Source organism: Python bivittatus, unplaced genomic scaffold (genome assembly GCF_059951505.1).
Source record: "Python bivittatus isolate LINGU-HERP-01145 unplaced genomic scaffold, Pbiv_v1 ctg000310_np1212, whole genome shotgun sequence".
Taxonomy (NCBI): Eukaryota; Metazoa; Chordata; class Lepidosauria; order Squamata; family Pythonidae; genus Python; species Python bivittatus.
In genome coordinates, this window is record NW_028277054.1 from 678,693 (window position 1) to 815,187 (window position 136,495).

At 54.0% G+C, this 136,495-nt stretch overlaps 6 protein-coding genes and 1 non-coding gene across 12 annotated transcripts; 4 read left to right on the plus strand and 3 right to left on the minus strand.

Annotated features, from left to right (window-relative positions):
* Positions 1–344: 344 nt before the first annotated feature.
* Positions 345–5,069, minus strand: LOC103049655 (kelch-like protein 41). The gene is made up of 4 exons (XM_088139718.1): positions 3,499–5,069; positions 2,905–2,983; positions 2,563–2,790; positions 345–2,448 (listed from the first exon to the last, which is right to left on the minus strand). The coding sequence occupies exons 1-4, from the start codon at positions 3,581–3,583 to the stop codon at positions 906–908; spliced, it is 1,935 nt and encodes a 644-aa protein (XP_087995844.1). The 5' UTR covers positions 3,584–5,069; the 3' UTR covers positions 345–905.
* Positions 5,070–7,719: 2,650 nt separating this feature from the next.
* ACP7 (acid phosphatase 7, tartrate resistant (putative)) lies at positions 7,720–15,964 on the plus strand. 4 transcript variants are annotated; one of them, XM_088139691.1, is made up of 13 exons: positions 7,722–8,877; positions 9,214–9,414; positions 10,061–10,243; positions 10,345–10,370; positions 10,549–10,646; positions 10,914–10,976; positions 11,741–11,855; positions 11,940–12,053; positions 12,347–12,404; positions 12,750–12,817; positions 13,192–13,263; positions 14,705–14,842; positions 15,095–15,964. In XM_088139691.1, the coding sequence occupies exons 1-13, from the start codon at positions 8,682–8,684 to the stop codon at positions 15,281–15,283; spliced, it is 1,521 nt and encodes a 506-aa protein (XP_087995817.1). In that variant the 5' UTR covers positions 7,722–8,681; the 3' UTR covers positions 15,284–15,964. The 4 variants fall into 4 exon arrangements, 3 of the variants coding, with proteins under 3 accessions (XP_087995817.1, XP_087995819.1, XP_087995818.1); XM_088139692.1 differs by having other exon boundaries at positions 7,725–8,790; positions 15,095–15,963; XR_015795946.1 differs by lacking the exon at positions 12,750–12,817 and having other exon boundaries at positions 7,720–8,877; positions 15,095–15,232.
* Positions 15,965–16,255: 291 nt separating this feature from the next.
* On the plus strand, positions 16,256–58,641 carry PAK4 (p21 (RAC1) activated kinase 4). Of its 3 annotated transcripts, none has more exons than XM_088139667.1 (9): positions 16,256–16,668; positions 44,113–44,336; positions 48,143–48,838; positions 50,377–50,838; positions 51,613–51,746; positions 52,677–52,803; positions 53,681–53,806; positions 54,436–54,570; positions 55,138–58,641. In XM_088139667.1, the coding sequence occupies exons 1-9, from the start codon at positions 16,401–16,403 to the stop codon at positions 55,291–55,293; spliced, it is 2,328 nt and encodes a 775-aa protein (XP_087995793.1). In that variant the 5' UTR covers positions 16,256–16,400; the 3' UTR covers positions 55,294–58,641. The 3 variants fall into 3 exon arrangements, with proteins under 3 accessions (XP_087995793.1, XP_087995795.1, XP_087995794.1); XM_088139668.1 differs by lacking the exon at positions 16,256–16,668 and adding an exon at positions 30,593–30,777; XM_088139669.1 differs by lacking the exon at positions 48,143–48,838.
* A 7,267-nt stretch (positions 58,642–65,908) lies between these two features.
* SYCN (syncollin) lies at positions 65,909–66,924 on the minus strand. The gene has a single exon (XM_007438132.4). It carries the CDS (start codon positions 66,890–66,892, stop codon positions 66,491–66,493), a length of 402 nt encoding a protein of 133 aa, XP_007438194.2. The 5' UTR covers positions 66,893–66,924; the 3' UTR covers positions 65,909–66,490.
* Positions 66,925–68,171: 1,247 nt separating this feature from the next.
* Positions 68,172–68,312, plus strand: LOC112541867 (U4 spliceosomal RNA). Its single transcript, XR_003085815.2, has one exon. It is a non-coding gene; the product is annotated as a U4 spliceosomal RNA (small nuclear RNA).
* A 5,821-nt stretch (positions 68,313–74,133) lies between these two features.
* Positions 74,134–80,945, minus strand: LOC148216091 (interferon lambda-2-like). Its single transcript, XM_088140198.1, has 6 exons — positions 80,897–80,945; positions 78,614–78,756; positions 77,866–77,958; positions 76,781–76,924; positions 76,583–76,672; positions 74,134–75,887 (listed from the first exon to the last, which is right to left on the minus strand). The coding sequence occupies exons 1-6, from the start codon at positions 80,943–80,945 to the stop codon at positions 75,765–75,767; spliced, it is 642 nt and encodes a 213-aa protein (XP_087996324.1). The 3' UTR covers positions 74,134–75,764.
* Positions 80,946–110,108: 29,163 nt separating this feature from the next.
* LOC107326364 (leucine-rich repeat and fibronectin type III domain-containing protein 1-like protein) lies at positions 110,109–121,191 on the plus strand. The gene is made up of 4 exons (XM_088139688.1): positions 110,109–113,873; positions 117,829–118,445; positions 119,598–119,715; positions 120,967–121,191. Exons 1-3 carry the CDS (start codon positions 112,486–112,488, stop codon positions 119,663–119,665), a joined length of 2,073 nt encoding a protein of 690 aa, XP_087995814.1. The 5' UTR covers positions 110,109–112,485; the 3' UTR covers positions 119,666–119,715; positions 120,967–121,191.
* The last annotated feature ends 15,304 nt before the right edge of the window (positions 121,192–136,495 follow it).

Genomic DNA, 136,495 nt, shown 5'->3' on the forward strand with positions numbered 1-136,495 from the left:
AAATCACTCCTTGGTGCTCTTAATTGGTATTTTGGAACACACTGCCACAAAGGATGAAAATAACCGAATTCCAGAATGATAGAGAGGAATAACAATGGTGTAATCATAATAAATGCAGATTTGTGAGCCGAATATCCACAGGGGACATATAGGAATGATATAATGGGGAATGGTAGGACAGAATAACCAATCAATCTTGCAGGTTAGCTTTTTTTTTAAGTGAGAGATGTACGTCTATTTTTATTTCTCTGTCATTTTGCAACAGTTAGTAGTTGTTTGCATGACAGTGCTTAAACTGCTTCACTTGCATTTCTCTCTGGGTATGCATGGACACATAACAGATATGAAGGGGATAAATATTTAATGGCCATGAATGATTGAGGAGTCCTCACTTCCATTCCAGTGCCTCTGCTCTCCACTTGAGCAATCAAGATTTAGTTGACACCTCCCCCATATAGCAACCCAGATTCTTCCTTCTTCCAAAGCATGCAACAAACTATAGCCAAGCTGGGATTGACCTCTGAGCTCTGTCCCTGGAGCTGCTGCTGGTTCTTCTGCTCCACGCACCAGGTGTTGCTTTTATCATAAAGGTTTGTGTGGTTTTCAGAGAGTGTCTTTGTGATCACATCTGCACTTGGAATATAAAGACATTCTAGGTTCCCAGTGTGGTCCCTCCTCCTGAGCAGAGCCAGTTTCTGCAAAGGCTGTCCTCACCCTCACAGGAAAAGGTGTGTGGGAAGCCCCAAACTTATGCAGAAAGCTCTCCTGTTGGCCTTGGACATTCCTTCTTATGGCAGGAAACTGAAGGAAGGGGGTTGGAGAGGCCACATGGACTTTTAATGAGTTAAATACGAGAGGAATTCATCTGAGAGTATCTCTTCCCTGGGAAGGGCGGTCTTCAGCTTCTACAACTTCCCACCACTCAAGGATCCCAACGGTGCCAGGTCAGGAGAATGAGGATGATGGTCCTTCTTGTTCTTCTCCAAGGAGAGCTTGGGGTCTGCGAGCCCAACAGCCACCGGGCTTGCTGAGGTGTCTTGCATGAGGGTGCTCAGCTTTGGTTCTGCCACCTTCAGGGTCACGCATTTGAGCACTCTGCGCACAATTGTTCCTTGACCTGTGAGGTTCTCTGGGTACTGAGTCCAGGCAGCTTCTCCAGGTCCCCAGTGGTAGATGGCATCATGCGTTCTGGAGGTACATACGCCTCCAATCACGTAAATCTTCCCTCGCAAGGAAGTGGCACCAGCAAAGGCAAGAGGCAACGGCAGGGGAGGGACGGTGACCTCTGTGCTGATGATGCCAGCTTCCCGCATGAAGAAACATTTCGAGGTGCATGGAAGAAGTTGGCTGAACCTCCGGTTTGCGTACAGTTGGGTGACCTTCCTTGAAAAGAACCCTCCGATGACACAGATCCCAGCCTCCATGGGGACAGCAGCTGCCCCGTGGAGACTAAATTCAAGCGGCACCTGGGTCCAGGTATCCAGGTGGGTGTCGTAGATAAGGATGCCCTTGTAAACCACCTCGTCGGAGTCAGCATCTCCACCTATTAAATAGAGCTTGTTTTTGTATGGCGCAGAGGCAGAAAAGCGCAGGATGATGGGCAGGCTGGCAATGGGGGACCACACCTTCTGAGCCACATCGAAGCTCTCAGCAGATGCAAGGGGCCCCGCATCGTTCCAGCCACTCAGGGCAAAAAGCTTCTGCTTGCAAGTTAAGAACATGTGGACAGACCGGGGAGTTGACATGGCAGGGAGCTGGATCCAGCGGTCAGCTAGAGAGTTGTACTCGTGTAGCGCACGGGAGTACGAGCCATCGGGGTGCTTCCCTCCTGAGATGTAGAGCCTGTGCTCCAGCACTGAGCAGCCAGGGAGGGCCACCAGTTCTAAGGGCGGCAGCTTTGTCCTTGATCCGGTGGCAGGATTCAGGCACTCCATGTAGCAGTCCATGTCTTCGCTGACAGAGAGGATGTCTCTCAGACGGGGCACTTTGATGCAGATGATCTTTTCCTGGTACATGCCCTGGCGGAGTCCCCCGCTCACCTGAAGCCTCCCTGCTCCATCCAGGTTCTGCCACTGCAACTCCAGCTGCTGATCCAGCATCTCTGCCTCTGCCTGTAGCTGGGCAACTTCCACCTGTGTCAGGAGTGGGAAGCGTATGCACCTTAGCAGCATCTTGAGCACTGGGAGGCGCGCAGTGGGCTCAGCCCGCACCCAGCGTTGCGCAGCCTGGAACACCTCCATTTCTGAGGTCACTGCCAGATGGTCTGAGGAGAGGATGCAGATCAGAGCCCCGAGGTCAAGGTGCAGGAAGTCCTTGTGTTCAAAGAGGAGGTCAAAGTGAAGGCCCAGATAGCGTAGCGCACCATGCAGCAAGATGGGGTGGTTGTGATCATGGCCCAGCGTGTAAAGGCGAACGCAGTTCTCTGGGGAAATCCTCTCCATGAGGTATCTGCCAGGGGATGGAAAGAAAGGTCACTGGGGAAGATGGTGGGTGAATATCCACAGTGAAGCCACTGAAGACAGAAGCTGGGAGAACGTCAGAGACCCAGACGGTCTGCGCTACCTGCTGATGAGGGGCAGTGCCGGGGTGAGCTGGAGCCGGCTGGCCACGATGAACAGGTCTTCGGCGCTTCCGGAACCGAAAGCCAGCTCCCCCGAGTAGAGGTAGGTTAACAGATTCTGGAGGACGGAGGGGTCCATGTCTTTCAGGAGAACTTCCCCATCCCGGGACTCCTTGAAGCCACTTGTGAACACTGCCTGGAAGTAGGGGCTGACGGAGGCCAAGAGCGCTCTGCGAGGAGGAGAACGGAGGCCGTCTGATTAGCTGCGGGCATCCCACAGGCCTGCCCCTCTCTTAGCCTCACTTCCCTGGGTCCCTGCCCAACCTGGGGACATGGAGACGCACCTGTTGCAAGGGAACCGCTTCCCTCCAGCGATCAAGGTGGCATCGCAGAGTTCTTGCATGTGATGCAGATGCTTCAGACCTGGGGGGGAAGCGGAGGGAAGTCAGAACCTCCTAGGCCGTTCTGGCAGATCAGAGCTTCGAGTGGGAGGGAGAAAAATGGCAAGAAGTTCTTTTAGCTGAGTGCCAGTTTCCTCAAACTGGCTTTTTCTCCCAAGGGCCCATGGGTGGGGAGAGGGCCCTGTGAAAAAAACGGTGCTCTGAACCTGTTGCTCTCATTCTTCCCCATTTATAAGAAATTCAGCAGGATTCCCCACTGTTAGGGCTCCTTCCTATAGGCCTGGAGGGTACTGGGGAGCTGAAGGAAAAGCCTGAAAGGCGGGGATAAAAGGAAGTGCTTCCAGTCGTTCTACCCTGTCCAGAGGTTTCTGTTCTGTTCAGCCCGATTCCCTTCTGCCCCTGCTGTTGGGAAGCTTGAGGTTGGCCTCAGGGAGAACGGTATTGTAACGGCACGGAGGCGAGTCCACGGGATCCTCCTGGCGGTTTCAGCTGGTCGCTTCTTGCCACCAGAGCTAAGATCAGCAACCGCAGACCCACCTTGGCTAAAACAAGCTTTGAGAGACACCGCCGTCTCTGGCTCTCCATCTTTTTCCCCGTCTTCTGCAAAGCCTGGTGGATCCATGATGGCCCTGAGCCTGAAGCGCCGCGTCCCAGGAGGCTCCCCCTCTCTCTAGGCCCCTGCTGGTTTCCAGTTGCCCCAGAGGGCCCTCCGACCCACCTCCCCCTGCCCCCTCAAGATCTCCTGAGAGCCCCCTGCAGAAAAGGTCCTGGGGTCTCCAGGGCAGCCTCCACCTCACAATGGGGGCCGCAACATCTTGAATCCCCTCCACCCCCTGGACACACTGGATCTTGGCCCCTTGGTGTTCAGAGCAGGTCAGAATCCTCACAGCAGCCCTGGGCATTGTGGCTCCCTTTGGCTTCCTCTTACACTCCCTTGGGAAGTCGGACGCTCCTCTCCAGCGATAGAAGTATTGGAATTCCCTTGGAAAATTGCTTGGTCTTCAACGTCTCCACTTTGCCTTCTGTAAAATGGCTGTTTTGTGGAAGTACTTAAGATGCTCCCCACTGGCCCCAAAAGGCTGAAGGTTCTCCCCTTCCCCATCATGGAACATTAACTGCAGTCCTGCTAGTAGCTTACAGTGAAAAAGCAGAGATTTGGTAACTTAGGAGTCACCCATCTGGAAGCAGCCTGTTTCAGACACAATTTCTTGCAACTACGTTGGGAAATTTGTGTGTGGGGGGAATTCAGTGCAACAATCATACCGGGTAGCTTTCAATGTCTTTTGAGAAGGAGGTACTCCCATTTTTTCAAAATAATTTTTAAAAAATGCATATAGCGTATATACATACAGATAAATCCAACAGTGCCTAAACCGACACTCAAATTTTAAACCAAAATAGAGCAAAAAATGTGCCACCTGCAGATAAACTGGCCCTTGAAATTTTCATGTTTTAATTTTCACAGTTGGCTTATCTGTGGGTAATCCATGGATTATCAATTTTTCATGGTACGGTACTTTGGTTAAAAATCTGAGGATCAGGTTATCTGTGGATTGGCTCATCCACAAGCACATATGGGATGTACAGGTACTTTAGAAAAATTTTACCGTATCTACTTGTGGATAACCCAAACCCAATTTTGGGGGTGTATCTGGGCACCTAAAATTTTCCACTTATTTGCAAATATATATGGTACCATTTTTTAAAATAAAGTTTTCTCAAGGGGGCTTGCAAGCCATCTAAACTAAAACTAAAAACAGCAGTTTCTGTACTGCGCATGCAACAGTGATTTCTGGGCAGCAAAACTCAATTATCATCTGCTCCACTAGTGCTAGCAGGCTGGCCTAACCGGTGGGGATGTCACAAAATTACGGCGTTTACTAATTTAATATCCATACATTTAATGCTGGACAGGGTGAAGGGAGGAAGAGGCACATGATCTTTTTCCCCTTCCCGAACCTAAAAGACGCTGGCCAGCTTGGACGTACGTAGCCCTTTGATAAGCATGGACAATCGCCACTGAGGAGATAGAACGACGCTGCGTGATTTCCTAAGGAGCGACATTGCCAAACCCTTCTTTCACAAGGCAGAGGGAAAAGCCCCCTACCCAGAGCCAGCAGGTGTGAAGAGGCAGGAAGAGGGGCTCTGATCCTGCAGCCACCCTGGAAGTCGTCTTCACATGTGGCTTTCAAAGCAGAAAGTTCTCTCACCCAGGAGCCCCTAACCTATATTTCATCACTGAAAGAATGATTAGTTGGCAGTCTCCCAAGAAATAGAGTGATTGTTTATTTTAATATTATATACAAAAATGTTTTTGGGATTCCTTACACCTCCTGAAGAGTTTCCCTCTCATCATCCACCAGTTCAGAAATACAATTTCAGAGGCAAAACTGAGCTGGAGTGCTTGGAAGAATGGGCAGAAGAGAGGCTGGCTGCCAAGCGAGGGATCATGGAGACTCCAGGGCAAACTGGACGACGACGGAGGAGTTTGTCACCCGGGCACCGTAGTGTCCTTTCCAGTACTGTGTGTCGATCCCTTTGTGTCTAAAGCATATGTAGCGAACTCCAGGGCCGTATCGTCTAAATGTGTGGGTTACCTGGGGAGATGGAGAAACAAAGCAAGATAGGCTAAGCCGCCTTTTGGACTCAGGAAAATGGTTTTAAGGAGCAGAAGCTGCTTCATTGTGACTTGTTGCCATCGTTTAGAAGTGTAAGGTTCCTCAACCTCAGCAACTTTAAGATGGGTGGACTTCAACTCCCAGAATTCCCCAGATGGCCCAGATCACCCATCTTAAAGTTGCTGAGGTTGAGGAACCCTGTTTTACGTGATCTCACCCAACTACTTGTACTTTGGGTGCTGCCTTTTTGAAAACGAGGGTGCTGTGTGAACTTGTTACAAAATCTCCTGAAAGCACCATTTCTCCCCATCCGAGAACAGTGTGTTTCTGATGCTGCTTTAAGATAGCGCAACGCCGTGTTGCTCAACCTTGGCAACGTTAAGATGTGCGGACTTCGACTCCCGGAATTTCCCAGCCAGCATTACTATTTTTTAAAAAAAACCTATTTGTGCAAACCTAAGATACAAAATCTATATTCTGCTTTCTTGGCTCTTTTAAGGCAATTTAATTCCCTGCTGATGTCACCTCCCTAACTGAAGGAAGGAAGGTATGAATCATCCCAAGCGTTGTGAAACTTGGCAGCCAAGGTGGGCAGCCAAGGTGGTGAGCCTTGAAGTGGGCATGGCCAACAGCACCTGTTGGTATGAGGCGTCATTCCACTGAGGGATGGGATCTGGCTGGGCTTTGAAAAGCGCAATTTCAGTTCTCTTATCAGCTGCCAGGAGGGCCACAGAGAGTTCGTAGCGACAGCCGCAGTCCTCACGACCACCCCACCTGCAAGAATCAAGGAAACGTTGCCGTAAAGCGTAAGTGACAAGATGGCTGCTGAAAAAGTCTCTTTCCTGGAAGAACCGGAAGAAGCTTTGAAAGTCGCCTGTCGGTGTTGAATGTCCGCCAAAGTGACTAGCCCCGAGGCCTTGCACGGTCCATCTGACTACACAGATTGATTTTCTTACCGTGCTCTGAAACGGACAAGACGAACCGGGTGGGAGTCACCAAAGGAACAAGGAGAACGCTGCTTTCTAATCTCTGCTTTTTATGCAAAAAGGAGCCAAGAGAGAATAAAACTCACCAGTCAGAGACAAAAACATCAGGTTGGTAAACGTCCAGGAGATCCTGCCAGAAACCCTCCTTCAGCAAATCGATCGTCTGGTACTTCTGGCACCACCTTTGGAGGAAAAGCGGGGTGGGGTGGGGTGGGGTGGGGAGCAGGCAGCCGCCACAGGCGCGTTTCGTGTCTGGCCCGGGGCAAGAGTTCGCCTCACGCCCGGGGAAGGACCGAGCCGCTCGAAGGGGAGCCCCACGGCGAGGGGACCAGGGCTCCGGGACTCACCCGAAGGAGGAGGCGAAGCACAGCTGGGCCTCGGCGCCGTCCACGCGGGTCCGGTTCGCTTCCACCTTCCACCCGTCCCCGCTGTGCAGGACGGTCCAGTGCCGGAACTGCTCTGCGGCGGACAGCGGGCGCGGCCGTCAGCGCCCCCGCTGCCTCGGCCGGCCCGCGCTCGCAGCCCGAGCCCGCCGCCTACCTCTCCCGCAGGGGTTCCGCAGCAGGTTCCGGCCCAGCGGCCGCAGCAGGCCCACGCGGCGCCACTCCAGCCGGGGGCAGCGGCGGGCGGCCTCGAGGGCGGCGCGCATCGCGGGCTCCCTCCGCCACCGCAGCCGCCACGCGGCGGGGCCGTCGACCAGGTCCCTCCAGCGGCGGCACACCAGCCGGCAGCGCGTCGCCAGGGCCTCGGGCGGCACCCAGCTCAGCACCTGCGCCAGCACCTCGCTGGGCAAGCCGGCCCAGTCCGGCGGGGCGCGGGGGGCCGCGGGCCGCCGCCCCTTCCGGCGACGCGGCGCGGCGGGGCTCCGGCTGCCCCGGGGCGCCTCCCCGGCCGCCGCCGCCCGCGGCGCCCCGAGCGCGGCGCCCATCGCGGCCAGCCTCCCGGTCGCGCTTCCGGGTCGGACCCCGAGCGCGGCTCCCTGCCCGAGGCGCGCCGGCGGCTCTGCCACACCCACGCGCACGCGCGCACACGCCCCTCTGGCTCCGCCTGCGGCGTCCTCATTGGCGGGTGGGCGCGCCGGCGATTGGACGAGGCCTGGCCGATGTACCCAGGCCTTGATGACGTCTCGGCGGGCGGCGCTGCTTTTAGGATCCCGCCGGGTCTCCGCGCCCGGCCGCCACGCGGCTCCGCCGGGGCAGCAAGGGGGCGCGACGCCTGGGTGGCCACGACCCGTCTGCTGTTCTTGCAGCTGTTGCCCCGGTTTGCTCGCAATACCGGCCTGCTCTGCGGGGCCATCGTTGTCCTCCGCACCCCCGGGACCGGATAGCGCTGCGACGACCCTAGAGGGGCCCAAGGCCCGCTCTTTCCGCCGCAGCAGAAGCCCCCCGCGCCCGGAAACAAGCGGCGCCCAGCGGCGCGGCTCCCGCACTAGGGAGGGCCCCGGGAACCCCGGCTGGCGGCGGGGATTTCCTCGTCGGCCCGCGCCGCGCCGCGCCCCGGCGTCCTGCCGCCCTCCGGCCCCCGCCGCCGCTGCTCTCGCGGTCGCGCCCGGAACGGCCCGGTTGGCCGAACGGGCAGCCTTCTGCACGTGCTCAGAGGTTCTCTCGCTTGCTTCCTCGGGAAAGAGGGGCTGCCCCCTGCGCCGCGGCTGCTTCCGAGGCCGAGCGAGTGGGCGAGGGGGGTCTGCGCCGCCCTGCCTTCTCCCGGCGGCGGCGATGGCTCGCCGGGGCTGCCCGGCCGGCTTTCGGGGCGTCTGAGGAGGAGGGCGCCCGGCGGGGTCGAACAGCAGCCCGGGCGGCGTGCGGGGGCTCGTTACGCGGCCGGGCGGCCGGCTGGCCCCGCGGTGCCGCGGCGCTGCTGCCGGGTCCAGGAGGCCACCCGGGGGGCGGCAGGCGCTGGCCGCCTCCGGGCTTCGCCAAGTTCCAGCTCCTGAGCGGGGGCAGCCTGCGCCGCGTCTGCGGGCCGTGCGGGACGGCCCTCCCCGGAGCCGAGCGCGCCCGGCGGATTGCGACATCGCGTCTTGTGACTTGCAGGCGACCGCGGCCTGGGTGACCGGGGCCGCTGCTCTCCTGCGCTGCGGGTCAGTCAGCGGCCGGAGAGGAGCCCCGGCAGGAGCATGGACGGGGGGGCGCGGCTGCTCGCCTTCCTCTGCCTGTGGCTCCCTCAGCTGCAGGGCGAGGGGCCCACGGTCGTCCAGCCTGAGCAGGTGCATCTGTCTTACCCAGGTGAGGTGCTTGCAAGCGGGCCTGCTGCTCTGCCATTCTTCCTTCTCCAGACGTGTGGAAGGGCACATCAGAGAGCTGCCAGCCAGGGTGGGCACAGCGGGATTGGAGGCGACGTGGTTGCAGCCCGCCTTGTGGGGTTCGCTGCTGACCGGTTGCGACCTTCCTGTTTAGGAAGGGAATGCCTTTGCTCTGTATGTTTGACGACCGTATTTGCTAGGCCGGTCTTTTTTCATGGCAACAGTTCGGCTTTGGAGGTTGTTGTTGTTGTTCAGTCGTTCAGTCGTGTCCGACTCTTCGTGACCCCGTGAACCCTATCGCGCCAGGCCTTCCTGTCCTTTAGTGTTGGCTTTGGAGGACTTTCTGTAAACATGGGCTGTTTTCGTCTCCACGAGTGAATGTTGCTGTTGGTGCTTTCTGCTGCAGGAGACCCCACCTCCATGGTGGTCACCTGGACTACCTTTGACCAAGCTGAATCTGTCGTAGTCTTTGGCCAGGCTCCAGGGAAGGCCTTTCCTCACAGGGCCAGCGGAAACGCTACCCGGTTTGTGGATGGTGGCAGCCTGGGCCGCACCCTGTTCATCCATCGAGTCACCCTCCGTGGCCTCATTCCGGGACAGCGCTACAGTAAGGGCTTTGGTCCTTTGAGGGCATTGCAAAAGGCACGCCGTGTTCTGCCTGTGGCCACATATGCAGCCACGAGGACAAGCCACGGGGATCTGACGCTGGAGTGAGACGTTCTGGAAGCCACAACGCTCTCTCTTGAGGGCGGAGAAGGGGCAGGCTGCCACCAAACCCTGAAGTCCCTGTTCGGCATTAAGTTGCCTGGCTGCTCTAGTTTTCAACCTGCCCCACTTCATAAAATGGTTGCGAAGTTCTTGGGAGGCGGGGGAATAAGCTCCCGAACGTCCCCCTCAAAGCTTGCTGGAGAAACATGTTAAGGCCATCCTTGAGATGAGCAACTCTGGCTGGCACTTCAGGAGGTAGAGTCCCAAAGCCTCTAAGTGGGAAGGAGCTGGGCTAGGTGGCCTGCAGACCCCCTTCCAGAGGTCCCTTGCAGAGAACTGCCCAGGGTTTCTGCGGGTCCTGAAATGCCAGAGGGCCCATCGTGCTGGCTGGGAGCCCAAGAGCTGGAGGCACCTGTTGGGAGAAAGGGTCTGAGGAGGGCAGTCTGCTTTGGACCACATAAACACCAGCAAGTGGAAAGGGTGGGCGGCCCACTCTGGCCCTCGCCTCGAAGGCCTCACTCTGCCTTCCTTTTCTCTCCTTGCAGCCTATCGCTGTGGGAGCAAGTGGGGCTGGAGCAGGCCCTATGGCTTCCGGGCGTTGCTGAACGGTAGCGACTGGAGCCCCCGCTTTGCCCTTTTTGGAGACTTGGGCCTGGAGAATCCCCAGTCCTTGCCCCGGTTGCGCTGGGAGACCCAGAGGGGCTGGTACGACGCTGTGCTTCACATAGGTACGCTGATAGGGCCCCTGCCCCTGGCTGAGTTGCCCAGCTCTTCCCCGGAGCCCTTCCTTTGACCCACTCTTTAATGGTGATCCTGCTCCTCCCAACAGGAGATTTTGCCTACGACCTGGACTCGGTAAGACTCCCGGGAGCTCCCCAATGAAGCGGCATGGCTGGGACACTCGGTCGTAAGGCCTGAATCCAGCGAGGCTGTTTCAAGGGTCGCTTGGGCGTGCCAGGCCCAGGCAAGTGCGGGAGAACTTTGCATCAGGGCATTGGCCTGATACAACCGGGTGCCTGTTCTGCCCCTGCAGGATAATGCCCTCGTTGGAGACAGCTTCATGCGGAAAATCGAGGCGGTGGCTGCCTTCGTACCGTATATGACTTGCCCGGGAAACCACGAGGAGAAGTAGTGAGTGGGGCTGAGCCGGGCTTGAGAGCCTGTCCAGCTCTTCCAGTCTGCCCACGGGCTGCTCCTGGGCATGCTGCCAGTGCTGGTCCTGCTAGCCTTGCTGCACCTCCCAGGGTGGCACTCCCTCTCCAAGGGGGGCGGATTATAGCCTTGACAGCAAGGGTTTGCTTGATGGCTTAGTGAGTTCTGCAAAATGAAAGGAAAGGGCAGAGGAACTGCTTCTGCACCTGCCCGCCCCTCAGCCTTCTCCCTCCTTCCCTCTTTCAGCAATTTCTCCAACTACCGGTCCCGCTTCAGCATGCCTGGAGACACTGAGAGCCTCTGGTACAGGTGCGCCTCTGGGCTGCAAACGCCATGATGGCGAGAAAGCCAAGACCGCTCTTCCTTTCTGGCCTCTCCAGTTGCTTTTCTGGGGGAAAACGAGGGGGGGGTTGGAGGTGCTCCTGCCTGGGATTGTGCTGCTAAGAGAAGGGGAAGAGCCGTGTGCTGGATTGGGCCCGAGGCCCAGCCGTCTGGGTGCCAGCGGGGAGCTCGGGATCAGGAGCACCACTGGCGGTGGCTGGGCGTCCTGCCTCTGGCATGGGAAGCTGTAGTGGGGGTATTTTAGAGAGAGACTTCCTGCGAACGGCCCTTTGTGGGGCTCATCACACACAGCACCCCAGGATGTTGCGGGCTTTCAGACAACACTGCCCTAGGAGGTGATGGTGTGCATTTTGATTTTATTTATTTATGTATTGGTTGGGCTTTTACCCTACCGCTCTTGGCTTCGAGGCTATGTACATACAGCTCCCACCTCCCATTTTCTCCCACAACTACCCTGCGAGGGAGGCTGGGCTGAGACAGAATGCCTGGCCCAAAGCCCCCCAGGGAACTCCTCTAGCTGAAAGTTCTGGCTCTCCCTGTTCCCAGCCCATCGCCTTCTCTGCTCCACCAGATTTGCTCTCTGGTCCTGATGGCGCCTGGGGTAAATCTGAGCTGACGGATCAGAGACGTCACTGCCACAGAGATGTCTCCCCATCTTCTGGGGGGGGGGGGGCTCTTTTTTCCTGCTTGTCCACCTGCTCTTAGCGGGTGCCCGTCTTGCTTCCTTTCAGCTGGGATGTAGGCCCTGCTCACCTCATTGCCTTCTCCACGGAGGTGTATTTCTACCTGGAGTATGGGAAGCAGCTGGTTGCCAAGCAGTTCCAGTGGCTGGAGAGGGACCTCCAGGTAAGGTGGACCCGGCTTTGGGTGGGCGGAGTCAGTTGGTGCCAGGAAAACATGGGCCTCTGTCTTTTTTCCTCTGGGCGGCAGGAGGCGAACCAGCCTGCGCGGCGTGGGGAGCGCCCCTGGATTGTCACCATGGGGCATCGTCCCATGTACTGCTCCAACAACGACAAGGACGACTGCACGCAGTATGAGAGCACTGTGAGTAGGAGAAGCCGGTTTGAGCCCCGGGCATTGCTAAGTCTCTTGTGCAGAAAATAGAGGGTAGCAAAAACGTTGGCCAGCGCCTCTCTGTCTCGCGTGGCCAAGACTGGCCCGGCCTTTGCACCCTGCACTTCAGGCAGACCTTGGCAGCCGTAGGAAGCGAAGCTTGGAGGGAAGCTGAGTCCCATGCCCAGCGCCATGAGGAGCGTGCAGAATTAGGCAGCCTTGAACAGGAATGGCAGGAGGGGGACTCTCAGAGACCCAGTGTGGTTTGTTGGCTGCCTTCGCAGGTTCGCAAAGGACTGAAGCCAAACCGTTACGGGCTGGAGGACCTCTTCTACAAATATGGTAAGTCTTCCTACCAGCACCTGTGTCCTGCTGCTGAGCACCTAAGGGGATGCATATAACGTATATGTAACAAACGCATATCATGCATGTAAAAAAAAAGAATGAGGCTTTGATCGTGCAGTTGCAACTGCCATCTTGACCTTTTTGACCCTTCTTCCGCAATTCACTAAGAATTGTTAGAGGAAATCTGGCTTTGCTCCCCAACATTGAGAGGAAGCCAACAGGAAGGAGGGCTGCACCCCCCCAGGAGCAACTGCTGGCCTTCCCCTCCCCAACCTGCCCCTGCCCATTTGGGCTCCCCTCCCTCCCCTGCTGCCTTCCTTCTCTGGCTTCCTCTTTCTCCAGGGGTGGATCTGACCTTGTGGGCTCACGAGCACTCCTACGAGCGCCTCTGGCCGGTCTACGACTACAAGGTGTTTTCAGCCGTGGGGGTGGGCTGGAAGAGGCTGCTGTCCTCCTCCCGAGGCCAGGGGCATTCTTTGTGAAGGGCCTTCAGAGTTGGCCGGCCGCCACTCAGCTGTGACTCCCTGGGAGGGGTGAGGGGGCTCTCCTGATTTGGAACCCACGGCGTCCATCTCTCTGTCTGCCCCTTTTGTGGGGAAGGAGTCGAGGGCTGCAAAGCGGCAAGAGCAAGAAAGCGCTCTCAGTCCGGAGGTTGCCCTGACTCAGAGAAGTTGCCCCACCCTCCCTGGGCAGGCCAGAGGGCAGGCTGGCCCCCAGCGTCAATCCAGGCTTACACTCTTCCTCCCTTAGAGAACTGTTTTTCCCTTCTCTGCCCCTCTTTCAGGTTTACAACGGGAGCACCGCAGCCCCTTATACCAATCCCAGCGTCCCTGTCCACATTATCACTGGATCAGCTGTAAGTCTTGTCAGGGGAAAAACCGCGTTAAGCACGGGAGACAGACACACCAGAACATAAGTCACTTCAAAGTTCTAAAAGCTTTATTAAAAGTTAGTTCAATAAGCAAGTAACATTTAATCAAGAACATACAAAGTACCGTATTTTTCCGACTATAAGACGATACTTTTTTCTAAAATCCTTACGCTAAAAATTGAAGGGCGTCTTATTCAAGGAAGTCAGCCGAGGAGAGAACCGCAGGGTTGCAAAACTGCCCATACTTTGTCTCTGCAAACGGACTTCCTCCAGTCACGAGCCTGATGTAACTGACGTCAGCTGATGCTGAACAAACCAATTGGAGGAAGGCTGCTTGCAGAGACAAGCTATCGGCAGTTTCACTCGTGATTGAATGTAATCAGTTATGCAAAAGAGCATTTAAATGGAGCTGCAGAGAGACGGTTTGGACCTCCTCCCACCGAGTGTATCAGGTCAATGTTACCTAACTACTAAATAAAAACATGTTCTGCACTATCTTTAAAATATTGATTTCTTAATTTTGGGGTGGAAGAGTGGGGGTCGTCTTGTACATGGGGGTGTCTTATTGATGGAAAAATACGGTACTTAGATGCACATTGCAATGCGGACCGACAAGAGCAAGCTGTCAGACGTGACAGCTTGACCAAGTGGTCCCGACCCTTTAGGTGCAATCCTTTTTATCCTTAAAAACCGCAAACCACAATCATGACTCTCAGGATTTGCAACTGAATCACTACGTCCCCAGAGCTACTTTTACCACACTTCCCTGTTCCCTTTGTCCTTGTCACGTCCTTTCCCATCAACAAGTTTGCTTATTTAACAGTTTGCTTAGTTTTGCAAGTTTTACTTATTTCCTATCATTGCCCCAAAGGTCATTTCTAAGCTAGCCTTTGCTTTTATTAAATGTGATTACAAAATATCTATCTTAAAATAAGTTTCAGGCCACGAGCATTTTTCCTCTCACAGTCTGCACATAGGCAGCGCTAATTCGGGCTGAATGTGAACTAATAATGGCGTATCTCTGAGCATATACAGATTTCTTTTCATCGGAACCATGGAAGTTGCCTTCTTCCTGTGGGGTGTTGTGGTGAAGGGGTTGAGTAGGACCGCAGAGACAGAGCTTCGAGCCCACCCTCGGCTATGAAGTCCCTGGCTGTTGGGGCTGTTGCTTGTGCTCCTCCGGGCTACCTCAAAGGGCTGTGGTGGTGCTAGAATGGAGAGAGCAAGTGCTACATATACTGCTTTATATACTTTATTTTATACATTATTTGCTCCTCATTTCTCTGGTCTGGACCGTATCTGGAAGCACAGGGCGGAGCGAGCCAAGGGAGGGGAGGGGGAAGGCAGGCCTTGTGCCAATGGGCCTTCAGAGGCTGAGCCACAGGCACTTAGATCTCCCCCTCCCCTCCCCTCCCCTCCCCTCCAGGGTTGCTGGGAACGACTGGACCCCTTTATCCCAGACCCGCGAGAATGGAGCGCTGTGCGGATTGAAGACTATGGATATGCCCGCATGCAGATTGTCAACAAGACTCACCTCTGGCTGGAGCAGGTCTCGGACGATCAGGTAGGAGCTGCTTCTGCAAACAGCAGTCCTGGATCCCCGACTTTGCTCTGTCTGGCTTCAGCTTCCACCCACGTTGGTAATAGCTTGTCACCGGGTGCTGGAGACCCCACTGCAGAATCCGGGTGAGAAGCAGCCTTGTACATCTGAGCTCGTGTGTGACCTTCTCCCCTTCCTGTGTGGTCAGAGGTGGCCAACCTTGGCCTGCTGTCGCATCACATCTCCCAAGGGCCAACCTTTGCTTTTGCTTTTCAGAATGGGAAGGTCGTGGATAAGATTTGGCTGATCAAAGACCGGCACGGTCCAAGGGGCTGGCGCTATCCCTCTCTGCTGGAAGCCCCGAGAAGACATCGTAGGCCCAGCGGCTTTGCTTGCAAGCTGGCACCGCGTTCTCTGGCTCAAATACGGAGCTCCTTTTCCCGTCTGCGGAGGGGCGACACGTAGAAAAAAGGGGGGGAGCTTCAGTGATGTGCCTGCAGCTGCCCTCCTGCCTGTCTTGATGCCCCCTCCAGACCCGTCCGTCTGTCCATCCTGAGTGTAGGGTCAGCTTGCGAGAGAAATGATGCATCCTCACGTCCCTGGTGCAAGTTGGGTGCTGAGGCGGAGCGTCTTAGCACCGACGGGAATCTGCTTTCTGCCTGCCATGCTCGCATCTTCTACTGCAAAGCAGATGAATCTCTCCTTCTTACTTCGCCCCTTTCCGCCTCTTCCTCTCAGGCAGCTCTTTAACGGATCCGGTTCAGCTCTCCAACGCGAGTGCGACCCTCGGAGAGCCAAAAGGAGACCGAAGGTGAAATGCGCAGAGCCGGGCGGCCTGCGGGAGCCTTCCCGATGGCTCCGAGGCAGCTTTCCCTGCTCCGGAGGCTTTGGGCACGACTCCCGCGATCATCAGACCGTAACGGTAGACGCCCAAAGGGTTGTGGCCCAAAGCCCCGGAGGACGGCGGCCGGACCGGCCGAGGGTGTCGCGGGGCAGTGGGAGCTCCGGGCCGCAGAGCCGCGGGATGCTAAGCTGTATGGAGCGGCACGGCTTGATTTTCGGCAAATGATTGATTGACTGACTGACTGACTGATTGATTGATTGATTGAATAAAAGAAGCAAGAGAAGGCAGGAAAAAGCGCGTTTATTTGGAGTCGAACTTCCCAGACGGTTATTTTTATAGACGTCCCTCAGGCCGGCGGAGGATGAAACCGGCTGTGCGGGAAACCGTCGGCCGCGCCTCGTGGGCAGCGGGTGGCTCCCCGAAGGGGCGGGCCGGGCTCGGCTGGCCGCGGGGAGAAGGGCGAAGCCGCGGCCGCTGCTCGGGAGGGGAGAAAGGCCCGGAAGGAGCAGGCCGCGCCCCCCGCTGCAGCTCCCGGAGCCGCCCGGCGCGCGGGGAGCAGCGGCTCACGGGCGGAGCGGCCGAGCCTCCGCTCCCGCGGCAGTCTACCTGGTCGCCCTTGCTCTCGCCGGTGGCCCCAGGCCGGCCGCGGCGAAGCGCCGAGAGCCCCGCGGCCGCCTCCGCGGAACGCCCCCGCCCGCCCATTCGCCCCCTCTGCCCCGCCTCCCGCCCACTCGGCCAATGGGGCGGCTCCTGGGGCGCCCCGGGCCGCCTCGCCCACCAGGAGCGCGCCTCCCCCTCCCAGTTGCCTTCGGGGGCGGGGGGCTCCGTCGCCAGGCGACGGGGCGGCGCTGGTGCCCGGATGTTGCCGGCCGCGGCTTGGCCGGCTCCCAAGATGGCGTCGTCGTCCTGCTCGTGAGCCGGACCGGGACCGGGACCGGGACCGGCCTGCGCGGCGGCTGCGGAACGCCAAGCAGCGGCGCCGCCGGGGAGGCGGGCCAGCGGGCAGGTGGGCGAGCGCACCGGCGGGCGGGGTGCGGCGGGGGTCCCTCTGCGGGGCGCCCGCTCGCCTCTTGGGCCTCCCGAAGTTTCCGCCGAAGCGGGCGCCCCTTCCGCGCGGGACGCCGAGGCGGGCCGGGTCGGCCTCCCTCGCCCTCGGGCGCGGACGGGTCAGAGGGCAGAGCGGGGGGGGGAGGGGAGGGGAGGGGGCCACCCGGAGATCCCCGAGCAGCAGCTGCCCTGGGGAGGGGCGCCTGGGCGCGCTCGGGGGGCCGGCCGGCGCGGCGCGGCGAGGAAGCGCGCGGCCGAATCCCCGCCTGCGCTGGGCGTGCGGGGGGAGCGGCCGCGGGCCGGGCCGGGCCGCCCAGGGCTCCGGCGGCGAGGCGCCCGGGCTTCCGCCCAGGAGGGCCGGCAAGCGCCGCGCTCCGTAGAAGGGCCCCAGGCGGAGCGGCTCGCGGAGAGCCGTTGGCTGAGCGGGAGCCCTCCGTCCAGCCGCCTCTCTTCCGTTCCCGAATGTCTGCCGCGGTCTCCCGTGGGGTTTGCTCCCGTGGGGGCTGCGGGGCTGCGCGCGGGGTTCACAGCGGGCCGCCTTGCGCCGGGCTTTGTCTTAACCCCCGCCTGGGCCTCTGGCAAGGGCGGCTGCGGCCCCGGTTCTCCTGCCCCGTCTGCTTCTGTCATCGCTGCCGTCTTCGCTCTTTCTTGCCGTCCCCGTGTTGTGGAGCCCTTTAGCAACGTGCAGGGCGCGCGGAGTCACCGGGGCAGGACGGCGTGCAGCAGGGGTTTAAATTACGGTCGCTGTCGTTGTGATCAGGGATGGAAACCGGGGGGGGGTCAGTCCCGTGTCCGCGGGGGGCCTTCGACGCGTGGGAGCGGGGCTGCCCCCGAGCGAGCTAGAAGGGCTGAGCCCGTCTGCTTCGGAGGTCCCCTCTGCCCCAAGCAGGCCGGCGGGATCGTCCGTCTAGAAGCCTTTCTCTTTTGGTTCGCGGGTTTGAAGCGAATCCCCCTCCATCACACTTATAACTCAGTTTCTGATCGTAACCAAAATAGCACTATGGATGCCTAGAAGATAAGGCACGCCGATCAGTCGGTCAGAGAAATTTGAGGACTCCTACACTTGAGAAGCCTGCTGCCCAAAAGGAGCCCTGCTAAAGTGGTTATGGGGTGCAGCTCGCTGATATTCGTCTTGCATAAAATATTGTATCCCGGAAGAAGACCTGTCTGAACGTTTGGCGCTCTGCTTTGCACCACTTTGTTGAAGGCTGTGCTTGATGTTTTAAAGTAAATGTTTCTAGATCTTGTGGTTCTACGAATGTAATCTGAGAATGCTCAGGCAGATAAACGTCTTGGAAGAAAGGAATTAAAACATGAATGATGGAGGGGGTCTGTTTCAGGGAGACGTTTGCCCAGAGCAAGATTTTGGCATCTGTAAGCAGGCCATGCCCTGCTCCATCCCATGGCGTGGGCTCACTTGCCTAGTTGAGGGTCGTCTGTCTGCTTGAGGCTGTGAGCTGCGACCTCGGTCTGTCCTGATAAGGAATTTCTGAATGTCTTGGTCATGGACCAATGCTCATTTATGAAATGGTTCTGAATTCTATCCTCCAAAGAGACCGATACCATTTTTTTTCTTGTTATATGTAAGGTGAGTCAAACATTTTGTTTATAAAGATCGGTGTAAAGACAAGTTGTGTCTTGCCAGGAGGTGATTGTTTCTCAGCTCTTTCAGCCCCTGATTTATTCCTTGAACATGAATTCAGAGGTTTGTATCCCAGGATAACTGGTCATACTGATAGGTTCAGAAGCACCCAGAATGTTTCAGAAAATGACACATCTAGTTAAAAACTGATCTCTAGCTGTTGGCCTTATTTTGATGCGATGATTCTTGTGTGTCTCATTACAAACTTGGAATCACTTCAAAAGAAAAGAGGATCCCAAAGCAGAAGATTAAACAGTTACTAAATTTGGAAAGATTCACAAAAGGGAGATATCAGGTACTGTTGCCAATTTGTACTTACTGCATTTATATAGGGAAGAACATTCATTTAGCATTTATTTGTTTCTCTCAGAAATTAGAGTTCTTTCCTTTCAAACTTTAGAGACATACAGTACTGCTTCATTTTTTTTTTTTAAGTTAGAATTCTTGGCCTGGCAGTCAAGCTCATTTCAAAGGAGACTTGACGTTTTCCAAAAATCTCCAGGTTCAGATTTGGGGAGCCTGCTGGAGAAAAAGAGATTACAAATATCCTTGGTAGTCTGTAAAATGCTTCCAGGATGAAGAAGTCAGTAGGTTCTGAAAGCCAGCAAGGATGTACTTTTCTTTTGCCAATGAAAGCATTAGTTAATCCAAGCAGTGCCCTAAATAAAATGCTCAATTTCTGATAACAGAACAAACTTGCTGGTTGTCTAAAGATGTCGTTCTTTGTATCTTGAATCTGTGGATGAGGATTTGAAAAACATTCTGAGTGAGTTGGAGTATTTGCAGTTCAGTGGTGAGACAGACCTGCCTACATGGGGACTTCTCAATTATTACCTGAAGTTTTGTCTTGTTTTTAAAAAACACATTTTTCCCCTCCAAAATATTTTCTAAATACCTTTGTTTTGCATTTATCTATAAATATGAGAAACTGTTTTCAACATCTTTAATTGTTTTTAGTAGAGGATTCGTGGTCCTTGATCATAACAAAGTCCTTTCTCCATCGAGGGCCAGCCAGAAGATGGCAAGCAGGAGTTTTCTTGCTGCCTTATTCCAAACCTTGGGAAGATTCTGATTATGTAAGGCAGTCAAAGCAATTCTCTCTGAATGGTGGAGTGCGATATTTAGGCTTTTTCACCTAATGAAAAGAACAAGTAAGGGGGCAAGCCTGCTAAGGTGCATACAATTATTTGTGTCCCAAATAAAGTTGAATATTAATGCAAAAAAAATCTATTCCTGTAATTATTAGTTCTCTATTCTGTTTAAATAAATCCACCGCCTTTGATTATTTTATAATGGAAAGTAAAATTATATACATAAGTCAAAAACTTAGACTCTGACTCTTTCTGATTATAGGCTTTAAAAATAGTATACAGTTGTGCATAAAGGCAGGGGCAAATAGCAGAAATGGTAGATTGCTGCCAACTTATTTTTTGTTAAATTAGAGGGGACAGGGCAATTTTCCTATCCATGTGTGTTTTGAGATATACTGTATGTTATTTCCACATGTGTAACAGTAATAAGTTGGCTGCGATCGCTGGCATTCTGGATTGAACACGTTTGGCTGCAGGGCTCTTTAAAAAGGGACAATACAAGCTGATCCAAGGAGGAGTATTTCATGGAACAGAAATCCAGATAGATTTAACTTCAGCTCCTATGATCCCCAGACTGCTGACTAAAAGATTACAGGAATGGAAATCCAATCCATCTGGAAGTGTTCCGTTTTCCGTCCCCTGCCCTCTAATTCTTCAGTTGTGAAACTACATCCAGTGCACCTCTTGTTCCCGCAGATTCTAAATTAACGATAGAAATGGAGTAAGAGAAGAGAGCTTAGTTTGCTGAGGACAAATCACAATGCTGCTGTTTCAGAAGACAAGCTGAGGAAGAAATGAGGTGCTTTTTGTATGTACCGCTTCTTTCAAACCTTTCTGAAGCGCCTTGATTTTTCTCTTTCAAATGAAAAATATGATGGCCTGAGTGGGAGAAAGAGAAACAGGAGGTATTTTAAGCCTGAATGGACGGCCTTTTTTTCTTCAGGGCCTTCTGTTCTAATTTTGGGTATTTGTAGAACATATGGAAGACCATCTCTTTGAACATCTATACAGAAAAGAAGCAAATGCTCCATCTGTCCCACAGACAGTTGCCATGTTTATGTATATATAAACTGCTTGAATTCAACAGAGGACTATCACCTGAAAGCCGTGTCTAGCAAGTTGGAATAAATTCTTAGCCCTGATTAATGGGTGGGGATGGGGGAGTGTCTTTGAGATTTAATGCCATTTCTTTTGCAACCTCTGGGAACTTATCCCTGGGTAGGCCAGGGTAGTGTTCCAGCCACATGGCTTCTCATACATTTGTAGCTGCTATTTTCTCTTTTGCTCATAAATGTATGGGATTGCCCAGGCTGCAACTGACGCGTTCACTGGAAAAGCCTCCATGGCCGGCAACTGGATGGTGGTGGCTTCGTGTTCTGTATGCAGCCCAGGCAGTTCTTGCCCTTGAAGCCTGACCTTCCCTGCAAGTCTCGTGAATTGGGGTCCCCGTTGCCAAGCCACAATTGCCACTCTCCTCTCTACTTTATTCTTCTCTCTCTTCCTCTGGCAGAAGTAATGGGCACGCCCGCAGTGTCAGTGGCCAGCCCCTTCCTGCTGGGAATAATTTTTTGTTGCTGCTCTCCAAGAAGCATCCTGGATGCCTCTTGTGCCCGAAGCTTTACTTAAGGGGTGATTCCTGGAAGGCCTCTGGAGACAGAGGAAGCTTTAAAAAAAAAACACCAGATACTCCAGGGTAACCAATCAATATTTTTTTAGATGGTATAAGGTTTCCCTGAGGATTTGTGGGTTGCTTTTTCTAAGTTATAAAAAAGGGTTAAGGTGGAAGCAGTGCTGTATTACTAGCACCCCCCCTTTCCAGATTTAATGGGAAAACATTCATTCAAGTGAATGTTTTGGTTGGCTTGACTAATCCCAGTTCCCTAATTTTCTTGTACAGACCCAGTGAGGCGGTTTGCTCTGTGAGCTCTAGACATAGCCCAGAAGCCCTGAGATTCACCCATATTGGAGGGAAGAAAAATCTTTGTCTTCCTTTGCTTTCCTTGAAGGAATAAAATTGCCTGCTGGATCTGCTGCTTTGATATAATTTTAATGATATATTTTGGAGTTATGCCTCCAGCGTAAGAAAAACGGTATTTTGTTCTTGGGGCTGCAGGCTTGTGATAATGCTGCTGAGAGTTTTTCTTGCATGTAAAACACTGGGCTTGCTCCTTGAAACACCAGTACAAAAGCATTTCCTGTGAAAGAAGAGGCTGCAGTAAGGATTCCTAGCTCCCAATTAAATTCAAATGTAAGCTGATCTGCGACAGAAGTCTCAATTGCCTCTGCCTCTTGGTTACACAGTTCAAAGATTTGGTGGCATTTTAGATTTTTTTGCCTAGCAGATGTCTGTCAGAGTGGCCGTTTGAGCTTTTGGGTTACTGCTTTGCCTGGAAGGAGTGGAGGACGAAATGTTTGGGAACCTTGCTCTTTGGGGTGCTTTGCTACAACCTGCTGAAGGATGAACATGCAGAGGTATAAACTCTGTCAGCCTGCTAAGGGATCATTTGAGTTAAGAGCAACAGAGGAAAAACGCCCATTCGCTGGGTGAGTGTGGATCCCGACCAGCTGCCTTTTATTTATTTTATTAATCAGAATAAATATGTGCCGCCCATCTTACTCTATGAGTGACTCTAGGCGTACAAGTAAAAAGCGATAAAAAACTATAGAAGTCTTTACAAAAATATACAAAGTTAAAAGATGGAGAGAGCGTCCTCAAGCCACCAACCCCACCCCCAGTGCTGCAAGCCCCCATTGGATCCCCAGGCTAGCGGGCAGAGCCAGGTCTTAGTGCTCTTCTGGATGGCCAGAGGAGTGGGGCCAATCTCATCTCAGGGAGCAAGATGTTCCACAGGGAGGGGGCGATGGCAGAAAAGGCTCCCCTCCTAGACCCCACCAGTTGAAATTCTTTAGCCACCGGGGTCCGCAGCATGCCCTTCCTGCCAGACTGGGTGGGACAGGTCGATGTAACCGGGACAAGATGGTTCCTCAGGTAGCCTGGCCCCATGCCATGCAGGGCTTTAAAGGTCATATCCAACATCTTGAATTGGACCCGGAAGGAAACTGGCACCCAATGCAGCTCACACAGCAGGGGGGGTTACATGCGCAGCCCTAGAGGCACCCATAACTGCCCGCGCCACCACATTCTGCACCAGCTGCAGCTTCTGGATACTTTTCAGGGGTAGCCCCATGTAGAGCATGTTCCAGTAGTCCATGCGGGAGATGACCAGGGCATGAGTGACAGAGAAGGGCTTCCCGATCCAGGAACGGGTGCAACTGGCACACCACGGGGGGTTGAGCAAAGGCCCTCCTAGCCACAGCTGCCACCTGCAAGCAAGTACTTTTCAGTGACTTTTGCAGGCAGCGTGTATTGGTTTTCATAACTAAGGAATGCAAGACTTGATAGTCCTGCACTCTTCCATGCTGACCTGGCCATGTTTCTTCCTGTGGGGTGTTTTATTGTTTTCATATCTTTACTAGCATTACATTTTTTATTTAGCCACATTGGCTTTTTCTGTGGTGCTCCATTCCTCACCCTCCCATCAGAATTGTTTGTCATTCAGCTCTTAGGAACTCTTACACATTTCAAACTCCTCATTTCCTATTAAATTCTTCTTCCATAAAATGCTATTTATCATTGCCCTGAGTTTATTAAAATCTGTTTTTGCGATCCAAAATAGCACTTGGCTACAATCGGCTTTAATTTCCCTTAAAATGAAGAACTGCAGAGTTACTAATGATTTTCCTCTAACATTCCTGCTTCTCCCACTTCAGCTAAGTCTTCTTTATTGGTAGTGTCAATTCACATTGTGGCCTTGAAAAACAATTTGGAAGGCAGCACCTGAGGCATAAAGAAACCCCCCACTTATAAGGATGACAGATGGTAGCATCAAGTGTCAGAACAGCAAGGCTGCAGGCAGAAAATATTTTAATAGGCAAGAATTAACTTTAAACACTTCATGTCCCAAATGTTTAGTATTGTAACTTGTACAGCTAAAGCAAGTGAGATGGAAGGATATGGCATGGAAAGGAAGAGAGAGAAATCATAGTTAAACTGCCACTCAAGAGATGGATATGGATATATGGTGAGTCAGTATAGGTTTATATTACTGTGCCTAATTTGTGCTTCTGTGAATTGGTTAAGAATGGAAGGTTTGTCCTTGGGAGAGGTAAAGATGGGAAGACAACTCAACCGTAGGTCCTTTCCTGCTTTACCAAGGGAACGACTGGTGAACTGACACTTCCCAAGCGCAGGTGCCCGTTAGAGTTGGCCTGGTGCCATGGCAGCTGAAAGAAAAGTTCATTTATAACAGCAGGCGCTTCTCCGGGAAAAAAGTAAAGCCTGCTTAAATAATTTTAAGTAATGGCTTTGCTCCCTACTAATGAAAATTAGTAACAATGCTGTGAATTCTGTCCCAGTTTGCTTCTCTCCCACCCACCCCACCATCCCACATGTGTGTTTAGGAGAGAAAATACACTGTAATTCTAGTAATGATGTAAAGAAGTAATTAAGGGCCTTGCTCAGTTAGCTTGCAGTCTAATTACCACCAGAGTAATTATTTGGCAAAGCAGTGCTGCTGCCACCAGCCCTTTTGACATGATTACTCTGTACTGGAGAGGTTTGTTAAAAACTGGGGAAGGACACTGGTCAAAGGCCCATCCTGGGTGCAGCTGCTGAGAGGCCTTGATGGCTTCCCAACATTTCCAGGAAGAGCGGGTTGAGACACCTTAATGCTGTTGGGCTATATTTAATGGTCCTTGTTTTCATTTGGGTTTAAGGTGGCACCTGCCAATTGCTGAGGAGCTCCCTAGTCAGACCCTGGCTGAAACAGCTTTGGAGGAGCCGCATCCTATCTGGGCACTTCTCTGGATCTGCAGAGATCCCTCCTGGAGCTGCAGCTCAGGGACAGAGGATGCGGGTTGTCAGGATCAACCCTTGGCCCCTGCTGAAAGCCTGGCTGCTCCTGGTTGGTTTCAGCTGAACTGGACTAAATAGGCCATTGGTCTCAGTCTACTCCTCCTCCACCTCGTTTTTCTATTGCTGGGCTGTGTGTTGAATGCCGATCACAGCTTGGGGTGCGGCTCATCCACCAGAGGCAATCCAGTGATCCTCTGAGCACAAAGGAAGTGAATTTTAAGTCCCCTTGAGTGGTTTAGTTATTCTCTTCTATTAGAATTTTAAGTCCCCTTGAGATCCATAGAGTGAGGAAGATGAACTGCGAGCTAAGAGGTACAAGCTCTGCAAGATGAATGGGCGAATTGCATTGGAAGTATTAAAAAGTGTTCCTTCAGCTGGTGCGTCTGTGCCTTTCATGCTCCCAGCTGGGGAAAATTGGAGATGTGTGGCTTGGATCCCTGCATTCCTTGCGTTCCTGCCTTATCCACTCTCTCTCCGGGGCCCTTCTTCTCCAGGCACGGACTGCAGCCAAATTAACCAGGCCTGTTTGCATATCCCAGAGCTGCTGGTTTCCTGGAGCTTTGCTGGGTGGGCGTTGATGGCCCACTCCTCTCCCATCCTGTGCCCGTTTGGCCTCCTAGGGATGCTAGGAGAGTGTGTAGAGAGAATTGAAGCCAGGAGGGTGCCTGGCTCTGGAAGTGAGAAGCACGTGAAAGTGTGTGCTGTGTCTCCGGTCTGTGCTATTTGCACCTCCTTGAAGTGGTGTCATTATTCTTTGTGCAGCTGCTTATTCTTTCTAAGTGGCGTGAGCTTCTTCAGCCTTCAGGGCCCACAGCAGCTTTAGCGGGGCTGGCTTTCTGGATCAGGTGAGGAGGAAGATGAAGACAGATCGGCACACAGATGGAGCGGGTGGCTTTGAGGGAAGCTGGCGAATGGATTTTGCCGCTGTTCGTTTCCACAAGAAGGACGTAGAAATGGTAGCTGTCCCCAGGACTGAATTCTAGTCTGTTTTTTCTCCCCCTGCCCCAGAATGTGGAACAGCGGTGTGCCAGCAGCTGTGTGAGTGAGGGAAGCTCAGATAACCCCTTTAGCCTGTCTTCATTACGAAGGGGAACCTGCCCGGAAGTGGCTGTGACGGCTGGGATTCCTCATGCGAGCAGCACTCCTGGCTCCTTGGCTGTCAAGTGCATCTCTGTGCGATGGAGTGGGAAGTTGGTTAAGGAGGATCTGCAGAGTTTCACTCTCTGCTCATTAATGTCACAGGGGAGTCTTTATCTCTTATTTTCCCCGTGCATGTGGCTGGTTTCCCATCACGGATATTTCAGTGGGGCTAGTTAAAAACAGCGATGCATGTAAGGAAGCTGCATAAGATGAAGGACACATGGAGAAAATTGAGAAAGTGTATTGAAATAATTCTCTAGGATAAGTATAAAAGGGATTTCAGTCAAGGGTCTTAAGGAAGACAGAATATTTAGAAAGCTGTGAAGCAAACAGGCTTTTAGGAGCTGAGCTGGAACCTGCTGATACCCACAAAGAGCCTTCCCCAACCTGGTGCCCTTCAGCTGTGTTGGACCACAATTCCCATCGCTTTTTGGTTGTACCAGCTGGGCGATGTCTTAAATGCAATCAGCTCTTCCACTTCAGGCGAACAGGAGTTGTGTAGAAACCAGCTGATATCTACACAGTGGGGACGCTGTTTGAATTGTGCTTTTTTAATTAATTAATCAACCCAATTTATATGGCTGCCCATATAAATATCCAAGAAACTCTGGGCAGCAAACAAAATAAAAACAAAAGATTCCATTGAACCAAGAAGCCACTTAAAACTATACCAAGGCTCAGTAAAACCACAAAACCACTAATGATATATTCCCATAGCAGAACCCCCATACTAACATCCCAACACCTGGGGGGATTGTGCTGTTGTGTGTATCATTCTCTATTTCCGCCCATCACAATCTATTTCTGGGTTTGCTTGCAGTGGTCACCTCTGTAATAAGCAGCCCAAATCAGAGGTGATGGAAGTGGCCCTTCAACTCCTGTCACTCCAGACACCCACCCACATCCCCCAGCCTTTGGAGTATTATGTCCAAGTCTTGATAAGACTGAGATGTAAGCAGAAAATCAGCTGGTCACAGCTGTTTTTCTTGTATTTTAAATTAATTATTTGGAAGTAGGTTTTTCAGAAGGGATTCTGAGATCTAGAGAATGGGGTGCAAATGGGTTTTTAAGTTTCAGAATGGTTAGAGTCACATTCTTGTTTGAAATATATGCTGTTTTCCCTTGTTTTATCTGAATGAGTATCAGGTATATTCCTCCTGAAACAGCAGGGAAAAGGTGACTCATGGTGGTTGATGGATATGTAAATAACAATGTCTGCGTATCTTCAACACAACTTATGAAAACCCACAGCTTGGGTTCAGAGGTATTTCCTTGACTCCACAGTATTTTTATGTCTAGAATCAAGCTTGCTCTGTAGATGTTCCTCTTGACAACCACTGTGTTTGACTGGCTTTAATAGGGTTTTCCCACTAAAAGCAGTGATTGTACAGCAAAGCAGGCAGGGAAAGAGCTGGAAAGTAGATTAATCTTAGGAGGTCTGTGAATAACATGTGGGAAAAAGGAATATTTTCTGAACTTCATTCCCTCCCCCATCTGTTTCTGGGTCTTGCCTTTACTTCACTGTCTGATAAAATGTCTTTGCTTCTATGATTAATTAAATACCATTATGAAGTCATATAGCTGGAGAATGTAACTGAAAATGTCTCAGTTACCATTTCACAATCACATTAAAAGAAGGTAAGCTCTGAAAGCTGTAGCAATCTGGTTTGTCTCTTTTTGAGGGCAGAATCTTCTCTTGGAAGATGGGCAGAAGAAATACCCTTTATCCTGTGCTTTCCTGTGTGTTGTCCAATACAGTGTACGGATAGACTTTTTAAAAGACAATTAGCGCTAGCAGTACGCTCTGCTGCCAGATTGCATTACTGTCGTCATTACTAGAAATTCCTTTTGGAGGCCACTGGATTATAGGCAAGTGAAAAGAAATTTTCAGCTTCTTTGTGACTGCTTTAATACTCAGATCTCAGTGCCGTTGGAGCTTTTTGCAAGGGGAGATAGAGGTGAATTTTTGTGTGTGTCACACTGGCTGACCTTGGATTGTTCTTGAACGAGGCTGAATGAAAAGTCATCCCCATAATAGTATAATGACTTGTATAATGCTTGAGTTTTTTCGAACCGATGGCAAAGGCTGGTTCTTTTGTGATGTGCAGAGCCAAATTTGGCTCAAGTCCATTGTGCGGCCTGGACATCTATTACCTCCAGTGCCATTTAACCATTTTGAATGCATTTGTGGCTTGATCAAAGATGTTTTAATGCAAAGTGAGCGTTTTACATGTATCTTCACTGTTTTGGATTGGAATTAAGATTGCAAGCCAAGTCCTGTCAAGAAGGGGTGGAAGTACAAAAGGGAAAGTCCATATAAAATATTGCACCCTTCTCTTCATTGGTGGTGTTTGGATAGCAGAACTGTCAGTGGCTTTACGGTGCCCTCAGTTGACCCCCTTCTTGCACGAGCATCAGAATTAACCAGAGGATGAAGCATGCTCTGTCATACTGGTCCAACAATCCAGGATTTGCAAGCCAAGAACATGCTCCACTTTTCTTTTGGTGAGAGGTTGCTATAGGCAATGGCTATGATTCTTAATGCTGCTTATTTTCTCTGATACATTGCATTCCTGATTTAGGATTTATGTGCTCACTTCCTCAGGAATTATATTACAGATGTGAAGGTGCTTTTTCAATTGGATCACTCAGACCATGATGGTAATAAACGAAGTCCAAATTTTGTGGGAATCTCGTTTTCTGCCTGCTCTTTTCCCTGAAGTTAAACAGCTGTGCCTTGCCAGCTGCAGCCGAGGTCCCCAGTCAGTCAGGCTTCTTCTCTGTGGCACCTTCGGGGTGGAGCAGGCTGGACCGGGTGATGCAGGAAGCCAGCCTTCTGCGACCTTGTATCCTCTGGAAGGCTGAGTTAGTATTTTAAACAGGGCGTGAGAGACCTCTCCTGCGGAGATGGGTGATGTGCAGGAGTTTTTCTGACATCGTTCCTTTCTGTGGGGCAATTATGAATCGGGATGGACCTCCTTGCCCACGCAACAAAAGCCAGGGAATCCAGCAGCTGTTAAATGGCCATTTCCCAGGACGACTTCTCTTTGCAAATACTTTTCAGATGGTTGGCTTGCTCTGCTGTTTCCCAGTGCAGGAGGCAGCCAGGACCTTGGATCTTTTGGCCTGGACTTTTGTCTTTGCAGCTGGAGAACTAATTTACGCCATTTCAGACTGTAATGAATAGGATTCCTAAGAAACCGTAGTAGAGTGTATTTAACCTCGCCCGATAGTTAAAGAACCTAGATTTGTCCAAGAATCCTTGTCCTGCATGTCCAGTGATCCCTGGTGATTTCGTCCTGGTGTTCTACGGTCAGGCCATGAAGAAGTGAGTCTTAACCTGCAGAAAACCATTCTTGCCTGGAGGCTGAGCAAAAACGGTTCTCCTGGGAGGGCTGGCTTTTTTTAAAGGTAGGGCAGAGTGGGAGGATAAGCTAGTGCTGGTCTTTAAGCCACTTGTACCCTTGCCCTCTGGGCTGCCCGTTTGAGATGAGTCCAGCCCAGCGATTAATCTGTTGGATTCCTGCCTTCTGGGATGTCCGCGTGGTCCTTGGTCATTTGGAATTAGGCCCTCTTGAGGACCCAGATCACTGCCTGCTGTCCATCTTCAGGATCTTGCCACAGTTTGTCCTCCTCCTTTGACTGTCGCCATCAGAGCGCCCCATTGGCTGTTTCTGTTTCAAATACTGCGGCCTCACTGGCTGCCGGCTGAAATCCGCACGGGCTGTCCAGGTTCTCCTGTGCTTTCTTAACCCTTTGCTCTTGCAGGATCCCAGGCACGACACACCAAAGACCGGAAGCAAAAGCTCTCCAGGGAAACAACGGCAAAGAAGTCAAATGAACTGCGCGCTGTGAATGGGGGGAGGAAGGGAGAACTTTTAAAACCCTTATGGGGTTGGCTGTTCTCTGGCACAAGAGAATATTCAACAAACTTCAAGTGGAGGAAGTTGGGGGACCGCCCACCCGCCCGGGGCATTTGGCACAGGCTTCCTTATCCTTTTAAGTCTGGAATCCACTATATGGTGTCTGTTCTGAATAGGCTGCTGAAATAATGCTAAAAACGTATTTGTTTTGCTAAAGACATTTCCACATAGAATAATCCACTGTCTTCTATCTTTAGCATGACCTAGATATGATTAAAGAGAGTAAGAAAGTTTAATTAAAAAAAAATACTGATTTTTTTAAAAGTTAAACTTTCTTACTCTCTTTAGTCATATTTCAGGAATCTCCCGTCATCTTGCTCTGAAATAGAAACTGAGACCGTTCTAAAGTTCTGGTTGCTGTGTTGGATTATATTCTGGGTGACTAAAGTCAGAAAGATACACATTCTTGAAGTCTGTGTCAAGCTGAAATTAGAATGTTTCCTTGAAGGACGAGGCTTCCCCTTTCTGAAATACGCCTCGGGAATTTTTTCTCTTGCTATCATTGAATCTGGGAACCTCACACCACTCCCTTCCTTGCCTCTGATTTATTTAAATGCTCTTTGTGCTGCCGGAGTGGAAGCACAGCCAAGTGAAACTGAGGCTGGTGGAAGGGTCCAGAGTCCCGGTATCATCAGATACTACATCCCATGCAAGGAGGGGAGGGGAGGGGAGGGGAGAAAAAATCTTTAAAGCCACCCGTCTGTGTGTGTGTGTGTGTGTGTGTGTGTGTTCTCTTGGAGATGGGATGGGGGGAGCACATCTTATGGGGGGAGAATTCGTTTGCAGGAGGAGATGCTAGCTTTTCCATTGCAAATAATAGCTGGTGGGAAAACAAAATGACTGCACTGGAACTAGAGGTGGCCTCTGTCACACCTACAGTAATAGGAACTTTTGAGTGTGTGTGGAGAACCCCCCCGCCCCATGACCATTCCAGAAGGGTGCAGGTGCTCCAGATGTTCTCTTTCTGCGCATAGTCAGTCTGAAGTGCTTGGCCATGGAATATGTCTCCCTTGGTTCACGCAGGTGTTGAGACCGTTCACAACCTGTAGCCAGCCTTCCTCCTCTTTGCGTGTGCCTGCGTCCCACAGCCACTGGGGGCACTCTTTCCCCTTCCACTCCCCACGCAGGCCGTTGGTGGGCTGGGCTTTGGGGCTTGCAACGCAGAGGGAAGGCGTGTCCCTGCCTGAGTTGAGGATCTGCTGCTCAGCCAAGCCAGCTGACTCTGAGCAGAGAAACAGGTTTCTCTTCCAGAGGGGGGAGACCCCCCCACCTCACCCTTCTGTGTTCGTCACTGAGTGCTATATGCTGCCCCAGCCCCCAGTGAGTTGACTTTGCAGGAAGTGCAGCGATGCAAGAGGTGAGTGAATTGGTGGCCACCGGTTGCTCCCCTTCCCCCACGGAGCCTAGTTGGGGGAGGTGCTTCCCGAAGTGGGGGTTCTTTCCCCTTGCCCTGGGTTTGTTCTCTCCCCCCCCCACTTCCGCCTCCCAGCCTCATGCTTAAGAATAGGAGGGCCTTTGGCTGGGATTGGCCGGGCTGCTGCCCTTGAAAGGCGCAGCATGGCTTTTCTTAGGCACCGGGGGCACAGGGAGAGGGCACTCCCTTCTTTCGGTGTTCACGTCAGTCAGCTGAATTTACTTTCTGTAGAAATCTTCCATCTAAATATTCTGGGGGAAAAGACTCTTTTAAAACTGCTTCTCTGGTAAAAATCTATCTGGGGTTTATCTTTTTGTCCCTCTTAAGAGGCTTATAAAAGTGAAGTTCTAAAAATGGGAGGGAACACAACAGCAGGAACAAACAGTTAAAATGTAATTACGGCTTCCGTGGCCAGATTGCCTTGGGGGATCCCTGCACAGTCCAGTCGACTGCTGCCTTTTGGGGCTGGAGCCGGGAGTGGGCAAAGGGTAGTCCTGGCATTTTAGTGAGAACTTCTGCCCTCACTGAAATGCCAGGAGAATGAAAGGCCGGTGGGCAGCCCAACTTCCAGGTATCCCTGTCTGTGTCTGCGGTTACTGAGGCTTGAATAAATATATCAGAGTTGCAAGATGGTGATGAGAAAATTTCACGGAGGGGCTATAGAGGTAAGGAACACAGAAGTGAGCAAGATAAAGTTTCAGTAGGGAGAGCCGCTGGAGGAGGAAGGACAAGCTCCTGTTTCTTCCCCCCTCCCCAGTTCCGCAAACAGCCCTGATCAATGCAGGGGGCACTCTTTCCTAGGCCACTATCTTGCTATTAGCTTCCTTGAGGGCTAGAGATAAAGAGAGGGCTGAATACAGTTGACTACAGTCTGTGGTCTGGCCTGCACATTGCACTAAGCCGCCATGTGGTTTGTTTTGTTTCTGACTTTGTGTGATATGAAAATCGATTTGTTATGCTTAGGGTTATGTGCCATCTGGGCCATTAGGGCTTTTATGCCACTGTCTTGAAATCTCTGGCTTATCGTTAAGGTTTAGAATGAGTTTTACTGACTGAATGGGTGACGGGTTTTTGCAGTTCGGAATTTCCTTTTAAAAAGTAACACCTGATCTTTTACAGTGAAGCAGCTTATAAAGCAATTACAGATAAACCCTCAACAACTGAAAGATCCTATCATAATAATCCAATTTGTTTCTGAAGTTCAGCCTTTTGGGGGGGGGGTAATCTCTCTGGAAGCTAAGATTTTAAAACAGCTGGAATGCACTCATACTAGAACCTCCAAAATGGAGCATAGTTCTGACTGTGCTTAACAAGCCGTTAGTTTACAAATCATAACAGGGCAGATCTCTCCTCCAAAAAATTTGCAGACTAAAATTCAAGACACAGAAGGCGATAGTGGAGGAATGTACATGGTTCATTCATTTTACGTGTGTGTGTTTATGGTCAGGAAATATAGTGAGCTTTGAGGAGAGGATTAGAAGGAAGTAAGAAACATGGGCAGGTATTATGTTAGGCGCTGTAGGCATAAGAGACAGCAAGGGAAAGGGAAAGATGCTGTGCCTAAGTGAGTAAGGGTTGAGGGCAGGGCGAGGCGCAGCTCTGGTTAGGAGAGAAAACTGAAAAGCCCCCAGGATTTAGCAAAAGAAAACAAGAGAGTCCACAGTTCCTAAGCCTTTAAATTTCATGCTAGGAATGTTTTCCACAGCTCATGAGGTAAAAATGGCTTTGCAGATCCTTAAATTGCAAGATGATGATTGTTTTGTGCCCTAGCTATTTATATTTAATTTGCAGTTTTTGTTTCCTGCCTACCAAGGGCTGAATCTTCCCTTGCCTTCTCCCCCCCCCCCCGCAGGACAATGGAGCACCCAGGGCACTGCCCTGGAGGAGGCCTCAGATGGAATTTTCATTCGGAGCACCAGGCTGGGAGGCAACTAGCTGAAGGCTTTAATGGCTCTGTATTACTACAGTACTAGAAAACCTTTAATGTTGACTGGAGGATTGGGTTCTATCTGGCTCTCTGCAGAATACATGTTCCAAAGTGCGGTTCAGACATGATCAGCCCAACGTGTTGGGTTTCTGTGCGTGAAGCAGAGAGGAGAGGAGCAGAGAGGAGGAAGATTAATCAACTTAATGAGGCTGGAACAGTAAGACAGGCATTTTTGCTAGAGTGATGTCTTCTGAGGGACGAAAGGGGTGTCTGTTGAACGTTGCAGTGCTGCTGCCCCTTCACAGGAGAGGGTTGCAAGGATCAGTCAAATAAGCCTTGCTCAACTTCTGTGCACCTTATCCAGCGAATGACTTGATCATATGCTCTTCTCATTCCTTTTCCCAATATTGGAGAATTTATACACAGCCCCTGCAGAGGAAGGCCTGTTGCTCGGCGGCAGGGCACGTGGTTTGGCCTGCTGAAAATGGCAAGCAGGTGCCCCAGTTAGATGCGGTGGTGGACGGTGGTTGGATTCTGTGTGCCGCTGCTGGCTGGAGGTTGGAGAGCTGGTCACAAGCAAAACCCAATGTTCTTTTGAGATGCTAAGCTTGTATGAGCTGCAGGGGTGCCTTTGGCGTTCATAAGACTTATTTTCATGTATCACGTGTCTTGACTTCAGCTTAATTATTTGTCCATTCTATTAGACAAGAGTTCCGACTTCCTTAACACACACACACACACACACACACACACAATCAAACCAGTTTATGTCTGATCTTGAAAAAAACAAGTTTTGTCAGTCTTCTGCTCATTACATTTTTTTTTTTTTTTTTTTGGTAAGGTGGTGGTTATACTTCCAGCCAGTGGCAAGATCTTAACTGCTGGGTGTATACTGGTGGATGTGGGTGTGCTCTGCTCTTCTGTTTATCCAAGTCTGCGAAAAAGTGTTGGTTATGGCTGACTAATCAAACGAGGCAGGCTGATAAGGGGAATTTGACCCAGGGAAAGGCTGCTGGCTACGACCAGCCAGGGTGGGATGGGACGGTTCAGCCTCCTCTTCTGCTCAGCGTACAAATAGGCTCCTCTGCTGAGATGACGGGGAAAAGACGTGGGCTCTTGTTTGAAAGGAGTGTCTTTAGGCCCAGTGACAAATTTTCTAGCACTGGCCTCTAGGCTGTTAAAAGCAGCTGGGACGTGCTGGAGCAGAGCGGTTGTCCTCCTCTCATGCCCAGTCTGCAGGGCCTTCCCAGTGGACGGGGATTAAGTAACAGCTCCTTCCTATGGTTAGGCACAAGACAGAAGGCAGGTCCTCCTGCTTCGGTTGTCCCAAGGCTGTGGGATGATCTTTCCGAGCCTCTTCAGGATTGTGGACTTTTGTTTGATCATGTCGCTGCTCTTTTGGGTTGCTGTTGGGGGTGGGGGGATAGGACTCTTGCAGTATCCCTCCACTGTGTGCGCAACAAAACAAGACTGATGCCATGAAATAGCAGCTTTTTTTGGCAAATACTTCAGCAAAACAGAATTATATTTTACATGAATTGATCCCTGTTGTTTGCCTTGTTCCCCGTCTCCCCGGCACCCAATAGGGGAGAATAATATATTATGAGTAGGGAACTCAGTATTGGCATGTTCTGATTGAAAGCGCAAAGGCAGCAGCATGCTCTACAGCAGTGTTCCTCAACCGTGGCAACTCGAAGGTGTCTGGACTTCAACTCCCAGAATTCCCCAGCCAGCAGAATTCTGGGAGTTGAAGTCCAGACACCTTCGAGTTGCCAAGGTTGAGGAACACTGTTCTACAGTATTCCAAAACTAAGAGAAATGTCTTCGGATATTAAGATCTGCTGAGAGGGCTTTGCTCTGTGTCCCCTTACTCGGAGCATTACTGCCTTTGCTGGGGCATTCCAAGGCTAGCAGGCCCGGCTAACACGAATTGGCATCATTTCCAGTGAGAGCTGGGGCTCAGTGACAACAGCTCCTTTTGAGTTTTAGTCCTGGTCAGTTTTACTGCTTGCCTTACTATTTTGCTTCCTTGATTGCATCCTGCTCAGAGATCAGTAGATACAGAGTAGGTTCTGAAGTAGGTACGTAAGAAAACAAGTAAGTACATAGATGAGGATTGAGTCTTCCAGGACTGAGCTACCAGGTGGATGGCCCAACTTCCCTTTCAGTCAGAGGGGGAATTGCTCTTGCATTGTTGTTCTACCCCACTTCCTTCTGTCTGATAGTCTTGCATCCAACCTTCTCTATGAAGTGTTCCAAGAAAGAAAATTATGCAGGTCTCAAAGTCAACTTCTTTGATGTGGTGTAGGGTTGGGGGTCAATTCCCCCCCCCCACACTATTAACTCAGACTAATTTTGCTGAAGAAGAAACCCATCATTCTTGCAACCTTTGGCACAGAGGATGAAGAATGGAAATACAGATAATTAAGGGGCCACCAACTGTGTCACTGCGGGGATGAATCTGATCGGAATTACAAGGAACACTTAATTGGACTGTAGAAATAACTGCAGCAACACATGGAGGATGAAACAAGGCCAGTCGTTTGAGTCAGGAGAAATCATCCCCCGTATAGTCCAATAATTGACTGGAGTTGGGTCCTCTCGGCACTCACTTTAGCCACCAGTATTTTCCCTATATGCTAATACAGTATGCTTTATTCACTTGTGCTTTACTATTACATTTTAGTAATCTTTCTCTGACATGCTCTAATTTGGAGTTGGATAACTGAGCTTGAATGATTCTCAGGATTGTAACATGCATTTTTGAATTCCAGTGGCTTTGGTCTTGGTCTAGGAGGACTTGAACTTTTGAATCTCCTGTAGATATTTCTCTGTAGCTTCCTTTGTCTTTGGAACTGTCTGCCCAGATTTGGGAAATTTTTCCTTAAGCACAAATTGTACATATTGGAAATGTCCTTGGTTTGGGGAGAATTCACTTACTGGCATGTACTGAAAGATTCCTTCTTTTGTTTCCCCATTGCTCTTCCAGCCTCAAATATTTCGCCACTCATTGCAGAACTTCAGTGCTGTCTGCCTGCAATTCAGTGCTTTTCATAAAGAGTCATGGGAAGCAAGTGGACAGGAATTCAAGCATAGTCACTTTTTTCAAAGAGCAGACAGCATAGAAAGAATGGCTGTGATGGCCATGTGGGTTGAGTTTTGTTCTTCCTGTCTGTGCACATGGGAATGTCTTCTGTGACTGAGTCTGTGATCCACCAGTGGCAGTCAGTAGGTACCAGTCTGTGCTGGGACTTTGGTTGTGGTTGTTACATGGTGACCCACCGCATGGCATTCTCCCATAACTCTCCATGAACCTCCTACCCGGTGGCTAGAGCAGGGGGAAAATCTAAGTGATGGGCAGATGTATCCCAAAGATTGTGCTGATCAGCATGATGGGAAAACAAATACCTGATAGGCTTCTCTTTGTCCTTTCGCTCATATTTTACATATTTTTCCTAGAGCAAGAGCAGCTGAAGGTTTCTTTTCTCTTTGTAGTACAAGTTTACCTTTGTTTAGCTAACATGCATGAGTGATTCTGTGCATGTGGTGTGAAATTACTAATGTACTCAAGGGCAGCGGTTCTTTTTATATCATTAAAGCCCACCCTTACCACAGGTGAGCCAGGTAAGTAGTATATCTCCTCTACTGGATATAAAACTGTGTACATGCAGCCCAAGGAAAATGTGTATAATTAGGTTTATGAGCAATAACAGGGTTGGGTAGGATTCTTGTGGTCCATGCATGATCATTTCTGTAAAGTCACCAGGAGTTGACCTCAACCCAAAGGAGGCTTTGCCTTTATACAGAACAGGTTAACCCTTTTGTGATCGGATACTGCTTGCTGTTTTGGTATGAGCGTACACATCGTTCAAGTAGCTTTGTCGGGATGCTGATAGCAGTTCCTGGCAAGAGGGGTGATCTGCACCATTTCTGTGCAACTGTTAATTTTTCCTTGGTCATGGACACTCATGAGTCCACTAACTCGTGGCTCACAAAATAGATTTTAATTGTCAGCTGAGGAAGAAGATTTGTGGTCTTGGTATAAAGAGGATAGGAGTATTTGAAATGGGCCTCCGTAAAGATTCAGCCTGTGCTGAATTCCAAGGGGAAGCAGAGCTTTGAAGAAGAATCTCTTGTCTTCTTGTACAATGATGCTCAAGCACTTTATGGGTTGTTGTTAAATTTGCCAACAAGGCTTGTACAGATGGTGGTTTTGAAAACCAGGAGTATTTTTTATTGTTGGGCTCTCTGAAGTAAAGGGCTTTATGTTTTGTGGAGTAAAGGTTATATGCAACATTGATTCTGAATATTAATTCAGTGGCTCATGGCTGCCACATCAGTAATGCAGAAGCCCTTTGCGTTGCAGGGATGTCTGAGGGAAAGGAGGAGATGGATACATGGATACACACACACCCATATCCACAGAACACACAACTGGAAGGAGGTCTTACATTGTGTTCTTTGTGGTTGAAACTGAGTCTGGAAAACTTGGTCACTAGAGCAAACACATTCTCTAATTGTGAGCTTTTGGTCCTCTGGGAGTAACTGGGGAAGGCCTGCCAGAGTTTGTGCTCCATAGCCAGAAAGGTGGAGAACTTCCCCCAGCCAATGGACTGAGGCAAAGGGAGGGAGCCAGCAGCACCATTTAATTAAAGAGAGGATGGGCCAAAAAGTCATAAATAGGAGGTGATGTGCTAAGGTACTTCCTTTTAGCTGTCGCAGCCTGTGAGCAAAGGCAGGCTGGGCCAAGATGAGGTCTCCCGAAGACGAGTGGGCTTGTAAGTCTCCAAATCCATCTTCACAGCTTTTTCTAGCATTGATTTTGAGAGTCCTGTTTGCTGGGTTTGTCAGGATCCTTTTAGGCGTAACTTCTTCCTCACCTACTTTGTGCTTACCGCTTCCATTATTATTGCCACCAGAAAAAAAAGGATTTGTTGGGGCAGAGATTGCTTTCTAGCTGCTGTCTTCAGAGCCTCAAACACCGTAACCTGGGTTTTGCTCCTGTTGTCTGCCTGGAAAAGGTTGGTTGAGTGGGTTCTTGGCTTTCTTTGGATCTACAGTTGGATTCTGTCCCTGCAGAAGGTGTTTTTGGCAATTGTCTAAAGCCTGAAAGGGGAGGTGATGCTCCTTCATCCCAGTACAACTTTTGTATTTGTATGCCCTGTTGTCTGAATCCATTAATGTATCAACTTCCTCTCACGCTTCAGAGAGAAAAGCAGACTTAAGCCTGGAGATGGTTTTGCTGGAGGGTTATCTGTGCAGTGGCTCTCAGGCTGAGGTTTGTTTGAATACTGGAGACGTGGCTTTTGTTCCTCTGTCTGGCAAGCGTGGCTCGGGTGATTGGAAGGGCGTGGAAAAAGCTGAACACAACAGAAGGCAAGAGGGCTCCCAAGAAATGCAAGCTCAGCCCTTGGAGATCAAGTTGGCGCTGTCTACAAAACAGTCGTTTGCAAGCTTCGCTCCCCATCCGTTTTGTGGGAGCTCCTGCTCTTCTGTGTCTTTGCCAACTGGACCAGTGCAGACCAGAGATGGGAGGAGGGAATGGTTGCTTAGTCCATTGGAAAAGCTTTCCTTCTCCTTAACTGAGCAATCCAAGAAACCAAAGGGCTGTGCCGTGATAGTGGGCGGTACGTAATTCTTCATTTGACTAAATAAATGGTAAATTACTAGCAACAAAGAAAGGGATTATTGATAAAGTTTGTCTGCTTCTTGATGTTCTTTGCCCTAGAAGTACTTGTCAGGCAGCTGATGGATCTGACTACCTGTCATTCTATTCACTGAATTTCGAATGTGGCAGAATTTGAGGCCCATTGATTAGGTTCTGTTTCAGAAATTTGAGAAGTTTAAAATAGCTCCTTCTCTCAGTGTCTAATAAGAATAGATGATGATATGCAAAGTAAACTTATTGGCCTGTTGGCTTAATGTGCATCAGAGTTTGACTTTGCTTTGGATGCTTGTGAGTGTCCAGTTACCACAGTACGCATGCATGTTTGCTGTTGATCAACAGCTTCTTTTATGGGGATTAAGTGTGCAAAGTTGAGCATTTCAGTGGTGTTCATTGCGGTTTCTACCATACAGACCAGCAACTGAAGAATGAGAGCTTCTGATGGTACTGTAGGACTGGATTTGGTCCTGGGACATAGATCATGAACGTCGGCCATTTCATTCCCGTATAAAACTTTTTGTTAGAAAAGGCCAGAATCTGGGAACCTTCTCTTTTCTTGTTTTCCTTCCAAATTCACTCCCTCCATTTGGTAAAAAGGGTGGTGCTGGATAGTTTATGGGCAGAGTTCAAACAAATGAGACCCCTCTACAGCCTGTGTGTCAGTATGGATTACATACTCATAATCATGCTCTGATTATTTCCCAGACTTTGTTAGTGATGGATATCAAGCAGTGAGAATGTCTGTGCCTCACTTCTGAGGGCATTGGTGCCACAGAACAAGAGGAGCGGAGTACGTGAAATTATACCTTACTGGGCCAGCTAATAAAATGCTTCAAACCTTTAATCCAGTAAGTGGTTCTTCAACTGAGAAGAAAGCAGGAAGAAGCCACAAGTATAGGTTTGAAAGTTTGTGGACTATCTTGAATTTGATTATTAAGCTTTGGGCCAGATGCACAATCCAAATAATAATGGGCTTGAAGAAGGAGTTCACCCAGACACAAGGTTTGGCTCGTGCTGCACTGAGCCCCAGATCTCTGCTCTCTCTGGAAGCGTCAAGCAGCACAAGGGCCTCCTACCTTCCTGATAAGTTGGAGTGGGACACCTTTGCAGAGCCCCCACTGAGGAGGGCTGAGCTGTGCGCTGCAGGCAAAGGGCCTTGCATCCCATCCTCAGAAGGAACAGGTAGCGTGTGACGGGAGACGCCTGTTGTTGCTGAAACTCTGCAGCGCCAGTGAGAGTCAGCGTAGCTAGGCCTGCATTAGATGGAGCCATAGTTTGACCTGCCATGGCATGGCTCCTTACGTCCCCCATCAGCCGCAGGAAACTCTCTTTTTAAGGTTATGGCAAGACAGTTTGCCTTTTTACCTACATGGGTTTTAGCACCTTTTTGCAACCCCTGGAAGCCGAGCCAGCACGAAAGGAGGCAGAGGACTCAGCAGGGCTTTCTGTGGCTCGTATTCCTGCCTTGCCCTGGCTTCCGACTGAGCCTCATCCTCAGAATACAAGAAGGAGGTGCTTTCTTGCTTTCTGGAGCAGAAACATCTGACTGACCATCCCTCAACTTTAAAGCACACGTTTTTATTTTGTTTTATTTGTTTATTTTTTTACACTGCCCAACTCTCAGTTATTCTGGGTGGTTCACAGATAAAAATGCACAGAACGATAAAAGCAAAGAACAAAAGACGGACCGCAGCGAAAGCAAACCCCATTACCCAGAAGGGACTTAAATCGCCTTCAGGGCTCTCTGAAATACCAGCAGGGTGGAGCCATCCAGATCTGGGGGGAACCTCATTCCAAAGGGCAGGCGCGGCCACAGAGGAGGTGCACTTCTGGGCTCCCAATAGATGGCATTGCATGATCAAAGGATCCTCGGAGCACATCAGCCCTGCCGGATCAATCAACCAGTTGCTGTGGGAGACGGGCCGTTCCGCAAGTAACCAGGCCCTATGCCATGTAGGGCTTTGGAGGTTACAATCAGCAACTTGAATATTGCCAGAAGACATGTTAAAGCAGAGATGTCAAAACATAGAAGGGAGTTGGAACAAAACAATCTAATGCAGACTGAGCATGAATGTCTGTGAACGCGGTTGCAGATGTAGCATAGATATATTTTATACTGTGGTGCAACATCTCAAGAACCAGCTGTGTATTTGAGGTGGTGGACACCTAAAGCCTTGTTAAAGGCATCTGATGCTTCTGCTAACCTTTGCGGGCCACCAGTTCACATGCAGAAGAGACCCTACTTGTTGATTCTTGAGTGTATTGCAAAGTGGCCTCGGTGCTGTTTGTGGAGTTGGGCGCCACTGTTGCCACTAGCGGCCTGGGCATCCAGGGTCATGGAAGTAGCAAGGCCGTGGCGCTGCTGACTTTACTAGCATGCCATGCTCTTACTGTGTGGACTTCTTTTCTGTATCAACCCTACTAAGGTACCATTCCTACCTCTTCAGGAAAGGAGCCGTTTGCTTTTCAAGCCAGTCTTCCTGGCCTGCTTTGCAAGTAATTGCAATATACCAGAATTGCTGTGAGTTCCGGTTTGTCTGTCCTTGCCGTTCTTACTTTGAGCTGTGCCATTTCCACTGACATTGTAGCTTTAGTTCCACCAGTTTCCAGCTGAAGTGGTTTGAGGTCTCAGATTCAAACATCCCTGCAATCCAGACTTTTGGATTTCTATGAGTAGTTCCTTTGGAAATGGCAGAAGGGGGTTTTGAGGCATGCTCTACGTTGCATTTGAGGGCTTTTCATCTTTTTTTGTAGTTAAGCTAAGCTCTGGCAGAGTACTGAAATATATTGCAATGATAAGACATCCCACACTTCCTTTTGTTCATGAAGAAAATTTCCTCTTCTTCACCTTCCATTGTGATAAAATAAATTGATCTATATCTTTGCATGGAAGTCGGTTTTTTAGGTAGTGGTTGGAAGTGAAAATGTCAGCCAGTGCAGCTCATTTATGGTGGTGTTTTGCCTTGTCACTTTTGTTGGACAAATTGTGCTGTGCAGCCGATCTCCCTGGAAGGTCAGGAGTTGAAGCTGTTTGTGCTGCAGTGCTCTCACCTCAGTGCTCAGAAATTTGAGAAGACTTGCCTCAGTACTATCGCCCACCAGAAATCAAAGTACCGATGGGAAACTATAAGGAGTGGAGGAGGAGTATTAACACTACCTCAGTATGCTTTAAAGTTAGACAGTGTAGGAACAGGATTCTCCTTACAGATGAGCCAGCGCTGTGAAAGTTCTTACCAGGCTGGTTTATATAAAATCCGTTTGATTTGCACATGCATAATTCAGGACTCCAGTATATAAACTATTTAGGCATGATTTTCCCTCCAGGTCTGTCCCCTACCAAGGTGGTTTGTGGTCCCCAAACGTTTCTCTAGAGGTCTTGAGGTGAATATTAGTAAATGGTTTTCTTCTGCATCATTATGATGGTGTTTTGTCAGGCACTTTTTATGAGTATGCAGCATTGCCATGCCTCCCCAAGAAACCAGGGAGGAGGCCCAGTGTAATCACTGCTCGTTATGTCTCTTGAACTGAGAGGGAGCTAAAAAGGGAGAGAGCCAAAATGTTAATTAAAAGCACATAAGCAGTGCACCGCTGGGTTGGACCCCTGGCCCATCTAGTCCAGCAGTTTATTGTCACAGTGGCCCACCAACTGCACAAGGAGGCCCACTTGTCTCCCGGGGTAGGGGCCGTTCCGCTGCCATCAAGGCTAAGAGCCAAAGTCGGATTATGCGTAGCGTGGGGAAAGAACTCCTCTTCTCTGCCCTGACTCTTCCAAGGCTCCGTTTCATCCGGTGGCGGCTGGCTCTGCTCAAAGCGGCCTTTGGCTGTGCTGCAGTCCCAGGATGTCTGGAGAGGTGGGGTGTCCACGTTCGCTCCCTACAGCAGGAGGGAATTATCATGGCGTTGTTAAGAAGCGTGTCTTCTCACTTGCTGTCCACTAAACCTGGTGAAGTTTTTCTTTAGGAGTGCAGGCATGTTTGTGTCCTCTGCTGTTCACCCTCCTGCTGCATACATGACACTCTGTGATGTGTGTTTTATTTGTCAGATTAATAGCCAGGTTGGCTTACTATTGAAAGGAAGAGTAGAAGTAGTGGCTGTCAGCCTGTTTTGGTTAGCAGTGGAAGTCTGGCTGCCTCTTGGTTTTCCTTCTACGGTGCCCACCTATGGGCTGTCTTGCTCAGGGGAAGCAGCTAAAGAGATCATACTGGATGTAAGTGACCATTTCGGTTGCTTTGGACGTTGCCTAAATCAAAATGTTTTTGTGCTCCTCGATTTCTCACTCTTGCCTCTCCCTCCCATTTAAAGGGTGTATCATCTCCCTGGGGCTTGTTTATATCAATTAGAGAAACCCTAATGGGTTTGGACCCACCTTGCTGCCCAGGTTTCTTTCGAATGCTAATTTTACAGTTCCTGAGAAGCCTAGTTTCCTAAATCTCTGCAGAATCTTTCTCCACCCTTGAGTTTAGCATTGAAAAAAATGGCGACATAATTCACTCTCTTTTTGAATTGCTGCCTAGCTTGGTTTGGCCTCCTTCCCTGCCTTGGTCAAGAGAGGGCTGCTGCCCCAGTTGGGCAGAAAGAATGGGGGATGTTTTTGTGACGAAACTACTCGTCCAACAGGATTGACTAGGAACCAGTGCTGCAGAACGCTGAGTCTCCCTATTGCAGCTGATTTCAGGAACGCCTTTGGGATCATCACAGCTTGAATTCTGATGAGATTGACTCAATCCTTTCTCTCCCTGAGTGGAGGAAGCCATTAGACTTCCTGTACCCTGGTGTTTCTTCCTTGTTCCAATTTGGAGTGAGGAGGATTCAAATTAAAACAATTTCTCAGATGAGGCAAAAGCAGAATGTGGGGGCCAAAAGACAAGGTGGGGAGGGCTGTGGAGCAGAGGAGGTGAAAGATTCACATGCTCTGAGAATGGATGGGTGTGTGTGTGTGTGTGTGTGTGTGTGTGTGTGTGGCTGGCTTTCTATGGTGTTGCTGAGCTGGTCAGCCTTGGGAAAACAGGGTCATAAAGTTCAGCCGCCAAAGCCCCTCCTTGGATTTTGCCAGCCAAGAGATATTTTTAAGAAGCACAACAGCATGACTGGGAATAAAATACGCCAGTACTATGCCTCTCTCTTTTAAATCAGGCTTCCCTGGTCTAAGGTTCTCCAGTGGTCATTCTCAGTCAGCACAGCCACACAGGGAAGGCTGCTTTAATGGTCATGATGATGGTATAATCTGCACTTTTTTGAGAACACTGCACGCCAGAGTAGGGAAGGCTGCTCAACTGTGCCTTTCATTGCTGTTTGGGAGGTTTTGAACTTGTCTGCTGCTGATCCTGTGACTGGACCCTTGAAGCATGGCATGTGGCCCATATGTGCATCGTATCTTCATAGGAGGGTTCTCTTGATAAATGGTTAGCAGGAGAGGCTGATGCCTTGAGCTCCTGGGAGGGATGGAGTAGTAATCATTGAAAAGCCCTTCTGAAAGGAGGTTGCCCATGCTGCTGACATGCACGCTTTTAAGCCGCAAGCATTTGGGGTGCCTCCTTGTGTGAGCACAGGGTCAGGGGGCTTCTCCACACTAGGCTTGCTTGCCTCTGGAGCTGCTGCTTTACGAGATGCCCAGCCTTGAGAGAGGCTCTCCTTGCCTGTTTCTGTACTTCACTGACATCTTTTTAAAAATCCCTCTTTCTTCTAGGTCTGCTAGCCAACATCACCATGTTCAGCAAAAAGAAGAAACGCATTGAGATATCGGCCCCTTCCAACTTTGAACACCGAGTCCATACAGGATATGACCAGCAGGAACAGAAGTTTACGGGGTTACCGAGGCAATGGCAGGGTATCATCGAGGAGTCGGCCAAGCGGCCAAAGCCACTGGTGGATCCAGTGTGCATTACGGCAGTCCAGCCTGGCTCTCAGAAGGTTGGTGGCACCTACTCTGGGCTCTTGTGTAGCACATGGCTGTTGAGTTGTTGTTAGATCAGTGTGCCAGTGCTTAGAGGAAGTTAGATTTCAGACAAGCTTATGAGATCTGTTCAGGGCTGAAACTTACTAGCTTTACTCACGGTGTCTGTCTTGTGTTGAACTCAGCCCCGAAGGAACCGGAGTCACCGATCTGAGTTCTTGAGGTGTAATATGAGAAGTCAGAGAGTGTAAATGAAGCTTTGTTGCTGACTGCCATTTTGCTTCAGGCGTAGTTCCTGGGAATTGAATTCAGTTTTCACAAGCAATAATATGTGGTCTGTAATGCAGCAAATGTGCAGTTCTCCAGTGTCTACATCTTTTCAAAGCATATCCTGCAACTCTGAAGTTGGAAATGCGAGGTATGCCCACCTGCCAAGATTTGGATCTTGGCACAGCCGCCAAGGGGTAGAATGGAGCCTGTGTGTCAGCTCTGGAGTTGGCCTAGGAGACCAAAGCAGCTGCTTTTCAGAGGTGTCATGAGGCTCAGCTCAGAGTGGAGAAGCTGGAATTTCTCCTTTGCAGGGGATTAGTAGGATGCCTAGTGCTAGATGGCCGGTGACTGGATCCTGAGAAAACATGAGCTGTGTCGGCAGAGTTGAGGATCAGTCAGAGCTGAACTGCCAAGTCTGCCATGGAGAAAGGGCTGCTGATCAGTTTTCCTGATGAGGACAAGGGAAGGAATTGACTGCCCTGGCTGGTGTCTCTGCTCTCCCCCCAGATACCTCTCTTTGCCAGGCTTGGTTTATCCATGTGGATGGACAGCTCTGAATGTAAAGAGCCTGGCTGAGGGATAGCAGATGATGTATTTTGTTCCAGGAGCAGACAGGCTCAAGGACCTGGCAAGATAGTTTTACAGACAAGGCACATGTGTGAGCAGAAGGTCTATCGGTTTCCAAGGATCAGCCAGCTTTGGACCCAAACAGGAGCAAATGTATAGTGGGAGAGACAAATAGACGTCAGTTGCAGGCAAAAATGGGAGTTGGCTTGCTCGAAAAATAGGCATACCGTATTTTGGAAGCAGGCCAAATAGTTCACATTCGAAATAGGTCAGGTGGCATATGCATACATCTAACTTTGTGCTGTAGTTTTTCTTCTGCCTTCTCTGCAAAGAAAGCAGCATGTAGCATATGGTTTTAAACAGCATCTGCAGATGGGGATGCCAGAGGTGAGGATCGGTCTTTCCAAATAGCTGGCCACGGCCTTGCGTGGGCTTGTTGTGCCCCAAACCATGCGTGGAATGGTGGCAAGCCCCGCCCCTGGCAGGAGAGGAAATGGCTTCTGAATTCCAGCCTAGTTGAGGTGGCTCCTTGTAATGTGAGCAGAGAGTGACTCAACATTGATTTTTCTTGAGGAAAGCCGGGTGCCAGAAAGTTAGCCAAGAGCCGTTGTTCCAGTCCTGCCACAGCCTCCCAGTGTAGCATTTCCTCTGTCCCAAAACGTTGTGGTGGCGGGAAACTTCTTAACCAAAGGCCTGTGCTTGTGGGGGAGAGATGTCTCCCCAGGTACATTCTACCTGCCAGAAGATCCATCTGCCTTGAACACAGTCCTTCCCACCTCTCAACCCTTCCCAGCCTCTCCCCCCCACCCCCCCAGCACGGGTGGCTGCTCCATTCTCTGGGCAGGGTACCTTGCATACAATTGGAGATGGTGGTTGGTGTAGAAAGGTGATTTGCCAGATTGGGGAGTGGTTTGTTAGAAAAATCACATAGACTCTCTCCTGTTCTCTCAGGCAGTAATGTAGCATTTTTGCAGGGTTTGGTTGTTTCTCTTGGAGGCAGAATGAAATTGTCAGTGAGGGTGAGGTAGTTGTGGTGGGGAGAGGCCCCTCGTGCCTCCCCTGCTGGGAAGGCTCCTGTGTGCTACAGCTGGAATTGTATATCTTTGCAGGTCTGCAAAATGCTTTTGACTTACTAAGGAGACACTTCAGAAATTCATTCACAGCCACAAATTACACGTTGTTCACTGACCGTATCCAGGAATCCCATGCAAAATGCAGGATTTTTGCTAGCAGCTGTCGCTGTGCAAAGCATATCTCTTCCACTGTTTGCTTTCCATGATTAAGTGGAAGATCTGGTTTCGGCTACGGAAGATGCGTCCTTGAGGGTCTCCTTTTCACTTAACAAAAACAACTGTCGCTCATGCTTTTGCACACTGTGGTCGACAGAAGCATTCCATCTAGATCCCGGGACATGGCTCTGCATGGGCTTCTATTGATGCTTGATGTGTCATCTGCAGGACTGGGTGGACAAAGCCTCTCTTGCTGGTTGCGTAGGTTGGGCATGTGACTCTGACACCCCCAAGCCCAGGGATCTCAACTCCCACATGCCATGGACCCAGATCTCTTTCTCCCCATGACTTGCCCTGGGTGCGGTGTGAGGTTGGTAAGCATGGTGCCAGGTGCACTCATCTGCCTCCGTGCTGTTGATTTGTGCCATTTATTTGAGCCCTAATTAGGAGTGTCCCTACCCAGAATTTGGGCCTTGTTTGCCCAAAGGCTGAAAAGCTGTTTCTCCAGCCTCCCTAGTTCCTTTTCCTGCTGGGCAGTGGTTCACTACCCTGGCTTTTGTTTCCAGATCCACTTGCCTGTCACAGCTGGCCTCTTGGAGGCCTTGACTTGCTGTTTCCAACTGCCTAGGTAGTGTCTGAGTTGGAAGATAAGAGACTGTTTTGGCACTTGCAAAGCTCCTGGTGTGGAGCTTTGCATTGTGTGGGCTGTGGCTAAAGACCAGCTCTTGAACACTGGGGACTCATCCAAGGCAGCCCACACATACTGAAGAGGGAGGAACACAGAGGCAGCCACGGAGGTCCTGGGCCCTGGAGAGAGGCTGCTCTCCTCTGCTGTCTGTCAGCACACATTTCTCTAGCCCTCCTTGGGCTTGTTTATTTCTGCAAAAAAAAAGAAGGGTGGTTAAGCCTTGCCTTGACGTGTATTATTTTCGCTGACCTCTATTACTGGGAGGAGCAGTAATGTCTGTCCTCGTAGAGCAAAATAACATCCTGAGAAGAAGATGCGCTAGAGCCGTTCTCCCCGGCTCAGGAGGCTTCTGTGTGTCAGTCATGATTTGCTTGGGGAAGCATTTGACTGCCGTCTAGCCCATCTGAGATTAAGAGACAGCAGGAAATGCCTGATTTGGCAGATTCTTTCTTCTAGCAAACTGGAAACATCTGAAATGTTTTAGAGACTGCACTGGTTTAAGTAATCCATTTTAGATCAGGAACATCTTACTGTAGCTTGTGGCGTAGTCAGAAGACTCGGCTAACAGAGCAGGAAGCCCAAAGGCGTCCTTCCCCACTTCCAGTTATATTTGTCTGGAATTCCCGGGCTGAGTGACTTGGCTTTGCTGGCTGGAAATTCTGGGAGTCATTGTGTGTCCTGGTTGGGGAAAGCTGCTGTAAGGCTGCCTTTCGGTCATTGCTTTTAAAATCCAACGTTCGTGTCGTTCATCGTTATCAGCGTTTATATTTTTTTAAAAGCGTTTCAGTGTGAATGGTGTGCGCTTGCAGGGGAAAGTGTGTGGCGAGAGCAGCTCTGTAAAGATCTCGTTTCTTCTCCCAGATGTGAGTCCTCCTTCCCCTTGTTCTCCCCACCACTCCTGCTACTACGTGCTTCTTTGTGCCAAAGCTGAAATTGTCTCGGGCCGTTGTCAAGCATCCATCAAGCACCTTAATTTTTTTTTATGTTGCTTACCTTATTTTCTTTCTGTTTGTGTATCCTCTCTTCCCCCCACACCTGCCTGGTCCATTTTTCATTCCATACACGTAAGACCATCGTGCGCGGAAACAAAGCTGCCAAGGACGGTTCCCTGGCCTGGCTGCTAGATGAGTTTGAGAACATGTCAGTGTCGCGCTCCAACTCTCTGCGCAGGGACAGCCCTCCTTTCCCACCCCGGCACGACCAGTTGTGCAAGGAGAACGGCCTGAGCGAGGCCCTGGGCAGGCCCCGCCGCCACCACCACCACCACCACCACCACCACCCGGAGGACGAAGGTGGGGGCAGCAAGAGCAAAGACCCCCAGGAGCGTAGCCGCCACGGGCCCAAGAACGAAGTGGATCCAAGCAGGGAAAGGAGCTGGGACGACAGGACTGCCGCCCAACACTCCCGTGGACATGAGCCCATCAACAAACCTCACCAGCAGTCCAGCCATCACCGGCCTCCTGAGCACCAGAAGCCCTTCTCAGAACATAGTCACAGGGCGCCTGAACGGGACAGGAAGAGGGAGCCCCCCTCTGAGCGTGTGGTTAAGAGGGAGCGGGCGGAGGGCCCTGACAAAAGACCCAAGTCTACCTACACTGGTGAGGCCAGCCCACAGTCCCCCCGGGAAAAACGGCCCCTCTCTGGGCCCAATATCCGGACCCCTAATATCCCCGTCTCTGAGGGTGTGATGAAAACCGCGCAGCAGACCGGACGGCCTTTTAACACATACCCACGAGCAGACACCGATCCCGTCCGGGGCGCTCAGGTAAAGATTCGCAGGGCATCTGCTAGCTGGGGCCCTTGTAGGACTGGCCAGCCGGGACCGACCCACTGGAGATGCCATTCTCTTGGCGCCTGAGCTTCTCTGCCATTGAAAAGGCCACGCTTTACCTCTTTTAAGCCACGCCTGCATAGCCTCTCAGCGTAGCCTAGTTGGTTGACCGTGTGGCAAACCCCGAGCTTCTTTGGAATGGCAGAGCAGCACCTTTTGTGCCTCTGCAGCTAGGACGGCCGCCTCTCGTAGCAAGAGCAGAGCCTGCTGCTTCCTTGTGCTCCGCTCTCTGCACCTTCACCAGGTTCTCCTGTCGCCTTTCTCCGTCAAGTAGCGCTCCTTCCTCGCCTTGTGGCCTCCCGCCAGCCGCAGCGGGTGGCTTCCTGCCTTCCTTCCTTCCTGCCTTGCCTTGCCTTGCCTTTTCTGGGCACTCACACTCCTTGCTTCCACTAACCGGAGTCACTCCTGTGTTGCCCATCTTGGGGTCTGCTCTCTGCTTGGTCTCCCCTTCTGTGCACACTAATAACTGTCCATGGCCACTTTCTTCTGTGTAGCGGCAACTTCTCTGTCTGTCTTCATAGAAGCTCTGCAGCCGCGAACAACTTCTCGTATTGCGGAACCCATCAAATCATCATGAGATGTCCAGAGCGTTTTCTTCTGCCTCTGCCACCCGACTCTTTCCTCTTCTCTTACTACAGGACCAGTAATTCAGTTTTCACTCAACTAACATCTGCCTTGGTGGCAGTCCTTTCCGCTAACCCTGGAGGGAGCGACACTCCTTTCCCCCCTCTCTCGCTGTCGGGCACAGGGCCCTCCTGTTCCTCTGGGGCAGGCTCCTTCTGCAGGAAGCTGGAGAGAGATGAGCACAGGGGCCCGATTCAGCCCGTGCGGGGGCTTTTTTCTTCCTTTGGAAGGGCCCAAACCTCAGCCTGATTAGGTGGAACTCGCAGGGCCGTTCCTTGACATTTGCGATGAAAGGGATGTTTTACTGGTGGGCTTTTTGGAGGCTCTGCTTGACCCTGCGGGAGAGAGGAAAGGGAGACTGAAGCGCCCAGTGGGCTTTGGATATAGGTTGCCAGGGATAGGAAATCCTCTGCCCTGATCTAGTAAGCAGCGCGGGGCTGCTGAATATGAGGGCTCCTTGCACAGGAGTTACCCCCAGATCTCTTGATGGCCGCCCAAAGGGACGTGGGGGCAACCATCCATAGACATGCTGTCTGTCAGTCAGGCCTGCCTCTTCTGGGGAGCACTTCCTGGCATACGCACTGCCCAAGGATGGCACCCGTGCTTTGCAGAGTAGCAGGACCGAAAGAAATGACTGCCAGGCTTGGAATATCAGTGGGGTAGTCCTGTGTTCCTTCGGTTCCTCAGAAGGAAGGAGAAAAAGGCTTGCAGGCCCCAAGGTATTTTTCTTCTTTCAGAGGGTTAGAAAAGGCTGAGTGGTTCTCTCTCTCTGCTAGAGTAAAGATGGGCCCAGTGAGGGCTTTGCTTTTCATTCTTGCAGTGACGGTTGCTCTTCCTCCTCTTTCTAGGCAGAGCACAGGCCTGGGAAGGCCCCAGAAGCCGCATCCAATGGCCCCGTGAGTGGAAGCAGCGGCCCCTCCAGGCCCCCCCCTTCAGGCCCAGCACGATCCAGGAATCCGGAGCCCCCCCACCCGGGACTCTCCCAACATGCTTCAGACCCCCACCTGACCCACGTGCCGGCCCCCCCGCCCCCTCCCCAGCAGCCCCCCGGCCCCGCTCCCCCGGCTCCTCAGCAGCCCTGCTCCCCACAGCGCGAGCCCCAGCGGGTCTCCCACGAACAGTTCCGAGCTGCCTTGCAGATGGTGGTTGACCCCGGAGACCCCAGGACCTACCTGGACAACTTCATCAAGATCGGCGAAGGCTCCACGGGCATCGTCTGCATCGCCACCGTCAAGAGCTCTGGGAAGCTGGTGGCGGTCAAGAAGATGGACCTGCGCAAGCAGCAGAGGCGGGAGCTGCTCTTCAACGAGGTGGGGAGGAGGAACGTGGGGGCGGAAAGGCTGCCTCTTTTGGGGGGGGACCTGCTGGCAGCCTAGGGAAGGAGCCTGGGAGTTGGATCTTGGGTGAGCTTCCCCCGGTTTTTCTCTGCAGGAGGAAGTAGGTTTGGGGCAGCTTTTGAACTCAGAGCCTCTAGCTCAGGGGAAGGCTGCTCTTGGCTGTTTTGCACATGCAGAAAGAGCAAAGGGATCTGCAGGAGGGCATCCAGCATCAGTCGGGGGGAGCTCGAAGGAGTTACACACCGCAGGGTTGTTTTTGCCGTTGCCATCCTGAGCCACGTCCTGGACCATTAAGGTGGCAAATTCCTCTCAGTCAGGCTTGCTTTTGGGAGTCCTGGCTTTGACGGCTTAATTTCATTGGTGGGGAAGGGTCCCAGGGCCACTTCAGGAGCAGGACTCGATCGGGGGACAGGCAAGGAGGCTGACAGCCGCTCTGTGCAGGGAAGGAAAGCAAGGTCCTCAGGGGCCGTGACTTGGCGTCTTCCCGGAGCTGGGGCTGGGGCTGGGGCAGAAGGAACCACAGCCCCAAACCCGCCTGCCTCTGTCCTGGGAAAAGTGTGCCTTTGTACCTCGTGAATTCCAGGGCCGTTCTAGCGTGTAGTGTGTGTAAAATTGGGGGGATTTTAGGTTAAACATCTAACCTATGTGAGGTCAGTAGCCTCTCCCCCCCCCCCCCCGCCCTGGGAACGTGGTATCTAGTGACTTTGTCTGCCTTCCTTCTTACCCGCCCTTTTTTCCCCTCCACAGGTTGTGATCATGAGGGACTATCAACATGAGAACGTGGTGGAGATGTACAACAGCTACCTGGTGGGCGATGAGCTCTGGGTTGTCATGGAGTTCCTGGAGGGCGGTGCTTTGACTGACATTGTCACACACACAAGGTAAGAGGAGTGGGAAGATGGAGGGTCCGCTCTCCTGCGATGGCCTCGGGGACAGTGACTTTTCCACGCCAGTCTCCCTGAAGGACTGGAGGAAAGGAGGGTCTGCAGAACTAGCACCCACCTAAAGGTTTCAGGTGTATCCTTCTGTCGATCTAAGCATCTTTAGGGAAAAGAAAAATGTATATGGAAGGAGGGAAAGAGAAGGTCCTCCTCAATGCAGCTCCTTCTTCCGATCAGAGATGCAGAGGGGTGCCAACTTGTGGCACCATCTGTTTAATGTACAGCCAAGTGTGAGGCAGCCTGGCTGGCTGGTTTCCTGCACGTATGTCCCGGCTTTCTTCCTGGAGCTCAGAGCAGCATCTGCCCTCATTTTATCCTCACGGTAACAGCCCTGTGAGGCAGGCCGGATTGAGAGGCGGTAACAGGCCCTTAATCAGCAAGGGAGCTTCCTGGCCTCCCCCCAAACCAACACTTGAGCCGCTGGCATCTTCTGCAAGCGGGCGCAGACCAGGCTGCTCCGGATGAGGCCCCTCGTTTTGACCTAGGAAAGGGGTGTAGATGCAGAGCTCAGAAACCTCATATGCGCGGAATGGAGGCATCTGCTGTGGGAGGGAGAAGGAGATGAGGCCAGTTAGCTCTGCCAGCTCCCTGCCAGAGATGGCTGCTGCGTGAGGCGGCTTTGAAAACAAATCCATGGAGCGGGGGTGTTAGGGACGCTCCATTTGAAGAGAATTAGCCATGCTAGCTCGGTGGGACTCTGGGGTGTGTGGGTGTCGGTGCGCACGCTACGAGATGCTGCTCGGCTGCCTCCAGCCAGCCCATCGCTTGCCACTGTGGGAATCGGGCAGGAGCTGGCCGTTTCGCTCCAGTCCGGGAACAAGAGTCTTGTCCTGTTGGAGGAGTAAGTGCTGTGTTTTGTTCTGCTTGAAGGATGAACGAAGAGCAGATCGCAGCCGTCTGCCTCTCTGTGCTGAAGGCCCTTTCCGTACTCCACGCTCAGGGCGTCATCCACCGGGACATCAAGAGCGACTCCATTCTGCTCACCCATGATGGCCGGGTGAGTGGCAGGCGCCCCGGGGGCAGATCCTGAGTCGCCTCCGCTTCGGCTTCCTAGAGAGCCCGGTGAAGGGTCAGGCAGGCCTCCCTTTTTGCTCCCCAGGCAGCTGGCATGTTAGCAGCCTAAGCGCCTGAAAGGCTGCGTGCAAATCATGAGAAGAAAATTCCGGGATCTCTAGCACCACCTGCAGCACCACGTCAGTAGTGACGGCCAGTCCTTGGAGACTGTTCTTGAGACTTCTTTAGAATTTCTGGAACATTTAAGACCTCCCTCTGTGTTCTCCGTGGGGAGCCAAAATCAAACGGAGCAGCATTTCCTCCAGCATTGTGAAAATGGAAATTATGTGCCTGGGCATTTGCACACAGATCAGCCTGACGCACAGGCCGTCTGTTGTGGGAAGCCGAAGACGCCGAGCCCATTTGCAGGGTCTGTACAGCAGGCAGATATCTGAGGCCGAGGCTTCAAAACAAATCGTTGCAGGGTCAAAAGGATTAAGCCAAATCCTGAGGAGGAGGAATGGCTCCTCTCAGGGTACGACCTCCTCTTGAGGAAAGTCCTCTGTTTTGCCAGGGCTGAAAAAGACCCTTGCTGCCTTTTTCTTGCCCACCACAAAGTAAGAATGAGGCCCTAGAGATCACCCATAGCTGGAAAGCAGGCCAGGGTGGCCTGTGTGGGGTGGAATTCACGCCAGTAGAGTATAATTTGCGTATTAGGGCTTTTTTGCCCCTCTCTCAATTTTTTTATAAAATACGTTAGAAACAGAGTTGAGGTGGTGGTGGTGGTGGGGACGTTCTGAAAGAAAGCTCTGGGATGCAGTCGTTCAGCAGCTCTGTGCGCGTCCTGCCATCACTGCTTCCTTCACTTGCCTTTCCTTCAGGTCAAGCTCTCTGACTTTGGATTCTGCGCGCAAGTGAACAAGGAGGTGCCACGGCGCAAGTCGCTGGTGGGAACCCCTTACTGGATGGCCCCAGAACTCATCTCCCGGTTGCCCTACGGGCCAGAGGTGAGATGGAAGACGGGGCTGGGCTGTGTGATCCTTGCGTGCGGAAGGGTTTCTCAGGGGTCAGTTTGGGGGGCCTTTTGAGAAGTGCTGAAAGGAGACCGCAGCAGAATAGCCAGCTTCAGGTGTACGTTTGTAGATGGGGGGCCCAGATTCTGCCTGGTTTTCCCAGAGAACCTTAACGGCCGGGGACCCCAAAGTTTCTGTCTGAAACCCTAAAGAATCGGCTGGGACTCTGCAGCAGGGACCGCATTTCTTGATGGCTGCCCCCCTTCCACTGCCACCTCGCTCTAGCTTCGGGCAGTGGCGTTTGACGTGGACCTCCAGACAAGAGAGTCCACGAATGTTGCTTTCTCTTTCGCTGATGTTTTTTATTTCTGCCCCAGTTACTCAACCTGCACAATGCAGAACCCCTCCGAAAAGGGAAAGCATTGCTGCTTGAGAGAGAGTGGACAGCACAGCAGAGCAGCCCCCCTCCCTTCCCTTCCCTCCCCCCCTCCCTCCCCCCAGCCTGGACAACGAAATCCCCAAAACGATTTCAGTGAAAAGAGAAAGTAGCCACATCTGAGGAGCTCAGCTGCCAGGCGCTCCTTGCACAGGCGCTCCTCCTGATCCCCCTTCTTCTGCCTCAGGTGGACATCTGGTCCCTTGGCGTGATGGTGATAGAGATGGTTGATGGGGAGCCCCCTTATTTCAATGAGCCCCCTCTGAAGGCCATGAAGATGATCCGAGACAACCTGCCCCCTAAACTTAAAAACGTGCACAAGGTAATGCCCCTCCCTGCTCTCTGCTTCTCCCAGCTGGGAGAGAGCGGGTACAAAGGTCCGCCGTGGAAGCTGCCCAGGGCGGCTTCTGTGGGGTTCCAGGCCCACCCTAGGATTGCCGTGTCCAGCCATTTTTTGCTTGGGTGCATCACGCATTATCCAAGTGTAACTTCTGGTGCCAGCTGTTCATGCCAGTGGCTGTGACTTAATTTCCATCCATCATCATGAGAAGGGTAACGGGTCTGATCGTACCTGCCTCTCCCAGCTCTTGGGGCTGGGCTGTAGCCCTTCTGCTGGGTGGCAGGAAAAGGGGGTCCTGTCAATGTCGTTTGTGAAACGATGTTAGATTCACCGGCCAGTTGGCTTCTGGGTCAGGGCCTGGTACGAGACCACCAGGATCAGGAGTTCCTTTGGCCCAGGACGGGCAGAAAGGTTGGGTCCATCTAGTGTCTCGGGGGGCTTCCTTCAGGCTGCTCCTCGCCCCCAGGAGCCTCACCTGGCTGGCTGCCTCTTGCTCTCTTCCTCCTTCCAGCCGGGGCTCATGTCGCTCTGCTCTTTCTTCCTTGGCAGGTCTCTCCTTCCTTGAAGGGGTTCCTTGACCGCTTGCTGGTCCGAGACCCAGCCCAAAGAGCCACGGCCAACGAGCTCTTGAAGCATCCCTTCGTAGGCAAAGCCGGCCCCCCGTCCTGCATCGTGCCCCTGATGAGGCAGAACCGGATGAGATGAAAGAGCCGGACTCCTTACTGAAGAGAGAACAGGGTCGGGAAAGGTCCATCATCCCCAGCCAGTCCCATGAAGCAGCTGGAGACCTGCCAGTGAGGATGGGGTTCTGGGACCCCTCCAAGCCCTGCTCCGTGGGGGGAGTTCCCCCCCCATTGGTGTGGGCAAGAGGAGTTCAGCAAGCAGCTGGGACCCTTCTTTAAGGACTCCTCTTGATCAACCGATGACGCAGCCCCCCAAATGGACGCAGCAGACGCATCTCCAGCAGACCTTTCTGCATCACCACATTGTACTACTGAAGTGAAGTGGGGCTGAGGCTGGGGCTGGGGCTGGGGCTGGGGCTAGGGGGGTTAAAAGGTGGCAACATTTCTATTGCCCTTTCATTGTTTGTATCCTAAATCCTGGGCAGCGATGTTCCGGTTGGGGAGCGGGCAGCGGTCTGGCATAGCAGAAATGTTTTCTTCCCTCTCAGCTAAGCACAGAGAAGGTGGGGCGTTGGCCAAAGGCACCCTGGGGGAGAGGGGAGGGGGCCCTTCCGGGCAGGAACTCCTAAGCACCCACGGTCTCCGCTGCTGCAGACAGGAGGGAGCAGCGGAGCCACATGGCAGGCGCCCCTTCCCCAGGGAGAGGCGGATCATCGGGTGCAGAAAACTCGCTTGCTCCCGATGTTGCTTTTTCTCGCAGTGAAGATGGATCCTGAATCTCAGGTAGGGAAAACTCGCCCTAGAGAACCTCAGTGGCTGGACATGAGAATCTGGGGCTCCTGCTCATTCTGAGCTGCCAGGTACAGCGCGGGATCCTCCGTCCAGATGGGCGGTCGCTTGCAGAGCTCGGCTTGTCACGGAGACCGAGGACTTCCTCAGGCTCGGCGGGGTGACTGCAGGCACCTAGTGCTGCCGAATGGCATTCCTGCGGCTGCGGCAGAGGAAGCGCATCCCGGGGTGAGGCGCGCTTTTACCTTGGAGGGGGGAGGTGGCAGGAAAGGGCCGTGGCCTCACAGCAAGCCCTGTCCCTGGGGTTCCCCCGTAGCGTGCGAGGGAGCTTGGGCAAGAGGTGTCGGCCTGGGCAGGCAGAGATTGTGCCCCGCGTTTTGTCCAGGAGCAAAATGGGCCTGTTGCTAATCGGGTAGGAACTGCAGCCAGCGATGCCCCTGATCCCAGAAGGCTGGTTGTGATCCTGCCCCGTTGCCCCGTTTCTCTCCCCCAAAGAGCCCGGCTGCTGGCTGCCTCTCCTGCAACCCTGCAGCGCCCCTTACCGGGCCCGAGAGGGTGTCCCTCAGGCCTGGACGGCCTCTTGTGCTGCCCCGCGTGAATCTGCTTGGCTGCTCTTGTGCTTCGTGCCGTCCCCCTCCCCGCGTGGCAGAAACGGCTTGTGGCAGGGGAATTACGTGGGAGTGGGAGTGGGAGTCATCCCAGTCTTGATCTAAAAATGTGAGGCGTGGCCTGCCTTCGCAAGGACTCTCAGCTGCTACTTCCCGCTGTAGGGCTGGAAGGTGGAAAGGGCGGGTGGGCGAGCAGTGGGCCTCCAGGTGAGCCGTGTCCGGCGGTGGGACGCTCGGTCGCTTCCCTTGCCCTGCTGGGAGAGGAGGAGGAGGAGGAGGAGGTTCCTGTCCCTTTGTCCCAGAGCCGGGCCCTGAAAAGAACGGTTTGGGGGGTGCAGCAGCAAAATGGCCCTTGTCTCCTTGGCCCTCAGCAGGTGGCGCTGCTCTCAGGCAGGAGGGGCAGAGGGGCCTGGCACAGGGAGGACAAAGGGGCCTGAGGCGCCAGCTCTGGGCCTGACCGAGTGAAGGGGCGCTTCCATCGTGGGCACCAGGGCAGAGAAGCAAAGGCTTCTCGAGGCCCTCCGAGCACCTGAAGCCCCGGGGGTTTTGCCTGGCTGTTTGGGGGGGGGAGAGGGGTGCCACTGTCTTTGGGAAGGGTGCCAAAGGAAGGGCACCGCTGCTCCTCTGACGATAACTGTTCCTTGCATGTTGTACAGTGTGAGCTTCTCTGCATGCAGAAAATATTAGGGGAAGGGTTGTACTTCTCTGCAGGTGCTTGGGGTTTTCTACCTGCCTGGATTTAGATTCTCGTGGGTGTATATTATGCATAATCTTTGCTGTGTTATCTTTGAGGAGGGGTGGAAGACGCAGCCTCCCTCGGGCTCAGATTGCGAGTATTTCTTCCTGCAGGCACAGCTTTTCCTCTGCCCCTACAAAAAAGCCTCCAGCGTTTCCGGGGCCTCCCTCTTGCCACCTTCAGGGACTCCGTTTACCAAGTGGGTTCAGCGTGATGCCTGCCTCCTTTTCAAGAAAGGAGCAGCCTGCCCCAAAGATACTGCCAGTTGTGTATGTGTGGGTGTTCCTCTTCTCCAGCCGTGCCAGTGGACCTCCAGAGCCAGCTGGTGGGTTTGGAAAGGCTTCTCTAGGCCCGTGGGCTGGGGTGCCCTAGCAAGCACCTGCCTGCCTGGCCCCCTTCCTCTCGGGGGACTCACTGAGGTCTCTCTCCCCTTCGTCCTCCGCGGGAAGCCCAGCCTGGGCTGATCCTGCAGGGTTGCTCCGATCCGCCCCACAGGGGCGTTCGCTGAGCAAGGTCTTCGGTGCTAGCATTCCTGACTTAACGACAGCCCAGCCGGGTCACACCATCTCTGGGCGCAGGCTTCGTTCCCAGAGGCGTCGGCCTCGCCAGCCTCCCAAGCCTCTCCTCTTCCGGCATTTCACGCGTGCCCAGCGGTCCAGAGGGTGCTCGGCCGCTCCGCCTGCGCGCCGATCGCTCCCCTTCCCCATTTTGGATAGCCGGTTGCTGCCTTTACTTCAGGAATCCGTTTTTTATGTACAGACTTTTTTTTAACACACTAGCACCTCAAGTATGCAAGAATATTTAACTTTTCCTGCAGGGAAAAAGACTTAAAATCTCAGATGAAGCTGCCACGTCAGGGAGGTGCGGTTTCTGGGGTGGCCATCTTCCACCTCTTCTGGCTTCCTCACCACTTCCCTAACCCAACACTACATTTTCCCAGATTTCTGAAATAAAGGACTGGAATTTTAACTGCAGGCCTGGAGGACCTGGCCACAGATGCCTTTCTCCCTCCCCGCCTCCTGGTCGCTTGAAGAATTTTATAACTGGAGGCCTCATCCAGAGTTGTTTTCCCCCTCTACAAGAATGACTACTGATTCATTTTGTGGGGTTTTGTTACCTTTTTTTTTAAGAAGTTATTTATATTGGTTTTTTCCTGTTTTTGTTATCTTTGGTAACTCAACAGCATTTCATGTTGAGATGATTTTTTAAAAATTGCTTCAGACAAACTGCTGTGATTAATTCTAGTAACAGTTTAGCCATGAATTGTCTTGTATAAAGAGTCAAAGTTTGTGTCAAAGTACTGGTTGTGAGCTGGTTTTGTGTGTGTGTGTGTGTGTGTGTTTCAAATATAGCGTTGAGTTCGGGTGAGATGGCCAACAGTAACCTTTTATAGTTAAAGAAGTACAGTATGCTGTTTCTTTTACGTTTAATTCCCCCCTTTTAATCTTCCTGGCCCACTAAGAAATAAGCTACAGAAACAGCAGAATCGCGGTCCAGCTCTTCCTAGAGGGAATCACTTCCGTGATTTTAAACTTCTGCATCTACAGAATGTGCATGAGCAGAAGAACATTTGATGGAGGCCATCTTCAGGCGGGGCGGGCTTCTTGACCACCCCTTGCTCTGCCCAAACAAGCCATCTTCTGATTTAACATCTCCGGAAGCTGAGGAGACCAGGGCTGGGTCCTCACTGTATACTGAGACCGCGGAGCGCCCCGATGAGCGTGTTGTGTCGTGCAGAGTGATAAGCACAAACACTCCTGTTTGTGCAGAGCGCAGCAAAAACTCCAGGAAAACATTAGCCATGACAGCAAACACAATGCAATGTCCATTTCTTGTTTCCCAAAGAAATCCAGTCAGAAAATATATACTAACTGGTGTTTATTGATAAAAATGCAAAAACTCCATAAAATGCAAATATCATACAAAATATAAAGAAAAACACATCTTCTCATTATATTGTAGCATCCAAGACTTATTAGCAACACAAGCTTAACAAAATCTCTAGCTACAAACTCTTAGAGAAGAGGTACGCTACTTGGTAATTTGTTACAACTACGCAGCCCATAAAACCTACAGAGTGGCTAACACTAAAACAACTAACAACTACTCTGAGAGGCTGCACATTTTCCTCTCCTCGTATTATAGCTCTGTGCCACCCCCACTGGGTAACTAGCAAACACACGCCAATAGGTGGCAGTAAATAGCACAATACACAACACACAATAACAGCTGTTTTTCACATGATCTCTGTAGCCAAAATATTATTTGTTATTGTTGTAAAGATAATGGGATGAATCCTTTCCCATGAGAATGAAAATCCTGACATGTGCAAACGCAGCCTCTGGCATTTTCACCACCTTTGTAGCCTGCCTTTCCTCTCAGAGCCACCTCCCTGGTTCTCCCTGTTGTCCCCACGTTAAGCTGCAAGATGGAACTGAGTGGGCCTCCCTGGCCCGCCTCTAAGGGGCCATCACAGACCAGCTAACCTGAAAGGCAGGGGCAGCTGTTCCTCTTGGGTGAGTTTTGGGTTCTCTGAACCTGCCTAATGACCCCTGGAATTGTTGGGAAAAGCGGCTTGAGTGAACCGTGGTTCGGCTGGGGGCTCTGTATTCTTGCCAAGCACGCAGTCCGGCGGCAGGTACGCCGTTCTCCAGCCAGTGTCCCTCCTCTGCCCGCAAGGCACTGCAATAAAGATAGAGCGTGAACGCGGTGCCAACCTGTGAGGTTTGTTTAATGTCAATCCCCACATGATCTCTGAAACCAGCTGAACAGTAAACCATGACGTGGTTAACCCCAGGCAAGTCCGCCTTTAGTGGCAGCCCCGAAAGGAGCAGCGGGGCCGCGGGCGCCACACCAAAGCGCCCAACTCCAGCAGAGCCGGTGGGGGCTGCTGCGGCGGTGCTCCCGGGAGGGACTTGGCGTGGCCCCTCCCGCAGGGGCGGAGCCACCCATTGGAAGAAGGGTGCCAGCCTGTCGGACCTTGGAGTTAGCAGGCGAGGCGCGTCTGCGGCGCCGAGGCCCTTCGGGATCCTGGAGGGGGCCCTCCCGCTCACACCCTGCCCAAAGGGCTGTGGGTCAGCCCAGGCGCCCTCCGCATCTCCGTGCCCGCGGGATGCGGGTGCCGCCCTCGAACGGGCCCCGGGGCTCTGCACCCGGGATTCCCCTGCGCGGCTGCGGTGGCAGCTTCGGGATCCCGTGCCCCCGGGGAAGGGCGGCTCGCCAGGAGGGGCCCCCCTTTGTGGAGCCACCCCGGGCACAGCGGGCACGGAGGACCGGGAGCTCGCGGAGCGTCCCTTGCAAACGCCCCGGACCCCGACGGCCGAGCAGCCGCTCCTCGACACCCGAGAGGCCGGGCCGTGAAGCCGCCGCGGGCCCAAAAGCACACTCCTTACGTAGTGTTGTGGGCGGGCGCTGGACAGCACCCGGCTTCCCTCTCTTGGCCAGCGACCTCGCTGTTGTGGGGAGGAGGGGGTGCCCCCTTGAGCTCGTGGATAAAGGGGTAATAAATGGTCCTGATAATAAATGCCCGGGCTTCCTCTAAATAAGTGTAAGGTATTTATGAAGGAAAAAACCAACTTCTTTTTAAAATGAAGGGGGCTCTGCTGCCTCGTTCAGGCGCCTGCTGTATGTACTTGTACAGCCCCCTATTGAAAGGACTTCCGACTCTCCCTGATCAATGAACGTAAGGATCGGTTGCCTAAACGCCGCCGTCTACCCAAGCCAATTGCCCTCCTCCTGGTGCAACGGAGCCGCTCTGCAGCCCCCGGGGTCTTGATCGCTGCCCGTCTGTGCCCAGGACCGCGCTTCCAACACGGGCATTCAGAGGCAGGCGGGTGCGATGGGCATTGGGATTCAAGACCTGATGTGGCAGGAGCACGGTGGGCAAACGCTCCTGTCTGCCTTCCCTGGGCCTGGCCTGCGCCTAACCCTGCTCCTGTCCTGGCCCAGGGTTGGGCTGGCCCCCATTGCCAGGAGGCCCCCGGCGGCTCTCCGGGGCTGGGCCCCTGGCGGCCAGGGGCGCCGCCGCGCTCCCCCTCAGGGGGACGGGCAGGCGGCCGCCAGGCTCTCTGCCTGAGGGACGGTCAGCGGGAGCTTCTTCCCAGGGAGAAAGGCTTTCACTGGAGCTCTTGGGTGGCATCAGTTCCAGCCCTGGGGAGATCCCTCCCTTCCCCCAACTGAGGCTGAGCCGGGGAGGCGTTTTCCTGCTTGCACGCTGGATGCTACGGGGAACTTTAGAGGGCCGGGCTGCCTCCCTCTGGTTTGGACGTCACCTTCTGCCCCGTGTGATCCAGAGAGTAACATCTGGAAAAGCCATGGTTTCTTTAAGCAGAGGATACTGTGAGGCTGAGCATTACCGTGGAGGCCCATCTTCCCCGGAGGGTGGAGGCCCAGGGTGGGAAGATGTCAAGAAGCCAATAGAAGCGAATACGTGTAGCTCGGGGTTGAACTGTGGAGTCCTCGGTTGCTTTCTTGCAGATGTTTTGCTACCCGGCTAGGCTAGCCGCGTAACAAAACGTCTGCAAGAAAACAGCCAAGCTCAGAGAACCCCACGGACTCCAGGATGTCAAGAAGGGCAGAAGGGAAAGAAGTTTATCCTGCCCTGCTGTGACTCTGGAGGCCACCCCCTTGGCTTTGCCCCACACATCTGGCTGCCCAAGCAGAGCAGCTAAGGGCATTCCCCCCAGAGCCCCCACTGCTCTTGGAGGGACAAGTCATCCAATATCATGGGATGGCCAAGTTCTTTGGTGCAAGAGATGGAAAATCCCCCAGGCATCTCTCACTCCTTGGCTGCAAGAATACAGTTGTAATAAATCTGATTCTGTGTATACATCTGCATGTATTTCTGTGTTTGTGAACATGCCTTTCCTGAACTTTAAGGGATGATCTGCATTTGTCTTGGGCCTGGTTCAACTTGTTTGTGTTTGAAAAATCCTCTGTGTGAGTTCTTCTGAACTAAATACCTTTTATTAAGCATCTTTGTGCTAGTCATGGTGCAAAGGCACCATCCAGGGCAGAGTGGATTTCCCAGGCTCCTTAAATGTGCCTGCCAGGATGCAATTCCCCCAGGGTGTAGAGACCCGCTCCAGGCACTTTGTCGGTGCAGCTCTTGTTGGTCCTGTGAGCTTGGGGGTGGAGGAGGAGCTCTGTAATTTGCCTAATTAATTGGCAATCATAATCCTTACATGTTTGCAAAGTCATTCCATTTCTCCTAGGCCTCCCCTGTCACTACTAATTAATGTGGCGCTTTTTTGCTAATTTCCATTGGGACAAGGAGAAAGTGGCACTTGCTCTAATCCTGCTTTCTTTGAGAGCGAATGTCCTCGGCAGTTTTCTACGCAAAGTAACTCCAACTGAATTCAGAGGGGCTTCCTCTCACGGAAGTGGGAATGCAATATGAAACAGTCCCACCCTTCCTGCTATTGTGTAGCCTCCCAGTTTCGCCAGCGGGTCATTGGGAGCTCCCCCCCCCCACTTGTTTCAGACTGGGGGCCACTGGCAGGAGAGCGACCCTCGATAGCCCAGGATCCGCTTCTGCCTTTCTCGCTGCCTCATGCTTTACGGCTCGGCAGTCATCAGCACAAGGGCCGAGCCAGGGCACACAAAAGCAGGTTAAGCTTCATTTGCACTGCTGCAGTTGCCATTCTGACCTTTTTGACCGTGCCCTGCAGACCCCCCAGTCCGAACCCTGGCTCAAGCTAAGCCGCATTGGGGTCAACATCTGAACTGACATCTGATATCCAGCACGTTGCCACGCACATCATGATGCCACTTGCACGATTATGTCATGGCACCTACGATGTGACTAGCCCACCTTTGCCCCCTACCTTCTTTGCTTGCATTTGCACTGGAGGGGGAGCATTTCCGACCCAGCTCCACCCTGTTCCTCGGTGCCCCCAGCAACCTCGAGGCGCTGAGATGTGTTGGTCATGATCGCTGGAGGGCAAAGGGGGTTCCTTGGGACGTCTGGCTCTATGTCTGCGGGCATTTGGAGAAGCCGTCCTCTCCCTAAGAAAGAAGGGCTCTTGGATGCTTCGTTAGGCCTACTCTTATCGTCGCTGCTTAACTGCTTGAGGTGAAATGTTCACAGAGATAGCTTGCCCTCAAAAGCTTTGTTGTTTTGGGGATTTTTTTTCCCTAGAAGAAAAGTACTCTGTACACTCTCGGGAGTACTCTGTCTTCGGATCTACCCTTGTCTTGCTCTCTTTCTGCCTGCAGGCATTTCCAAAAATGGGCAAATTAGTGCTGAACCTGATTCAGTGGACAGAAGATTTGCTTCACCTGCAGGGAAGTGAGCTATGAGGAGGCGTGCTTTCCCCCCAAAGACCTGTGAGGACATCTCCTTCTGCTTCTTTAGGGCGCTGGCTCACTGGACGAGGCAAGGGACCGATATCTGCCTGGCATTGCCCCAGGGCCTGGGAAGGGTGGAGGCGTTTCCCTCTTTGCCTTGGAAACAGAGCACATCCTTCAAGCATCAAGCAGTCCGTGGCATCCTGGGCCACGAACCAACCACATCTTAGCCTGCCGCATTGCACAGACCCAGCCTGGTAGTTAGCACATGGTTCAATGCGTGGTGAAATCCAGAAAGTCAGGTTAATAGAGTAAATCAGTTAACCATGGTAAGATGTCCTGGAAGCTGTCATGGCATCAGCCCCTTTTCTGGGTTTGTGTAAGATGTGAAACGTCAAGGACCAAAGCAGCTGGTTTGCACAACAAGCTAAGTCACCCAAATGCTCACCCACAAACCTCACCAAACTTGGCATGTGGATTTGTGCATACTCAGACACTCGGTCCGTGTGTGTGATTCACATACAGACACACCTGCTTTTTCAGATAATCCGGGTCAGAGCGGTCCAGCAGGAAAGTGACTCCTTGGGTGAATTTTCCTGGGTGCCACTAGAAAGCAGCAACTCCTCAGTGAGAAAATTGAGCTGGCTTGGCGTTGCCAGAAGACGAGGCGGCAAAGGCAGATTTGCTGAGGCAGCGGCATCTGGAGAAGCCTTTTGCCCTGAAGCCCGAGCGGGCCGGGCCCTCTGGTTAGTGGTTGCTGGCCGCTTTCTGCCCGTCAGGTCTGAGAATAGCAAATGGGCTTCATGCCCGGCTGCTGGGAACAAGGGCCAGCCTGCCTGTCTGACTGACTGGCATCCAGCCCCACTTCCTGCCTGTTCTGAGTGCCAGATTCAGAGGGCTGCCTAGGAGGAGCAGTGCACCGCTCGCCCGTGGCCAGAGGAAATCTCATAGCGGAAGAGCGCTCAAGGGTCCCTTCCGAGCCTTCCCCGCTGTGCCACAGCTGCTTCCTGCAGAAGACTGTGATGCCAGCTGGGTCCTCTGCAGATGTAATGGTACGTAGGAATGACCTTGGGAGATGTTGGGAAGAACCACAACCTGGGGAACAGTCAGCTAAGAGGCAGAGGAGACCCCAGAAGGAATGGGGCCCTGGCAAACATCTCAGAAGGACCCTCCCTAGTTTCTCGGGCTGTAAAGGGGCCTGGGTGGGGCAGGGAGATGGACTTGAGGCTTGCCAGATTCTGTTAATGTAACCTTCAGTAAAGGAGAGCTGGTTCAACTGGGTGTGCTTCTTGTCTGGACTACCTCGCAAGGCTGGCAGCGGAAGAGCAGCAGGCAGCAGCGGCTCCAGGTGGGTGATTGCGAGGCTGAGGGAGGGGGGCCTTGGCTGGAGGGGAACCCAAGGGGCTGGGCCACCTTAAACCTTCTGAGTCTGGTGGGGGGCAGGGATCAGTCTCCTTCATGCTGATTAAAAGTGGAGGCAAAGGAAGGTTTTATTCACATTTTTGTTATATTTGAAAGGCCCTCTGCCTCGTGTTCCAGCAGAGGCGGGTTCAGGGCTCGGTTCCATCAGATCCACTAGGCAGACCCAGCATCACCGAGGCCTTTACACCGGCCGCATCTCCGTTAACTGCCCAGTTAGACTGAACGGGGCCATGTGGTTCGTGGTTCCGGCTACGGTAGCAACAGGCTCACCCCCTTAAGCCACAACTTAACATGCTTGGCTGTAGCATTGTGATATAAAAACAGCAGCCGATTTAATAACTTGCGTTTGGCATATTGTTGGAACCAGCCGCTGTGTCCAAAACACTTGGTTTCTAGTAAGTGGGCTTAGAGCTGCAATCTGGAACCCCCTGCTCCAAATTTAGTGCTTTTTACGATGCCAGCAAGGGGGGTATTTCAGTGCTCAGTGTCTTGAAGGAGGGGTAGCTGCAGCCACTGCAACGGAAACTGTCTTTGGTACCCCACTTTGGTTGAGCTGTCTGTAGTCACGGAGCAAAGAGGGAGGGGGCCAGAGGGTCTGCCTGCCTGAGGTCTTCAGAGCGGAGGAATCCCACCTACACTCAGGTCTGTACAGCCTTCCACCCCTCCCCACACTGTTCTGCCAAATTTGGAGAAAGGGGCGACTGAACCCTGTTTCTTGGGGGGGACAACTGCGTCCTGCTCATGGGCTGCTGAAAGCTCTTTCCGATTCAGTGGTGCCTACAAGAAGTAAAACTAAAAACTGCCCCAACATTTGCTGACCTTGAGCTGCAAAAACACGAGACACATTTTGAGAGTCACGTTTCCATGCTTTTAATTATGTTTCCAATGGCAAGGCACGACAATAAAGGCTGGGCTGAGACGGAAGGGCCATCTGCTCCAAGTGGCTCTTGGGGAGGGAAATGCCTTTGAAGTTGGAGGAGAGGAGAACAAAGCGCTGCGTGAAAGATCTTAAGGCATCCGCGGGAACAAATCTTCCACACAAGGTGACAAACCTGACCGTGCTCGAAGTGGAGAAGAAGGTCCTTGGCCGATCAAATACATTTGCCGCCGCTGTTAACAGGGGGAGCTGGACACTAATCCACGCCTCCTTCTTGTTTTTCTGCCTTATCTTGATGCTCCAGTTCACAGGGGGAACCTGCCAATTCTTGCCTGCTGCAGAGCGGATTCCAGGTCTCCCTTTCATCGGGACGCCGAGATCTTCGGTTTTGCTCTGCTGCTGTTATGAGACGTGGGCAGGAGAGGAGATTCTGGGAAGGCGGTGTCCGCACATTTGCATCGGACCTTCAGACACTGGGGGCTCCGGGGGTCACCTTGGCAAGGGCGGGCAGGGTGGTGGCAGCTCCCTTCTCGGCTCCTTCCGCGCCAGCTTGGCCAATTCAGGTGCACTTGCAGTAGTAAGCGGAGATGGCGTCGTTCCAGTTACCAAAGAGCCCTCTTTTGTATTCTTGGAGCCGAGGATAGGCCCCCGTTTTAAATTTTCGCGTGCTGCCAGTTTTACCCTTCTTGTACCAAACAGTGAGCTCGCAGCGCGTTGCCACCACCAGTGAGGAGATCTTGTTGTTGAAAGCTGTGGGCATGTAGGGCTGGTCTTCCCCAGCTGGCACCACCAGAACGCTCCCCGCGCAGCACAGGTCATAGTAGGGGCTGTCGTCGGTATACATCTGGGAGCAGATCCTGGTGCCGTTGGGGTTCTTCAGGTCCGCAGGGGCCGGGCACTGGGCCTGGCTCATGGCAAAGAGCAGCTGGAGGAGGAGGAGGAGGCTGAGTAGGGCCTTCATCTCGGCAGCAGCTGGGAAGAGTGTGTGCAGTCCCGGGCAAGAGGGTGGCTTTATAGAGCTGCCCTCCTGCAGGCATGGCGGGCGCAAGGTCAGCCCATGGAACATGGGCTGGGCTCCAAGGTCGCAGGGGGGAACGGGCCAGCTGGGATGCGCTTTCGAAGGCGGCCTTGGCGGCTCCGGAGATATGCCAGGGCCAGGGCAGACTCCGGTGCCAACTTCGCAGGTCTGCCCTGCGCCCCTTCATCTGCCCTGCTGACGGGCGGAATCGATCTCCAGGGCGGCGCCGCCGCCTCCCTCGCGGGGGCTCTCAAGGCTTCCCCGCGCAGCTGGAGCCTTGCCCGCGCGGCGGAGGGAGGCGAGTCGCCGCCTCTCCCTGCCCAGCTGGGGACGGCAGCACCGGGCGCCCGCCTTATCTTTCCAGCTGGAGCAGCCCTCCCCGTTCTCACCTGCGCCCTCTCCCAGGCCCAGCTGCGGCTTTCCCGGGCAGAGGGTTTCGCCCCCGCCGCCAGCGCCCCCGCCCTTTCCGAGCACGTGCTGACGCTCCGGGGCGGATGGGGGCTGTCGCCGCAACCCCCCAGCCCTCGGGGCGCCTCCCGCGGCGGGACGAGGCCGCTCGGGCTGCCCCGGGTCGGCGGGGCGGGGCGGGCTCGCCCCCCACCTCTCCGCCGCTGCTCTCCCAGGTCGCCCCGGGAGGGCCGGCTCCGGCCGCGAAGGGCTGCTCGCCCCGCGCCCCCGGCCCGGCAGGGAAGCTGACTCGGGGCGGGGCCGGGGCCGGGCGCCCAGCCGCGGGCGGCGCCGAAGGGAGCCGGGACGGGGCGTGCAAACTCTGAACGTCGGAAGCAGCGCCCGGCCGCGGGGGAAACGGGTCGCTTCGCCACCGAGAGTCAGCGAAGCGAGAGGCGGCAGCGGCCGGCCGAACCGCGGAAGGGCGGGGCGAGCTCCCCTCGCCACGCCTCTCCTCCTCGGGATTGGTTTACGTGCTCTGCTTCGCCGAGATCGCAGCGGCGCTTGCTCCACCTCTCTTTTGCGCCGTGCCTCCCGCCCGCGCCTCTCTTAATATACATGCGGCGCCCAGAATCCTTTGCGGCCACCGGCTTCGGGAAAATACCCGGGGAAAAGCGGGTAATTTTTCCCAGAAGCGTCGCCCAAGCGGGAGACGCGCATCGCGGAAAGCAGGCGTGGCGCGTCTGCCGGAGCTCCCGCTCGCCGCTGGGCGGGCTCACTCTCACGTGAGAAGGCGTCTGGCAGGAGGGCGCCCGGGCCGGCCGCGCTCCCTGCCAGCTTTGCGCAGTGGCAGTATCGTAGCCAATGAGGTTTATCCGAGGCGCGATTATTGCTAATTGAAAACTTTTCCCAATACCCCGCCTTGACGACTTGAAATATAGTCGGCAATGGCAATTTTTGACGGTCTCTACGGAGACTGACTGTGGCTGTTACCAAAAGTAGAGGAGAGCGGGAGTCGGCGTCTGTGCCGCTACCCTGGAACCTGGGTCCCCGAGGGCGGTGCCCGGTCCGGCGACAGCGTTCGCTGCCTGCGAGCTCTCGGGCCCGGTTAGCTGGACTCCGAGAAGCGGCCTTCTCTCGGGGCCCCGCGGCTGACCTCAAGAACTGCCAATCCCGGCCTTCTTCACTGGAATCTTCTCTGCGGAGACGGGGGGGCGGCGTCCCTCCAAGAAGCGGGGCGTTGGGGAGGGCAGCAGGGTCCCCCGCGGCGGGTAGTTTTCTGGGCCTTCGGAGGAAGAGCAGCCGCGGGCCGCGTCCGAAGGGGCCGAGGCCCCGCCGGGAGGGCTGCCTGGCTGCGGCCGCAGCTGCCCCACCAGAGCCGGGAACGCCGGGTGCATCCCGGAGGGCGAGCGGTTCGCTTCTCATCCCAAGGGGGCGTTGCAGTAGGGCTGCCAGCCTCGCCCCCCAAGAAACGTGGGGGAGCTGCAGACCGGCTGCTTTGTCTTAACAGCCCCCCCCCGCCCTTTTGCAGGCTGGTTTGTTACACCGTTGACTGCGCAGCTGCTCTTTGCAGGACCCGACTCGGGGGAAGCCCCGGGGACCTTTTGCGGCTCTCTTTGCTCAGTAGGCAGAACCCCTGGCAAGGACTTTTGAATGAACACATCGATGAAGTCTGCTCGCCTTGGCATCTGCCCTGCCCATCTGGAGGGAAGGAGCATTTTTATTTTGGGCTTTTAGGCACCTCTGGAAAGAGCGTCTCCTCCACGTGTGGGGAGGGGGCTTCTTCTGAGGCAAAACCTGCACCGGCCATTCCAATCAGCTCTTGAATTATTATTTAATTTTTAACCTTCCGTGATTCAGTGACAAATGGCTTGCTGCGTTTTTCTGGAGCCTTTTCCCAGAATCACTTAACTGAGTTAGCTTTAAGTGCACCCATGCACTGACCTACCTGGGAGTAAGCGTAAGGGACTCAGTGGGGGGTACTCAGACGAGATTGTTAAGGCAGCACGGTGGAGGTGGCAGGCCGGCCGGCTGGCTTCCGGCGGTCTGTCCCTCAGCCGCCATTTCCTGATGGAGCTACCTGCACACTGGCACATGTTAGACTGCAGGCTTTTAACGGAGGGCCCGGAAGAAGGGTCCATCTGGTCACGGGCTCCATAAATGGTCAGGCTGGTCTCTCCCTTGCACCTCAACTGACTGCCTTCCCTTTTACTCTCCAGCCCGCCGACAGGCAGAACGCCTGCCTGCTTCTGGAGGCCGGTTTTGCTTAGGAAGCATCGGACCTTCCGCTGTGGGGGCTTTGACCGCCTCTAATTCTCTCCTCTAATCACCAAGCCCGTCTGAGCCATCATTCTGGGCTAAAGAGTGAAGAGAAGGGGAATAGAAAGGAGCAGCAGGTGTGCTTTGCGGTTGGCACAGTTGGGGGGCAGTGGGCAAAGAAAAGGTGCCCCACGTGGCTGGCTGTGCTTTGGCATTACGGAGGTGGCTGCCTCTGCCTCTGAGCATGGAAGAAGGTAATTTATGCACCCATTTCATATTTCCTACCTAATAGTTTTATGTTTTTATGACAAGCTTCAGTTGTTCTGTTGAGAGCTGCTGCTAAGTAGGTTTCTGGCTTCTGCAAGTAAGGTGGAGTCACAAATTACCTTCAGTGCCTGGAGCAGAGAAACCCGACAGCTTTGTTAGGACTGCAAAAAATGGAAGCAGCCCGGAGGAGCGCTGGAGAAGGCTTTAAAGGTTTTTTTAACGTTTTGTTAACGCTGGGCACTTTGCAGAACGTTTTTCCCCCTCCCAAGGGCTGGCTCACGATGCAGAATTGTGTCCACCCCTTTCGACTGTTTTTGTTCTGGTTAAATTGTGCCTTGATGTTTTACTACTGTTTTTGCCTTGAGCCACGATGAGGAGTGTTGCAGCGAGGAAAAAAGAAGAAGGAAGGGGTCGTCGGATATGCGCTCTACGAGCCGCTTGCTGCTGTTTGTTACAAACGTTTCTCACCCTGCTCTAAAGTCTAAGGAGTTGGGGACCAGCTTGCGAGAGAGAGAGAGAGAGAGGGAGAAATATCGTGATAGCAACTTCCTTGAGTTAAGCCAAAATTAGAGCAACCCCTCCAGGGAAATAGCAGGCGGATAGGAGAGCCCAGCGTTTCTCAACTTTGGCGACTTTAACAGGTATGGACTTCACCTCCCAGAATTCCCCAGCCAGCATTGCTGGCTGGGGAATTCTGGGAGGTGAAGTCCACCCATCCTAAAGTGGCCAAGGCTGAGAAAAGTTGGGGTAGCCTATTTCTCTACCTATCGTTTAATCTCAGAGGCGCCTTTGGCACTTTCATTTCTCAGCTCCGGTGACACTGAAAGGGAAGAGGCAGGGGAGCTGTGGAACACCTGGACTGGATGCAAAGATTGGGCTCAGCCTTCCCTAACGCCACGGCAGCAGCACGACTCTCGGAGCCCTGCTGCCCGGCTCTGCTGCCGAGCCTCAGCAACTTTCAAATGGCAGGTAGACCCATCAAAACCGAATCATGTATTTCAACAGGATATGCCGCCCCCCCCGCCCCCCCCGGCCAAATTGGCTCTAAGGGCAGTCTCTGCGCCAGGGAACGAACTGGCAGGAACTGCAGCCAGGTCATGGAACCACACAGAAAGGCAGAATCTTGCCTTTGGTTTGTCTTTCAGCTTTTTTTTTTTTTTGGCAATAAATCTGAGTGCAAAGCCCATAATGCGGATTTTTGTCTGATGTGACAGAAGTGCTATTTTTAAAAGGCAGTCTACCACACGGGAAACATGTTTTAAAGCATGTGCTAAGACAGACCATCGGATAGCAGGCAGCGTGCACCCCTTTCTTTCTCAGGAGTAGCTTCTGCTGAATACGGTGGGGCTTACTTCCGTTTGCACAAAAGTAGGGGGGTTAATTTTTAAAGCCCAGGGGAGAACGCAAAGAGGGGTCTCGAAAGAAGGTTTGATCCCTGTGCCTGCAATGCTTTCTCTCCTCCTTGCAATAGATCTTCAGATTGGAGACCGGCTGGTGGATGGAGAATTTTCCCGTCCTAACTGCTTCCCCTCCAGGAGTTGCTGATCCCAATCAAGCAAACCACATTGTGGCTTAGTGCCACGGCTGAACAAGGCTCTTCTTTAACAGCAAAGCTGCCAGGCTGCACTGGCACCTCTTGTAGGAAGAGGGCTTGCCTGGGGGCTGGAGTTCAGTTGAGAGCCCAAACGGAGCATGGTGCGGAGATACGGACGCCGTCTATGGCAGCCCAGGAGCCCGCAGACCGAGGAGGTTAATGGCCTGGTCCGAGTCAGAGCTGAGATTCAGAAGGCAGAGCGGGAAGCAGGGTGCAGGAACGTGGATCCGAGGCCGGTGAGTTGTTTCCCAAAAGGAAACCAGCTATGCTTAAGCAGGCCAGATGCAGGGGTGGCTGGATTACAGGCATTTGTGCCTGTGCTTCTTGAGGTGCAGAGCAGCGTGCCTCTGCCTGGCTCCCCAAAGCTCCAGAGTACCTTTGACTGGGTACTCTGCCCCTCGTCCCTGACTCCTCCCGCTGGCGGCTGGCTGGGTCAGCCACAGGGGCTCGTTGCTTGCTGAGGTTGACCACCGGCTGGACTGCGGCCCTTGGCCTTTGATGCCTCTGAGTCAGAGCAGGCATCAGCCAAACACCTGGGCCCAAGCGCCCAGCCACTTTGATGGAGCTCGGCGGTCACACTTCACACTGTTCTGGTGGATCCAAGCTGACTGGTTGCCCCTTCCCCTAGGCCAGCTGGATCCCCCAGAGGTGTTGACCTCAGCTTCCAAAATGCTTCCCATAACACGACTCGTGCTGAGAATGTGGGGAGTTGAAATGCGTAGCCAGGGGAGGGGGCAGAGTCGTGCCCAGGAATAGCCTCCAGCGCTGACCCTTTCCAAGATATTCTGCAGAGGTTCGGTCTAGGGGTGCTGGGGGGAGAAATGGCAGATTCATACATTTTTTGAAAATAGGAAATCCAGCGCTTCCTTGGGCCGGTCTCCAAGTGTAGAGCAAAACAGACAAATTTCTTGGGAGACTGAAGGAAAGCTGGAGATTAAACCCAGCTGTGGATAGGGCATATTAAAAGGCTGTATTTCACAGATGTTGTAAATCTGTTTGCTTTCAAGTTCACCGTTAAAGCCTTGGACCTTTCAACCAGTGATTGGTATATTGCTCTCTGGATGTGTAGTTAAAGATAGTTCTTTCTGCTGAGGACCAGGGCGACCTGGACCCTCGAGGCCAAGTCCCTGGCTGCAGGGGTGGTCAGCCAAGGTCTTCTGTAGGCAAGCATTTGGAAAGGAAGGGAAACCTGTCCATCGCCAGTGCTCAGGGGCACTTCTTCGTTGCCTGCCTCCAGACCCGTTTTCCATCTTTGCTTTGCCTCGCAAAGTTTGCAGGGCCTTCATCACTATCAGTCATATTTTGCGCTTCTCTTTGGGTGGGTCTGATGCTGTTTGCGTGGGTCTCACTGTGGCAAGGACAGGGATCCCCCACTCCCAAGAGGGGCCGCAGAAATCTTCAGCCTTATTTTCCCCTTCCCCCCTCTCTCCTTTTGGCCCAACCCTTAGTATTTTGGCAGCAGATGGGAAAGACTTAATTTATTTAAATGAACAAAAGAAGAAAAAAGTGACGGTGTTTAATTGAATTACATATGTGTGTGGGGGGAGTGAAATTACTAATCCCATCAATGCATCGTTAGCTCCTGGGTGATTAATGCTGACATTAAGTTAAAATAATTCTCGGCAGCCTTTATGTGCAGGCAGGATTTGCAGCTGTTTGGACAGAAATGAAACTAGGTAATTAATGCCGTGCCCGTGGCGGAAGAATCTCTTGGCTTGTTGGGCAGAAGGAGGGTCCTTTGCCAGGAGATCCCTAGAGGGACGCAGGGCTGAAAGCCGGTGACGCCGTGGGCAGGATTGAAAGCAGGCGCTCAAGGTGCTGCAGAAGGAAGGAGAGGTGTCCGGAGGGTGTGGTCAAAAAAGTCAAGGTGGTGGCTGTGCCTGTGTAATCAAAGCTCTGCCTGGGTTTTTTGTGTGTGTATGTGGCACATAAAAAAAGGCAGAACTTTGATTGCACCATCATGTCTGCCATCTTGACTCTTTTGACCGCACCCCACAGACACCCTGCTTGCTTCCTTCCCGCAGACAGGAAGGAGGTCGGTCTTAGGATGTGGGCCCTGATTGGCCAGACCGCCTGGAAGGCGAGGTTCGGGTACCCAGGAAGTGGGGCCTTGAAAGCTAGATTGAGTTGGGAGGGGGGCGGTGGTTAGTCCCTCAGTTCTCTCCCTGAGCGTCCTCGGGACAAGCAACCGCCTGTATGCTTGGTGTAGGTCCAGGGGACGTGCCCCTTACAATGCCCGCGCCTGCCCGAGATGGGTCATGCAGCACTGCAGTTGTGCCTCTTTTGCCAGGCCCGGGGACTGCAGTCGTCCGAACCTGCTGCGAGTCCTGCTGCAGCCTGGGCAAGAGCGGTGGTGCCGCGTTTGCTGCCAGAGAGACGCTTGCCAGTGGCGGGCAGGCTGCTGAAGGCCTGGTAAGCAAGACCGCCCTGGTGGGCTTTAGCCTGGCACGACCCTGCCTGCCGAGCCGAGGGGTCTGGGGTGTGAAACTCTGGCCGGACCTCCGGCCTTCCAGATGGGGCTGCCGTTTCTTCCCTCCGCCTGCTCGGGCGGGGCCGATGGGAGCTCCAGTACTAACCCGGCCGAGGCGGCAGACCGAGGGGGCTGCTCGGAACCCGTCTTTCGTGGCAGAATGGAGGCGTTCTCGATCTGGGGGGGCGTGGGCCTGGCCAGCAAGAGTTAAGCCTGGGGGGCTTCGGGGCTGGCTCCACACCTGGTTTGCACGCTGGACGCAGCCCAAACAGGGTCTGGTTTCGGCTTAGCCGGCTGCGGTTACAAAAGGTCGCGCTCCGCTTTGGCCCGGTCTGCGAGCCCGGCTGCTGGGGCTTGTTAAGCCGGCCAGATATTGTTCCCGGGTCGTGCTCTGGAGGTCCGGCTGATCCTGCTGGGATTCTGAGCCCCCAGAGACGAGGGCCGATTGTGGTTTTAGGACGTTATAAAAGAACAACAATGTAGGTGCTCGCTGTGTTGGCACAGTATAAAATTTAATAAATAGTATTGAAATGTCTGTTTATAAGATAGCAAATAATAAATACAATTATCGTTTGAACCGTCACATGGAGTCATATTCTTTGGTCTAACAGCTGAAAGTCTATTACACCGTATCTTGTTAGGACTGGCCTTGCGAAACAATTAGGAGTACAGCGTTATAACGTTTTTTACAATTTTTGCATGATAGTGGAAAGTGTTCTCTTTCTGAAGGCTTCTGTCTCTTACCAAATGCTCGGTCCTGGCCCCTGTTCCCCATTCTGGCTCTCAAGAGCCATTTGTTATTTATTTATAGCCACCCATCTCACACAAAGTGACTCTGGGCGGCGTACAACCATTAAAAAGAATAAATACATAAAAACAATTACGAATAAAAAAATATAAAAAACTATATAATTCTCATTTAAGTGGGCTTCTCGGCTGTCCCTTTGCCTGATCCTCCGAGAAGCTCCGCTGGAATACTTTGACCCTGAGTCCAGACCCAGTTCAGCCGCTGATTTATCCAAAATAAATAATTCTGCTCACATGGCTGGCGCTTCCGACAGAGGTCAGCCTTGTTTGTTCACTGCAAGAGGGTTAGCTCACTTACAATTCCCTTTTGAAATTATAACCATTCTGGGCAGACAGGGGTGTGTGAATAAATAACATTTTTATGAATACCGTCCACTTTAAATAATGGGTCTCCCCCTGCTTCCCTCCCTCCTGAATGTGTTAATTTCAGATCCAAGGAGATTAAAATAAATTACATAAATATAGCAGCCCTTTTATAATAGTGTGCTATCACAATTTTGCAAGCACACCATTTTTCATGAGGCACTTGAGTGACTCCATCTCCTGCCAGAGGAGAATTGCAGACATGGTGCAATAGGCTTCTGGGATGTGTGAAAGGTTCCTGGCGAGCGTCCTGCGCAAGGATGCGAGTCTTGAGTGCTGGCAAAGATGCGGCATTTTGCTCGACGCGGATCTTTGGAGCGGGAGGGCATAAATAAGACGGGGAGTCCCAGAAAGGCCTGATGGGGAGCCCAGAGCAATGCGCTGGATCCTTTTGAGGTTAAAACTTCCCTCAACTGGTGCCCTTCAGATGTGCGGGACTACTGAATAGCGCCCATCATTCCCAGGGCATCTGGAAGTCACCGTCTTGAGGAAAGCTGATGGAATACAGAACAGTCTGCAGCCCCCCCGACCCCCAGTCCTTCTGGAGGCGTCTTGGTGGTACAGAAATGCCTTCTATGGAGGAGTCGGGGTGGTTCCAGCTGCTCTTCTGATCTGGGGAGTCTTGGTCTGGCACCGCCGGCGGGCAACAGCGTCTGCAGGGTCTGGCCTCAGTGGGAGGCACGCTGGTGATGGGGGTGGCGGCGGAAGTGGTGCCTCAGCTGGCCGATGTCCTCCTCCAGAAGGCGCACGATGTTGAGGCCGACGGCCGCCTCCAGACACTTTGGCGATTGCTGGGAGGGAGGAAGTGAGCGGATATAAGCCTTTGAGACCCAAATGCCGTTTCTGCTCCGTGTGCTGCCTCTAATGGCTGATGGCCCGGAGGGGCAGCCAGGAAGCTGAGCAGGAAAAAAACCGGTGGTGTTTGTTCCCAGCTCCTGGCCATTTTAGGTAAACTGCCTTCAAGCATGGAGGGTCTGTGTGTAGCAAATCTGTAAATGTGACCATCTGTCTTCAAAATTCAATTTAATTGATTAAATTTGTTGGAGTCACCCATTCCATTAGACCACTGTTTTTCAAACTTGGCCACTTTAAGATGGGTGGACTTCATCTCCCAGAATTCCCCAGCCAGCTGTGCTGGCTGGGGAATTCTGGGAGTTGAAGTCCACCCATCTTAAAGTGGCCAAGTTTGAAAAACCCTGCATTACGAAATCCGGAAGACAATAAAAACAATTAAACCCACATAGACAGGCAGCCTGGACTAAAACAACTGAAACAATAAACCATATATATACAACAGGGCCCCCACAAATACATCAATTAACACATTCACCCCGAGTCCAGGAAGCTGGTAGCTAGCCCACACAACAAGCTGACCGTCAAGATACTTCATTTTTTTAAGCGGGTCTGTAATATCTGTGCCATGAGCTCCCCCGTCTGCCCACCTGAGCAAAGACGTTCGGGACAGTGTCTGGGGGGCTTTGCTCACCTGGACGCTGCTGCTGTTGAACTTCTGGATCTCTTCCTTGAACGACTGGAGGAGGCTGGACTTCTGGTGGTGTGAAGGGTTGTGCCGCACCTGAACCAAAGGGAAGGGGGTCGGTTGACAAGGTGCCTTTCTCTCGGGATCCCGGGTGTGGGGGGGGAGGAGGAGGCGGAGGAGGTCTCTCTGCAGGGCTGTACTTACACATACGGCCAGGTCATCCTTGAGCGGGACTAAGAACTCCAGAATCTGGGAGGTGTGTCTGGAGAAAGCAGGCTCGCTGATGCTCAGCAGAACGGGCACAGCCAGGGCCAGTTCCGCCTCCAAAGCTTCCAGCTTCTCCCATTTCTACCAAAAAAGATGTCCCTTTATTAGTTTGGAATATTCCAAAGGGAATATCCTGGGGGGCAAAGCAGGAGCAGGTACAGAAACTCCCGAGCCAGCCTGAGCAGGTATCTCCCCTTTCCCAGATTTGCTTCTCACACCCACCAAGGGTTTGTGGCCGGGGAAGAGTGGCCTGAACATGGCGCTGGCAGGCTGGTCGAGAGCTCTGCAGTGGGGCTGGCTGGTGTGACTCTCCTCCAACGGGCATTCCAGCTAATACTGCCACCTGAAGCCCTAGCCTCGGAGGGCTTCTTGCTGGCACGCAGGCTCACTGGGCTTCAGTCCTCGCTGCCTCTTGCCACTTGGCCTGAGTGCCAGCCTCCATTCCCTGGGCCCAGATCCCAAACCTGAGTGCCTGGAGCGGACCCTTGGCCAATACCCTCTTCCAGAGGGCAGCTGTCCCCAGATGACCCAAATGGTGCCCAGCCTCAGCCCTGTTAGGGCAGCCCCTCCCTCCAGCTGCCCCTTCAACCTGTTGGTCTCCGTGGGCAGCCCTGCTCAGTGCCCACTCTTTCTGCTCTGGGAGGGACTCCCTGCCTTCCTCTTCAGATAGCCTTTCTAGGTTGAGGAGGTAATACAAAGATTGTATGTGTTGAAAGCCGGTTTTTCAATGTTTGTTCCTTTAATGTTAGGCACCTTTGTGTTCTCTGGGCAGAACAGCAGGCCGTAACATGCCCAAATAATAAAATGAAAAGTCACTGGGAGGCAGAAAGACCTTCAGTTTTACGCTGGGGCGCGGATCAAAGCGATCCACAGAGGCTGTGCCGTCCACCCCCAATTCCCGGGCTGGGGGTTGGACTGTGCCAATGCCAAAGGTTCCGCTTCTGACCCCTGTGCCCAGGGCTGCCCTCCCCTTCCCCCCCCCCCCAGCTTTGCTGGTCTCTGGGCAGCCATGAGTCGCTTACATTTGTCAAGCGGTGCATTTTCCCTCGGGGGAACTGGAGATGGAGGCGGGAGCAGTTTTTCCAGGGCTCGGTGCCTCTGATCCTTTCATCTTCCTGGAATTGGAAAACCGGGGGGGGGGGGGAGGCAGCGTTAGGGCAGGGGTCCAAAAGCATTGGAAAGAAGGGCGGTCAATGCTGCAGCACTGCCCTGGAAGCTTCCAGCCTGGGGGGGGGCCTGGCAGGCCTCCTCTGCCTGACCCCACTGAGCTGCCCAGTCGGGGGGGGGGGTTGCCCAGCCGGTGGCATGGCTGCTCCTGGGCTCCAGGAGCGCTCCTGAGGCCGGGTCGGGGGCTTCAGGGCGCCGAATGACGGGTCCTGATGGCTGCGTTTGCAGAACCTCTGCCAGGTTTTCCAGCGATCCTCAGAGACTGATTGTAAACCGCTGGGGCTCTTTTGCCTTGAACCCCTCCAGCAGTCAGCATCCTCCCCTCTTCAGGGGAGTCCTTTGAAAAACCAGCTCTCCCAGCTTGCCTCAAGGACAGCCAGAAATGAACATCTGTCTGTCTGCACTTCCTTCTTCCACCCCCCAAGACTCCGAGGGGGTCGCTCAAAGCTCTTCCACCCCACCGCTCAGTCTGCAAAAGAGCCCCCGAGAGCTTCCGGATGGCCGTGCTTTCTCAACCCAGCCCCCCCATGAAATCCTCCATCATCCCCAGCCACGGCACCAGGAGACGGCCCTAGACCGCGGGCCCAGATTCGGGTCACTTACATATTGGTTCCTGAGTTTCCTAAAGGCCTCTCGATGGGTGGGTATTTGGGGGAGGCGGCAGGGTCTGACTGGCAGGCTGTGGACCTGGAGGGCTTCCAGGAGAATCACAAGTGCAAGAGGAGGCAGGATCCACTTCCCGGGACCTGAACGAAAGAAAGGAGGTTGTTAGAGGGGAGGGAACTAACTTCTCCGGAGCAAGACATCATTCTGGCACAGCTTTTCTAGCAGGATGTGGCCCCAATATGCTAGACCAGTGTTTCTCAACCTTGGCAGCTTTTAGCCTTGCTGGGTGGGGAATTCTGGGAGTTGAACCCTCTGAAAGGTGCCAAGGTTGAGAAACACTGTGCTAGACCATAGAACCATCATCCTTGGCCACCAGTCATTGGACTGGGAGGCTGCCAGACGGGGCCGCAACTTACAGCCATCCCTACCCTGTTCTCCAGATGTGCAAGTGGTCCATCCTCTCCTGGGCCTGATGGGGCTTGAAGACCAGCACATCTGGAGGCCACCAAGTTGGGAAGGCAAAGCGATGGAGTTGTCCTTGAAAGTGAAAGGGAGACTGTGGGGCCTGTATCTGTGCATTGCTCATTTTAGGACTGCAGCGTGCTGAGTAACACCTTTTTTTTAAATGAACAGGAAGAGAAGGGCAGAAAACCTTCAGGCGGTTTACCTCCTATTAGACCGGTACGTGGAAGTCGCCAGCGCTCGTACAAATTCTGTTTGATGGCTATGCCTACTTTAAAATACTACAGTCATTCCTCATGTTTTTCGAGGATTACGTACATATATGTAATTCCATGGGCTGGTTCTAACACCAAAATGAAGCCTCCATGTTCATCAGTAGTCTACCTTCAGTACTAAACCTACAAGGACAGGCAACCGGGGAAGTCCCCCCTCCCCAAGTTGTTTGTGAGGCTGGCTATGAAGGAAAAAAAAAAAGAGGCCGGGGGATTTTATCTGACCCTAGCTGCCAAATCCTTGTGCTTCGCTGGTACCCTCCTCATCCTTTGTGGCAGTCTTTGAACAGGGAATGCAGCCCAGACATTGCAGCTCGTGATGTGCCCTCTCGTGCCACGGCAGCTTCCGCCTGAGTTGGGAGCCACGTGTTGTCTGACTGAACGGGGCCAGGCCATCCGTCCAGCTCTCTCTCCGGTTTCGCAGTTCCTGAAAGCTTGCCCGCTGGGTGTCTTCCTGCAAGGCCACCCGGCGCCCCTGCTGGGTGCTGAGCCGGACAGCCTGGCTTTGTCCGGGGGGCGAGGGCAGGGCAGGGCTGGGCTGGGCTGGGCTGGGCTGGGCTGGGCTGGGCTGGGCTGAGCAGGCTCCCTGGCTGATTTAGGAGAGCGATCTCTCTGCGCCGGGCTGGTAATTAAGACTTCTGCTGGGGGGGCGGGCTTGCATGTCTAAGTGGTGTAATCGTAAAGAGAGGAGGGGGACATTGGGGTCACGTCACAGCGTACGGTTAGTTTGCAGAACTGCGGCAGAGACAAAATCCTCATCTTGGCTAGTTAGCGTCAAGGGAGCAGGAGGGCTTTGCTCCCATGAAACTGCCCCGTGTCTTGCACTGTTGCCGGCCTTAATGCAGCTTGGAGGCCTTTTGGAGGCAGGGAGGGTGGTGTTGTGGGGAATCCCTGCTTTGAGCTGTGGGGCAGGGGGGTGCTGGATGACGGGGCGGCGGATCCTGGCCGGGGGATCACCTTGCAAGGGGCTCTGAGCATGACCCCGTTGAATCCCCTCAGACAGGAAGCTTTTCCTGGGGCCTCCTTGCTAGGGACTCGGGGCGGGGGGAGGCGAGGCTGGCCAGCTGCGTTTACTCAGGGGGGTGGGCTGAGCACCGCCTCCAAACCCCTCCACAGAAAGCCCATTTTCTCTTTTACCACTCTTGGCAAGTTTACAACAGTGTGCACTATCTACCGTGTCCGGCTTGCACAACTGTCTTCCCAGTGCTGACCCCTTCCCGTGCAAAGCGTCCGACTCTCTCTCCGTCCTTTTAACATTCCCGTGCCTCACGCCCCTTTTGTGACAGGGAGGGGTAAGAGCTTCGCATTTTCTTTGCTGGCAGCTTTTTTTTTGAAGAGGATCATTAAGAAGCCGCAGGACTTCCTCTGCCTCCCCCGAAACCGAATCAAATCAGCTCCTTTAGCTGAACTGCTCCTCCGCTAAGCTCTGGGTTCCTTTCCTCCCTCTGGCCCGTTTCTGATTTATCTTCCGCTGCCTTAAAACCCAGGGCATAAGAAGGAGCAGCTGTGAAGTGCCACGCAGGGGTGGCCACGTGAAACGGCGCACCTCCGAGACCACACTGCTGCAGGGTATCCAAATCGCAGGGCTTGGCCATTTTGAAACCCCCCACCCCGTTGCACTGTTGTTCTGTTTCAGTTCTGCAGAGGGGGACCGAGTAAAGCTGACGTCCCAGGCAGATTACTGCCCCCTTCCCATCCTGTCTTTTTTTGGGGTGTAAGCAGTCCTATAGTGAAGAATAATTGTCTTTTTTGTCCTCTAGCTGTAAAGGGGCCTGAAATAATCAGGAATGTGTTGTTCCAGAGGGTACGTTTACAAGAGGGGGCCCTTGAGGTCATCCAGTCCCATCCCAAACTAAGGTGCTCCTGACAGATGGTTCTCCTGCTTCTGCTGGAACAGTCCCCAGTGAAGGGGGAGCCCAGTGCCTCTCTAGGTCATCAGTTCCACTGTCAAACTGCTCCTATTCTTAAGGGGTTGCTAAACCTGTAGGAACATATTCCTGATCCACCAACGGTTGTCTTCCCAAACTCGCCTTCTCCAATATTCCAAGGGTTCAACTCCCAGGATCCCTTTGGCCTGCATCTCTGCAAAGCACCTCGTCAGCAGGGCCAGGGGGATCCTGGGAGTTGAATCCCAGCACATCTGGGGAGCACTGGGCCCTGGAAGGTGACTGCATAGTGTCTCTTTCAGTCACGAAGAGATATTTCACATGCAAATAAGGTTCCTACTCCCTTTCAGTTCAGTTCTGGTTCAGTCCTCTTCAGGTGAGCTCTGCCCAATTTAATTTAATGGTGCTCCGTTTTGCAAGCCTCATCCTGCCTCGGGGCAATCTCCATTCAGACCCCTCAATAATACGGAGAGCAGGACTTGTTCTAAGCACACAGGCCGGACGTGCACGCATGTGATTTGAGTGACCCCTTGGAAGCTCCCTGCTAGCCAGTCCACCCGTCCTGCATCTGCTAATCCCTTGCTCTGAATCTGAGCAGCACAATCCTGCAATTGTCTCCTCAGCTCTTGACCTCTTCCTTTCTCAGGCTGACCCAATGCATGGGCAAGGGTGCTTCCCCTTGCAAGGGTGCGGTTGCTCTCTAGCTGGTCAGGATCCATTTGGGAACCATATCGATGCTCCTTCCTGAGTAGCCATGAGTGTAACCCTGAAGCTGGCAAATTGGATCATTACTGCAGTGAGGAAAAACTCTAATAAATACAGGATTGGGAAGGTATGAAAGGTTTGCGGAGTCCTTGGGGTTCTCTGAGCTTGGTTGTTTTCTTGCAAACGTTTTGTTACCCAGCTAGGTCACATCTTCAGTGCTGGTGAGTGTGGGGTGAGTGTGCTCCCTGTTATATACAGTGGCTTGCCCTGCCAATGTTGGTGGGGGGTGTTGTCTTCTCCTTGGTAGTCCCTTGATTAGGGTGTTATTTTCTGCTTGATGGTTTGTCTGGTGTTAATCCCTGCTTATCTGGGTGTTGCTTGTGGGAGAGGATCTGTTCCGGTCTTTTTGTTTCCTTCTGAGCTTTGTTACTGTCTCTTTTGAATGGTGTGTAAATGTGGCTTATGTGTCTATTGATGGCTGATTTGTCTGAAAGCCAGGCTTCCAGGAATTCCCTAGCATGGGGGTATCAAACAGTGCCTGACCACTCAACCCACCGCAGCACAACCAACACAAGCTGTGAAAAGGATAACACTGCCACGCATCAAAAACATCTCAGAAACAACCAACAGACTGTTACAACCACACAATGTCACCATAGCACACAAACCAACTAAAGCCCCCCCAAACATCTTAAGTAAACCAAAAGACGCAGTAGCCCAAGAAGAAAAAACAGGAGTAATCTACGACATACAGTGTAAGGACTGTCACAGCCACTATGTAGTACAGACAGGCAGGCGGCTGGCAGAGCGCATCCATGAGCACCAACCAGCAGTCAGAAGACCCAGTGAGAACTCCTTAACCTTACAACACACGGACAGACTCAAGAAGAGTTTCACCTGGGAAACGGTCAGCATCTTAGACCAAGCTAAATCCAAAAATGTGAGGGAATTCCTGGAAGCTTGGTATTCAGACAAGGCAGCCATCAACAGGCACATAGAGATAAACCATATTTACATGCCATTCAAAAGGGCCAATACCCAGATAAGCAGGGATTAACACCAGACAAACAAGCAATCAAGCAAGCAGAAAACAATATCTTAATCAAGGCACTACCAAGGAGAAAACAACACCCCCACGAACACTGGCAGAGCAAGCTACTGTATATGAACAGGGAGAAAACCCCACCCTCCCTCGAACTGATGATGTTCCCTAGCTGGGTCATGAAATGTCTACAAGCAAACAAGCTCAGAGAGCACCAAGGGCTCCACCATTCGACCCTGAGCTACAGATAGTCTCTTCTATCGAAAGGTAATTGCCTTGACTCCCCAGCCCTAGCTCACCAAAACCATTTGTCACCGCTTAGGGCTTCAATTATTTCTCTGTAAGTACATTTGCATTGGGATGTTGAGTAATTGGCCAATTAGAATGCAAGGCCCAAAGGGATTGGTGGGGGGGGGGAGGCAGCAGGGAACGGTCCCTGGGGACACAGCAGGATTGGAGCATCTGCCGCTGATGCTACTCAGTCTTGCTGCTCTTTGGATATTCCTCTGCAGGACTGTCCACATAATTTTATTTATTTATTACGAAGGAGAGAAGTGACTGTTACTTTATACACTCGGCTGCTGGGGTGTCTGCAGGGTCAACCAAAACATCAGGATGATGGCCACGATTGTGCGATTGAACCATCTGTCAGGTTCAGTGGCACAATTATGGCCATCGCCCTCACCAGCTGCTCTCCCCAGTCTGGTATCCTTTCGATGTGTCAAGCCTCAGCCCCTGTAGTCCCCAATCTCTCCTTGTGCAGGCTTGTGGGAGTTGTAGTTGGACACATCTGGAAGACACCAGCTTGGGGAAGGCCACAATAGAGGATGCCTCATTCGAGACGAAAGGCGGTTCTTTTGAAAAACTTATCCCCTAATTCAAAGGTGACATGGTCTTCTTATGAAGCACCGGCCCCTTGCAAGCTTCAGATTTCTATCATGCCCAGCTGTTACGCCACACACCCTCTCTGCTGCAGGATGAAGGGGAACAATTTTCTGCCACTTTTGTGGCCCTCTCAGCCGACGGAAGGGCCGGCCCTACCTGTGCGCTGGACGGTAACGGTGCAGCTCTGAGTCTGCTGCAAGCACAGACCCACTAGCCTGGGAAGAACCAGGCTCTGGAATCCCCTGAGCCCTGCAGAAGCCCCCCTTGGAGCCCTTGCACCCTGCTGATGGGCAGAACCCCGAGACCTGAAGTCCACGTCTCCCCTTGGGTCCACGCCCGTCTTTTCCAGAAGCTTCCCAGACTTAGCACCCTCCCCTGGCTGGAAGGGGGGCCGGAGGCTGCATACTCACCTCCCGCTGGGGAGGAACCGGAGCGCCTGTGGCGAAGGGAGAAGTCTCTGGGTCTTGGGTCCATCGCTCTCTCTGCTGGGATCCCCGGGTCTGTCCTGGGCCTTCCATGCCTCCTTTTTTATAGCGCCCATGCTTTTTCAGTTTTTAGTTTAACGCTGAAAACAGCAAGTCCTGCCTTGTGACGTTTGGAAAGCAGGCAAGAGAAAGAGAAAGCGATCCAGGTGCAGGAGGAATGTACACGGGAATCCCAGGTAAGCGGCTGCCAAGAGCGATGAGGTCATCGCCGGGGAAGCCCTCTCTGCATGCGCACGCCAGGTGTGCTCGGCCCTTGCACTTCCGCGCCTCCGCGCCGGTCCGCCAGTTCTCACCCCGAAGCTGACTCTCTCCGCAGGAATTTGAAACCCCGGGCCGGTGAAGACGAGGCTGATCCGCGCTTCCTGAGGGCCGAGGACGGGGAGAGGCTGCCCGCCCGGCCGCCCTCGAGTTCGGGCTGCGGGCTCAGCCGCTGGCGCGGGAGGAGCCGGCAGCAGGAGGGCGGCAGCTGGGGCGGGGGGAGCGGCTGCCTTGAAGGACCCGGCGCCCTGAGGAGAAAGCGGGGCCGCGGGTGGCCCGCAGGGAGCGTGGGGAGAAGCTGCTCCCGCCCCTCGCACGCGGGGCCCGACTAGATGTCCTTGGCCTTCCCCCACGCTCCAGTCTTCCCCAGGCCGAAAAGAGGGGCGCTGGCTTTGTGCGCCCCTTCTTCACCCTCACCCCTCCCTCTCTGCCTGCTTCACGTATTCCTGCTCTCCAGCGATTGTTTTCAGGAAAAGGGTATTCGCATGATGGGGAGGGGGAGTTTTGCTGCGCCTCATCAGCAGTCCACTCTCTTCCTTGAGAGTTGTAAAGGGCGTGAAGTGGCAGCTGGGGTGCCCTGTCTCTGGCTGTGGGGTTGCCAGCGTGCCTGCCCCGCTTCTGGAGTGGCCTCCGCCAATCTGGGGAGTTCGGTTGATGACCAAATGCCTGGTGATGGGGCACGGTGCCTCAGCCAGGCATTAGTCACGGAAGAACTATTACGGCTGCACTACTGTTAGTAGTAATAGTAGTAGTTGTATTTTTAAGACTTTAGGAATACATTTCCTGCTGCAGGGATTGTGGTTATTTTTAAATAAAATAATAAAAATTTGAAAATCTAAAAGCACATCAATAAAGGAACCAGTGGGATAAAACACAACACAATTAAAATAAGATGAGGAACTAAAACCAGCTGAGAACCAATTCAGGCACTGAAGCGCCAGAGTGCGAGAGGGATTAAAATAGCAAAGATTTCACTTCAGGAGAGCAACCGCAAGAAAAAAGGCTTAGCGTGGCCATGGAAAGAAAACATGGTTAGCCCCAGCTATGTGTTCCTGGGGAAATGCTTCTGTAATTGGGGCGGGGGGGGGGGGGCTTCAAGAAAGCAAGTGGATCTTCTGCCCTTCGAGGGTTTGGGGGCACTTAAAGGCTGCTGGTGGTACAACGTGGGGTGCGCCTGTGTGCGTCGGCCCCTCTGGGCTGGCCTTGCGAGGATGGCTTTTCTCGAAACCCCCGTTTCTCACCCGTAAATTAGGAGCCCACCCTTAAACGGCGTTTAGTGCAGTTTGGGCCGGCAGTTCTAGAGCTGGTGAATCCCTGCTCTGTAGTTACTCAGAGGTCAGGTTGTATTTACGCATTCATTTCATTCAGAATAACTCGGGGGCAGCTGGCAAATTATGAGTGTTATTATTGTCATTATAACCTCTGCTCCTGTTCAAAACTTCTGTTACATGAATTATTGCAGAGAAAATGCTAATCCAAAGCTGTCAGCAGGTGGAACTTGAACCCGGGGTTTCCCAGCTCATACTTTATCACCAAATTACACCATCTCAGATACCTTTAGCCTGTTCAACAAGCCACGGATGATCCTTGTGATGTAGGCTTTGGCTGGGCGCCTCCACTTCCTCCCACATCCCCCCCCCGTTGCAGGGGGAAGTGCACTTGGGGTGCCTTTCCTGCAAGGGCCCCTGCTTCAAGGTCAGAAGAGCGACGGAGGTGCAGGGCCTGGCAGAGATCTGGAGCTGCAGAGCAGAGACGGCCTCTTACCAGCTGAGGGTCCTGAATTTGAATCTGCCTGGAGCTGCCTGTGGCCTTCTGCTTGTGCTCAGAGATCCTCCGCTGGATGTATCTACCCCACAGCGCTTATCTCCTGCTGCCCCTTCCTTCCAAGGAACCACGGGAAATAACTGGGAGGGTTGATGGGTCTCCACCAGAGGATTCCCACCCTCCTCCTCTTCCATTTCCAGTTCCCAGGATTTCTTGGGAAGGGGAAAACCATGACTGGCAAAGTGATATCATGTCGTACGGACAAGCCCTTTGTGGTCATGGATGCCCAGGCAGCCAAAGCAAACGCCAAGCGGCCCACCTCCTCACCTCTTGGGAAGGCAAGGTGGGCTGCTCAGATGCTCCGCGAGGGAGTTAGCGGACTCTGGACCGCTGGAGGCATTTGAAGCCGAGGCTGGACGGCTGCCCGTCAGGGTGGCGCCATTGGCACCCTCCCCCGGAGGCGGCCTGGACTGCACAGCCGTTAAGGGTCTTTCCAGCTGGCTGCTTCTGTCCCTGATTAAGTGCCAGAACCTCCGAGAAATGGAAACTGCTGGCCTTGAAGGACCGCTGGAGCCATCCAGGGCGGTAAGAAAAACGAGTGATCTGTGGGATGTTAATGATGAAAGGAATCAAATCTTCGGCGATACTTTTTTTTAAGCAGGGGAGCCGGCGGAGAGGATGCGTGTGCAGCCATGGAGAGAGAAGCGCAACCAGCGGCGCTTAATACAATTGCTCGGCACCTTTACGGGAGCCAGAAGCAGGGCTCCAAACGGATTCCTGTGCGGGGGGAGGGGATCCAACCCCCCCCCCGCTTCTGTCTTTGTGGGTATGCTGTGGCATCTTTTTTTCTGAAATTTGCTTTTGAAATTTTTTGATTGCAAAAAGAAGAAAAAAATACATAAAAGCGCTTTAACATAAAAGTGAAAAAAATACAAGAAAAAGAAAAAAGTGTTAATATATCATTATAACAGCAAACAGTTACCATTCGATGCACGCTTATCTCATACAAATATTATGCAAGCGCATATATATTTCTAATAGAATTATACGACCATCGTGTTTTTGTTTTTAACCCCGGGTGTTTTGTATAAATGCCGTCACGGGGGCCGGGGGCTCCAGGCTCCTTGTTTCTTTCTGTTTTCCCCACACAAACCAGGAAGGGCGGAGTGAAAATGAGGGCGAGGCGGACTGGGTCTGGGGCAGGAACGCCGGCTGGCTCCTGCCTGCACCAGAGGCGCATTTTCTGGCCTGTTTGGAGCAGCATTTAGCTGCGTGGCTGTGGGCGGTGCCAGTCGTCGGACCGGCCCACCTAGGCCAATTTAGGACCCCTGTCGCCAGCGGGCCCACCTCTTCCAGAGGGCAGCGAATGCATCTCAGCCACCAGTTCGCAGACTGATCGACCGAGATGCCCAATTCGGTCACCCCCTTGGTCCGCTTCCTAATTCCAGGGCAAACATCTTAGAGGTACCCACCCACCATGGATTAACTCTGCCTTCGCACCAAGATAAGCAGAGAGGTCTGTCTGCTAGTTATGTCGTTCCCCAAACGGTGTCAATCCTGAAGGCATTTGGGTGGAAAGTGAGAAGGGAAGCAACCAGACCTGAACTAAGCCGGATTGAACAAAAGCTGAAGGGGAAAAAACACTAGTTCTTTCTGGCTAGCAATTTTCAGTTACTCCAAATCTGGGCCTTTCCGCACTTTACTCTGGTTTGGAGGGAGTGGTTGGGAGGTACAGTTCCCCCCACCCCACCCCACCCCATCCCACCCCACCCCCTTTTTGGAATATTATCTTCAGATACCGGTCTTCTCCAGGACCTTTATCCCTCAAAAGGAGCTGTTGGGTTCTTGACCGCCGGGCCTCCCTTTTCACTCGCTCTTGGTCATTCCTTTGGTCTGGAGAGGAACGTCTTCCATTCTGCTACGTTCCTGTGGGCGTGATTTTGCCAGGGGTCAACTTTGTAAGGGAACAGATAATTCTGGCATGACTCATTCATCTGATCATTGGTCACATAAATAAACAATCACTGGAAGTGCTCAGAAAGGCCACTTTCTGCTCAGACCCGGCACTTTCAGGTTGGTCAAACTTTACGCATCCTCTGTATTTTGTCTTTTTAATCATCCAAATGCAGTTCCCACCATCAGTCAGAACCTGCCACCGGCCAGATCGCTTTTCTTGGTTTTTCACACACCCATCCACAAAATCAGCAGAGGTGGGTTCACGTGATGATAAACACGGCCTTTTATGGCATGATGTCAGTCGACTGTTTTGAGCCTCTCTGCAGGGCGGGCAGGAGGAGCAGCCAGTCGCTCACTGGGCGACTCCCCCCTCCCCTTCCAGCCAGAGTATGCAGAAAGTAAGAGATGGGGCAAAAGCAAGGGGCCTGGGGAAAATAAAAATGAATTTTTTGACCCTCTCATCCCCTTCACCTTCCAGGAAGCCCCTGGCAGCCTGCACACTGTGCCAGTTCAAGCAACGGGAAGACTTGGGTTCAAATCCTCATGCCGCCCTGAAAATTACTGAGTCACCTTAGACCGGTCGCCATCTTTCAGACTAGCCTGCCTCCCACGACTGTTGTGCAGATAAGCTGGAAGTCTGGATGGTCCTGTGCTCCAGAGTGTCTTTGTGTCACGAAGCGCTAACCCTCAGTGTCTCCTGCCACCGGTGCTGAAAATCACTGGCCTCTGTTTGGCCTCCGCAGCTCCCAAGCAGGGGCTCCGGGGCACCCGTGGAGCGCGCTGCCTGGTCACCGAGGTGGAGGCTGTGCTTCCAAGGGTGGTGGCCGCGGCCTGCGCCCTCCCTCCGTAGCAAGGTCCGCTGCGCTTCTCCAGCCTACCCCATCAGCCTCTCCTGAGTACAAAGCTATTAACGCTCTTTGATTTTTCTGATGTGTCAGACGGGTTAGCGCCGCACGCTTTCCCCCCTCAAGGTCTCTGATTGATTCCAGCAGCGATGGGAGGACAACAGCAAACAGAGCCGGCCGGGGAAGGGGGTGGGGGTGGGAGTGGTGGCCACGTCCACCCTCGGCTGTTCCTGCACCCGGCCCTGAGATCTGTGGCGCAAATGCCCTGGTTAACGCTGTGGCTGTGCTGGCAAGTGTTTTCAGAGCATGCTTTCCAGCTTGCCAAAAGGGACGGTTATGAGGGAAACCGTTGGAGAGAGGCACGGTGTGGCGCCATGTTTTCCTTTTGTGTTGTGGGGCCGGGCGGGAGGGGGCACCCCCATTTTCTCCCCACCCGTTCTCTTTCTTGCTGCCCCTTCAGGGTGGACAAAAGGATGGCACTGGCACCCCCGTTCAGAGAACTGCAAGGCTGGCTCCGTGCCTCCAGCTGCTCTCTGCCAGGCATCCAGAAAACGTGGACCATTGAATGCGACTTCAAGCTCGACCACCTTTGATTAGTTTGGGCCAGCTGTAATTTATCATTAATTCTTTCCACCAAAGAATTAGATTCCACTTGGAATCTAAATGAGAATGTATAAAACGGGTGTATTAAAACCTGCTGTCTGCTTGGCTGTTGCCAAGATCCCGTGTTGCCTTCTCGTGCCATCCTCGCCGGCTCTGCCCGGGGAAGAGCAGAGAAATCAAAGACGCTCCACAGGCCTCTTTTTGTTCTGAGCCGCTCAGATGCATCCTTGGTCTTCCCCAACGATGCTCTTGAGCCACTTCTGGTGCTTCCTTCCTGGCACTCCTTGAAAAACCAAGAGCATCCCAGGGAGAGGCTGCCTGGGGGAAGCCCTGTCGCCTAATTCCGCTGCTGGAAGCCGCCTGGACCCATAATTCCTCTGGGGCAGATCAGGCTAATCAGCCCCCCCCCCGATGGTACCCACAAGCTGCATAGGAACCCGAAAGAGATCTAGCGGTGAGAAGGGACTGATCACCAGGTCCTCCACTTTCAGATCACCTCCCAGCTGCTCCGAGGCTGAGGCAGGACCCAAATTGGGTCCCCCTAACAGGAATCAGGCTGGCTATTAACTGGGGCAAGCCCCTGGTGGCCATGGAGGCCCAAAGTCCTGAGCAATTCCTGGTCCCACCATTGAGAATCCAGCCCAGCCCCAGGTTAGGGTTGTGGAAGATCCCTGCCAGCAGCAGGGCCCCCAACTAGTTCCTTGAGCCCATGGGGAGAGAGCAGGTCAGTGTTTCTCAACCTTGGCAGCTTTCAGAGATGTGGACTTCAACTCCCAGAATTCCCCAGCCAGCCTTCACACCTCTGAAAGCTGCCAAGGTTGAGAAACACTGGAGCAGGTGATCATGACCCTTTGCCCTGGGGGAAGAACGTGGATGGGATGTCCTCCCTCTTCCTCCCCTGCCAGGCAGACTGTTTTTATCAAGCAGGCTCCTTTCTGAGCCCAAGGAAGCCCCGTGGCTGCGGGTCTGTGTTCCACGGATGTCAGCTCTGGGAAGGGGGGTCCTCCCTCTATCCCCGGCCCGGCCCACCTGCAAAGAGGCTGGTTCCCAGCGATGGGGCAGCTGTGTTAGCCAAAAGGGCAGCAGAAGAGGAGTCCCAGGGCTCCTCTTTTAAGCAGGAGCTGAAGGAAGCCCACGGCAGGAGGAGTTTCTTTGCCGGCAGCTATTGACCTTCAGAGCTCCCTGGGACATCTTTGCAAAGTCTGAAGCATCTGTTTGCAGCCTCTTCGTCTCGTCTCGCTCTCGACAAGCGGTCTCCGAGGGATCGCTGGCAGATAAGAGCTAGTAAGGGAGACGTGCCTGATTGACAAAGGAGCGAACGGTCCTGCTGTATAGGGGGACCGGTGCCTCTGAGCTCATACAGAGAGCCGTGGCAAAGACTAAGCAGCAACATCTCTGGACAAAATCCTGCCTCGGCCACCGTTTCTCCAGACTAAGTGGTTACAGCATAGGCAAGCCAGCCCACTCTTAGTCTTGGCCTTCAGTCTGTAAAATGGGGACAGTTGGGCGGTAACTGGAGAGCATCCATTTTTGTCTTGTTTTTTAAGATGTTATCATTTTTATTACTTTTCAGTGCTGGAAGGTGCTTGGAGTGATGCCCTAGAAGGGCAGGATACGCTCTGGAGATGTAGATATAATTGGCATATAAATCAGAGTGGGTGGCCATGCAAACTGAAAGAATAAGAGCAAGATTTTCTTCATGATAGAAGAGCTGGCACGATCGCCTTTGGTGGCCTTTTCTTCTATTCCCAGGTGGGCCTCTGGGGACTCCAGGTTGGGGGCTTAAAAAGAAAACGTTGGCCGGCGGATGGGGAAAGAATCGACTCCTGTTGCCAGAGGTCACCACCCGTCTCTCTTCCTGCACATCTGTTCTCCGCTGCAGCCCCTCCCGGTCGAGAGAGGCAACGTGGAAGCAGCCTTGGCTGAGTCAGCCGCGAGGCCAGCTGCCTCCCGTCTTGGTCCTCATCTCGGAGGAGGCATCTGAGAGGCGTCCCTCAGAAGACCATCGGGCTGAACGTCTTCAGAAAGAGGAGCCTTTCTGGCCGCCTACGCCCCAAAGGCCAGCGGCTGAGCCTGCCGGCAAGAGAGCAAGGGCGTTCAGCTTGGAGCGAGCCAAGGGGTGGTCAACGTCTCAGCTGGGCCTGAAGCCCGAATGCCTGTTATTTGACTGTGCCCACTCCGGGCCTCGGACTGGGGCTGGAAGGCTGTTGAGCCCCTGCCTGCGGGGACACTGAGTTGGACTCAGCTCCATGCTGGATCCCCTGGGTCAGTGCATGTGGGGCTCAAGCATGCTTTGCTCCTGAGCTGTAGCCTCCCCACCCCGGATCAGGACCGTCTTGCGTCCACCGACTGGCAGCTTCAGGTTCCAGATGGAGCTTCTGTAGCCCAACTGGTGGTGCTACGCATAAAACCTGAGATTTCAGCCTGCCCAGAACTGCTCCCAAGCCTTGGCCATCCCTGAAAAGAGGCCAAGGTGGGGGGGGGGGAGGGTCCTTCCACCCCCATCCATTCTTCTAATATGGACGAGGGGGGGTGCCAGAGGAGACATCCAGGATTGGCAACTCTGCCCGTTTCTTAGACTAAGTGGGTACCCAGCTGGGCGGTTTCTCCCTTGCACCAGCTCTTTCAGCCCCTCTGTGGGGAGGAACATGGGCTTTGTTGCTTGCAGGGTGGGGGTCTTGCTCTCCTGCTTCCTCAGAGCTTCAGCCTGTTTCTGCAACGGTGAAGCCTGGGCGGAAGTCGGGGTGTTGCCAGAGACAGCCAGCTGGTTCTGCTGGGCTCTGCAGCTTCTCTGGCTGGCTGGCTGCTGGCCCCGAAGCCTTGCTGTTGGAGGAGGGGGCAGCAAAGGGGGGGCAACGGCTGCTGAGCGCACCCAGGCGGAGCTGCTGACCTCAGCAGAATGTCACCTTTGCGAAGGCCAGCGCCAGCTCTTTGCCTTGGCAGATGTTCCGGCGCGCCCAGGCAGCTGGCAGCCGGAGAAGGCGGCCTTTCTGAGCCCCAGAAGGAGAGGGCCAAAAAGGCTGTGGATCACAAGGACGAAAGGCCCGCGGAACCCGTCATCCAGCCTGGCACGGAGGGTGGCGGGGGCCTTTGTGGAGAAAAAGGCACGCTCAGATGTCAGCCGGGCAAGGCCGGAGCAGCGTGTCCTGCGCTCCTCTGCCTTTCCGTCCTCTGCTTATCCCCCCCGCCACTCCAGGCACCCTGTTAGTATTGCTGAGGGGTGCCCACCCCTGCCGGCAGCCGCTTAATCAGAACTCCCAAGTACATTCTGGAAGATGAATTTCCCTGTGGCAGCCACTGGGGCTGCTAATGGATGACTCATGAGACGTTAGTGACCCGGTGGCGTAGATTAATCCACCCGGAGGGCTCGGCAGATGGGCCAGGCTGAGCTTTGCAGGAGACGAGAGGAGGGCCAGCGGAATTCCACTGTGGGGAGGGGAGGGGGCTCTCTTGGCAATGTAAGGTGGGCTTCTGGGCCCCAAAATGGCAAACCAAGCAGCAGGGTTGAAAGGGGGGCTCAGCCTTGCCCAAGGAAGCTGAAGGGCTCCTGGTGTCTCAGATGCTTGTGGATAATTCATAGCCACCTGCGCAGGAAGCTTGCGAGGAGCAGCAGTGCCGCCCAATGGGTCCCTCCCCCTTTGCCTTAGGCTTTTAGCGTCTTCCTAGAAAATGCAGGTTGCTTGGCCCAAAGGGACGCTGGCGAGGGGGGGATTCTGCTGGGGAGAGGCGTGTGCACACGTGTGTGTGCGTGCATATCTCTGCCCAGGGTTGGGTCTGCGCATAGCAAGTGCTGCGGAAGAACTAAATTCGGCATCCGAGGAAAGACAAATGAACCGTGCCGAGCTCTGCTGCCTGTGGGGTGGCTCACCTGTTCTGTGCCCTGTTTGTAAGTCAGGGGGCGTTTTCAGGGTCCTTCAGGGTCATTGAAGTACCACCGTAGCTGCCGCCTTGGCTGCTCAGGGCTGGCCAGGCCTCTTGGAAAGCTATTTTACCGCCTCCCGACAAATCCTAAGGACTAGGACCCTGATTTTTGGTGCAATCTATTTAAAGAGGCCCTGAGCGTTCTTAGGCTGTTCCCAAAAGCGCGTTTGCGCAGTGGAATTAAAGGCGTCCCCAGGGAGACCCGTGGCGAGCAAGCGAACGAAGGCGGTGGCGGCCTCCCCCGCAGCTGCTCCGGCTGCATCATGGTGACTCTGAAGAGCTCCTTGCAGGGGCCGCTTTGGGAAGCACTTCACGAGGAGCCCCCCTCTGCCACGGGGCAGGGGGTCCGTCGCCCAGCTCTGCATCTGCTAGGTCCTCTGGGGGAAACTGCTCCCAGTGCCCTGTTTAAAGGGCTAAAGGAGGGGAGGCCGGGGGGCCGCTGCTCGGCGGCAGAGCCGTTTCTGTGGAAATCCGGCTGGCCCCTCCCTGCGACGGCACGCAGGGAAGGCTGGCGAGAGGAGTCTTCCGGAGGGCGTTCTCATCAGATCAGGCCTTTTTGGGGTGGTTTCATTCTCGCGTTTTTATTTTAAGGTTATGTCTTCGTTTGATGTGGATTTTATTCCTGCCATGGATGTTTAAGCTGTTTTTCCCCCATAGTGTGTTAAGTGCTGAGAGTGATTGTGGCAGGATGTAAATATAATAAATAAATACCTGCTGCACGGGGAGACCTTGGGGGCCCTTGCTCCGGAGTTACAGGAACTGAACTGCAAGTCGTCTGGGGAGGGGGGCTTCAGGACAGCTTTTGGCTGCAAATGTTCTGCTCTTGCGATGGTCTCAAACAGATTTCTGTCTACTTGCAGTGCAGAAAGCCCCCAAATTCTGAAGGAGGCAGCTCCAGGGAGGACAGCAGAGCCGGGGGGTGCTGTGCCTCCCCCAGGCCATCTCCCCAAGCCTTCCCCGAGAAATTCCCTGCCCACTACAGCCCCCCAAGCTGGCAAAGGCAACTCGGTGAGAACGCCGTTCCCAAGGCGGGTGCCGGCTTTCCATCAGCCGTGCCTTGGCTCCCGGGAATGGCAGCACCCACAACCTCCGGCCCTGAGTCTGGAGGGGGTCTCTGAGGAAGCAGCTCCTCCAGTGCCACCTACATGAGATGCCAGCTGCCCACACCTGCCCAAGGCTCCTCCCGAGGCGAAGCCAAGATTTTGAGAGAAGACACGTTTTGTGCCCGGCTGGACTGAAATGAAGGATTTGCGGGGTGCGGGCTGGGGGCGGGGGGTGTTACTGGAGGGACCGAGGGGGCGGCCATGGGGATGCCGAAGCAGTCGGAAGAGCGGGGAGGCCACGGGAGCCAAAGGCCTGCCCTCCACCATCGCGAGCAGCTGCTGACTCTCTGGGCACTGCGCAGCGCGAAGAGGAAGGGTCGGGAGCTGCCAACGGCCTGCACCCTCCGGAGTGGGCTCGCAGCCAGTCCGTCTGTTGGGAAGGGAGGGGGCTGGTCTGTAATCTTGGGGGACTGGCAGGAGAACAAACAGGAGAAAAGGATTCAACCTATTTATTTATGAAGCCGGGAACGCGAGCCGAGCCGTCTGTGCTTCATCCTCTCTGCTCTTTATTACTGTGCTGTATGCACCTGGTTTCTTTTTTGTTGGCATATAATGTCAGGATTTTTGGCTACCCTGGGGTCCTGAAATCAAGGAGGGCATAAACACAGTTGTAATGAATAATGCCTATATAATGATTTAATCTCGCTGCTCCTTATTATTTGCATTTGTAAAACACCCCTAAGGCAAGGTGTCCAGGTGTCAGGCGCATCTTTAGAAACAGAACAGGGCCGCAGAACAGAGCAAAAGCCGACATGAACAAAATAAGAAAGCCAGCATGATTTTCAATGGGAAAGATTAAAACAAACATTAAAAACGAGCACAAGCCAGCCCAGAAACCACCAATATACGACAAAATGAAGGCGCTTCGGGGCCCACAGAATAAATGCCTGCAGGCCGCAGGTGATCCTTCGCCCCCGCTGTTGGGTTAGGGTTGGGGTCCCAGATGCAGACTGCGGAATGGGTGGAAGAGCACCAGCCAATGCCCACTCCCTGGGCACAGGTGGGTGCTGCAAGGAGGTCTAGGCGGGGTGGGCCTCGGGAAAGAAAAATACAGGTTAGCGATCTCTCCCAGGATGTCTCCAGGGGGCCACCAGTCACAGGACAGCGTCCGGCTAGTCCATCTTAGCGGATTTTTTTATTGTAGAAAGACAAAGTACAGAAGTGTCTCTGGGAAGACAGAGGGGACGGCGTCCCACACCTGTCCACGAATGAAGGACAAGGATTGCCGATGAACTTGCACAGGTGGTTCCCCCCTCCCTGCAATCTTTCAGTTTCGATTCTGCAGGTACCCCTTTTTCTCCTTCCTGCGGAAGAGAACAGTTGGCTCAAGATCTCCTGGAGAGACGCAGCTGGCGGCATTTTGAGTAGCCATAGTCACTCTGATCTTGAGAGAGAAGAGATCGGTGTGCGTGTATGTCTGTGTGTGTGTGAGAGAGAGAGAGAAAGAGAGCTGCAACCGGTTGCGCTGGGCGTCCAAGGTGCGCCTGTGGGAGAAGGCTCTCTTTTGGCCACCGCGGTCTGGAGGCTCCTCCAGCACCAGGCGAGAACTTGAATTTCCTCCTGTGTTTTGTTTCCCTTTGCTTTTTCAATCGGGCTGGAGTATAGTTGCTGTTCAGTAGGTGCCTTTCAATTATTTAATTGCGTTGTCTTCGAATAATCTTGTGTAGAAAAGAGGGATGAATATTTCAGATAGCTGGATACGTTAAAGAGTGTAGCAGACCCAAGAGCCTCCTGGATACGAGCGGCTGACCGGTTTTATACTAGCTCTACTGGTTTTGTGAACTCTGTAGCTTGTAAGCCATGGCTTAGAGCTCAGTGTGCTGGGTGAGCCCTGCCCATTATGGCTTGTTCAGTAAACCACAGTTAAGCCATCTCCAGCTTTAAGGGCGCTGGCAGAAGTTATGAATAAGCCCGTCCTTGCCCAAATGCTTGCCTAGATTGCAGCCATGCGTCAGGCTGTGTCAGAAGCCTGTGATGTTTCCACCCAAGCCTGTTGGCCACGACCAGGGGGTCGACTGCTGGGAAAGAGGAGAAAAGCCCGCCTTTCTCCCGGGGCCCCCTGCACTAGGGGCAGGAACACCTAGAGCACGCTGGGGCTGGGAGTGGGATGGTGGAGTCATCCCTTGGGCATTTGTCTGGGTTGAGTGTCCTGCCACCACCTGGTGCCCTCCAGATGCACTGGATTTCAGCTCCCAAAATCCCACCAGCTATCAGGCAACAGCGGGCAGACTTTGCCACGCTGGTTGAGTTCACGCGAGCCCTCCCTGATGGGAGACCCTTGCACACGTTTTGGCAGGTGGGGTCTGCAGCTCTGTCCGCATCCATGACAGGAAGGGGCAGTTGGAGGACTGGGGCCCCCAGACACCTTCTACTTCCCCACTGCCCTTGCTGCGGTCTGCAAAGGAGCCCTGGAGTGTGCGTGAACGTGAGTCTGTGAGTGAGCGTGCGCTCACCTGCTTGCAAGCCCCGAACATTCTTCATTTGGGGATTGGCACCGTTAACGAGGCTGCTGCCTCTTCCCTCTGATTTGACAAGGGGGGTCTGTCCGCTGCTGCCAAGAGTCGGACTTCGTGGGAGGCGCAGAATTCAATTTATATGCAAATGTGCCTGCCAAAAAAATTAAAAAATAAAGAATTAGTGGTGTTTGGGCTGATGGGATCGGCTGGAATGTAAAGAGACAGAACACGTGTAGACAGTGATGGGGAGAAACGGGGGGAGAGTGGCCTTCATCAGCGAGCCGGTGGTTGTAGGAAATCTCCCCACCCACTTGCCCATTTGGTCCCCGAGAGCTGGAATGGCAGAACAAGAGGATCTCTTGCGCGGGGCTGAGAGGAGCTGCAGTTCCTTCTTCTACGCCGTTATTGGCTGTCTTCAGACAAATTACGATTTGCCTAACTGTGGTTTATTGACTTCATCATGCTGGCTTTATGCAATGCATGAAGATAGAGACTCTAGGAAGAGTTAGCACGTTGTGTGAACCTGGCTTTCGGAGTGCCCAGGAATTCCCAGTGCCTGTTTCCACCAGCCGCCACAGGCATCCTGATGTTTGCCTCCTTCAGTGACGTCTCACTAGTGTTGCATTTAGAGGACTGCCCCCCTCAGGGAGACCCTCCCCCTCTTTCAAATAGATTCTCAGGACCCCTGATGGGAGCTGCCAAGGACCCCCAGCCGCCAAAGGAGGGCCTCACTTGAGCATAAGGAGGAGCAGCGGGGGGGGGAGGCGGGGGATCCTTATTTAAACAACTTGCTGCTTTCCTTTTATTTTCATTGCATGAGTCAGTTTCACCTTCATTGATTTATCTGCTTTTCAATGTAGTTTTTGGCTTAAAGCACTGTTTTTAAAAAATGGAAATGGGATGAATGAATACGAATGACTTCATGGTACCATGGTACACTAAAGGGGGGGTGGGGTGGAGAGATTAGGGTGGCCGCAGTTTCCCCCTGATACGATGGTGGAGCAAAGTGGCATGCCCTGGTGCACGTGCTAGTGTGGGGGGGGGGGCGGGCAGGCAGCGGTGATTAGAAAAGGCCCTCGGAAGCTGCACCTGTTGGGGCCCAGGTTGTCTTCAGGAGCTGCTCATGGCTCCTTTTCTACCAGAAGCATCTGCCTGTCATGGGGGCGGGGGAGAGCATAGGTTCATTGTTTCCCTCACACCGATGGCCAGGCGGCTGTGCCCGCCCCCCGCAGGCCCTCTGACCACGGGGTCTGGTGGCAAAGCAGGGGCCTCCCTGGGTTGCCTTCCCCCAGTTGTCAGAATCTGAAATGGTGCCCTTTGGCTGCGTTTGCAAGAAAGGGGAACTTTGGCTCTTATTAGTTTTCATCAGCTTTAGCACAGTCTATTAAAATCCAATTACACAGCTAGGAGCACTGCTGCAAACCTCTGCCGGGGCTGCCTGGGTGTCCCCCCGGGAGGAAAAGCAGGTGGAGGAAGAAGGTTCAGCCACGCGCTGCCTCCCTGCCTCCTTCTACTTCCTCCAAGCCGAAGGGCCCGAGACTCAGAACTCTGCTCCGAATAGCAACGTGGCTTTCATTTTTTCCTTCCTTAACAGCTCCAGATCAAGGATCAAGGAGGGAGTTACTGTCAGGAGGCTCCAAGCAGCCCCCCCCTTTGGGAGATCCAGCAAGAGAAGCTGGGGGAGTTTCTCCGGCAGCCCCCCTCGAGAACAGACCCTGGGATTTGGCTGCTGTTGGGGGCGCTGCTTCCCCCCCCTTTCCTGCTGTCAGAGTGGGGTGCGTGGGCGGGGGGCATCTTTCGCGTCCCTTCTCTGTCAGGCCTGTCTCCAAAATGCCTCGGGCATCTTCAGGCATTTTCAGATCTGTCAGCGAGAGCAGCCGGCAACGGAGTCTGAGGATTGCAATGTTCTTGGCTCTGCAGCCGACTGGACAGCAGGTGAGGAACTCAGGTGGAAGCTTGCTTGGTCTGGATTTGATTTTATGGCAAGGAGAGGGATCCCACGGCTGGCCCCTTATCGCCATTTCCCCAGTCCTTTGAGATTTGCCTTCTTCAGTGGAACAAGCCAGAGCAGTGTTTCTCACCCTTGGCCACTTTAAGATGGGTGGACTTCAACTCCCAGAATTCCCCATGGCTGGCTGGGGAATTCTGGGAGTTGAAGTCCACCCATCTTAAAGTGGCCAAGGGTGAGAAACACTGAGCCAGAGTTAAGTTATGAGCCTGCTGACACACGTGGAGATTGTCCTCGAGGTCTAATCTTTGTTCATACTGTATTTTGCAATGATTAAGCCATAAATAAGTCCTCCAATTAAGTATGCAGTGTACAGATAGTCATCATCCAGGAGTGTGCAGTATTCAAACAGGACAAGGAGATGCCCAGGGTCAGTCTGATTAATAATCCCTAGGGTCGGTTCTCCAAGGATTGGGATGGAAGCGAAGGCCAGGGAAAAGGTTTGGGGCAGCTGGATTCCCCTCTGCTCTTCGGGGCCCGGGAACATTGGGGGAAAATGTCTTGCCTCTTGTCAAGAGAAGGTGCAGAAGAGCAGAGGCGGAACTGACATCAGCAGAGGATTTCTGGCTGGGTGTCGTTTGGGGGTGGCTGGGCATCTTCTGGAAGAAGTCCTTACTCGGATGAAGATGGCCTGGAAAAGCACCCTGCAAACAGGAAATACCGAACGTTGTAAAGAAGTAAAGAAGGACGTTGTCGGTTGCTGATGTGCTCTGATGAAAGGAATCAACCTGCTGCGATTGTCGCACCATTCAGAAGTAAGTTTTGCTTGGCTGGTTAGTTTGTCTGGTTTAATTAAGTGTTCCTCTAATACAAGGCAGGGGGTGGGGGGTGGAGAGAGTGTGCATAGCCCTGTGTTTCTACTGAAGGCTGCCCAAACTGGTCATGAACAACCAACGGCCTGAGCCGTTGTATCTGGTGCCCGGCCCCCATCTCCCCACCCTGCCCTCTCCTTCAGCTGCTTGGCCCTCAGTGCGCCCAGCCTGAAAAATCCAGTTTCAGCAAACAGGGAGCAGAGTGTTGCAGACCGCGACCCACAGAAGACCCCAGAACTCTTCTTGTTCTGGGTCCAGCTCTGCAAAGGAAGAACGCCCAGCACTTGCTGGGCTGAGTTGGTTAGGGGGTAATGCTGTCCAAGCCTTGGTGGTCCCCTGCTCTCCCCGCGTTCTAGAGGGCCTCTCCTTCCACCCCCTCCTCTGCCAGCTTCCCAGTTGAATAGCAGCAGCTGCATCTGGGAGAAGAGGAGGCAGAAAGGAGGATGAATAATCCGAGATACAGCGAGAGGCCAAGCATCGCAATTGGAAGTTTGTCTGGGAAATGTGCTTTGTGGGGAGGGTGTGTGTGCCGGTGTGTGTTGGGGGCAAGCTGACCAACTCTGAGGGACCCAGATAATCTTGTATAGGGCTTGTCTGACTAGGAAGTGGCAAGTGGGGGTGCAATTGCCTGGTGCTTGCCATTAACTGTTCTGGAGAAAATGGGGCTGTCTCAGCTGTTGGGTCTCTGTTGCCCCCCCACCCCAGTGCTCCGATTCCAAGGGAGAACCTGTGCAGACCAGCAGTGGGGAGCGAAAGCCGAGGCACTTTGTTCATGCCCAGAGAGGCCATCCTTGATACGGTGCCATGCTGATGCTCCAACTGAGCCCTAGAGCTGTAAAACCCCACACTTTTTAATGTTTGGAGGCATCCTTGTTGATGTACGGTATAAGGGCTTCTGAACACGTGAGTTCTCTCCACAGGCGTTCCCTCTGCGCTCTGATGTGAGAACACACCTCTTCCAAAAGGGAAAGTGTGAATTTTCTATAGGGTCAAGACCCAGCACTTCTTCAGGTAAGAAATCAGGCTGATAAGCTGGCATTTAATGTTCGAAGGGGAGGCTCAGTAGCTCCTGGGAGAATTTCTGCAGGAAGAAACACGACTTGGGAGATCCCAGGATTGCCAGATTTGTGACACGCCAATTTTTAATACTTTGGCATCTGTCCCTCAACGCTCCAAGAGCTAAGCGGGTAACAACACATTATTATAGATTAAGGGTAGCTGTGGAAGGATGACGTACAAGCCCACATATGATTTCTAGGGAATTCAGTGCTGTTGAAAGCTAAACATACTGCTTGGGAGTAGTGTGTGCGTGCGTGTGTGTGCGCGTGAAAGAGAGAGTGAGAGTGTAAACATTTCCCTTTTAAATCTGAGTCATATACAGGGTAATCCTAGTGTTAAATCTGCATTTTGAAAGCATTTTTGTATTTATTTGTCTAATCTCCAATTCACACATTTGCATGCAAGTGTACACATCTCTCAGATGCACTTAATCTATAAAGCAATACAATGCTCTTGGGGATGGGTGACAGTTCTTATAAAACACACAACAACAAGATGGTGTAGAAAAATAAGTCATATTTTAATTTGTTCCATTGAACAAAAATTAGCATATGCCTGCTGGCCTTGAAGCATTTGCGTGACATTAAATAAGTCTGCATATTGCTTCCCGAGATCCGGGCTCGCAGTCTTGAAACTTTCTGCTTTGGAGAAACCTTTTCTCCGGCAGGTCCAGGTAGTCGTTGGCCAAAGACTTGCGGTACAACCCTAAGCTATTTCCCCCTCTGATCCACGCTTTTTCAGATCCAAACGCGGACGCTTCCGAAGGCTGCGTTTGGCGTCAGGGCAGAAAGTTTCTCAGCTACACAGAACTCTTCCTCCCTCCGCTTCCTTCCCGAGTCGGAAAACCCGGGGCTCCGTTCGCGCTTTTCCCGAGCCCGCTTGGCTGGAAGCGCTGCTCCTCCAACCGCATCCGAAACCAGGCTACAGCCGTGGGGCGGGGAAGCAGGGGAAGAGGGGGCACCCCACATCCAGCGAGGGGCCAGAACCGAACAAGGCGCTCCACGCATGTCGTGCTTTGCACATGCTCAGAGAACGCTGCCGCGGGACCGGCTGACGGTCTGCCCGAGCGCCTCTTGGGACTCCGCCACGTGCTCCACGGCAGCGGGGCCCGGGCGTCGCGCTCCCTCTCCCGGACGCCCAGCGGAGCCGCCCGGCCGCCGAAAGTGCCCCGCTTGGGGCCGGGCGCTCCCTCTGCAGCTTCCCTGCCTGGCCCTCCGTCGAGTGGGGGGCGGCTGCTGGGGGAGAGCATCTGTCCAGAGAGCGCCTCGTAGGGCGCGGCGCCTCCGCGCTCCGGGGGTCCTCTGCTGAAGCGAAGCCCGCGCACCCCCGGGGCCGGGCGCCGGGCGCCGGGGACGCGCGGGGCAGAGCGAACCGGACGGCTCGAGCGAGCGAGCGGGCGAGCGAGCCGCACCGCACCGCACCGAGCGGGCGGCACCGCCTTCCCAGTCCCGGGAGCGAGACCGTCACTTCGCGGGCAAACTTTGCGCCGCAGCGGAGAGGGGAGGGCGCAGCCGGCGCTGGGTGGGTGCCGCCGCGCGTTGCTAAGGGGCGGGGACCGGGACGGGGAAGGGAGGGGGCGGGCCTTGCAGCGGGGGGCGCAGTCGGCGCCCGCTGCCCTCCGCAGCCCCACGGACGCCGCCGCTCCCGGCCCGGGCCCCCTCCTCTCCGGCCAGCTCCGCCCTCGGGGCTGCTTTCCGCGGGGGCCGCGGGGCTGCCAATCGCTCGGCTGCCCCGCCTCCCGGGGCCCGGCGGCGGGGCGGGGCGGGGCGGGCTCGGGCAGGTCCGTCCGCCGGCCAGCACGGGCCCTCCCGCGTCCGCTCGCCGAGCCGCCGGATCCCGCCGCCTGGCTGGGGCGGGCGGCGCTGCAGCGGCTGCGGCTGCCTCTCCCCGCCGCCGCCGCCGCCGCCGCGCCCGCGGGCCGGGCTCGCCTCTGGCTGCCGCGGGGCTCTTTGTTCCGCCGGCCGCCCGTCCCCCGCGCGGAGCCGAGGCTGCCCGGCGGCGCCCCTCGCCCCCCGGCCCCCCGGAGCTGCTGGGGCCGCTCGCTCCGCCGCCGCCCGGCAGGACCCGCCGCGCCGCGCCGCGCCGCGCCTCGTCCGGCGCCGATGGCCGCGCCGCTGTCCCCACCCGGGCCGGCGGGCTGCGGGTGCCGGGCGGAGGCGGCTCCCCGCCGGGACTGGCCCGCAGGGCGGCTGGGCGGCGGCGCCGCGCGGGGGCGGGCGTGAGGACCCCCGCGCGGGACTACGGAGCCAGGTAGGCGGCTGCCGGGTGGGGGCTCGGCGCGGGGGAGCCGCAGCGGCGGCTTTGGGGAGCGGGGCGCGTCGGGGCGCTTCGCGGGGTGGCGGGGCGGCGGGAGGCCGAGGCTGAGGGTGAGCCGGGGCCGAAGCGGGGAGAGGAGGGGCCGGGGGCTTCCGGCCGTGCATGGACATAATGATCCCCGCGGCGGATGCTTGCGCGTTTGAGATGGGGGCGTGCCTCTGAGCATAGGCAGAGCGCCGGCCCGTTGCTGCGGGGGAGCCACAACGCCAGTCCTTCGGAGCGGGCTGTGGGCAGTTTCCGGTCTGGGCTCCGGCGTTAGGCAGCTGGAGCGCCCCGGGAGCCGGGCTTCAGGGGTCCGTGTCTCCCCGGCGGGCAGGAGGGGTCAGCAGGGAAGCAGACCCTTCCCGGTCCCCTCTGCCGGAGCCGCCTCCCTCCCTCCCCCCTCCCCCCTCCCCCCGCGGTTCTGGGGGGTGGGAACGTCACGTGCCGTGGGAGAGCCAGATCATTGCTAATACAGCGTTAATATTATCGCTCGTGGCTGGTGGCGTTGCGTTGGTTCCTCGGATCAGAGCGAAGGTCTCGGTGGCAATGGTTGCCTTGGTGAAGGGGAGTGATCGTGATGCCCGCCACTGCTCCACCACCTCCCGGGGTCCCTGGGGGATCTCAGGGCCTTTGAGGGACAGCGAGCTCAGGTGGAGATCCATTTCCTCCTCGCATCAGATCCCGCAGACTCCCTGGTCTGTTCTGGGCCTGTTGGGTGAGTCACGGCTGCTCTGGCCTGGCATGCTGCTGCCCCGGCTGGCACGGGGGCACCCGCTGAGCGGGGCCCCCAAGATGAGGGCTGCAGTAGGAGAAAGGCAGCAGCTGGCAGCCTGGCCAGCACATCGGAGTTCCTGCCCACGAGGACAAAGAAAATTGCAGAATCCAATTGGGATGTTGGGATGTCAGATGGTGCGCAGACGAAGGTCCCCTTTCTGCTCCAGCTTCTACCCTCCAGCAGCCTCCATTTGCAATGTGGAATGTGGGTGTTGGGACTGAAGACACTCTCCCCCCCCCCCACTGCCCAGTAGTGGATCTGAAATTTTTGGTAAAGATGTGGGAATGGAAGACGCCAAGCAAGGAAGTGAGCGAGGAAGGAGGTCTGGCTGGAGGGGGTCAGAAATCATCTTGAGACAATTGAGCAAATTTGATGGAGTGGGGGGCTTGGAAGGTCTCTTGCTTGTTTTGCTCCCCTATTTGTGGTGCAGGTCTCCAGGCCCTCTCCATTCCTGCCTGGGTGCCCCCCCCAGGCCTGGCCTTGTGTTGCTCGGCTGGGCCTTCTGAATAGATTCCATAGCGACAAACAGGCCTAGAGCTTTGCAATACCGATGCATCACGCGAACTATGTAAATTAGTGACAGATTGCATGCATTAATTGGGGCCCTGCAAATCTGAACTTTGTTTCGTCGGAAAAAAAGCTGCCTCATTAGAACAAGTACAGGTGCTGTGGCGGAGGAACTCCTGGGCCTCCTTTCCTCAGGCCTTGCAGGGAGATCAGAGCATCTGGTTTCTTGGGGGGGGGGGGTGTTCTGAACAGGGCATTTTGCTGTGAGGTGCTTTTATCAGTGTCTACAAAGTTGCAGATTTTTGTGTTTTAGATTTTTTACCTCGCCTTTCTTATTTTTATAAATAGCTCAAGGCAGTGAATGTACCGAATCCTCTTTCCTCCTCCTACTTTCCCCACAACAACAACTCTGTGAGGTGGGCTGGGCTGAGAGGGGAGACTGGCCCAAAGTCACCCAGCTGGCTTTTGTGCCCCAGGCGGGACTAGAACTCGTCCGTCCGTCCGTGTCCCCCCCCCAACGTTCTAGCCTGGGGCCTTCCCCACTAGACGCAGCTGGCTCTGATTTTGATTTTTCTTTTTATTCAGAATCTTTTGTAATATAGCGGGCTGAACCTCTGAGATAACCTTCCCCAACTTGTGCCCCCAGATATGCTGGGGATTTGCAACCCTGCTGAGAAATTTGGGGAGCTGGCATTGCAGCCCCCCAGGTGGCATCTGGCTGGGGAAGGGGGCTCCCAAGCCTTGGATGCCGGTCCATGGGCATCTGAGGGGGCCGGGGCGAGGGACCTCCCGTGGCGCCATGCGCATCCTGTTGCTGTTGCTATTACTATTACAGTTGTGCAAATGACACAGCCCACCTCTTTTACGGGGTGGCGTCATTATGCCCGTGCCGTCCTCCTGGCCTGCACCAGGTGCCCCTGCCCTCATGAATTCTCTCGCCCTGGCCTCAAGCCTCCTCCCGGCCTCTCCTCCCAGCCGCTGCCCTGCAAACTCCAGAGCGAACCCCCGCCCAGGAACCTGCGGCTGACCCAGCCCCGATTACCGAGCCGAAGCCCAGCCCCTTTGCGAGCACCTGGCGGGAACCTGTCCCCAGACGTGCCTTCCCCAGGAAGGAAGCCGCAGGCGGGAAAGAGGCCGTGCTGCGCTGCTTCTCAGTCCCTGCAGCTCCCTGATGCGATGACGGCAGAGGCTCAGGAGCCGAGCAGCCAAAGGCCGCCGTTGAGGGAGGGGCTCCCTGCCCCCCCACTGTGCAACCGATTCAGAGCTGGGGGAGATATGGTGCCACCAGCCCCCTGCTCTTGGTGCGCATCGTCAGATTGAGGAGAGGAATGCTGGTGGTACTGGGAACCTGATGCCGCTGGTGGATGAGGCGGGGGTGTCAGAAGCGCAGGCCTCCCCCCGTGCCGTGGGAGGCGGCCGGCCGGATTCAGCGCAGGGAGCCAGGTGATGCGCTTCACATGCCTTGCCTCAGCTCTGCACACGCGCGGCGTCCTGTCTGCACCCTCCACAGGGCAGCCGGTGATTCTCCGGCTGTTGGAGTGGGCCCCCCTTCTTCCCTTGCTCTTAGGTGGCTGACCGGCCGGGGGTGATGGGAGTCGGAGTTCCGTCCTATCTGGAGGAGGAGTACCATCCCATTTGGTTCCCCTGCGGAAAGCTGCTATGCTTTTCAGCCCCTGCCCCTGCGCTCCTGAATCCTCCCAGCCCATTTTGTGCCCCGGTAGGTGCCCTGGCTCTAGGCCTGCTCTCTTGCGCGTGGAGGGGCTTGGGCCTGGCGGCCCCCTGCCCCACATCCTGACCAGCAGAGCTGCTGCTTCCGAGCCCCCAAGGCTGCTTCTCCGAACACCAGGTCCCAGATGGATGTGGCAAATGCGCTTGTGAACATGGCAGCCCCCTGTCAAGGGTGCCTCCTTGTCCAGGTGGGGGCTGCGTGTAGTGCCAGCCCCCTTTGCTGCAGCTCCAACTTTTCCCCGTTGCAGCATCAACATTTGCTGTGGAATAATGGGCACAATGAATGATGCAGGGGCGCAGCAAAGGGACCCATGCAGGGCTAACCATAAAGTCTGTGCCCTCCATTTCCCCACAAAGGCAAAATGCCAAACCTTCCCCCTCGGGTGACGGCTTCATCTTAACTCCGGCCCACCCCCCAGGGCCCTCCCAGCTTGGAGAAGACCCTCGTCCCTGACCGGCTCTGCGTCCCTGGGCTCTCCCGGGGCTCCGGGGCCTGCGACAAAGCACGCCACCTGCTGCAGGCCCACAGGCTGCTCCACCGGGCTGGTGGGACCAGCGTAGCCTGGCGGTAGCCCAGCACGTGTGAGTGCAGTGGAGGGGCCAGGAGAAAGGTGGCAGCCCGTTGGGGCATGGGAGCATGCGCCATGCGTGGCTAGGTTGGGACGAGGAGCTCAAGAGAATCCAGCCCCTTTTCTTCCTCCTCCTTGGTTCTCAGGTTCCTAGTCCTCAGGGGAAATGAAAATGTTCTCTCTTAAAGCTTTTATCAGTATGAAGTTTCATTCCCTGCTTTGATATACGTGCCCGTGCTGTAAGAGAAGGGGTGTTATGAAATGCACGCACGTGTGCATGCCCACCCCAGTTTTCTCTTGCAGGGTATGCAGGAGTAAGGGGTGCCCGCAGGGTACGGCCAAAAAAGTCAAGATGGCACCCACGGCAGTGCGACTGAGGCTCCCCTGTTTTTTATGTGCACCACTTTGATTGCAGATGCGAGGAACGAGAATACAGCTGTGAAGTCATAACCCCGTTTAAAAAGGATGGCTGTGCTTAATCTTTCCTCTGACATTTTCCCAGTGAGGAGAAAAGAGGTGTGCGGGGAAAAGGTTCCCCGTAACGAGGGGAAAATGCCGCTGGCTTGAACTTCTGCGGACCTTCCCCCTTGGGCGCGGAGTCTGGAGAGTGGGTGCGCCCGCGGGCGTGATCCTGCTTAACCTGCCTGCGGTTCTGTTGTGCTTCGTTTGGGTTTTTCATCCCGCCTTTCCTATTTTTATAAATAACTCAAGGCGGCGAACGTACCTCATCCTCCTTCCTCCTGCTATTTTCCCCACCACAACAACCCTGTGAGGTGGGCTGGGCTGAGCGGGGGACTGGCCCAAAGTCACCCAGCCGGCTTTCGTGCCTCAGGCGGGACTAGAAAACTCGCCGCCTCCTGGTTTCTGGCCTGGGGCCTTCCCCGCTAGACCCACCTGGCTCTCTCTATTAGCACCATTCTTGCCATGTAATGCTTTCGCCTGGGGTGTTTGTTGGCCTGAATCCTACCACCACGGCCAGGGTTGCCGTTGCGTAAGCAAACCGACAAACGCTGGGAGGCCGTGGGTCGCCAGGCCCCGTGAGAGCAGGACAGGGCCTGGCGGTGGTCCTCTTCAGGGATGGGCAGGCGATGCTGGCAGAGGCTTCCTCTCCACCCCTGGAATTGTTTCGCTTCTCCCGATGTTCTTACTCGTAGCCCGCTGTGCGGAAACAGGTCTTCCATTCTGGGAGCATCCTCCCCGGCCGTGGGGGCGCCCTGGTAAGCCAGCCCCCCTGGACCAGCGCTTTCCTTTTTTTAGGGCCACTTTGGCTAACTGGGCAGAATGGCAGAGATGATCCAAGCCCAGGCAACCCCGGCCAACTCGAAGCCCCCGTGCTGTTCGGCACGATGCCATTGAAATTTGGGAACTGGTTTTCCACCAATTTCCAGCCAAGAAATTAATGAAACAAGTGGATTAAGCCCTTGGGGAGACTAGATTGAATTTACATCTAGCAGGTGTCCAACCTTCGCTTGCAAAATCTTGGACGCAAAGCAGGTTGGTCTGGGTGAATACTTGGACAGGAGACCACCAGGGAAGTCCAGAGCTGCTGGTTAGGCTGGAAAGTTGAGCGATATTCTGGAAGGAGGCAAAAGCAAACCACTGTTATGGCCAAAAACTCCAGCTGGATGTGCCCATGAAGTTACCAGGTTTTGAGCTTGACTCAGAGGAAATATTACCATTTTGCCCAGTTGAGAACAATGAAATGCTCAAGAAACATTCCAGGATCAAGTCTTCCCCTTTGAGTCATGTCCTTGTCCTGTTCTGAAGCCCTGGGCCGCCCAAAGTTCGCCTGTCCCAGGTCTGGGCACGAGGGTGACCAAAATGCCTCCTCAGCTCCCAATCCACGTTTCCAACAGATTTGCTTTTCCTTTCCTTCCAGTGTAAGGCTCGTTGGGTGTTCCACGGACAAACTCCCGTCACTCTCTTTAGGAGCATGACGAATGGATGTATTCCGTATTCTAGCACTGCAACTTGGTTCCAGGGTTCAGCTTTGGGTAAATAAGAACCAGAAGTAGTTAATGCCAAAAGAACTGAGGTCCTGAAGCCTGAAAATGCAGGCTGAGCATCACTGAATTTGCAAACTGTTTGAGTCCCCTTATTCCAGAAAGGCATCTGATTTCTGTTTTTTCTGCAAAAGAGTTTTGCCCGTTCTCAGAGGCCTTCCTAGCTTCATTATTCCAGGGGCAGGGTAGGGTAGTGGCGAGAAACACCCTGTTCCAAATGTCTCCTTGAAATCTTTAGATACTTTAGAGCATTTCAGCATTTCTCTTTCTCTCCATAAAACAATACTGGGAATTTCAGGACATGTATACCTTACAGGATGTTTGTGAAACTTACCATTTAATCACATGCAAAGCCGTTTGAGCATTTAAGGAAACTGCTTATTGATATAGCTAGCTGGGTTCAGCTTTTAATCAGCAGTTTGACCAGCTGAAATGTAAAATGATTAATCTGCCATTTCCAGCAAGGAGAATGTTAATTGCTAATTTAATTTGTGGAGGGGCAGTTCTATTTTTCTTCCGTTGCTGCATATTTCAGAGCTGGCCATTGCAACTAGCAATTACTGGTAGAATTTTTAATTGACACTATTCTCTCCATTAAAACTTACTTCAGGATCCATATTGAGTTTTGACGATGTGCCCAAATGTGAAATATGTAATAATAGGCTGAAATTTATAGACAATAAGCCACTACAAATGATGTGATTAGTTAACATCCTGACCGCAATCATTCTAGAGCTTGCAGGGCATTAGCTGCTGGAGAAGGCTCAGGTGTGTATCAGCCAAGCTACTGTTAAGCCCCGAATGCTGATTCTGACAAGTCTGTTGATGGAAGCATGGCATACTTTCGAATGCCAGGTCAAGCCCTGTCTCCTTTTCTGGGCATTTTTGGAATGGTTGAAAGGACCTGCCTCACCTTTACTGCTGTCAATGGATGTTGCCTTGTTATGATAGAAAATATGAATTTCATCCTAATAAACTGCCTTGCTTGTGGGTGGAAGTCTGTAGGTAAGCGTTTCTCCACCTTAGCAACTTCAAGATATGTGGACTTCAACTCCCAGAATTCATGGCCGGCTGGGGAATTCTGGGAGTTGAAGTCCACCCATCTTAAAGTGGCCAAGGGTGAGAAACACTGAGAGTTAAGTTATGAGCCCGCTGACACATGTGGAAATTGCTGTGGGGTGCCAGCTGTTGGGCTCTTCAAGGCAACCAGCAGTTGGCGTTTTCTCAGCAATGCTGCCCATGCCTAGATTTTTTGCAAAGTTCTTAGCTATCACTGGGACCCCCCCTCCCATTGCTTTGGCATGAGAGGTCTGAACGCGCACCTGCATTTCTGCACACTACATGCCTGCTTTTGCATCTCCTTCTTGCACTTGGAGGCCTTTGGCACAGTGGCCATCGTCAAACCTTGTGTTTATCGGCTCGTCTTCCCTTCCAGGCATGTACAGAGCCTAATTTCTGGGCTGGGGGTGTCTCCCAATCAAGATCAGACCTCCCTCTCACCCCACCTTCCCTCAGTCACAGAAAGTGACTGGCCCCAGGCAGAAGTCTAGGAGAGCCCAAGGGGCTGTCTGGTGGAGGGCAGTTCCTCCCGCTCCCCCACCCCAAAGAACTTCCAATTTAATACCTGGGAGTGGCAAAAAAAGGGATAACAGGTGGAAGAAGGGAATAAACGGTCTTCTGATTGTGTCTTGGTTATGGATTTGACTGACTTTATCTTTTGGAAAAAAAAATCAATATTGGGTTATTTGGAGATTAAGATTAATTAAGTTGATAAGAGATATTTACTATATTCCTCTCTCCTGTTTGCTCACTAAGTATTTGATCATGAAATATTCATCTTGCCTGATGTTTGCTGGCATTACAACAATGCTGAATGGGAGGGTTTTGTCTTTACTGTAATTTTTTCCTTTTTGGTCCCTGGGGCATCAGTCTGATCCTCTCAGGCAACTTTAGAACCTGTTTCTTTTGGATATTTGCAAGGAGTAGAGCAAGCAAAATCTGATTTTACAGGGGAATATATGTTGCACCCCAGAAATAAAAAAGCCTTTTTTGAATCAAGGCCTCGGCCCCAAGGGCTATCTTAGAAGTATGGTGGGCTACGGCATTCCTTTCCACCCTCCAGATAGGTTGGGACTACATCCCCCATCGTTCCCAGTCATTACACAATTGTCTTGAGGGTGCCTGATTGGAGAGGAGGGGTTAGAGGCTATTGCAAACTGCTGGGGCTATTCCTAGTGCCCCTCTGTGAAGGCAGAACAGACCTTTACATCGTCTGTTATTGTTACTATGGAAGGAGAAAGATGAGGGATCCGGCTAACACCGAACACGTATATTTGCAGGGGGAAAAGTAAATCATTTGCCAATTTGCCCCCTGAATCAGATTAACCTAATAAAAAGAAATGAACTTGTGGGAAATGGAGGCTGCTGTCTTAGAAGCCGGGGCGGGGGGGGGTTGCCTGTAAGAATTCCTGCCACGGCGTGATCGTCCAGGCTGCGAGCGGAAGCCACGCGGCCGTGAAGCAGAGATGGTCTGAGTCTGGAGGGGGGCTATGGCCACCTCGGTTCCCCCCGCCAAGGAAATCCACAAAGGCAGGGATACCTCAGCGAAATGGGCTTGCTGCGGAACGTTCTAGCTGCTTAAAATTAGAAGAGATCCTGGATGTTGAACGGGAGGGGCACTGCACATTTATTACAGTATTAATCCACCATTAGACAAAATGGCACCCCGGTTGTAAGGGATGGGGCCTATCAAAAAGGGGGCAGGCAACGAGCAATCCTGCGGGTCTCTGCTGCCTTGTCGATGATGGTTTTTATCCGTTCGTTGAAAAGCATCATTGAAACATGCAAAGCTTTTGCGAAGGGCGGAGGGGGGGAGAATCAATGAGAAGCGCCGTCGATAAAGGTGAACCTTAATCCGATTTGTGATTCCGCAGTGGTGGTTCAGAGAAAGAGAAAGGCATCGGAAGGGTGGGGGCTTATGGCTCTGCACATGGCCCAGAAAGAAAGAAAGACCCCCCCCCTCTGGTAATCCTGGAAGTGGCGTCCCTTGTGGTGGAGTCGGCCGAGGGTTCAGGCAACGGAAAGGAGCCGTTCTTTCCGTAATTATCTCATGGGGTCCTGTTTTGACCGTGCGCTTTTCATGGCGTGAGTTTGAGGAAGAGGGACGAGGACAGTGGGGCAGTCAGTGGGAACCAGCAGGGAGCCAGCCAGCCTGCCCGCCCTCTGCCTCGCCTGGCGAACGCCCCAGATTTCACCCTGCAGCACCCTGAGAGCTGTGAAGGAGCCCCTGCGGAGCCAGAGGATCCCAGGGCGCAGGGCAGTCCCTGCCTCCCAGGGCCGAGTGGGCTTCAGCCAGCAGGGCTCACTCCTCCCCTCTCTGGGTCTTGCCCGAAGGTGCCCACGGACCAGGCCGCCCCCTAACGCCTCGCCATCCCTTTGCCTTGCAGCGCCCCTCCTTGGCCAGCGCCATGGAGGGCCTCCTGCTGTGCGTCCTGGTGGTCCTCGGCCACCTGGCTCGAGCTCAGGTGTGTCCCAAGCGCTGCATGTGCCAGAACCTTTCGCCTTCGCTGGCCATCCTTTGCACCAAGACGGGTCTGCTCTTTGTGCCCACGGTGATTGACCGGCGCACGGTGGAGCTGCGCCTGACGGACAACTTCATCACCGTCGTCCGCCGGAAGGACTTCTCCAACATGACCAGCCTGGTGCACCTCACCCTCTCCAGGAACACCATCAGCCAGATCCTGCCCTACGCCTTCGCCGACCTGCGCAGCCTGCGGGCTCTGCATCTGGACAACAACCGCCTTCTCCTGATCGGGGGCGAGCAGCTGAAGGGCCTGCCCAATCTGCGCCATCTCATCCTCAGCAACAACCAGCTGCAGGGCATCTCCCCGGGAGCCTTTGATGACTTTGCCGGCACCCTGGAGGACCTGGACCTCTCCTACAACAACCTGGTGCAGGTGCCCTGGGAAACCGTCCGCCGCCTCCACAATGTCAACTCCCTCAGCCTGGACCACAACCTGATTGATTTCGTGCCCGAGGGGGTCTTCACCAACCTCCTGAAGCTGGCCCGCCTGGACATGACCTCCAACAAGCTGAAGAAGATCCCCCCGGACCCCCTCTTCCTGCGCATCCCGGTCTACGCCAAGTCCAAGGGCACCCCGCCCTCCTCCCTGGTCCTCAGCCTGGGCGGCAACCCGCTGCACTGCAACTGCGAGCTGCTGTGGCTGCGGCGGCTGGCCAGGGAGGACGACCTGGAGACCTGCGCCTCTCCGCCTGACCTCCTGGGCAAGTACTTCTGGACCATCCCAGAGGAGGAGTTCATCTGCGAGCCCCCGGTCATCACCCGCCACACGGGCCGCCTGGTGGTCCTGGAGGGCGAAGGGGCGGTCCTCCGCTGCCGCGGGGTGGGGGACCCAGAGCCCTCTATCCACTGGGTCTCCCCGGAAGGCAAAGTGGTGGCCAACACTTCGCGGACCAGCTCTTATGACAATGGCACCCTGGAAATCCTGATTGCCGCCATCCAGGACACCGGGGTCTTCACCTGCATTGCCTCGAATGCCGCCGGAGAAGCCACCACCTCTGTCGAGCTGGTGGTCAACCTGCTGCCGCTGCTCTCCAACAGCACCACCCCCAAGGTGCCCGAGGCCGTGGGGCCTTCGGACATCCTTACCTCAGCCATGGCCACCCTTCCTCTCGGTGCCAACGAAACGGGGGCCTCTCAGGACAAGGGCGTGGTGGCCTCAGAAATCTCGTCCTCTTCCGTCCTGATCCGCTGGTACCCCCAGTGGCACATCCCTGGCATTCGCATGTACCAGATCCAGTACAACAGCTCCTCTGATGACAACCTGGTGTACAGGTGAGCTTGGGTGCGAACGGCAGCACTTGGGAGTCCTGTGGGGAGGGGCTGCGCTGCCAGGGTTTATAGGGTGCCGGATCAGAGGAGCTGTGATGGGGGGGAACTTGGGTCCGGGGCCTTTTCATCCCAGAGGCGCCCTCACGCCCCGTGGGTCTCTCCTTGCTGGAGGAGGTGGATGGTGGGGAGGCTGCTCTGGTTGGGAGAGGCTTGCCATCCACCTTGGCAGCTCCAAGCAGCTGGGCTGGATTGCGCTTCCCATCCTTTCCATCCACGGTCCGGAGATGCCAAGTTGGAGGGGCTCATCCGGAGAACGCGAGCAGCTGCAGAGAGGCTTGATGCGAGGCGGGGAAAGGGTAGAGACTCGGCTGGTCCAAATTCCCGAGGCTCTCAGATTCTTTCTCTCTTTCCTGAAGGTCAGAGTTCTGCCCCGCCTGGTTAGAAATGCAGACTTGACAGTGAAATGTTGTGAGGTTCCAAAGGGCCGGAGGCACGTCGTGCCAACGCCTCGGCTGCTTTGCTCTGCCCCACTACTTGAGAAGCAAATCGAAGCGTGCAAACTGTTTTTGCCAAAAGGCAGGAAACAGTGTATTAAATCTAGGCCAAAGTGGTGCAAGCTTCCTCTTGTTGCTGAATGCGGGGGGGGGGGAGTAACCAGGTGCAGCACGTTGTCTTCTTTCCTTTCTAGGGTGCTGAGTAAACATTGCCAAGGACCCAGCATTTTGGAGCGCCAGCCCCAGACTGCAGACTACCCGCTGTTCCCCAAACAGGCTGATCAGACCCTAACCCTAACCCTATTCCTAACGGCGGCTGTGATTCCTTCCTTCCTTCCTTCCTTCCTTCCTTCCTTCCTTCCTTCCTTCCTTCCTTCCTTCCTTCCTTCCTTCCTTCCTTCCTTCCTTCCTTCCTTCCTACCTACCTACCTACCTACCTACCTACCTACCTACCTACCGAGCTGAAACCCTTCCTGCTGCATTTCAGGGAGACAGTTACACTCCCAGCCGGTCTGAGCAAAGCCGTCCCCTTCTGGGACTACCTGCGCTTTGCTTCTGCCTGGAAGATTCATCTAGTGGTGCAGGGCCAGGCCAGAAAGCAGGGGACGGCGAGTTCTAGTTCCGCCTTAGCCAAGAAACTTTGGGCGGCTCTCTCTCAGCCCAGCCCACCTCACAGGGTGGTTGTTGTGAGAAAATAGGAGGAGGAAGGAATATGAGGCATGTTCACCACCTTGAGTTATTTCTAAAAATAAGAAAGGCAGGATAAAAAAATCTAAAGAGAAAGATTCATGTCTAGAACCCTGGGCCGGAGGGATCCGGAGGACAACGGGGCACTCTGGAGCTCCCCATAGTCTGTCCATCCCAGAACCTTGCGCATGGCTAGTAGCCCACTTCCCCTGCCCTGGTGCCCCCAAGTGTCCTGGGCTACAGCCCCCATCCCCTCTGGTCCAATATGGGGCGGGGTCTTCTGTTGTTAGCCGTGGGGGAGCAGCAGTCCCTGCAGAGTTAGTGCAAGACAGCCGCTCCGGGCTAAAGCGTGGGGTGGCTTCTTCTGCCCCTCTGCCATGGGAGGCAGAGCCAGCAGAGCAGGACGTTGGAATCGGGGTAAATCAGAATTGGGGGTGATGGGGGTCAGGGCTGTGGGCACGGGCAGTGCACTGTGCACCTTCCTGTGCGGTGGGCAAGGAGGCGGTGGGGAGTGCGGGTGTCTGCAGCTGCCCAGGCCCTTCCTGGGCCTCCATCTCTATCATCTGCCCCGTCCTGCTTCTCTTTACTTTCATGCCAACTGAATCTTTGGCGTCAATTGCGAGTTTTGTGCCATCTGCCCCAGGCCCATTCTGAGCAGGGGCAGGGAAGGGAGCGAGCCCCTGGTCTCAGTGGGCAGGAGGCAGTGGGGCCCTGCTCTCCAGAGGTGGCACGGCAGGAGGAAGCAGCAGCGGGAGGAGGGGCTGGGGGCGAGATCCGAGATCTGAGAAGAGGGCCGTGCCCTTGCCCCCCCCCTGCTTCTCCGCTTCCAACTGCTGCATAGCTCTCCTCCTTTGCAAAGCTGCAAGGAAGCTCTCTGGAAGGTCTTCTGGGTCCCTCATGCCCTCTGGCAGCTGGCCCAGAACCACTGCCAGCCTGGGCGGAAAGGAACCGAGGCTAGGTGACCTACTTAGGATGCAGAATTGGATTTCAGCAGTGGCGTGTGCGCGCGTGTGCATGCACGTGTGAGAGAGAGAGGGGCTGGTGAGTGTAAGGTGCTGCCTGTTGTGAGTCAGCTGGGGGCGGGGGTGGGCGGGGAGAGGCTGGCCTGGTAGGCAGGGGAGCGCTTGAAATCCAGCGTGCGGCGAAGGGGGGGAAGCCTCTGTTGATCGAAGGCCGTTTGCTTTCCACGAACAGCTGCCCTGGGCAGTCTGAAGGCTGCGGCCAGTTGGGCTCCTTGCAGTGTCACGAAGGCTGGGCTGGTCGCTCCCGAAATAGCTGAAAGGCTAGCGAGGGAGCCGGCCCGGCGTCCGCTGGAACCCCCGGGTGCGGGTCTCTTGGGTGCGCGTTATGGCTGCAAGCAACATCTGCACCGGCGCCGCGTGGCTCTGTGTGAAGGGCACGGGATGGAATCAAGGACAAAGTGGGAACTTAACATTCACTTCTCATTTTCCTGAACTTAAGATCATGAGAACTGATGCCAAGTACCTTTCATGCAAGTCAGGTAGTTCTTAAAGTCTCTGTGACTTTGGTTGGGTTGGGTGCCCTGTTTGGAAACTGGTGAAGGAACAGATGCAGGGAAGGTTTTACAAGCCTCCTGGGCTTGCTGGCTCAGGGAAGCAGCAGCTGCCAGGCCCACTGATTTGGGGGCAGAGCGTGATGACGCTCCTGCCTCTCGAAGAATGCACCGCTCAAGGGCAGCGTCTCCCCCAACAGCAGCAGCAGACGCGCCGGGTGGGTCTGGAGCAAAGCCTTTACTCTTCCTGGGTCAGAAACCGAGCCAAGGTGGTGCCCATTCTACCCACACCCGTCCTGCTGGGTTGTCTCACAGGCCCCCCGAGCTCCCACCCTCTCCCACTGGGCTAGCCCAGCCCCTCTGCTCAGTTGCAAGAGAGAGCAAGCTTTGCCGAAGGGGCGATCCCTCTGCAGAAGACCCCTGTGGGGTCTTTCCCTGCCGTTTTTCAGGCAGTGGAAAACATTTTGTAAATTACACATTTGGCCTCAGATACTCGATCGTTCCGCCAGTGAATCTGCGTCTTCCATCCGAGTTTGGCCTTTCACCCCCTCACTTACGCTGCTTTAAAAACGCCGCTTCCAGGTTTAACTGGGAAGACAATGTCTGGCTGGAGGGCCGAGCTCCTGTGCAGGGCTGGAGAGTTCTCCTTCGTGCAATGGAAGGGGCCGCGTCATTTGTCAGAGCCCCCCTGTGAATTTATTGAAACCGAAGTTGCTCGCGTAGGATCGGCCTGAGAGCCTCTTGGCACAGCCTCCTCCTGCCTTTGAAGTCCGAGGTGGTGGGGAATCGCGTCACAGCAGCAGGGGGCCTTTCAGAGGAAATCAGACCTGCCCCCCGTTTGGGGGGTTGTGGGGGACAGAGCGCTTGGCTCTTCTCCTGGGTCAGCCGGGCGGCATCTGGAGATCATCCAGGCAGATGAAGGGGGGCAGGAAGGGGAGGGTTCAAGAGGCTCAAGGAAGAGGACCTAAGGGGTGCCTTTGGGGGGGTGAGCACGGCCCCCCAGGCTCTAAGGGGCAGCTGCTTGGATGCCTGGACCTGGCCTTTGGAGGGGACTTGAGCGCCAAGGGGGACTCTTGCCCTGTGTGGCAAGGTGGCACCGCCCCTGAAGATGCTCAGGCCCCTTCCCCGTTGGGAAACCAAGGTCCGCTCAGGCCTTCCCCAGCCAGGCCGGGTGTGTGTGTGTTCAGGCTGCTGTTCTCCAGGCCTCCCGACCGTTGGTCTGTCTTGCGGACGGCAGAGCTGACAACCCCCTTTTTCCCCTCAGGATGATTCCTCCATCCAGTAAGGGCTTCTTGGTGAAGGACCTGGCCGCCGGGCGGGACTACAGCCTCTGCGTCTTGGCCATCTACAACGACGGGGTGACGTCCCTGACGGTCACCCGGAGCCTCGGCTGCCTCCAGTTCAGCACCCTGCGGGACAGCCTGCAGTGCCATTCGCTCCACGCCCAGTTTCTGGGCGGCACCATGATCATCATCATCGGGGGCATCATCGTGGCCTCGGTGCTGGTCTTCATCATCATCCTCATGATCCGATACAAGGTCTACAGCGGCCAAGACGCACAGAAGAAAGCCAGAGTCAGCAACGTCCACTCGCAGACCAACGGGAGCCAGCCGCCGCCCCCCACCGGGCTGCCCCGCCCAGCCTCCAGACACGAGGGGTGGGAGGCAGACGGCTCGGCAGCGGCGGCCAGGCCCAGGGGGGACCGCAGCGTCGTGGTGCTGACCAAGGACTGCGAGAAAGGCTCGCGGGTCGGCGCTTCCGACAAGGGGGCGGAGGAGGAGGCGTCGTCCCCCCGGAGAAGGAGGTGGTCACGGACTAATGTCGACCACCTCCGTGGCTGCTCTGGGCTTGGACCCGAGGCCTCCAGAGCAGAAGAACAAGGTAAAGGGAGGCAGAAGCGTCCTGAGGCCCAGGAAGGACAGGCCAGGCGGTGGTGTTGCCAAACGTAGGATGAGCCCAGCAGTGTTCTCACTGTAATTTGTAGCTAGCTACACTCATCACTGAGTGGTAGAGTCATCCCCCCATGGCATGCCTGTAGCCTGTAAGTCAGCAACTAGCAGCCTCTGCCCAAACTTTGGCCCAGGTCTTACTGGCTTCTATCCAGGGCTCCCAAGACAAAAATATCTCAAGTGCTGGGTGAATAAGCGGGTGAGAAAGCGTTAGGGGTCTTCTTTCCCCATCCTTCTCCCCACAATGCAAATGATTACTGCGGCTACTACTGTTGCTGTTATAGTTTATAGCTCCTCTTTTTGCCCAGAGAGCATTCGAGGAGCTGAAGCGGCGCTAGTGTGGAGTGGGGGAACTTTCTCTAGCGTTAGGGAGCCAGCTTGGTCTAGTGGCGAAGGCCCCAGGCTAGAAACTGGCAGACCGTGAGTTCCAGCCCTGCCTTGGCACAAAGCCAGCTGGGCGACCTTGGGCTGTCCCTCCCTCCGCCCTGGCAAGATGGCACTGCCAAGCCACTTCTGAAATCTTGCCAAGAAAGCTGCAGGGATCAGGCGTCATTGACGCTGACTCGAAGGCACATCCATGCGCGTGCACACACAATCTGATGACACCTAGCGATATTTTCTTTCTTTGATGTCCAGTAGCGTTGAACTTGCATGGGAAAGTATGCAAATGTGATATTCTGAATGCGCTGAGTTTTATGGGACTTTCCCGAGGCCCGTAAAAGCCAAAATAACCAGGAGTGACCCTGCGGTCTAAGCCCATCCGTGTTTTGCATTCACACATTCGATGTTTCCGAATGCCCCTCGCTGTTCTGGGCTGCTGAAAAGGAGGGCCACTTTGGGAGCCTCCCCTTGGGGTCCAAAGTCTCGGAGGAACACGGGGTTGTTTCTGGAGTGGCCGTGGGTCACGCTCTCGCAACGGAAAACCCAGTTGACCGAAAGGGCCCTGCCGGGGGTGCCCGGTCTCCCGGGCCTTTTTCTCGGATGAGGGGGGGGAATTCCTTTCTTGGCTGTGCGGCTTCCAGCGGCCGAGCATCCAGTCGAGCCCCTCTCTCTGCTTCTTGCCCTCTCCCCTTGCTTTGCGCAGACCCCCCGTTAGTGCTCCCGGCAGAGGAGAGGCAGAATGGCAACGACTGGGCTGGCATCAAGATCTGAGTCCTGGCAGCCTGCCAGCGAACGAGGCACAGCTGGACCGGAGACCCGAGGTAGGCGCTCTCTCTGCCCCCCAGCCTCCCCTTTGCAGAAAATGTTGGGCCGGAGCAGAAGGGGCGTGCCTTGGAAGAATGCAGACAGGCCTCTTTGCTGCTGCTCTTCGCACACCAGCCAGCTGTGCAGAAGGGTGGCAGCTGAGTTCTCCTGTGCCCTGGGGACGTTTCACCCAGTGCCCTGCTGCTCCTGCTTTGCCTTTGGGCAGCGTTCCCCAACTCTGGGGACTTTAAGACGGGTGGACTTCAACTCCCAGAATTCCCCAGCCAGCAAGGGAATTGGGAGTTGAAGTCCCCCCCTCTTAAAGTCCCCAGGGTTTGGGAACACTGCCTTTGAGGAAGCTGCCATGAAAAGTTGCTTTAGGTACACGCCTGACATGGGTCCTCCAGTATTTTCAAAGGGAAAATGAGCGCACTCAAAAGACGAAGACTCGAGCGATTGGGAGAGGCGGTTCCTCCTCAGGATACCTAAAAGGCAGGTTCTGAAGAGGAACTGGTTGCGCTGGGTTTGGGCCACCGTCAGAAGTGTGTGAACGCGCTGCATTGCGGAGCACGTGGCTGCCGAGATGGATTTCGAGCTGTGGCTTGTTTCCTGGGGACCATTGTTGGTTTCTGTGGAATTTTAAACCCCAAGACCAAGGCTTTGTAGTCGGCTTAAACAGAACATTACAAAGCAGTGGAAACTTTCCAACGGGCATCTTAATACCCGGAGGGAAAAGAATGCCCGCCTGGCTCTGGGGCCAGAAAACGCAAAACTCTTGTTAAATGCGGAGAAGAGGGCAGTCACGCTCCTGGCTCCCTTGTTGAACGGGGCAGGGATTGCCAGCGGGCTTAGTGCATGAGGGCTGCAACTGGAGGGTGGCGTTCCCCACGAACTGCTTTTCCGGCCCCACACTTCAGCATCCGCACGCAGAGATCAGGCAGGAGCTCCAGAGGGAGGTCCTCGCCGTTTCCTTGGCTGCTGCTTCTGTGGGACTCCGTGGGAAGGGTCTCCATCTGTCAGGATGGGAGGTTGGCCCTGAATTTCACCCTAGCCCTAAATATCCTAGCTGAATTCACGCTTCGGCTGGTTGGCTTGGGTTGGGAGCAGCCTGCTGTGTGAACTCAGCCAACAATTGTAGTTTATTCCGTAAGCCACAGTTAAGCCATAGTGTAGTGCGCTCTGTGAACCTGGCCTGCGTTTCAGCTCCTGGCAGGCAGAGCCTGGATTCAAGTGCGGCAAAGAAACTCAACTCTGCTGGTCTCTTTCAGGATGAATCTGGACTTCGGACCATTCCTCTGCTTTCCCACCAGGCTGGCACCGCTGCCCCAGCAGGAGACGACTCGCTTCCATCCTTCCCAGGGGAGACGCTTCTGCGGTCCCACTCCTGCCTTTCTGGGATCTTTCTACTGGACTCGCTTGTGGGCCCGTTTTCTACGAAGTCCTTTTGTTTTTCTAAACCACATCTGGAATTTTCTAATAAATGGAGCTGAAAATCGGGGACGGGTGTGGTGGTGCCAGTTTCCTCCCAGAGAAGGCTGGCAGCCTGTGGTTCCTTCCCAGCCGATACAACGGTGGCGCCGGAGGATGTGAGGCGGTTCTTTGGAAAATGATGAGGTCCTGATGGTGTGTTTCCTTTACTAGGCTCGGGCTGTTGTCAGGAAAACAGAATCAACCCAGGGCACGTTGTCGTAGTCCAGCGTAGCAGAAGAGGGAGGCCCTCTGTCATCCACGTTTTCCAGGGGTGGGCAGGTACGCGTTCCCTTTGCAAGGGAGATCTCTGGCTGCAGCATCAGCTCGGGGGAGCAGGGAGGAAGGGCACGTGACCAAGGCAAAGGGGTGGGGGCTTGGATCGCACCATCGCGGCTGCCATCTTGACTTTTTTGACACCCCCCGTGATGCCCCTGCTTAGGAGTCGGGGGAGCCCAAAGCATTGCTCAGTGCTGGTGCCCCCAGGGTAGAATCCCACTCTCAAGTTGGAATTAAATTAAGTGTCTCTTCCTCCCCTTAATTAAATCTGGAGTCTAAATTCACTGACTCCACGCAGCACCGAGGACCCTGCTCACTGTGACCTTCCGAGTAAGACCAGCACTCAAGGCTGCTTCTGGCCTTACTAATGAGCAGCCCCCTCCAAAAACATGAAATTCACAGGCTAAAATTACCCAACCATGGACTGAGTTTTCCCCAAAAGCTGGAAGTGGGGCGGGGGGCTTGCAATCAGCCAACAAAAACCGCCCTGCTGAGGCTGTGCTCTTCTTGGATTTGGATGCTTTAAAACATCGCCCTGCTGGATGGTTATTGCTTTTTCTGCTCGGAGCTGTTTGCTGGCTGCGATCGCTTGGCAGAGGGAGCGAAGCGCCGGGCACAGCTCTGGGCCTGTTTCTGGCCTTTTGCCCAGCGACTGGTGGGGCCGCGTTGGATTTTTCTGGTGGGCTCATCCCAAAGGCACAGGGCAGGGAGCCGTCCTGGCAGAAGCTGCTTCCATAAGACAAGTCCATTGGCACCACCCAAACGGAGTACCTGCGCCAGCGTGGAGGCCCTCCTAGCTGGGCTGCTCCAGTGGAAAAAGCAGGAGCTGTCCAGAAATGCCAGCCTTGGGGGTTGTGGGTTGGGTTGCTTCTAAAATGCCCAGGATTGATTTTTTCTGACCCGTGGGGAAGAGTAAAGCGAGCTGATGCCCCAAGGATTGCAGAGCAATTGGCAAGAGAAGCGTCTTCTGCAAGAACACCAAGGCGTGGCTTTTACAATCCCCCCTCGTTGCAACAAGCGAGCCCAGCTCCTCCCTTGGAGATGCGAAAGGAGGGCTGACTGCAGGGGCCTTGTGGAAATGAGGAGCAGCTGGAGAAGTCAGGGTGAGGCGTCCGATGGAGGGCCCCGGAGGGAGGCGGTGCGAGAGGTCTGAGGGACCAGACTTTGCTTACTCGCAGGATAGATCTCAAAGCTCCAGAAGATCAGGTCTGGGGGAGAGCCGACCATGGTGGGTGAAAGGACTGGGTCCCCCGCCCTCGTTTTGAGCATGCTTAAAAATGAGTGTCAGCATCAGTTCCGGAAGGGAAAGCGGGTAGTTCCGTTTGCTCAAAACGAGGGTGCAAATTCTGATCGTGTCGCTCTGCAAAGGGGAAAAGATGTGCTGGAGGAGAGGGGCTTGGCCGTGCTGCTTGGGCCAGGGATGCCACGAAGCTTATTCCCTGGGCTTAGGGAAGGTGACACCTCTGACTGCTGGTTGACAGGCGAAACCACCCTGGTCCCCCCCCCCTCGCTAGATCAGTCCACTTAATGCGTCCTCACAAGAGGAGCTTTGGGCAAACTGGCAAACTGACCAGAGCCCAGGTTTGGCTTCAGACTGGTTGGTTTCTCCACTGATGTGGTTAATGCAAGGGCTGGGGGTCTCCTGTTGAAGGCAGTTTATGGCTTTGGGCTGGGGAGGCAGATAACTCAGCCGTGCCCCCACAGATGGACTCCTTGCCCGAGAGACCTGACTGGCCTCTCCCAGGGCTCCAGGAAAGCTGGTCAGTCCAGGGAAATCCCAGGGATCCCTCCGTGTCACCGACTGCTGCATCTTCATCGCTTCCTTGGGGGGTCGGTGAATAACAGCCCTGCTCAGACTTCCTTTCAATTTGGCTTCCCCGTTAATTCATGCCTGCTTATTGTTGTTCGTGGGTTATTTCTTTCTCGGTTGGTTTTATGAATATTACCCTCTGCGTTGATGCTTCTATTTTTTTTTTCCAGGAAAGCAAAGGTCATGCTTTAATAGCAGCTTCAAAGATGAAAGGTTCTGGTATTTTGCAGCAAAGTTTCTGTATAACAGGAGGGCACTGCATTTTGCAAAGCCCAGAGCTCTTGAATGGCCTTCAAGGGCAGCCCCAGGTAGCACAGCCCGCAGCCCTCGAGGGGAGCAAAGGGCTTCGAGATAAAACACTCCGGTGGTGGAAGGCATGTCCACCACGGTTGCCCTCCCAACCCCAGCAGCTAAAGGAAATCAACCCTTCTCCGCATCCTGAGAGCCCGCCTCTGCCCGGGCGCCTTTCCCCCGGCTTCCAGATCAGCTCTACAGGGCCCGGCGCCTCTTTCCCATTGTCCCCCGTCCCTCTCTGGTCGAGATGCCAAATCTGCCTGAGGTGGGACTCATGTTCATGCGCTGCACGCCGTCTCGGCTAACCTTTGCTCACTGCCACTCATTCGGCTGCTCTCGGCCCAGCGTCGGCCATTGAAATTCAGGTCACTGTACGGCAGTTGGTGCAGACGGCTGGCATCTGGCTGGGAGGGCTGCTGACCTGCTTTTGGAAATGGCATCTGGAGTTCAGCAGCCTTGGGTCCCATTTCGGGGGAGAAGGCGGGGAGGGGCTTCTTCCCTGAAATATAAGATGCCAGATCTGAGCAGAGCTTGGCTACCGCGCACGCCCACTGGGCTGCGGAGGGTGGAGTGACCGCAACGGTTATCTGCAATACAAGCTTTGCTGAATAAGGAGCTGTGGGCAATGAGCAGCCATGCTCGCAGGATGTAATCACAGCAACATGTGGAAAATGCGACATATCTCCGTGGACTGTATTGTGATATGGTGAGCGATGCCACCAGTAAATCAGCGTCCCCCAAGACAGGAGAGTAATGGCTGCGCGTTGCAATGGCTGTGGCGCGTGTAATGGCAGGGGTGACATACATTTGTGTGGAACAGGAACAGCCATGCAGAAGGCAGCAGGTGGGTCTTTTCCCAGGAAGACCGCCAGTGGCTGAAAACTAGTATTTAGTGATCTTGGGTCCTGGCAGGCTGTAGGTGGTCAGAGGGGGTGAAGAACATCAGAGGGCAAGTAGCGCTGGTGGTCGCCAGTAAGGAGATGGCACCCAAGGAAAATGATGGTGCTGGCGGCGGCAGTCCCCAGTCGGATGAGCTCCCCCCTCGGGTAGGAACCGGCCTAGCTGCTCGGCGATGCACGAGAGGATGCGGCACGTGCTCAGAGGCTTTCTTCGACTCCTCTGTTCCGATTCCAGGCTTTGGCGTTGTTGGTCAGGTCATCAACACGGGATGTTTTTTCCCCTTCTGTTGAACATCTGAATAACCCCCAGGCTTCAGCCAGGAAATTTTAGACTGGTTCTGCAGACGGGGGCTCCATTTCACCACCGAAAAGATGGATAATTTGTTCTAGTTGTACGTAATACGATCTTTGGTTTGTATGTGTGCGAGGAGAGAGATTTAGCTGAGTGTTAATGAATGTTAGGCTTGCTCCTGCTTCTAGAATGAGCTGAAGCTCGTCTCTCCGGGAGCCTGGTCTGGATGGCCTCTGGGCACCTCCTGCCTCCCCGTCCTAGAGGCGTTTTTCACCTGCTCGGCTTTGGTCCCGCCTGAACAACACCTGCTCTGCCTCCCTCTTGCCCTTTAAAGCTCAGCTCCCCCCACGAGCATCGGGGAGGCCGGAGGGAGCAAGTCCGCCATAGGGTGCTGGAGCCAATTCTGATGCTGGGGGGCATGGCTCTGCTGTCTGCGATGGTGCCGCAGATTTCTAGCCATGAGAAGTGCAGCTGCTGGCCAGTTGCTTTCCTTCTGGGGCAAGGGCCTCACACGTGATGGGAACTGGGCAGAATCTGCCAAACAGTTTGCTCGATCGAGCTTCGGGAGGGCAATTTCAAACGGTGGGAAGCGGTTATGGAGTCCAGAGAGACCACTTTGGGAAAACAAAGGCGCAGGGAGGGTCTTGGAACTTTATACCTTTTTGTTCTGTGTGTGTGTGTATGTGTGTGTGTTTTTTTAAGAATTGAGGTTATTGCTATATCAAGGGTTTTTTGGCAGATGTTTCACCTGCAAGTGCCTGGGCATGCAAGACAAAAAAGTTTGCAAAGTGCAGTTGTGGATCAGGACCGTTCTGGTTTTTCTGCTGTGTTTTATATTTGCAACAGTTGCGACAAAAACATGAAAAGGAAAACCGGATGCCTTAAATGGAAGGAAGGAACTGCTGGATGGGGTGCAAGCGCTCCCCTCTCCCTCTGGAACAAATTCTAGGAAAGGAACAGTTCGCGGGCCCAAAGGAAACGCCAAAGGCAGCCGTCCTCTCTGGGTGGGACTAGCCAGCCCCTCTTCCAGCCCCCTCTGGCCAGAGAGCACCCAGGAGCTTTGGGGGGCTGGGGTGAATCTGGGATTCCCAAGGGAATCTGTCCAGGCCCCAGAATGGGTCTGCACTGGTTTCTTGGAGGAGGAGCGAACGGGACGGAGAGCCCATGGCGGCGGGAGAATAAGGGGCTTCCTTGCACATCGGTGCATGTTTCTGTTTAGCTGCGCCGCAGGATTCGTGCGACTGCATCCTTTGCAAAATTGATACACATTTAAATAAATCATCAGCCCCGTTGGAGAAATTGAGGGTGGAGGAGGTGAGTGTGTGACAGCAGACAGCTAAGTGGGGCGGGGGGGGGGTCTCTGTTTCAGCAGGCAAGCAGCAAGTTCAAAGTCAAAGCAAGGAGCCGTCGGCAAAGCTGCTCGGGGCCTCCCTCCGCTGCGGGATGCATTTTCCAGAGGAGGAAAGGCGGCCTGGTGCACCTCGGCCACAATTATTCAGGCCGCGCTGCGGTTCCCCCTGACCTGAAGCCCCCCGGAAGTCAAGAGGGGCTCGGAACAATAGAACGGGGCCAGGGAGGGAAGGGACCCCCCCCAGCAGCCGCACTAACGCCAGACCTGTTGCCCCAGAGCGATTGCCTCCCATCACCCCATGTTGGTTTGATGTGTCTTTGCAGATCCTCGTGTAGAAAGGGGCGTGTGCACCACACCCACACATGTACACCCACACGTGTGGCTCAGTGCCTCAGTTCTGCAGTTCTCTTGATGGTGCCTTTGAGATTCGGGTGGGGGGCCCGCCCGTTCCAAGCCAATGGAAGGAATGTTGTTGGATCGGGCCCAACCAGTGGCCCTGGGGGCTCGTAAGGAGAACAACCCCCCACTGGGTTTTCCAGCCACAGGCCGGACGTTAGGCAGGGCAAATAGTTTTGGGGAATGGACGGCAGGGAGGAAGGAAAATGGTCAACTCCTCAGGCCCCCTTCACCTATTTTCTGAGCATCTGGGTCTTCACAAGGGTCTTCAGAGAGGGCACGCTCCAGTGGTAGAATCCCCCCTGCCCCCAGTTCAGTTTCCGCGCTGGAGAGACCCAAAAGAGATGCGCCGGGGAGAGTCTGAATCTCTTCCAGGTTGCAATGCCCCCCTTCCCCCCCCCCGGCCTTGAGCTGGTGCCAAGATTTCCCCTCCCCAACCGATTTATCCTTCCTTTGGTCATACTGGGACTTGCCTGCCAGACTTTAGGTCCCTTGCCAGCGCCAACCATTATCCTGGTGATGAGACTCTGCAGTTCTGCAGCCAGAGGGTGCAGCTCGGGGGGGGGGGTCGGTTGCCTTGGGGAGGAAGGTACAATTGGTAGCTGTGGGCCTGGCATACTTTAGTGGGTACACAATCCAGTTCACTCACAACGACCCTGTGAGGTAGGCTAGTCTACACTAAGCCAATGCAAATCTCCATCCGAGGCAGGGGCTTCCTTTAGAACAGTGTTTCTCAACCTTGGCAACTTTAAGATGTATGGACTTCAACTCCCAGAATTCCCCAGCCAGCATGGAGTTGGCATGCTGGCTGGGGAATTCTGGGAGTTGAAGTCCATACATCTTAAAGTTGCCAAGGTTGAGAAACACTGTTTTAGAATAAACTGCCCTTATGGAAGTTTTGGATTCCTTCCTTCCTTATTCTTGCAAATGAATTGGGTCGCTCTAGCCTGATAACGGACACGGAAAGGAGGAAGACGGCCCGACTGATTTCAGGATTTGAACTCTGGGCACTAGATCATGATGGTAACAGGTGTCCAGCGCGTGCCAGAAAGCTTGTGGCTTCAAATGGGCTCCAAAGGGACCCCGGATTCCAGGGTCTGCCCAAGTGCCCCTCCCGCCGCCCCCTCCCCCCATCTGCCTGGCTACCCACGGGAGGGAGGGAGGGAGGGAGGGAGGAGGAGGAGCCGCAGAGCTGTGGAAGATGTGGTTACCATGGAGACCCCGATAAAAATATCTGTGGAGGCGGCTGACAGGTTTGGGGCCTGTGAGGGCGAGGCATCCGGGCTGTCGGGCAGCAACAAGTCCTCCTCCTGGGCACCGTGCCCTCCTTGCAGGCCTCCAAGCTGCTTCACCAGGCGGAGGGGAGGGTGGCCCTTGGCACGGCTGAGGGGCGGGCAGGGGGATGCTGGGGGAGAGGGAGGCAAGGCAGCCTTCCAGCCCCGGGGTCACCGAGCACAAGTGCGCTCTGCGCATGCTCCAAAGCATTCCTTGCCTCAGATGCTCGCCCAGTCACGGGCGCCCCCTTGCAAGGGAATGTCCTCTGCCTGTTCTCCGCGGCTGGGACTTCCCCAGGAGCGCCAAACGCTGGAAGGTCCTCCTCCCCACACCCCCCAGCCCCTCCCTGGCCAGGAGCAGCTTTTGTTTGCACGGGTGGCGCAGGGTCCTCTTCCTCGAGGAGACCTGGCCACATCGGGGATGGAGACCCCCAAGGCTGGCCTTCGGGGCGGGGGCGGGGGGCTCCTCATCGGTCCCTATGGCTGCCCTGCGGTCCTTCCTGGAGCCATGAAGAGAGAGCGGGTTGCTGTTGCCTAGCAACTGGAGGATCGCTAGGCAACCACGTGGCCTTTCCTTCGCCCGGAGAGCTCTTGGCCAAGGCAACCGGAAGGGCTTTCGGGCGGCCTGGGTTTAGGAAAGGCAGGGAACCAGCAGCCTCTTTGGTGCCCCTTGCCAAGCTGCGGGCAGAGAGCGAGGCGGGGATGCAATTAGCGCAGCTCCCCTGGCTTTTCCTGGTTAGGAAGGCTGCACCAGTTGAGGTGCTGCCTGTCAAAAAGGCACAGGCAACTTCAGGAAAACAGCCCCCCCCCAGTGCCTCTTGTCCCTCACGGGTGATAGCCTTACTGGCACACTCCGAGTGGCACAACGCCCTGTCATATCTTTCCAGGGTGAAAAGGGCCTCCTGGGAGCCCCAGCTTTAGAAGCAGGACTCCTCACCTCTCCCCCTCGGGTGCCCGCAGGTGCCCTTCCCTTTCTTTCCTTGCAGAGCCCAGCAGGCCGAGCAGGGCACCAGGCCAGGGCTGGGTTAGCCTTTCTTCTTTGGGCAAATGGGAATGTTGCCACGTGGCCCTCTGGGGAGCACCGAGCGCATGGCGGATGAGGTGGAAGCCCACCCTGGATGCCAGAGGGCACTGGAATGGGCTGCAAATGCAACAGGGAGACCCTCCTTTGAGACTCCAGTTCAGGGGAGGGTGGGTTGCAATGGGCTCTGCCCGGTGGGCCAGGTGAGCTTTGGCACCTCCGTTTGGTTCAAGGAAGGAAGGAAGGAAGGAAGGAAGGAAGGAAGGAAGGAAGGAAGAGATAGGGAGGGAGAGGGAGGGAAGGAAGGAAGGAAGGAAGGAAGGAAGGAAGGAAGGAAGGAAGGAAGAGATAGGGAGGGAAGGAAGGAAGGAAGGAAGGAAGGAAGGAAGGAAGGAAGGAAGGAAGGAAGGAAGGAAGGAAATTAATTAATTAATTAATTAATTAATTAATTACTTCCCTTCCTGGAAATATCAAATTGCCAGACAGTTAAAGAGACACCATTGATTCTTCCTGCAAGCTGATTCCCCCCCTGGAAGGAGGGCTCTGCTTGAATCAGAGGGGAGCAGATGCAGGGGGTCCAGCAGGATATGGCGAAAAATGCCAAGCTGATGCCCATCAAAAACAGGTGGGGCTTCAATGCCATGATTGTGGCCGACATCTTGACTTTTTTGGCCACACCCTGCGGACACCCCTCAGCAGGTGGCTGTCCGGGGCACAGTCCTGGAACATCACGCCCTCTGGGCACTCTGGGACCTCAAGCCTGGGTCCTGGTCCTGGGTCCTGGGCCCATAACCTGTTGAGCAGAGTACAGCAGTGCTCCCAGAAAAACTTTTGCCCAGGGAAAAAATACACACCAGCATGAGAGGTTTGCAAACGGCAATGTCCATATCTTGTTCTCCAAAGAAACTCAGCCAGAAAATATATACTATCTGGTTGTTTATTGATAAAAATGCAAAACTTCATAAAATACAAGTTGTATTCAAAATATAGGAAAATACACCTCTTCTCATAAATTCAGCCTCCAAGACTTATCTACAAACCCAGAGTCTCTAGCCAAAAACTCTCAGAGAAGAGGCACACTACTTGGTTATTTGTTACAACCACATAACCCATAAAAACTACACACCTACATAGTGGCTAACACTAACACAACTGCAGGGCTGGGCATACAAAGGCTCCAGTTATGTTGTCACCCCATACCCCCCCCACTGGGTAACTAGCATACACACGCCAATAGGTGGCAGTAAATAGCAGTAGACGTGCACAACACACAGTCACAAGTTGTTTTGTGACATAAGCTACATAAGTTAGACATAACATTGTTGTACAGATAACGGGATGAATTTCTTCCCATGAGAAACTCCTGACAGCTTCTCCTTTGGAGGCTGTGCACGTGCTCAGCGGTCTTGCTCAGCGGGTCATTTCTCCTGCAGGACCAGAGTTGGGATGGCGGCTGGTGGGTTCTGGCAGAGCAATGATTATGCAAGGCTTAACGTTAGCCCGAATACTCCAGAGTCTCCTGGCTTCCTAAATCAGCGCGGCTGCAGTTTTCTTCACACAGGAGCGGACAGGAGTTGCCGAGGGGTTGGCAAAGAGGACTCTTTGTATGGAGGCCGGGGCAGCTATTAACTGCCCAGCCGGGGTCTCCCCGTCTCATCCACAGGGATTGAATCTGCCAATGGAGCTTTTCGAAGCGTAGCATTTTTTTAAAAAGGCCCAGCAGTGACAATTTGCTAGAGTTCAGGTTTGAGATATAAAGCACATCTAAAATGTCTGGTTTCACTGAATATCTATCTATCTATCTATCTATCTATCTATCTATCTATCTATCTATCTATCTATCTATCTATCTATCTATCAAGTCTGGTGACTTCGTGGACACATCCATATAGTTTTCTTGGCAATCATAGTAAAATGGATGACTTTAAGTAGTCTTGGGATCTCCTGGTGGCTTCCCATCCCGATACGAATCAAGCCTGACCCTGCCTAGCTTTTCCGGATCAGTCAAGGCAACAGTTACAAAGTCACTTTTCCCAGGGCTGCAGCGAGAAAAACAGACTCTCTGGATAGTTAGAACAACATTTCCCAGCATTTCGCTCACTGTTGCCCAGGCTGGCTTGGGCTGGTGGCCTCAGCTTGCCCTCTTCCAGTGAGGAGTGGGGGGCACTCGAAACCCTGGTAAACAGGGCACTGCTAGCACCAGGCTGTTCTGGGATGAAGGGAAGGGGCAATAGAGGTGGGCATTTTCCCTTCCAGTCTCTTCCCCAGGAGGGAAAGGAATGGAATAGGAGTAGGAATAGAGGCACGATTTCAGCAGAGCAGCGGCCAAGCCCGGCCATCGCTTCTCGCAAATTAAGGCTTGATGGCCAGAAGCTGCTCATGAAGGTGCCGGCGTTGGTGTGTCAGGCGGCCCGGGCAATGAAGATGGATGACGCGGTATCTTAATTAGGGGGCCATCGATTCGAGGAGGAATGGCGCGGCTGCACGCCAAGGATTTTCATGCTCTCTTGATTGATTGGCGGCTGTCAGAAACTCTGCGTCCCCGGGGCCTCCAGCCTGTCTCTCTTGATTTGGGCTCAGCAGCGAACGGAGCCCACCCGCGCATGGCCGGCCTGGGACTTGGGGATGCCGGGCACGCATCCTCCTCCGGCGCCCGACTCCCCTTTGGAAAGGAGGGGGGGCCGTTCCTTTCATGAAAGATGACAAAGGGGACGCCGGGGGAGGGGGGTGGGGGGGCAGATTTGGAATTCCTCATGCCTAAAATGTTGGGTAATGTTTGTTACGCTTTAAACTACGACTGGGAAGACCCATGAACCTACGACAGGCGTCTGCCCAACCAGCAAGGCCTGGACTCTTCCTGAGGTCCCCCCCGCTTGCACGCCAAAGCGCTCGAGGCTGCGCGTCCTGCGCTGCTGGCCTGCAGGAGGCGCTCGGTGCTTACTGCGGGGGGGGGGTCCTTTTTGCCAGCATCCCCAGGGCATCTTCCCCTCTCGGCTTTGCGAGGAGCACCGACGAATCCATGCGGTTTGGGGGCGGACGTCATTCGCAGCAGAGCCGTGCCCAGTCTGGACTCCCCCTTAACCCCTTAACCCATGCTTCCCGTCCCGTCCTGAACAGCAATAAACTTCCAGCCCAGATTCGGCGAAAGAAACGTGATTTTCTGCCAAGGGCGCCACGGAGAGGGAGCCCGGTGCGGGGGAGCCCTCTCGTGGCTCAGGGCGGGACTGCAGCCAAGCGCCAAGGATTGGGCGGAGGAAGCTCGGCGCAGGGGCGCATCGGGCGGGGCGGGGCGGGCTGGGATGCCAGCTGCAGCCTCTCTCCGCACCTCCGTTTTCCAACGGGGCAGGCTCCAGAGTTAGCTGCAGGGGCAAAGCCACAAGTGCCACCTTTCTTCCCTGGCCGCCCGTCCAGCATAATGGGCGGGAAGAGGGAATAATATTGATTGAGCTGATTGATAGGCTGCCTGACTCCCGAACATCTCTGGGTACCTTGCAACTAAGAACACACACACACACTTTTCTCCGCTGTTTCTCATTCAGGGTGAGCGTAAAAGTGAAATCTTTACATTGCAGACAAAAGCACATAAAGGCAAATGTAATTGATTTGACTTTAGTTTACCATTTCATTTCATTTTATTTATTTTATTCCCTCTGTCTCCTCTCTGCACTTCTGGCTTTCCCTTACACGATTCTTCTTCTTTTGCTTCTCTGCTTTGGAAAAAGTGGGGAGGGGGTGGGGGGCAATGTACATTTTAAAGTTATATCTTGTTTTTTCTAGGCATTTGCCATGTACTGGAAAGCCCTTCTGGAATATGGCAAATTCCCCCCTCTAAAAAACCCCCACAAATGGCAACTCTAAAAATATTAACAAGGATGCCGGTTCTGCCGAATTCTTTCAGACTTATTTCTGAACAAATCCCTTCCGGGATGACCATCTCCTCTTTTGCAAAAGGCAAGAACCTGATAGCGCTGATTAAGTGAGAGCTTGATGGGGCTTTGCAAATAAAAAGGCAATGAAATTATTTCCTTCTGTCTAGTGAGCCACAATTGGACAGTTGCAACTTGATTTTCACCCCCACCAAGCAGGAAATTTTCCTTCTCAAATTTACACCCATTTAGTGAGAAATAAACCTCTTTTGAAATGATGGAACTGACTTCTCGGCAGACATATGTTGGCTTACACTTCTAAACCTGCTGCTTCCAGATGGTCAAGTAATGCAGCTACAGTAAAGCATGATTCCCTTCTTTTACTGTGTTGTAAATTAGTTTTGGGGAAAGAAAACAAAGACGGGAGGCAGGTCCTGGAATCCGGGAGGCTGAGAAATGGAGGATGTGCCAGCTGGACTTCTCACCCAGTGGCATGTTTGAGGCAGGGCAATAGCGCAATTAAAGTCTCATTGGAAAGCAGTACAAATAAATTAACCAGAATTATTTCTCGGCTCCCAAGGCTGCCAGAGGAGGCTTTTCTCACAAGAGTTTCGTCGCCTGCCTCATTCAGGGACATTTCCAAGGAATGCCTCTCCAATTTCCACGTTTTCCCCCTACAAAAGCATCTGTGAAGGAGGCAAAAATGGGGAATTTTTTTTTTTAAAAAACCTGCCCAACGCGGTTGGACCAGTATCACGGGATGCAGCCCGGCCTTTGGAAATTGAGCAGCTGGGCCGAGCGAAGGATTTTCAGAGCGCAGCGCAGTGATTGGGGAGTGGCAAAAAGGGCAGCTTTTACATTTTATGAAAATGGATGTTTGAAACACTAAAAACCAAATAGTGCAAAAGAACAACATCCCTAATGCTGTTTTCAGTTTGCAGCTCTTCCTTAGCCTATGTTATGGCTTTGTTTAAAGCAGTGTTCCTCAACCTTGGCCACTTGAAGCGGGGTGGACTGCAACTCCCAGAATTCATGCTGGCTGGGGAATTCTGGGAGTTGAAGTCCACCCCGCTTCAAGTGGCCAAGGTTGAGAAACATTGCTTTAAAGGTTACAGCAAGACAGCGAACCCGCTGGATAAGCAAAGTCTTCTCAAGGAATGTGAGTGATACCTTCAGAAGCCCCTCTGGCTAATTATGGATTTCATCTTGAAAAGCTGCTTGGCCCCTAACACAGCACAATGGCCCCTGAAACTGATCAAGATCCCTAACTGAAAACGCCTTAAAAGCAAGTAAAACAAAATAAAATAAACAACCACAAGATGCAATTGGGCAAATCAATACCAGTTATGCAAAAAGAGACAATACATTGGAAAGCTGGGCTCCTGTGATCCCCCCCCCCCGCCCCCAGGACAGCATCTGGGTCCCAGCGGTTTTCCAGTGCTGGCCACCAGAGGGCGCTGCGGGCCAAGGCATCTGCCCAGCCCGAGGATGCGGGCGCTTGGTTGTCTGGGTGCCCAAGGGCTGGGCAGGAGCAGGGCAGGGTGCTGGAGGGAGGCTGCTAGAAACATCGCCTCCCTTGCCCCACCTGAAGGCTAAGGGGCCACTGATCTGAACGGGCAGTTTGTTAAGCAAATAATCGCGCTGTGAAAAGTCTCTCTCCCTGTCCCTAAAGCGCCTTCCCAGAGGCTCTGAACGCTCTTCCCATTAGGCGTGCTGGTCTCTATTCGTATTCATGAAGACTCATTCTCCGCCTTGGGCGGGTGCTCGGTCCCTTTGTTGTGACTCCTGCACTCTCCAGGAAGTGGGAACGCTTACACCTCTGCCTCCTTTTGCCGAAACAAGCCTTTTCTGAGTAACTTAGGAATTGCCAAGCTCACATTTTCTTCTTTCCTTCATCGGTGCTAAAGTCCGTTTTAAATCCTGTCCCAGATGGTTTTTCACTCCATTAATGTCAGGCTTTAATGAATTTTTCAACAGCAAATTTAAATGGTAAGTTTTAAATCAGAAGCTCCAGTTTCTCTGCAATAGCACATTGTTCCTCTTGATGGTCAGCAGCTTGGAGAGGGTTTGCTGGGCAGGGCTGGACCCTTTCTAGGAAACGTGCATGTGTGTGCGTGTGTGTGTGTGTGTCTTGTGCAAGGAAGGCAGGTTGGAAGATTCACAAGGGCAGGAGAAACTGGACTTCACCCTTGAGGTTGAGGAGAAATCGGTGTTTCCCCAGTAAGTCCTCGGTTCTGGAAGGGAATGGCGTCTAGTGGTTGCAGTGGGGTGGGGAGAAGGGCCAAAGGAAGCTTTCCTGAGATCTAGCCTCAGCTCAGAAAAGGCGCTGCCTTTGTTTTTAAAAAACGGAGCCTGGTTTTGGAATTGGTTTCAGTGTTATGCATTCTGGCACCAAGACAGATTCTGGGGTGCCTGAAGCTGAAAGCAAATGTTATCCTAAATGTCCAGTTTTGCAAGATTAGCACCATTCAAGCATTCTCGATCTTTGAATATTTTCTTGGAAATCTGACCCCAGAGGATACACAAGAGGCCAGGGCCCAGCTGCATCCTGGGCACGCACTGCTCTTCTGGCCCAACGGCTCGTGGACCTGGCTCTGGAGCAGGATCCATCTGCAGAGGAGACCCCCCAGAGACTGGACTCCTCCCCAGCTTGCATTATTTTCTTGGCAGATTTCCACAGGACAAGGTCACACACACCAACTCCTGATCCGTGGAAGGCCTGATACTTCGGAAGGGCTCCTCTCGGTTCCTTTGGGGGGTGGGGGGGTTACCATCTGCTCCTTTCAGCAGGCGCCAGGTTGGAGAAAGCTTTAGAAAATCTCTTTCAAGATCGCAGCAGACTGTAGAAAGCAGCTCAGGACAGCCACGAGATGAGCCACGAGATGAGCCACAAGATGAGCGGTGACCCGTATGCCTGCTTGGAAGCCAAAAATAGCGGGGAGGGGTCCCTCAGGTCATGCAGTCCCACCCCCACTCAGTGCAGGTGTCCAAATTAAAGCTTTCTCTTTCTCCCCCGCCCCCTTCTCAGTCTCAGTTTCTGCTGCTTTTACTTTCAGAAAGGGATTTCCACGTTCCTTCAGAACCCCTCTGACAACTGAAGCCCACCCCCAGCATGTCAGCCCCATCTGGCCTGCGTGTGCAAGGAGGGCCACCCCTCAGCCGGGCCCTTTGGAAAAGACTGGGTGAGCTGATCCGCACGTGGCGCAGAGAAGCCCCTTCTTCGTCTCGGGGATCAGGCGGCCGGATTCAATCTGGAAAGGCTGCGGCTGGGATGTGAGGCCAGCCGGTCACTGAGCCCACAGAGCCCCGAGGGGGGATTAACTCGGGTCCTTAGCAAAGACAGACAGTGGCAGTCCTGCTTTCATGGCTATTTTCGAAAGCCTTTGGGGTCAGGGGAAAAAAAGGAGGAGGAAAGGAAAAGGAAGTTAAAAACCTTTCATTTCCCTGCTTTTTTACTCCATCGATCGTCTGACTATTTTAGTCGGAACAAATCAATAATTAATTAGCCCAGGCCGGGGAAGAATGGCCAGGTGGGCATTTTGTGTGTGGGGGGGAATGCTCAAAATTTGTGGCATTGGCTGCAGAAAGCCTGGCTGTGACAGTTGCCTATTAATTAAAATACAAACTCGGTTTTTGCTTTTTCAATGATTTACTTTGTGTCTTGGAAGCTGGCAGGCCCTGAACGCCGGACGGGGTTGTGTGGGTGCTCATTGTTGACCCCCTTTTCCCCGAGAGGCTCGGGAGTCCAGGGGGAACATCTTCAAGAGTTGGGGACCCCCAAATCTCAGGTGTATAATGCTCAGTGGTGGGGAGAGCGTGGCCAGTGGAAGAGAAGTCAGAAAAGCCAA

What these genes read in the sequence shown, in the direction of transcription:
- ACP7 (XM_088139691.1), top strand. Translation starts at nt 8,682, where the DNA reads ATGGACGGGGGGGCGCGGCTGCTCGCCTTCCTCTGCCTGTGGCTCCCT. An exon ending in CGACGCTGTGCTTCACATAG is followed by an intron (nt 10,244 to 10,344) that starts GTACGCTGATAG and finishes TCCTCCCAACAG; the next exon opens with GAGATTTTGCCTACGACCTG. An exon ending in ACATTATCACTGGATCAGCT is followed by an intron (nt 13,264 to 14,704) that starts GTAAGTCTTGTC and finishes CCTCCCCTCCAG; the next exon opens with GGTTGCTGGGAACGACTGGA.
- LOC107326364 (XM_088139688.1), top strand. Translation starts at nt 112,486, where the DNA reads ATGGAGGGCCTCCTGCTGTGCGTCCTGGTGGTCCTCGGCCACCTGGCT. An exon ending in GATGACAACCTGGTGTACAG is followed by an intron (nt 113,874 to 117,828) that starts GTGAGCTTGGGT and finishes TTTTCCCCTCAG; the next exon opens with GATGATTCCTCCATCCAGTA. An exon ending in CTCCAGAGCAGAAGAACAAG is followed by an intron (nt 118,446 to 119,597) that starts GTAAAGGGAGGC and finishes TGCTTTGCGCAG; the next exon opens with ACCCCCCGTTAGTGCTCCCG.
- PAK4 (XM_088139667.1), top strand. Translation starts at nt 16,401, where the DNA reads ATGGGGCGGCTCCTGGGGCGCCCCGGGCCGCCTCGCCCACCAGGAGCG. An exon ending in TCCAGCCTGGCTCTCAGAAG is followed by an intron (nt 44,337 to 48,142) that starts GTTGGTGGCACC and finishes CATACACGTAAG; the next exon opens with ACCATCGTGCGCGGAAACAA. An exon ending in GGTTGCCCTACGGGCCAGAG is followed by an intron (nt 53,807 to 54,435) that starts GTGAGATGGAAG and finishes CTTCTGCCTCAG; the next exon opens with GTGGACATCTGGTCCCTTGG.
- LOC148216091 (XM_088140198.1), bottom strand. Translation starts at nt 80,945, where the DNA reads ATGGCCAAGCCCTGCGATTTGGATACCCTGCAGCAGTGTGGTCTCGGA. An exon ending in AGGATGACCTGGCCGTATGT is followed by an intron (nt 76,673 to 76,780) that starts GTAAGTACAGCC and finishes CCTTTGGTTCAG; the next exon opens with GTGCGGCACAACCCTTCACA. An exon ending in TCAACAGCAGCAGCGTCCAG is followed by an intron (nt 75,888 to 76,582) that starts GTGAGCAAAGCC and finishes CCTCCCTCCCAG; the next exon opens with CAATCGCCAAAGTGTCTGGA.
- SYCN (XM_007438132.4), bottom strand. Translation starts at nt 66,892, where the DNA reads ATGAAGGCCCTACTCAGCCTCCTCCTCCTCCTCCAGCTGCTCTTTGCC.
- LOC103049655 (XM_088139718.1), bottom strand. Translation starts at nt 3,583, where the DNA reads ATGGATCCACCAGGCTTTGCAGAAGACGGGGAAAAAGATGGAGAGCCA. An exon ending in CAAAGCTTGTTTTAGCCAAG is followed by an intron (nt 2,984 to 3,498) that starts GTGGGTCTGCGG and finishes CTTCCCCCCCAG; the next exon opens with GTCTGAAGCATCTGCATCAC. An exon ending in GCACTGCCCCTCATCAGCAG is followed by an intron (nt 2,449 to 2,562) that starts GTAGCGCAGACC and finishes ATCCCCTGGCAG; the next exon opens with ATACCTCATGGAGAGGATTT.